At 32.4% G+C, this 143,304-nt stretch overlaps 22 protein-coding genes and 1 long non-coding RNA gene across 25 annotated transcripts; 8 read left to right on the top strand and 15 right to left on the bottom strand.

The window, feature by feature from the left end:
* Positions 1-306: 306 nt before the first annotated feature.
* On the top strand, positions 307-10,618 carry LOC106716541 (ATP-dependent RNA helicase vasa). Its single transcript, XM_014510067.2, has 14 exons — positions 307-479; positions 825-860; positions 945-1,047; positions 1,538-1,657; positions 2,839-3,098; positions 3,278-3,463; positions 3,692-3,772; positions 3,937-4,074; positions 4,411-4,587; positions 5,952-6,147; positions 6,414-6,611; positions 7,093-7,223; positions 7,417-7,542; positions 10,209-10,618. Exons 2-14 carry the CDS (start codon positions 828-830, stop codon positions 10,266-10,268), a joined length of 1,809 nt encoding a protein of 602 aa, XP_014365553.2. The 5' UTR covers positions 307-479; positions 825-827; the 3' UTR covers positions 10,269-10,618.
* Positions 10,619-12,834: 2,216 nt separating this feature from the next.
* Positions 12,835-17,033, bottom strand: LOC106716576 (proton-coupled folate transporter). The gene is made up of 6 exons (XM_045681429.1): positions 16,778-17,033; positions 15,404-15,575; positions 14,941-15,118; positions 14,269-14,647; positions 13,251-13,491; positions 12,835-12,916 (listed from the first exon to the last, which is right to left on the bottom strand). Exons 1-6 carry the CDS (start codon positions 16,869-16,871, stop codon positions 12,847-12,849), a joined length of 1,134 nt encoding a protein of 377 aa, XP_045537385.1. The 5' UTR covers positions 16,872-17,033; the 3' UTR covers positions 12,835-12,846.
* A 4,943-nt stretch (positions 17,034-21,976) lies between these two features.
* On the bottom strand, positions 21,977-28,808 carry LOC106716787 (proton-coupled folate transporter). The gene is made up of 7 exons (XM_014510391.2): positions 28,423-28,808; positions 28,087-28,347; positions 27,482-27,656; positions 27,217-27,394; positions 26,352-26,730; positions 24,693-24,933; positions 21,977-22,337 (listed from the first exon to the last, which is right to left on the bottom strand). Exons 1-7 carry the CDS (start codon positions 28,553-28,555, stop codon positions 22,268-22,270), a joined length of 1,437 nt encoding a protein of 478 aa, XP_014365877.2. The 5' UTR covers positions 28,556-28,808; the 3' UTR covers positions 21,977-22,267.
* Positions 28,809-29,410: 602 nt separating this feature from the next.
* LOC106716788 (microtubule-associated protein RP/EB family member 1) lies at positions 29,411-34,386 on the top strand. Of its 3 annotated transcripts, none has more exons than XM_045681496.1 (6): positions 29,411-29,544; positions 29,892-30,184; positions 31,808-32,036; positions 32,632-32,732; positions 33,189-33,344; positions 34,043-34,386. In XM_045681496.1, the coding sequence occupies exons 2-6, from the start codon at positions 29,918-29,920 to the stop codon at positions 34,109-34,111; spliced, it is 822 nt and encodes a 273-aa protein (XP_045537452.1). In that variant the 5' UTR covers positions 29,411-29,544; positions 29,892-29,917; the 3' UTR covers positions 34,112-34,386. The 3 variants fall into 3 exon arrangements, with proteins under 3 accessions (XP_045537452.1, XP_014365880.1, XP_014365879.1); XM_014510394.2 differs by having other exon boundaries at positions 31,808-32,033; XM_014510393.2 differs by lacking the exon at positions 29,411-29,544 and adding an exon at positions 29,608-29,787.
* A 2,062-nt stretch (positions 34,387-36,448) lies between these two features.
* Positions 36,449-41,191, top strand: LOC123720925 (GATA zinc finger domain-containing protein 14-like). Its single transcript, XM_045681631.1, has 7 exons — positions 36,449-36,721; positions 36,795-37,077; positions 37,562-39,085; positions 39,165-39,299; positions 39,603-39,818; positions 40,340-40,567; positions 40,932-41,191. Exons 1-7 carry the CDS (start codon positions 36,650-36,652, stop codon positions 41,189-41,191), a joined length of 2,718 nt encoding a protein of 905 aa, XP_045537587.1. The 5' UTR covers positions 36,449-36,649.
* LOC106716495 lies at positions 39,013-39,827 on the top strand. Its single transcript, XR_006756305.1, has 3 exons — positions 39,013-39,085; positions 39,165-39,299; positions 39,603-39,827. It is a non-coding gene; the product is annotated as an uncharacterized LOC106716495 (long non-coding RNA).
* A 33-nt stretch (positions 41,192-41,224) lies between the features above and the next one.
* Positions 41,225-42,606, top strand: LOC106716684. Its single transcript, XM_014510251.2, has 2 exons — positions 41,225-41,401; positions 42,197-42,606. The coding sequence occupies exons 1-2, from the start codon at positions 41,287-41,289 to the stop codon at positions 42,586-42,588; spliced, it is 507 nt and encodes a 168-aa protein (XP_014365737.2). The 5' UTR covers positions 41,225-41,286; the 3' UTR covers positions 42,589-42,606.
* A 2,607-nt stretch (positions 42,607-45,213) lies between these two features.
* Positions 45,214-47,825, top strand: LOC106716799 (probable RNA-binding protein CG14230). The gene is made up of 8 exons (XM_014510412.2): positions 45,214-45,481; positions 45,564-45,688; positions 45,818-46,111; positions 46,201-46,398; positions 46,505-46,731; positions 46,967-47,244; positions 47,320-47,544; positions 47,631-47,825. Exons 1-8 carry the CDS (start codon positions 45,292-45,294, stop codon positions 47,804-47,806), a joined length of 1,713 nt encoding a protein of 570 aa, XP_014365898.2. The 5' UTR covers positions 45,214-45,291; the 3' UTR covers positions 47,807-47,825.
* Positions 47,826-47,844: 19 nt separating this feature from the next.
* Positions 47,845-49,196, bottom strand: LOC106716798 (28S ribosomal protein S9, mitochondrial). The gene has a single exon (XM_014510411.2). The coding sequence runs from the start codon at positions 49,135-49,137 to the stop codon at positions 47,932-47,934; it is 1,206 nt and encodes a 401-aa protein (XP_014365897.2). The 5' UTR covers positions 49,138-49,196; the 3' UTR covers positions 47,845-47,931.
* Positions 49,197-51,480: 2,284 nt separating this feature from the next.
* On the bottom strand, positions 51,481-56,701 carry LOC106716607 (solute carrier family 35 member F5). Its single transcript, XM_045681559.1, has 10 exons — positions 56,269-56,701; positions 56,062-56,196; positions 55,718-55,783; positions 55,452-55,544; positions 54,755-54,907; positions 54,110-54,292; positions 53,537-53,684; positions 52,984-53,143; positions 52,366-52,614; positions 51,481-51,714 (listed from the first exon to the last, which is right to left on the bottom strand). The coding sequence occupies exons 1-10, from the start codon at positions 56,422-56,424 to the stop codon at positions 51,645-51,647; spliced, it is 1,413 nt and encodes a 470-aa protein (XP_045537515.1). The 5' UTR covers positions 56,425-56,701; the 3' UTR covers positions 51,481-51,644.
* A 404-nt stretch (positions 56,702-57,105) lies between these two features.
* LOC106716496 lies at positions 57,106-58,397 on the top strand. Its single transcript, XM_045681586.1, has 4 exons — positions 57,106-57,256; positions 57,547-57,735; positions 57,934-58,029; positions 58,245-58,397. Exons 1-4 carry the CDS (start codon positions 57,185-57,187, stop codon positions 58,392-58,394), a joined length of 507 nt encoding a protein of 168 aa, XP_045537542.1. The 5' UTR covers positions 57,106-57,184; the 3' UTR covers positions 58,395-58,397.
* A 1,103-nt stretch (positions 58,398-59,500) lies between these two features.
* On the bottom strand, positions 59,501-62,080 carry LOC106716705 (putative uncharacterized protein DDB_G0286901). The gene is made up of 4 exons (XM_014510268.2): positions 61,578-62,080; positions 60,930-60,965; positions 60,366-60,492; positions 59,501-59,644 (listed from the first exon to the last, which is right to left on the bottom strand). The coding sequence occupies exons 1-4, from the start codon at positions 62,025-62,027 to the stop codon at positions 59,544-59,546; spliced, it is 714 nt and encodes a 237-aa protein (XP_014365754.2). The 5' UTR covers positions 62,028-62,080; the 3' UTR covers positions 59,501-59,543.
* A 1,595-nt stretch (positions 62,081-63,675) lies between these two features.
* On the bottom strand, positions 63,676-64,392 carry LOC106716710. Its single transcript, XM_014510276.2, has 2 exons — positions 64,272-64,392; positions 63,676-64,013 (listed from the first exon to the last, which is right to left on the bottom strand). Exons 1-2 carry the CDS (start codon positions 64,309-64,311, stop codon positions 63,676-63,678), a joined length of 378 nt encoding a protein of 125 aa, XP_014365762.2. The 5' UTR covers positions 64,312-64,392.
* A 4,272-nt stretch (positions 64,393-68,664) lies between these two features.
* On the bottom strand, positions 68,665-69,445 carry LOC106716497 (neuropeptide-like protein 32). Its single transcript, XM_045681560.1, has 2 exons — positions 69,349-69,445; positions 68,665-68,994 (listed from the first exon to the last, which is right to left on the bottom strand). Exons 1-2 carry the CDS (start codon positions 69,355-69,357, stop codon positions 68,692-68,694), a joined length of 312 nt encoding a protein of 103 aa, XP_045537516.1. The 5' UTR covers positions 69,358-69,445; the 3' UTR covers positions 68,665-68,691.
* A 3,538-nt stretch (positions 69,446-72,983) lies between these two features.
* Positions 72,984-73,675, bottom strand: LOC106716685 (keratin-associated protein 19-2). The gene is made up of 2 exons (XM_014510253.2): positions 73,582-73,675; positions 72,984-73,314 (listed from the first exon to the last, which is right to left on the bottom strand). Exons 1-2 carry the CDS (start codon positions 73,588-73,590, stop codon positions 72,994-72,996), a joined length of 330 nt encoding a protein of 109 aa, XP_014365739.2. The 5' UTR covers positions 73,591-73,675; the 3' UTR covers positions 72,984-72,993.
* A 5,528-nt stretch (positions 73,676-79,203) lies between these two features.
* On the bottom strand, positions 79,204-80,395 carry LOC106716671 (glycine-rich RNA-binding protein 10). The gene is made up of 2 exons (XM_014510238.2): positions 80,187-80,395; positions 79,204-79,674 (listed from the first exon to the last, which is right to left on the bottom strand). Exons 1-2 carry the CDS (start codon positions 80,193-80,195, stop codon positions 79,285-79,287), a joined length of 399 nt encoding a protein of 132 aa, XP_014365724.2. The 5' UTR covers positions 80,196-80,395; the 3' UTR covers positions 79,204-79,284.
* Positions 80,396-82,777: 2,382 nt separating this feature from the next.
* On the bottom strand, positions 82,778-83,487 carry LOC106716686 (neuropeptide-like protein 32). Its single transcript, XM_014510254.2, has 2 exons — positions 83,385-83,487; positions 82,778-83,052 (listed from the first exon to the last, which is right to left on the bottom strand). The coding sequence occupies exons 1-2, from the start codon at positions 83,391-83,393 to the stop codon at positions 82,801-82,803; spliced, it is 261 nt and encodes an 86-aa protein (XP_014365740.2). The 5' UTR covers positions 83,394-83,487; the 3' UTR covers positions 82,778-82,800.
* Positions 83,488-84,477: 990 nt separating this feature from the next.
* Positions 84,478-85,254, bottom strand: LOC106716703. Its single transcript, XM_014510267.2, has 2 exons — positions 84,596-85,254; positions 84,478-84,485 (listed from the first exon to the last, which is right to left on the bottom strand). The coding sequence occupies exons 1-2, from the start codon at positions 85,242-85,244 to the stop codon at positions 84,478-84,480; spliced, it is 657 nt and encodes a 218-aa protein (XP_014365753.2). The 5' UTR covers positions 85,245-85,254.
* Positions 85,255-86,999: 1,745 nt separating this feature from the next.
* On the top strand, positions 87,000-87,659 carry LOC106716498. The gene is made up of 2 exons (XM_014510017.2): positions 87,000-87,069; positions 87,140-87,659. Exons 1-2 carry the CDS (start codon positions 87,040-87,042, stop codon positions 87,635-87,637), a joined length of 528 nt encoding a protein of 175 aa, XP_014365503.2. The 5' UTR covers positions 87,000-87,039; the 3' UTR covers positions 87,638-87,659.
* A 6,025-nt stretch (positions 87,660-93,684) lies between these two features.
* LOC106716643 (neuropeptide-like protein 31) lies at positions 93,685-94,348 on the bottom strand. The gene is made up of 2 exons (XM_014510197.2): positions 94,261-94,348; positions 93,685-94,020 (listed from the first exon to the last, which is right to left on the bottom strand). Exons 1-2 carry the CDS (start codon positions 94,273-94,275, stop codon positions 93,700-93,702), a joined length of 336 nt encoding a protein of 111 aa, XP_014365683.2. The 5' UTR covers positions 94,276-94,348; the 3' UTR covers positions 93,685-93,699.
* A 735-nt stretch (positions 94,349-95,083) lies between these two features.
* On the bottom strand, positions 95,084-95,627 carry LOC123721795 (WW domain-containing protein C660.06-like). The gene is made up of 2 exons (XM_045681632.1): positions 95,613-95,627; positions 95,084-95,335 (listed from the first exon to the last, which is right to left on the bottom strand). The coding sequence occupies exons 1-2, from the start codon at positions 95,625-95,627 to the stop codon at positions 95,084-95,086; spliced, it is 267 nt and encodes an 88-aa protein (XP_045537588.1).
* A 29,557-nt stretch (positions 95,628-125,184) lies between these two features.
* Positions 125,185-125,804, bottom strand: LOC106716707. Its single transcript, XM_014510271.2, has 2 exons — positions 125,746-125,804; positions 125,185-125,476 (listed from the first exon to the last, which is right to left on the bottom strand). Exons 1-2 carry the CDS (start codon positions 125,758-125,760, stop codon positions 125,219-125,221), a joined length of 273 nt encoding a protein of 90 aa, XP_014365757.2. The 5' UTR covers positions 125,761-125,804; the 3' UTR covers positions 125,185-125,218.
* An 8,504-nt stretch (positions 125,805-134,308) lies between these two features.
* LOC106716699 lies at positions 134,309-134,925 on the bottom strand. Its single transcript, XM_014510265.2, has 2 exons — positions 134,911-134,925; positions 134,309-134,527 (listed from the first exon to the last, which is right to left on the bottom strand). The coding sequence occupies exons 1-2, from the start codon at positions 134,923-134,925 to the stop codon at positions 134,309-134,311; spliced, it is 234 nt and encodes a 77-aa protein (XP_014365751.2).
* Between the last annotated feature and the right edge of the window lie 8,379 nt (positions 134,926-143,304).

Raw genomic sequence — 143,304 nt, forward strand, 5'->3', positions numbered from 1 at the left:
AGATCAAACATTATTATTATTATAAAAAAAATAGTATCACTTCAACAAATACTAAAACTTAGGTTTACAGCACAAATAATTTAATGTAAAAATGTAAAATTATAAATATTTCATAATATACACCTTGTTACACATTGTCATGTTGATTTGCCGGTGCAGCAATAATATGTAATTTGAAGACTATTTGATTTGACAAAGAAATAATAAGCATTAAAATATAAATTAAATCAAACTAAATCTTCAGTTGCCATTCTCTTCTTTTAACTCAATGATTAGCAGAATTTTAGTACTATTAACAAAAACCAATAGCAGAATTTAGACGAGTAAGTGGCAGAATGTTCGATTTAAATCTGGTCACACTGCCGCCATCAGATCAGCCGCCATTTAAGTTCTGTCGTCGGTTATTAAATGTCTTTGTTCGCATTTTTTTCGGAAGTCTATATTTAGTGCATTTAGCCGAATAAAGATAATAACTTGCAGTGAGTATTGTTATCATATAAAATACAAACTAATGTAATTCATTATGAATAATATCATTTGTTAGCATTTACACGTGTGAACAATTCAAATGCCGGTTCTCGACATTAATTTTAACTCTTTTTGTACAAAGTTTAACTTTTACTCTCAAGCTGAGAGAATTTGTCTTTTATGATAAATATTTTGAATAATTCGTCACCACGAAACTTTTGTAGTTACTTCAAACTGCGATTCGTTGAAATTTTCATTGTACCTTTAGGGTAGATTTATCTTTTAGTTCAACTTATTCCTACTTAAATGTTCTCAAACATGTTTTTTTTAAATACCAATTTTTTTATTTTTTTAAGATAATGGATGACGAATGGGATGATTCTCCTGCAGTTGTAAGTAATGTTATCAAGTTACCGTTATTTTTTGCCACTAAAGTAAAATACATATTTTTTTAATTGTATAATTTGTCATTGTAGGTATTACCCCCGCCAGTAGCAAATAATGGTTACTATGAAGATAATGTAGATGAAGGTCACAGTTTATCCAGGGGCAGAGGCTTTCAGTCCTTTAATGACAATGGTAAGCTATTGTTTCATATTAGTTTGTCGAAACAGTTGACAAATGTACTAGAACATAAAATGTGAATTCACCACTTTGGGAAAGATAATAAATAAGACACCACATTATTTAATTATGGTTAAGTTGTATAAGTTACAGAAGGTCACAATAGTTCTACACACATTATTGTCAAGAAATACTCCAATCCACTGCACATAAATACTTTTTTGCAATTTTAACACTTATCGGTCAACTAACACAGTTTCCACCAGACAACTTATCACTTTGACGGTTTTCCAACGATTGGCCGAGCTCCTGACTCGTAATCAAAACACTGTTTCAACCCCACCACTCTCAATCTTTTCGCTGGAAGTTTTCACAAAAGAGTGACGGTGTCGAGCAGTGATGCCATTTAAGAAAAATAAAACTACCTTTTCATAAAATTATTACATTATTGTAAAGTAAAATCTGTTTGGGCTAGTTTATATTTCATGCTTTTTTTTGTTTATAGATTATTCAAAAGACATGGACAATGGGTTTGGAGAGAGGAGGGGCCGCGGTGGAGGTAGGGGGCGTGGTGGCCGTGGCGGAAGAGGAGGTTCCCGAGAACCCAGAAATTTTGACTCAAATGGTAATATCCTAAATCATACTTTGAAATCATTATCATTTTCTTTGATAGAGATAAGATTACTTTAGTTCTGTAACATGTACAATTCAATTTTACTTGTTGTAAAATTAAAGTATATTTTTGATACCCAAATGAAAAAAAGTCAGGTATGGAATAACATGTCATATCAAAAAGATTAAGTAGGATTGTTATGTCAGTGTTGTCATTCTCTGGAAGTATATCTAAGAAACATTGCTATTATTTGTGATTGTATTTTGATAATATGATACATAATAGAACATTTTAGAATTAGTATAAATACTATAATTTAAATTGGATACAATAAATTGGAAAAATTATTAAAATAATGTTGATGGAAAATATACAGGTGTCCTATAGGTCGATATTAAGCTGGAATCGGGTGATAAAGCAAACTAAAATGGTTACCAAAAAAATATAATTCATGTTTTTTAAAATTATAGAATTTTTTTCTTTTTTTTGAAAAAATTTGCAAATCATCACTGTTGGCGAGGTAGTTACCAACGCGTTACACGTGCTGCCCTTGAACTCGCCTCACAACACATTAAACAGTTCATGGACCGCGCCTCAGTTCAGCAATGTTTATCTTGTGCCGCCGCCCGATAAAGGGCGGGATTCTTCGTAAATCCTTTGTCGGCCTACGCCAAAAGACGCGGCGTTATTTTAACTTTTACCCGCTAAAGAACGGTGTGACATAGGGTTACGTTTACTGGAGCAGTAGTATAAATATCTATTGTTACTTATTAAAATTGTCCAATCGTTTGGGAGCAATAAAGGCGTTAGTATCTACGATCAAGAACTTTAATTAAATACAGTCCACTACAATCACTTTTTTATTTTATTTTTCTTATCTAATCCTGAGCAGTGTCCTTGTGACCTGTTGTTTTAAATTCTAAGCTAACTTCCAGCTTAAAGGAAATTCCACATTTATCCGAAACAAGAATGAAAAATACTCTATTCTTGTTTCTATCATAACTACCTATTATTATTAGTTTTGAAGTATAATAAGCAAAGCAACATGTTCATTTTTTTAAGTGGTAAAGGAATCATTCGTTGAAAAATATGATTCATTCAATAATCAGATGTTGTGTAATTAAATATATCATGTATTTTTATTTATGTCACCTCATCAACATATCTCACTTATTGGATCTCTTGTTTTATAGGAGATTTCAATGATGATGAAAGGGACAGGGGCGAGAGAGGTGATCGTGGCAGGGGAAGGGGTAGGGGCAGAGGAGGGGGAGGGAGAGGTGGTCGACACAATGATGGAGGGGAGGACAATGATGGGGGTGGTGATGATGAAATGAAAAAGGCACCAGTCACCTATGTGCCTCCTGAGCCCACAGACAATGAACAAGAAATGTTTAGCAGTACCATCAGCTCAGGAATTAACTTTGATAAATTTGATCGAATTGCTGTTAAAGTGAGTTTCTACTATTTTAATTGCTGTTATTATTATTGACAATTTAAATTAGAATTTTTATATTTTAAATGAAAGTGAGAATTATTATTTAATTAGTTTGAGTTTTTATTTAAATTTGATATTTTATGTTGCTGTATATTAACCATATAAGAGTATCAAAATTCATTGTTTTTTTGTAGGTGAGTGGAGAAAATCCACCTCGGCCGATAGAAAGTTTTGAATCTGCAAATTTACGGAAGTCTGTGTTGGAAAATATAGCAAGGTCTGGTTATAAGAAGCCTACTCCTATACAAAAGCATGCCATCCCAATTATAACAGAGGGCAGGGATCTTATGGGCTGCGCACAAACGGGTTCTGGAAAAACTGTAAGTTATATCCCACAAACATGTACTTCAAACATTAATTTGCTACTGAATTTGTAACTTAATGCGAATCTATAGTTTTATAGATAATTATTGATTATCTGAAGATATCATTGCCTTTTTTACTAATAAACTTTGTGAATACAGCAACTGTAGTTTTTAAAAGAAATACAATCAAAAGTCTTTTAATGTGTAATAATTATAATTAATTTAAATTTTTTATTTCTTCAGGCAGCCTTCCTTGTTCCTATAATAAATAAGATCCTTGAAGAGGGAGCACCACTTACTGTGAGTCCTAATGCTCAACCCCAGGTAGGTCTCAAAAAAATATTTTCTTAACTTAATATAAATGTTTTCAGATATCTTGGCGGCTCTTAACTTAGTGTGAGTCGTTGGATACTGTGCATCAGGCCTATGAACTCTGTCCGCCAAGATATTTTCCATGGTTTAGTTATGAAACAAATTATTTTTCACAGGTTATAATAGTATCACCTACAAGAGAATTAACACTTCAAATATTTAATGAAGCGAGGAAGTTCTCATATGGTTCTGTAGTGAAGGTTGCTGTGGCATACGGAGGAACTGCCGTCCGACATCAAAGTGATAATATTTCAGTAAGATGAATTATAATTAAACTATAATTCTATTATTATTTTTACAATTCAATTCACTATGCAGAAAAAAAAACAATTCCAAGATGATCTTTCTGCGTAATTTACTTAACCTAGGTTTATTGTAATGTGCTATATATATTTATTAAAAAAAATGCAAGACAACAAAATATTACCTAATTACCTGTAATTGAATCAAAATATATATAAAAATAGTTGTATATATTTGTGTAATATTGATACATTCTTAGACCAAATGTACTTAAAAGTAAATGCAGTGCTTACTGTGTTAATTAGTTTTAAAATTAGTTGTTAATAAAAACATTGTGACATATATAGCGCGGCTGCCACATCCTGGTGGCGACTCCGGGCCGGCTTCACGACTTCGTGGACCGGCGACGTGTGTCGTTCGAGCAGGTGCGCTGCGTGGTGCTGGACGAAGCTGACCGTATGCTCGACATGGGCTTCATGCCCACCGTTGAGAAGATGATGGAACATCCCACAATGGTCCCTAGTGTAAGTAACTAATTTATATCTTTCAGAGTTCATCTTTGTTTCAGTACAGTGCCAGTTTTTTTTTTTTTTTTTTTTTATAAGAGAAGGGGGCAAACGAGCAGCGGGAACACCAAGGTGTTCATCGACGCCCATGGACATCTGCGATACCAGAGGAATCGCAAATGCGTTGCCGGCCTTTGAGATGGTGATACGCTCGCTTCTTGAAGGACCCTAAGTCGTAGTGGTTTGGAAATACCGCCGAGGACAGACCATTCCACAACGCGGCCGTGCGCGGCAAGAAATTTCGCGAGAACCGCACTGTTGTGGAATGCCAGCCGTCCAGATGGTATGGATGGTACCTGGCGGTCTGTCGGGTCGTCCGATGACGAAACTCGGCGGCAGGAATCGTTCCAAACAGTTCTTCGGAACACTCCCCGTGGTACAAACGATAAAAGATGCAGAGGGAACTGACGTCCCTCCGCAAGGCCAGAGTATCAAGCCGATCGGTAAGAGCTCGGTCGTTGACGATTCGAGTCGCTCTCCGTTGTATGCGGTCAAATGGAAGAAGCTGGTATTGGGGTGCTCCCGCCCAGAGGTGCGAGCAGTATTCCATGTGGGGCCGAACTTGCGCCTTGTACAGTTGTAGGCGGTGGCCCGGTTGGAAATACTGCTTCGCCCTACTGAGCACACCCAGCTTTTTGGAGGCCAGCTTGGCCTTGTCTTCCAAGTGACCGCGAAACTGAACGTCACTCGATATGTCAACGCCGAGAATACCGATACTGGCTGAGGCTACCAGGGGAGTGCCCTCAAAACGAAGATCTACGACAAAGGGTTGTTTTTTAGCGGTAATGGCGCACACTTGTGTCTTTTTGGGATTGAATTCAACGAGATTTCGTCGACCCCAATCCGAAACTTCACCCAGTAGGGTCTCCAGTTCAGACACAAGTTTGGTCCGGTTCTCATCGGCAGTAGCCCGAGAAACATTGGCACGAGCCGTATACAGTGCGTCACACGTGCTATCGTCTGCATAACAATGAATGTTGCTAAATTGCAGCATGTCATTGATATGCAGAAGAAACAATGTGGGCGACAGTACACAGCCCTGTGGGACACCAGCGTTGATTGGTTTCGGGTCAGAGCACGCACCGTCAACAACGACCTTGATGCTCCGACCCTCCAAGAAGCTAGAAATCCAGGCGCATAGTTTCTCGAAACTATGCGCTCAGTGACTTATCTAAAGTTTCCAAGCAAGTCCGGTATGTCACAGACTAGAAATCATCTTTACTGTGGATTTCGACCGTTTGGTCACACATGTTCAATTGACCTAAATGTTAATTGCCTAGTTTTATGCATTAAAATTAATAAATTTCGTTTTTTTTTTGTAGACTGAGCGCCAAACTCTGATGTTCTCTGCAACATTCCCCGAGGACATCCAGCATCTGGCAGGCCGCTTCCTCAACAACTATCTGTTCATCGCTGTGGGCATCGTGGGCGGCGCAAGTACCGACGTCGAACAGATATTCCACCAAGTCACCAGATACGAGAAGCAGAACACGCTCAAGAAACTTATCGAGGAGAATGGTGAGTTTTACACACATATAGACAGTTTTATACCCACAAGTTGGATAACGAATAGCTTTAGTGGGTATAATCCTGACTTGCTTACAAGAATTTTTTTTTTTCAATGTTTACAGGAGTTGATGTTAATTTCGATATTTATTTTAGGAGTAATATTGGCATATAGTCAAGATAATACAGTTTGTTCTTCATGTTCATTTACTCGCAGTGTACATAAATGTATGCTTCAAATTTTATACAACTACCTACATAACAATTGTTATATTCAGACGGTAAACGCGTGCTGGTGTTTGTGGAGACGAAGCGCAACGCGGATTTCATAGCGGCGATGCTCTCGGAGCAGCAGATGTTGACGTCGTCCATTCACGGCGACCGCATGCAGCAGGAGCGCGAGGAGGCGCTGCATAACTTCAAGAGTGGTCGGCATTGCATACTGGTCGCCACTGCGGTCGCCGCAAGAGGACTAGGTAATACTTTATGTTGATTCCTTAATTATATTATAATGTACTCGCTACGATCAACAAATAGTAGTTATCTAATATTATTATATCTATGCGCTATCCCGTTCCCTTCCCCCAGCATCCCAATGCGTCTAACATTGTGTTTGCGACTCTCGCGAATTCGAAGTTCCGGGCCGTGCAAATATTACAGTAATAGTCTTCGGCATAATATATGCGCTTAGCGAATATAGCACGATCGCTGCTTAGCGATAAGACCGCCTTTTGTGAAAATCCTGATGTATTTTCTTTTTTGTAACTCCATGATAGTGTACAATAAAGTATATATTTGTATTTGTATGAACTTGTAGAAATATCAACCATAAAAAAACGTAATTATTTACCAAATGTTCTGCATTCACTTACACTTATAGTCATTTAATTGTTTCTATCGTGTGTATAAACTTTTAAAACTTAATTATGTTAACTTAATATTTTAATTTTATTTTAGATATCAAAAACGTTGACATTGTGGTCAATTACGATCTGCCAAAGAGCATAGATGAGTATGTGCACAGAATCGGACGTACCGGACGCGTTGGCAACAGGGGCATGGCTGTTTCCTTCTTTGATGCAGACCATGTAAGTATTTTATGATTATTAATTAAGTCTGCGTCCATTGGTAGACAATAAACCTTCCCCAATGCCTTCCACAGGTATTGCTTAAAAATATATCATCGTCATTTCATTTGGTTACAAATGTGTCTGTGAATATATACGGTATATAATTAGGGTTTTGTCTAATACATATCTTGTCTCTATTTGGTTTGATCAGGATGTGGCGCTGATGGCAGACCTGGCGAAGATACTGCGGCAAGCTGACCAGCCCGTGCCAGACTTCCTGGAGGGCGGCGGCACTGCCACATACACGGGCAACAAGTACGGTGGCAGCGATGTCCGGGTAAGTCAACTTTATACTTACTACACAAACGCACATAAACCCTTGTACACAATTATACAGGGTGTCCCAAAAGGTTACGTACATAGGAAGGGGGGTGATAGGGGAGGTCACAAGGGTCACCAGAAAAATAAAATAAAAATTCCCCTCTGGGTATTAAAAAAAAATAAATGGCATTTTTTAAAAACTAAAAATTTTACACCTTGTGGGGCGATTTTGCTACCGATGGCCTACAAATATTGCTATATTTAAAAAAAAAAGCTGTTATGTTATCGTCAATAACCCTTTATCAATATGAAATAAAAAAAACAATACATATCTAACAAAGATTTTAAAGAAAATTAAGATCTTGTCCAGTCAAGGACTTAGTAATTACGATTTCACTCAACTTCCTCCAAGTGTACTGAAAAAAAAAATGTACTATGCAACTCCGGCGAGTAACTTAAAAAGTTAGGTAATTTCATTGCAATTCCAAAATGGTATAACACTTACTTAAAAAATTCATACTAGGACATTTAAAAATATTTTTTGGGAACAATACCCCTTCAAAACAAAACATACCAATAAAGCAATAGTCTCAAATTCGTACGCAAATACATTTTTAAATGTCTATTCTGTTCCTTAAAACTTAAAAAGATATGTAGGTAATTGCAATGGTTTTCAATTAAACAAAATTATAATTATTTATTCAAATAAAATGCTCGAAATGTCTACCACCAACATAAATACACGCCCTACATCGTTTCAAAAATGAGCGGGAGATATGACAAACAAATCTTCTATTATTAATTGATTCCGCGGCCTCTGTGATCCTCGCCCTCAAGTCAGCCAAGTCCCTGATGGGTTTTCCATAAACTTTTTCTTTTATAGCACCCCAGTAAAAGAAGTCTAACGGGTTTAAATCCGGTGAACGAGCTGGCCACGCTATAGCACCGGCCCTTCCCGTCCACCTACCAGGGTATTCTTCGTCTAGGAAATCCCTTACAGGACGTGCGTAATGTGCTGGGCACCCATCATGCTGGAGCCACATATTCCTGACTGTTTCTAGCGGCACATCTTCCAATAGATTTGATACCTGAGGACTGGCGAGGCGTACTTACACTTCTTACAAAACGAACTACCAAATCTATTGGAAGATGTGCCGCTAGAAACAGTCAGGAATATGTGGCTCCAGCATGATGGGTGCCCAGCACATTACGCACGTCCTGTAAGGGATTTCCTAGACGAAGAATACCCTGGTAGGTGGACGGGAAGGGCCGGTGCTATAGCGTGGCCAGCTCGTTCACCGGATTTAAACCCGTTAGACTTCTTTTACTGGGGTGCTATAAAAGAAAAAGTTTATGGAAAACCCATCAGGGACTTGGCTGACTTGAGGGCGAGGATCACAGAGGCCGCGGAATCAATTAATAATAGAAGATTTGTTTGTCATATCTCCCGCTCATTTTTGAAACGATGTAGGGCGTGTATTTATGTTGGTGGTAGACATTTCGAGCATTTTATTTGAATAAATAATTATAATTTTGTTTAATTGAAAACCATTGCAATTACCTACATATCTTTTTAAGTTTTAAGGAACAGAATAGACATTTAAAAATGTATTTGCGTACGAATTTGAGACTATTGCTTTATTGGTATGTTTTGTTTTGAAGGGGTATTGTTCCCAAAAAATATTTTTAAATGTCCTAGTATGAATTTTTTAAGTAAGTGTTATACCATTTTGGAATTGCAATGAAATTACCTAACTTTTTAAGTTACTCGCCGGAGTTGCATAGTACATTTTTTTTTTCAGTACACTTGGAGGAAGTTGAGTGAAATCGTAATTACTAAGTCCTTGACTGGACAAGATCTTAATTTTCTTTAAAATCTTTGTTAGATATGTATTGTTTTTTTTATTTCATATTGATAAAGGGTTATTGACGATAACATAACAGCTTTTTTTTTTTAATATAGCAATATTTGTAGGCCATCGGTAGCAAAATCGCCCCACAAGGTGTAAAATTTTTAGTTTTTAAAAAATGCCATTTATTTTTTTTAATACCCAGAGGGGAATTTTTATTTTATTTTTCTGGTGACCCTTGTGACCTCCCCTATCACCCCCCTTCCTATGTACGTAACCTTTTGGGACACCCTGTATGTCTTAAATGTGAAATAAGCAGCTTTTGAAGCTTAAATTAGTTAATAGTAGTTTTTTTTAATTAAGCTGTAGGCTACCTAAAGTCGCCATACTATTTCAGCTAATTCATTAAAAAAAATGACACGAGTTCCTTTACTGAAATACTTAAAATAAAAAAATGTGTGGTCATTTTATAGACCTTCTTATATTTCCTTTTAATATTATTTAATTAATTAATTAGCCTTTATTTTCATGACTGTTTGATACATTAATTGTTTAAATTAAAGTTAACAAATATAGTTAATTAAAATAAACTTACAAGTAAATAACATAAATTGAACTTTGTCTTATGCACTCCAGGGGTCAGAATATGTAAGTATACAGATTGAAACATAATAAATGTTGTTGTCTTTAAGAATTAACTTGAATGCTATAAATTTTAATTCAACAAAAGATTCATTTTAGATTTGTCTTTAAAAACTTAATCCTTTTCGTCTTAAAGATGTTTCTTTTCGATATGAATACGAGTAAATGATTTCTTATTTGTAATTTTCAGAAATTTGGCAACGCGCCTTCAAACATACCTCAAGGTCAAGAACCTGAAGAGGAATGGTAAATAAGTGTCCAATATTATAAAAAATCTTTGCCAAAAAAGTTTGGCTGCTAGTGCAACTAATGATGCATGTATGTCATTGGTGCTTCACTCGTAGAGTTCTGCCTATCCCAGATAGGAACTAGCGCATACATTTTGACCTGAAAAAGACTGCAATTTGACAAGTATTGTAGTTAAGTGATTTATTTTAAGACTCGTGTACAAAATACGATCCTCAGTGACTATTAAACAGTAATATAAGGCAAGGGATGCTCGATGTGAAATCGATTTGAATAAAAACGGCTTATAATCGAATTTTTTATCGATAACGTAATCGATGTTTAAACACTTTGTTGAATATTATAAGAAAAAAGTAAAATAAAATACAAACTGTGTGTTTCTGAGACCAAAATCTCAGTTTGAAATATATTGCTATCTCTGTTTTGTCAAAGACAATGACAAGGATGATAATATTTTTTAAATGGAGATTTTGGTCTCAGAAACCCATAGTAAAGCTGTAAACGATTGATCATTGATCATCCCTTCTACAAACAATAAATGTAATACATACATCATTTCGTTGTACTTTTCGTTTAAGTTGTGTATAAGTTCTTTGAGTTTTTTTTTTGCTTATTGAAGCTGTTTTTTTTTTGTATGTTTTCCTTATGTACAAACTTAAGTTTAAATTTGCTATAAACGCATCACTGATATCCTATTTTTGTAAGGATCTGTGATGTGTAGATTAAAAGTTGCTCAGTTAAAATTTTAATTATAGTTATTATTATGCAATAGTTTTATGTCATTGTTATAGAGCTAACATCGATTAGACATGGCCGCCTCGAGATTGTTGTCGATTTAGAGATTAATTGACACACTTTTTATAAAAAAAATTCGTTTCTACAAAATAAAAAAAAAATCTAAGACTACATACTATTTGTTGTATGTATGAAATTCCAGTCCATTCTGCAGCAATACATTAGCAAAGTACATACCAGTTACGGCCTAACCTAATTTTGAGAACTGAAACCGAAATAAATTAATTTCTAGATCGATAATTTCTTTATGCGGCCTTGAACAATATTGCAGGTCCAATATTTCACTTTGTACTTTTACTTAGTTATAAGTTGATTAACAAATGCTTAATTATATTCTTGTGTTATTGTTTTTTTTTTAGAATCTCTTTTTGTTTAAGACATAATATGTCTAATTAGAATTTATTAAATTTTGGTGTCTATGAAGATTGAAAGCACAAAATAGTGGTACCATAACCGAAATAAAAGACTATTGCCAGTAAGTTGGTTTAAGGATATTGTAACTTTGTCATTTCATAAATTTACTATTAATAAATAATTAAAAACAATCCCATTATGAGACATTAATGTACGATTTTGTTTTAAAATTGTGTATCAATCTTAAAATGACGCCATTAAGCCGTGATACCTTAAAATAAAAATACGTTAACGAAATCATAATTTTGAAAGTTTTCAGCATTTAAAATTTACTAATTTCGTGCATAAACCATTGTTAGTTATTCATAGTTATTAATAAACATGTATGGATATGTTTTTCTCTATACACGTTTAAGTTCATTAAAAATATTTGATTGTAAAACCTATATGAACCTGTGATGATTAGTTTAAGTATAGGTTTATTATTTTAATTAAACTTTCGCCATAACAATGTTCAAATCTGATTAAATTCTACACCTAGAAAATGGTGAATTTTGTTTTGACTTTCCGTTTTTTTTTTGTTTGTGATTTTTAAAATTTATATTAAAATTACAATGTAACTAAACAATCAGGGTAATAAATACTATATTTTTTCAAAAAGCACTGAAAAAATTTTTATTATCCATTACTTTTTGTGTAAAAGACTTTGATTTGGTGATATCTTTTAAGGTTTGATTTGAGTCGTAACTGTGTTATTCCTATAAATAAACTAAGTTAGACTTGTGGAAAATATCATTGTCTATTATTTCTCTATATTTATCCTTATTAGAAAAATAGTCGAAGCAAAAAATACTATTTTTCTTGTAGCCTTCTTAAAAACACTACGATAATTATATGACTTTCCTTGAATTATGATTATTAATCATTTTTATTGCCTTCTACGATCAGAGTTCTCTAATCAAATAATTCTTTACTACTAAAGATGTAACATAATATATGAAGGAATATTTTGAATATGAAAAAAAAATGAAGCGTTTGTTTCCTTGTTTATTTTATTAATAAAAATAGAAAATAAATATATATTCAAATATTAACATATTACATTCAAATATTAATATCACAGTCTTGTTACGCAATAACTGATTTATACTGGGTTTCTGAGACTAAAATTCCCGTTTAGAACATTTTGTTATCTCTTATTTTGTCAAATAATGATAGGGATGACAATTTGTTTGACATAGAGATTTTATTCTCAGAAAACAATGACTACTATCATAAATTATATATACATATTTGGATAATTAATACTTGCATATAAAAAAAAAACTACCTAGAAATTGACTTATAGCTACTTTAGTATTTATAAACTTTTTGAAAAAGTATTGAAAGAGGTCATTATTTTTAATTAATGCAACAAAATATTGTAAGTTTATTTAGGCTTCTTCATCTGCCAAGGATCGGTAAGGAACAGTTGGTGCGTTCCAGGAATAGTACTTTACGAACCTAGAACAAGTAAACATACGCGTCATTTTCCACTGTTAAAGCTTATACAAAAAATGTATCATTGATAGTTCTAGGTATAATCTATTTGCGATTGCACAAGGTTTTTTTTATCGCTACACAATCTAATAGCGAACGTTTGTAAAAAAACCTACAATGCAAATCTCGTTCTTTTAACTAAGTGATGTATTTTCAAACATATCTAAAAACATATGTTAAAAAAAAAAACAAATTACGTAACTATTGAACACCAAACACATTTCACTTGACTTTTTTTTTTGTTAACATTATTTGGAGACGTAATGAAAAAATAAAATAAATTGTAAGAGTTTCTTACCCTATTAATACCACGTTTACGACAACCAATCCGGCGCTCAACAAATAAAAAGTCCCAGGGAAAGTAGTCAGAGTGAGACCGTATATAGTATTGTAAACGATGGGAGCAATAATAGGACACATCCCTTCTAAAGCGCACATCAGAGAAAATATCTTTGCAATGTCTTCTACAGGAAATGACTTTGTTATAAATGACCTTGTCAAGGACCCGGAAAGGTCTTTGAAGAACGATATTGAAATACCTGGAAATAGAAAACAATATTATTTACTTTTCTATTTCAGATTTTCTTTTAATAAAGTGTTAATAATTATGGTGAGCGCATCTTACTTCTTACTAATATTAGAAATGCGAAAGTTTAGATGGATGGATGTTTGTTTAAAGGTATCTCCAGAACGGTTGAACGGATCTTGATGATATTTGGCACAGATGTAGAATATAGTCTGAAAAAACACAGATTTATTACGTTATTTTTTAATACCGCGCGGTCGGAGTCGCGGGCGACAGCTAGTACCTTATATAGTTAACCCAACGAGTGTTTGTATATATATGTATATTAAGAAGAAACAAGAGATATGCCAAGACCGTGCAAAACGGAAATCCATAATCATTGCCGACGTCAATAATAATGTGTAGGGCTGGCAATTTTTAATATACGTAAATCCAAACCACAAGAGGTTGCAGCCCTAATTATATGAAAAATTGAAATATCAAAGCACAAATTGATTGTTTTCATACTCGCGTCTGATGTAGAATTTTATCACTGGCTTATCATATAATGACTAAATAACGTTGCAATATAACATTTAATATTACAAAAGCCACTATAATAGGTACAGTCTCGTCAAAAGGACAAAAAACGCTGTCGATAAGGTGATTCATAACAAGTTACCGATCATGGTCAATTGTAATGTTACAATAAGTTTCCACTGTCAAATCACATGAACAAAAACAAACTGTTATTTTTTTCAATGAGCGGAATGATAATATGTGTTATTAGCATAAAGGAAATCAAACTTACTTAAATACATCTGCCATGACGTCACAGCGAATGCTTTTAAAACAAACTCGGTGCCGGACATAATTAATGATATGATTGCGAACATTAAATCACTTATGCGCAGCAATTTCTGAAAGACCATAATACCAAAGAAACTCCCTACAAACAGTACAGCAGTGCTTACAGCCGAGTATGTGTTGTAGTCATCCAAAGCCCAATTCAACTTTTCCCTAGAGTACAGATATTCCAAACCCATAGTTCCAACAAAAAGAAACACTGATATACATCGCACTAATATCAGTAACAGAACTTGTATCCTTCCGTGATTGGGTCGTTCTTTGAAACATTCATGCACCATTTCTCTAACATGCAGCCAATCCAATATCTTACAAAAACCACCCTGAAAATAAACAAAGATCTTAATATTGATAATTATCAATATTGAGGTCGGTTATAAACAATCTAGGTCATAGTTATTGCGCAGAAACGAAAAAAAATATTTATGGCCTAAACAAGTAGCGGGTCTATCACGAATATTTGCGTGACAATTGCTTGAACGTATTCGTAACGTCATCGACAAAATTTCTTTGTTTGTAAAGAGATCGAAAACGGAAAGTGGTTTCATCTTTACTATTTACGTATGTCAACATTCGTTAAGTCAGATGCTGAGCAATTTTTTTAACTGATTCTTACCTCTAAAGCTCCAACCAATGACTCTCTTACATAAACATTTGTGAAAGCATATGCTAAAACATGCAAAGTAGCGCTCACAAGTAACAGATTAACATTACCAATTAACAGAATTAAGTATATGCTACTCAGTGATCCTAAAACATTCCCTAACGAAATTGTTGCGTCAATCAAAACCATTCTGAAAACAATAATGTAATATTTTAAAAAACAATGTACAAAATAAGAAACCTGATTTTACAACCTACTAACTGTAATTTCTCACAAAGCAAATTATTGCTCAAATATAAAGAAACATATATGGCATATATTATTTTGACAGATCATACAAGAAAAAAATCACATTTCAAACTTAAAACTTGCATATCATGCAAAAAAAATAGTGTATAATTTAATTTATAGCCAATACTGGTTAAATTGTTAGTTTTATATATCAGAAATACAAATATATTTAATATATTATTACCTAAGTGTTGTACTTTCTGTGGTTGCAATATCACTCACATAACAATATGCACCTGTAAACATGACTACATAACCGCCAGTAAATGAGAAAGGAATGACTGTTAGGATATACCACCAGGGATTCAAATCTATTAAGCCATACACGACGATCAGCATAGAAGACAGGGCCAAACCTAAAATTGTAATACTAGAATACAACTAATTGTAGTGTTTTTCAAATGTCTTGGTAACTCAGAACATAATATGAGTTGCAGTACAAAACATATTTATAGACATAATGAACTGTAAAGCAAATGTGGGGAGGACAATTTGCAGTGTGCTCAATGTCAGTCGCCAAGATATTTGAAACCTACTATTTATAGATACCAATACAAAAAGAAAAATTCCACTAAAATTATAGCACAAGCACCATAAGAAATATAATATACCGTTACCAACAATACAATGGGTTTTACATAAATATTGTTGAAAGGAAAAATAGCAGAATAGTGTACAATTTTCATTGCCAAAGTATCTGAACATAAATCCTTCATTCTTAAAAAATAAAAAACTTGAGAGGTGTCAAGGGACACCCGGATGGAACAAAGTTCCTTTCGATTAATTAGTGAAGGAACCAATGTTTATTCTATGAATAAAAAACTTATGTCTTCACAAGAAGTACATTTTATTTCTATGAATTTTAGTTATATATTGTCACGTCGTTGCCATGGTTACTATAGCAAAAAGTGTCGTGACAACTTTTCGTAAGATTTTTTTCCGTCTAGCCCCCTTTCACAACGTGCGTTAAGGAACTTCGTTCCAAAAAGGAAAGTTAAAGACAATTTTTTGTGCAGGGGTTTCGGAGCTGAAAACCCATGTTAACTATTATGTATAAAACACAAATAATCATAAGCTACTGAGTCATGAAATTAGATAGATAATAGCACTTGAATGTTTTATCATGCACCAATACACACACAAAATGGCAAAACATCACAAACAAATCAACTGTGAATTTCCAATACCTAAACACAACTTCAAAAGTATTGTTATCTCAGGATTTTGAATCAGTATGAAATGGTTGACTATATGTTTTGGTACTAGACTTCACAGTACAAAGCAGTTAAATACATGCTAATTTGAAGATATATTTGCATGCAAATAAAAGTCTAATTTCTATTATTTAAATAAGAAATTTTTGCTGATAAATTAAAAGTAAGAATCAAAGCATAATACAGGATTATTAATAAAATCCATTTAACTATTTTTTTTTTAAACATACAGATATTAATTAAAAAGCAAAAAAGTTATTAAAAGATTAGTTCAAATTAGTGAATAATTATAGCAATCAAACTAAGGCAATATTTTCTTAAATACATGAATTATATTTACATACCTAACATTGGCCACACAATCAAGGGCTTCCTTCCATAAGTGTCAGACCATACTCCGAGAAACATTAACATTATGGCGGGCCCAATTGACTCCATTACAGTTTTAACTGTTAAGACAAATGTGGCATATCCCTGGACATCATTCTCTAATGCTTTAGTTGAATTCGACCTGATCGGTGATAAGAAACCTTTGCACTCTTCTTCTGTATGGTTTAATAAGTGAGAGCATGTGCGAAAAAATATAATATTGCTTAAGGCCGAACCTAAAATATATTTAAATAAATCAACAAACAATTTTTTAAGTAAAGACAAACAAAAAAATATAAACTAATAATTACTATGTAAAAAAACTCACCAGACAGAGATATACCCAACATACAGAGAAATAGGGGAAGTTCAATAGTTATTTTATAAGGTCTTCCAGGTGGTCCTCTTATACTAATACTTGAAGTGTTTTCTGTATGTTGATCCGCGTCATTTGCCATTGTTATTCGGATTCAAAGAACTTTTTTACACAAAGAATTCAATATTTACACTTAGAGCTTTTTTCATACTTATTGGTTTTTATAAACCATCTAACACTGCTACTGAAAACAAATTCATGGGTAATGATAGTATTATTCTTTATTTTCTATTGCAAATTATTATGATAAATGGAAGACACCCAACACAACCATCGCCAAAAATAATCATTTGAAACTGAAATTCAAATGAAAATGATATCCATTGTTGACTATCTGATGTTATGTTGACGTTTGATTACTGTTTGTATGTCAATTTGACATATGTCAGTATACTTTAAAACACAGATTACAATTAAAGGAAAAATTCTACGAAAGACTAGGCAGTATGGTCGAACACTATAGCCTGCGCACCTCCGTGAAGTTGGCCCCCTCACTTTAATTTTTTTAACTTTTTTTTACGCAAATCGTTTGAGAATCGTTTGAGAGGGTTTGAGAGAAAAGAAATATCGTTTGAGAGTTCCTACTTTCTCCGTAAAAACAATTTCAAATTCTAGTGTGAAGTTGGCCCCCTCACTTTACTTTTTTTTATTTTTTTCAATGCGAATCGTTAGAGAGTCGTTTGAGAGACATTAAGAGAAAAGAAATATCGTTTGAGAGTTTTTACTTTTTCTGTAATAAATATTTTAATTCTGGGCATCGAAAGTTACAAATCGATTTTCCTTTTTTTCCGAATTAAATATGGCAATCATGCACTTGGACGTTTCAAATTTATTGTGTAGGTAGAGAATGGTAAGAGAGTGATTGAGAGAAAAGAGAAATCGTTTGAGAGTTTATACTTTTTTTGAAATAAATATTTCAATGTCGGAATCGAAAGTTACAAATCGATTTTCCTTTTATTACGAATTAAATATGGCAATCATGCACTAAGACGTTTCAAATTTATTGTGTAGGTAGAGAATGCTTAGAGAGTGATTGAGAGAAAAGATAAATCGTTTGAGAGTTAATACTTTTTCTGAAATAAATATTTCAATGTCGGAATCGAAAGTTACAAATCGATTTTCCTTTTATTTCGAATTAAATATGGCAATCATGCACTAAGACGTTTCAAATTTATTGTGTAGGTAGAGAATGCTTAGAGAGTGATTGAGAGAAAAGATAAATCGTTTGAGAGTTAATACTTTTTCTGAAATAAATATTTCAATGTCGGAATCGAAAGTTACAAATCGATTTTCCTTTTATTTCGAATTAAATATGGCAATCATGCACTAAGACGTTTCAAATTTATTGTGTAGGTAGAGAATGCTTAGAGAGTGATTGAGAGAAAAGAGAAATCATTTGAGAGTTAATACTTTTTCTGAAATAAATATTTCAATGTCGGAATCGAAAGTTACAAATCGATTTTCCTTTTATTTCGAATTAAATATGGCAATCATGCACTAAGACGTTTCAAATTTATTGTGTAGGTAGAGAATGTTTAGAGAGTGATTGAGAGAAAAGAGAAATCATTTGAGAGTTAATACTTTTTCTGAAAAATATATTTCAATGTCGGAATCGAAAGTTACTAATCGATTTTCCTTTTTTTCCGAAATAATTATGGCAATCATGCACTTAGACGTTTCAAATTTATTGTGTAGGTAGAGAATGATTAGAGAGTGATTGAGAGAAAAGATAAATCGTTTGAGAGTTAATTCTTTTCCTGAAATAAATATTTCAATTTCTGAATCGAAAGTAACAAATCGATTTTCCTTTTTTCCGAATTAAATATGGCAATCATGCACTAAGACGTTTCAAATTTATTGTGTAGGTAGAGAATGCTTAGAGAGTGATTGAGAGAAAAGAGAAATCATTTGAGAGTTAATACTTTTTCTGAAATAAATGTTTCAATTTCGGAATCGAAATTAACAAATCGATTTTCCTTTTATTTCGCATTAAATATGGCAATCATGCACTAAGACGTTTCAAATTTATTGTGTAGGTAGAGAATGCTTAGAGAGTGATTGAGAGAAAAGAGAAATCGTTTGAGAGTTAATACTTTTTCTTAAATAAATATTTCAATTTCGGAATCGAAAGTTACAGATCGGTTTTCCTTTTTTTCGAATTAAATATGGGAATCATGAGGATAAACGATTCAAATTTATTTTGTAGATAGAGAATGGTTATAGATTGATTTAAAGAAAAGAGAAATAGTTTGAGAGTTAATACTTTTTCTAAAATAAATATTTCAATTTTTGAGATTTGTAAGTTTTTGAAAATCGATTTGTTACTTACGATTCCGAAATTGAAATATTTATTTCAGAAAAAGTATTAACTCTCAAACGATTTATCTTTTCTCTCAATCACTCTCTAAGCATTCTCTACCTACACAATAAATTTGAAACGTCTTAGTGCATGATTGCCATATTTAATTCGTAATAAAAGGAAAATCGATTTGTAACTTTCGATTCCGACATTGAAATATTTATTTCAAAAAAAGTATTAACTCTCAAACGATTTCTGTTTTCTCTCAATCACTCTATTACCATTCTCTGTCTACACCATAAATTTAAATCGTCTAAGTGCATGATTGCCATATTTAATTCGGAAAAAAGGAAAATCGATTTGTTACTTTCGATTCAGAAATTGAAATATTTATTTCAGGAAAAGAATTAACTCTCAAACGATTTATCTTTTCTCTCAATCACTCTCTAATCATTCTCTACCTACAAAATAAATTTGAAACGTCTAAGTGCATGATTGCCATAATTATTTCGGAAAAAAAGGAAAATCGATTAGTAACTTTCGATTCCGACATTGAAACATATTTTTCAGAAAAAGTATTAACTCTCAAATGATTTCTCTTTTCTCTCAATCACTCTCTAAGCATTCTCTACCTACACAATAAATTTGAAACGTCTTAGTGCATGATTGCCATATTTAATTCGAAATAAAAGGAAAATCGATTTGTAACTTTCGATTCCGACATTGAAATATTTATTTCAGAAAAAGTATTAACTCTCAAACGATTTATCTTTTCTCTCAATCACTCTCTAAGCATTCTCTACCTACACAATAAATTTGAAACGTCTTAGTGCATGATTGCCATATTTAATTCGAAATAAAAGGAAAATCGATTTGTAACTTTCGATTCCGACATTGAAATATTTATTTCAGAAAAAGTATTAACTCTCAAACGATTTATCTTTTCTCTCAATCACTCTCTAAGCATTCTCTACCTACACAATAAATTTGAAACGTCTTAGTGCATGATTGCCATATTTAATTCGTAATAAAAGGAAAATCGATTTGTAACTTTCGATTCCGACATTGAAATATTTATTTCAAAAAAAGTATAAACTCTCAAACGATTTCTCTTTTCTCTCAATCACTCTATTACCATTCCCTACCTACACCATAAATTTGAATCGTCTAAGTGCATGATTGCTATATTTAATTCGGAAAAAAGGAAAATCGATTTGTTACTTACGATTCCGACATTGAAATATATATTTCAGAAAAAGTATTAACTCTCAAACGATTTCTCTTTTCTCTCAATCACTCTCTTACCATTCTCTACCTACACAATAAATTTGAAACGTCCAAGTGCATGATTGCCATATTTAATTCGGAAAAAAAGGAAAATCGATTTGTAACTTTCGATGCCCAGAATTAAAATATTTATTACAGAAAAAGTAAAAACTCTCAAACGATATTTCTTTTCTCTTAATGTCTCTCAAACGACTCTCTAACGATTCGCATTGAAAAAAATAAAAAAAAGTAAAGTGAGGGGGCCAACTTCACACTAGAATTTGAAATTGTTTTTACGGAGAAAGTAGGAACTCTCAAACGATATTTCTTTTCTCTCAAACCCTCTCAAACGATTCTCAAACGATTTGCGTAAAAAAAAGTTAAAAAAATTAAAGTGAGGGGGCCAACTTCACGGAGGTAGCCTGCGCCATGGGCGGAAAAAAATTAAAGCAAACAGAAGTTATAATTATATTCTTAGTCTTAGTTTAAAAGCTCAAGAATTCAAAGAGCATAAATTGAAAACAAAAATAATTAACCCACTTTCTAAATCAGATTTCAAATCCAAGCTGGCATTCAATAATAATTAAAAATCTTTTGTTTTAGGGTTAAAACTGTATGTATGTTCATCATTAATATTAAATTCCCGTACACTATCTTAAAATTCCATTAAAAAAAACATATTGTGATGTTATAAATCCATATAAACATGTGTTATGTAAAAATCAAACAAAAATTTTAAAATGACTTGAATTCATTGTGGAATCACAATAAAACAAATAAATTATTCATATATTGTATTAATATACATAATACACATTAAATATTAAATATTCATACAAAACGTTTCACAAGTTGTATTGCATCACATAGTACAATTACATTGTAACTTAAATACAATCGAAAAATTGTAAAAAACTACGTTTTTATACGTTAATGCATTGCATTTTTTATAAATTAAAAAAAAAATATATGACGAAACATAGTACTTAGATTTTATACATTGCATTTCGCAATTCGTTCACTTGTTTAAATCACACATAAAAATAATAAATTACACAATATTAAGATTTTTTTAATATAATATTTTATACAAACATAAAACTTTATTTCACGTGGGTTTGATATATATGGTAACATTAAAAATATTAGCTTTGTGCCAAAAGAATCATATAGTATTTGTAAAAAAATGTACAAATGTAAATATGTTTAGTTTGCAAATATGACTAGGTTTGATATCAATAATAAAAATGTATAAAGTTTTGTATCAATATTATGTTAATTACTTTTATATTATTACACTGTCGTTTTCACAATTATATAGACAAACTGGGTATATACACGTCCATACATAAATAAATATATGTACTGACAACCCTTACGATAAAAAAGACTTACAAAGGTCCAACCTTTGAAATCACGAATTACTTCAAATCTTAAACTAAGGAAATACCATAAAAAAATAATTATTTGTGACAACTAGATGGTATTAAATTTAAAAGCACCAATTTTTTTTTAACGAGTGGCTTATTCTTCTTCTTCCAATTGTTGGAAGCTGCCTTGAGATCCACCTTTCCATATAAAATATTGCACGATTCTGAAACAAATATGTTTTTAATTTAGAAGAATTTAAGTACATAAATTATAAGCCTTGATTGAATTAGATCAAGAATACAGCGCGAGGAAAGAGATAGAATTATAGTTAAATGAATGCGTTGGAACAGGCAGTTTCCCTAATGTTCCGTTTCTCATACATCGATGGGCCAAAGTAACAAATTGACGATTTTTTATTTTTTTATATTAAAAGCTACGTCTTAGTCTAGTTAACAACATTCACTAAACACAAATTACAGGTTTAAAGTATTTGTGTGTAAAAGTGCCTACGCGGCATCTTTTTCTATATGGTTGAAACTTTGAGAGCCTCTCCTGTAAAGTTGTTAATTTGCACATTGGCCCTTATTCGTAGGAGCCTTCAACATATTGACGAAGAATAGTGAAATTACCGGGGGTCCGCTGTTACGGTTCCCCGCAGCAGAGGTATGCTACTGGGGTGTAAAAAAGAGTATTTTTTCAGCAACTAGAGACGAATTTTTAAAGTATATATTTAATCAGGCTGACCACATTATTATGATAAAGTCTTAATAACTAAAAAATAAAGTATAAAAATACGCACGTTTCTACTTGTACTCGAAAGGTCATCAAGGTATCCGATAAGGCATACAGTGAATATGTCTTACGTTTTTTGTCACTATAATCAGTGAGTGTCTGTTTTTTTTCCATTTTAATGTATAAAAAAAACATTATTTTGTTGCGAACAAGTCATTATAGTGGAAACCTTTTACATTATCGAATAAAACGATAAAAATTAAGCATAAATTCTCTCATCTGTATCTGTCGTGTGGTTTTCGTGGCGTATTTTAATTTTATAATATTAATATAAATAAAATAATAATAATAATGCAGTATCTTATCAACAGATTGTATTGAAGTTTGTTGTTGAATTTATACTTATCTGTTTCTATAAAATGTGTAAATATGAACATTTATCACATTGCATATAACTGAGCTTTGTCAACATTAACAATATTGATAAAGTGGATGTATATGTACCTTTATGTAATCTGTCTCAATTGTAATGATTTAATTTTTATTTCAAATTACATTGATACATAAAATATATAACTCCTTGAACTGAAGAACCAAAGGTCAGTTCATTTAATAAATATATCCGTGGGAACAATTTTTGAAACTAAGTTCGGCATCCTAAATTACGCTTGAAAGAAAAGTAACTTTAAGGTTAAGGGTACGTATTTCGAAACACCTAATCGTCAGTTTGAATCCGAGATTATTTTCGTTTTATAATATGTAACGGTAAAAATATTATTAAATTAGTTTCCAAGTTATTTCTTGTTTCAAACGAACATTTCATCTTTAAAGCGCCAAAACAAGTTTTCCAAATTGAATTTATAATCAACGTCTAGTCTATATTTAATTCGTCTAGTTTGCATGTTACGTAGAAATAACTTTATAATTATTAACAGTATAAAATAGTGTTCAATAAAGTTATACTATTTCTGCTATAAAGCAACACTTTTACTTTGTTTCCTTGTAATGTAATAAGCTTCCTTCCTACTTACTATATTTAAACTTGTCGCACTTGGCTATTTCTGGTAACATTCTCTTTTCGCGGATATAAATATATATGATATGGCTGATATGATATTATTATTATTTTTCAAATTTCGAAATTTAGTGATTTTTAAATAGCTGTAATTAGTCTTTATGTAAAGATAATTGTACTTTGTAATAGAGTTTTGGAAAGCTCGAAGACTCTACTTTAAGAATATAAAATCGTTTTTTATAAAAAATTGCGTTAATTATGTGCAAATTCAATTTAAAACAAAAAACGATTTTTCCCATGTTAATTAAATGGGAAAATAAAAAATCAGTAGCGACCCCTTAGAGTTGAGCTATAGGGCTCGGGTTTGGTGAGAATTTTTTTTATATCAAATAGAAACATTTGAGAGGGTATCGGTTAAAAAAAAAATTAAAAATTTTTTTTTGAATCACCCTAATAAATATATTTATCATAAAAAACAATGTCAAGGTTATTGGACGTATACTAACAATAAGGTAACTTAACTATTTAAAATGTGTACAATAAAAAAAACATGTATTATTTTAGTGTATTAAGAAAATATCCCCAACTTGTTTCCGCCGCCGCACCGTGCAAAAATTTAGCAACACATAGCTTCTGTATATCAAGATGTTCCCACATATGCCCTTACTCAGAGTCACTAAGGCCACCTCTTAGTGTATACTGTTTGGAAAAACTCTACTAAAGAATTGCTTAAGTAACCAATTACTCCAAATGATCCCGATATATGGAATTAAAAAAAAAACTATCGCGTTTAAGTTCCTACAATGCAAATCTATGGTACTCCATACTTACCCTAATAAAACAACGCATAGTGAAGTAATTATGCTGCTCAGCATATAGATGGCTCCGGGGAAAGAATTGATAGTATATGCGTATAGAGAACTGAATATCGCTGGAGACACCAATGGCGCCACGCCTTCGATAGCACACATCAGAGCGAACACTTTGGCGATGTCATCTGGTGGTAACATCTTTGTCAACATCGACCTTATTAATGGAGACGAAAGGCCTTTGAACATCGAAACTCCCGCACCTATAAAAATATTAAACAGGATGATATAACTTGAAAAGTCATTACAGATATTTCAACTGATTAGAAAACTAGCTTTAAAATACAATTCAATTTTATAATTATACTAGCTGTCGGCCGCGAATCCGTCCGCGCCGAAATAAAAAAAAAACTTAGTAGGTTCTACATTTTAACAAACATTCATTCATCCATCTAAACATTCGAATTTATAATATCATGTAATGTAAAGGAGCCTATGTCATCCCCACATTTTAAAATGATCTTTATTACTACTCCATTACTCCACTACTATTAAATGTATACACAAAATTGGAATCAACCGTCGTAATAAGTTAATGTATTGAATAAAAATTAATATCGCAAAAATACATTGACCTTTAGAGTTGGATTCGTCGTTTGACCGTTGTTTTATTATCTTATTTATATCATGTACGGCCAATATTCAAATATGTAATGTTGAATTTTAAGAAAAAATTGTTAATGAGGTCATCGAGTGTAATTAACTGGGAGTTTTCACAGCTGAACAAGATTTATAGTCTGTACGAATTAACTTAAGAATTTTGTTTGTATCACTAATTATTCGATATCCCTTAAAGAATTTTTATTTTGCACACCATACTTTGAAAATGACGTCATCGACCCAGGTCTCAAGTTAATTCTTACGGATTGTACACACATAGTCATCCCTCTTATTCTTTTTGAAAAGATCAGATAACAAAATGTAGTTATACATGTGTTAAGGCAGTGAAAACTGATGAATATGAGATATTTATCTAGTATACATGTTGGCCAGGTGATTGTGGTGCAGCAGCTGTTTAACTTTATTAAAATGTATTTTTGGTTTTATTTATTAGGGCGACTTTACATTTTACATTTGCATTAAAGTTATTAAGAATTGCTTCACATTAAGGTCATAATTTTTTGCCATTCGATATTTCCGTCGAATATAAAATGACACATTTGTGAGTTCATGGCCGCACAACGATAAAATTATACTACAGTCGAGACAAAGTACGTAGACAACGTGGCATTCAGATTTATACTTTTTGCAAACAGAAATAAAGACACTTTTTATATCAAACAAATATTCCTTAGTTTTTATTTTGCACATTTCGTACAAACTGTCTGCATTATTATTTATAATGTTACTAGCTTTTACCCGCGATTCCGTCCGCGGGGAATAAAAAAAAATGCACACAAGATAAAAAAGTTCCTATGTCCGTCTCCTAGTTCTAAGCTACCTCCCCATCAATTTTCAGCTAAATCAGTTCGACCGATCTTGAGTTAAAAATAGTGTAACTAACACGACTTTCTTTTATATATAAGATTAAATCTGCCCGTATCGATAAAGATGGAATAACAGGATACAAATTTAATGTGCGTAATATAAAAAAAGCATAAGTAATTAATAAATCACTTACCTAAGTACATAAACCATGTTGTTATCGCGAGCATTTTTATCATATATTCAACAGTTGCAGATAAGAATGCAAACATTGAGAATAACAAATCACTGATTCTTAACAGCTTTTGGATCAAAATTACACCAATCAGAGATCCCATGAATGTAATAGTTGTGTTCACAGCCGAAAATGTTGTATACTCCTTTATAGCCCAATGAAGTTTGGTCCTTGTATAATTGTATTCCAAATTCATTAACCCCATCATAATAAAGATGGAGAAACTGTTTGCAAATGTCAGCAGAAGTATTTGAGCGCGCCCATGATTTGGTCGTTTCTTGAAACATTTTTTAACCATTTCTTTGATTAATGAAAAATCTAATACAGATAATAATTTGCCCTGAAACAAAAATTAAGATACATTCAACTATTGATAATTTAAAATTTTACACTGTAATTCTGAATGACTGATTTTAATGTATGGATGGATGGATGTCTGTTTGAAGGTATCTATGGAATGTCTCAACGAATCTAAATGAAATTTGACACAGATTCAGAACATATTCTGGAAGAACACATAGGTTACTTAGTATGTTTTTTTTTAATTCCACACGGACGAAGTCGCGGGCAAACGCTTGAATCTCTATAATTATTATTGAATATATTTTTTTATTTATCCAGATTACTATGTAAGTCAATAATATAATTAAAATAATTTACATAATTTAATATCAATATATTCTTATGTACAATATTTAATTAATTGTAATTATCATTTGACTGTGGGAATTTATTGAAAGGTGAACAACATTCTAGTTTATTTTAAGATATAAATGTACTATACATTAAATGTAAAACTGTAAACTTTGAAAAGAAAATAAATCACCTCAACAGCACCCTGTAATGATTCTTTCAGGAACAAAATAGTAAATACATAGGCAAAGACATAAAGTGTTGTTGCTATAAGCAAAAGGTAAACAATACCAACAGCACTCAAGACATATGAACTAGAAATAGCTCCAATAACACTGCCAATTGATACGGCAGTTTCCACCAGAGTCATCCTACAATAAAAAAAAAATTAAGAATGTAGCAAGTTGAATTTATTGATAAAAGCACATCCTATAAAGCAGAAATAATATAATGTTTACCTAAAAGACCGTTTCTCTATAGAAGTGATGTCACTCACATAACAAAATGAGCCTGTGAATAGTGATGTGTAGCCCCCCAGAAATGATGTAGGAATGACTGTCAGAATATACCACCAGGGTCCCATAAAATCCATCATACTGTAGGAAACTGTTAAAGCTCCACTTATACACATTCCTAAAAAAATAATGCTATTCATGTACCTAACAGCTTTTGCTATAATAATTGCTCTCTGAATTTTTATATCAATTAATATGTACAAAGAATTACCATTGCTTATTGGATGTATATTAACTTATTTCAGGCAATTATTTATCATAGGTTTATAACCTATAGATATCTTATCGAAAAAGAGGCCTTTTTTATGGGTAATTTACTCAGTGCTGTTATTTGCATTACAAAATGAAATTTTGAAAATCAACTCTCCTCTAGATGCCAAACTTATATGAAACACTCCTTCTATTGGTTGTATATCTATAAATTTTATGTCTTTTTTTGGTTTCATTCGCTTCAGTAAATTATAATAATTAGTAAACCAATTATCGCTATCGGTATTATTACATAAAGATTCAAATTTTAACAATATAAATATAAAAAAGTAACTCACCAAAAAGAGGCCACACAACTAAAGGTTTCCGTCCATGTGTGTCAGACCATACACCAAGAAATAGAGAAAGTATAGCAGGTGCAAGTGATTCAAAAGTTACCCGGACCATAGACACAAATGTTTCATACTTCTGCACTTCTTCCTCTAAATGCTGTGTGATATTTGCTTTTGTTGGTGAAAGAAAACCTTCACATTCATTCTTGCTGTGATTTAAGGAATGAACACAAGTGCGATATAATATAATGTTTCTTGTTACTGCACCTAAAAATTTAAATTGTTGAAATATTATACAAATTAATCAAATTATAAATTAATAATAAAAATAGGTAAAATTACCTGAAAGTGAAAGTGCCATCATAGTAAAAAACAAAGGCAATTCCATTGTTATCCTATATTTATTATTAGAATTCACAAATTCTGTGTTGATATTTGAATTTGTTTCGGTAGGTCCATTGTCATTTTGCGTCATTTTAGCAATTATATTTGTGTCTAAATTTAACGGAACGTACTTCAATTTCTAATTCGACAATAACACTCTTTCACAAAAGTATTGCAAAAATTAAGCCATATAGCGTTAGCTATTTTGTTTTTTTTTATATTTAAAACGTCGGATCTAAAACTGTAGTCGTTTGTAAATGCATAATAGCACTGCGCGCTGTGGTGAACAAAATTTAAATAGGATAAAGTCATTGTTTATATGTTTAAAACTGGATTCTCGGTTTTTTAGATTTAGAGGTGAAAATTGACAGTTCGCATTTAGCACTGTCACTGACAGTGACGTTGACAGAAACTCTGCTTCTGGGCCATTGGGCAATCTTTCTTTTCAAAGAGTAAAAACACATTACATTAATTTAACTGACTGGCGCTAATTTTCAAATTAAATTGTGTTGTTTATTTTTTTATTTTTTGTAATAAAAGTAAATTTTGTTATAAGTGTACCATATCCATTCCTGTTCGTGTGGCCTAACTATCATACAAATATAAATCATGCACGCCCCGAGTCATACTTTACCCGGGTCCATAAGAAGGGTTTTAATTATCCCTTCATGTTGTTAATAAAGTAGCATATAGGAAGTAATTAAAGTAAGTACAATAGTCTAGATAAATCTAAAATAATTGTAAATTCTAACTCAATTAATCATTTACAAAAATTTATTCATCTCTTGACTCAAGAAATTTTTTTTACCCACTTAAATCAATAGCTTCTATTAAACATATATAATTACCTTTGAATCTCCAAAATTATTTTCTAAGTACTTTTAAGTCTTTCATTAATTTATCGTAAAACCGATAACATGTTACAGTAATCACTATTGAGATGATGCTTTGGAAAAATATTCTTTGTCTATGAGTAATAGTTCGACGGCGAGTAATTTCGGAAAAAAAACACCGCTTTGGCCGCATTGTTCACTAAAAAGAGATAAGAGGGCTTTAACATAATTCGCCTACACATTTAAGGTTGGTAAATTGTTCATAAATACAATCGAAGGAATTTACATGCATATTATACCTTCAAAAGTGTAAAGATATTTTTGATGAGTCGACTTCTGTCATTCCCACATCCGCCGCGTTGAATAAAACGAATAAAGTAGACCTTTTGGCAACATTTTGTGTAACTTATTAAAACACTGGGATTATTGTTTAGTTCCTATGGTATACCTAAATTATGTTATTTAGTTAACTAATCATTCAATGTTGAAGGTACGACCTATTTTTAGAACGGCTTTCTTTTTTTTATTGCGATGGTGTCGGTGTCTTATAATTCCTTTAAATGGCAGAGTTATTGAAATACCTTGTGTTTTTAGAAACTGCGGGCAAAGCAATATAAAAAATGGCAGTGAACGTATATTCAACTAATGTTACCTCTGAAAATCTATCACGGCATGATATGTTGGCGTGGGTCAACGACTGCTTACAATCAAATTTTGCTAAAATTGAAGAACTATGCACGGGCGCTGCCTATTGTCAGTTCATGGACATGCTGTTCCCTGGTAGTGTACCCATCAAAAGGATCAAATTTAAAACTAACTTGGAACATGAATATATACAGAACTTTAAAATATTACAGGCTGCATTCAAAAAAATGGGTGTTGACAAGGTAAGAAGATAAAGTACATTTTTAGTTCATAATGAATTTGTATAGCATAGATAGAATAATATACAAAGATTAGAAATTATAATAAACATTAATGTTACATATGCAGCTATAAATGTGTTAGGTCAATATCTAAATCTATTGATTAAAATATAAGGTTGATCTTATCAATTAATGAATATTTATATGTATTTAATGTCTATTTTATGTCTAAAAATTTAAGTATAATTTGAAGTTTTTAAATCAATTATCTTATGTAAACCATTTAGATTTGTATGAGATTATTCATATTTATTCTTTTTAAATGAGTTTGATCTTCAGAAATATTCACATCAAATTGTGTTGTTTTGTCACCTTTAAAATGATAAATTCAAACAATGTAAGAAGAAGAAACATGTAATGTAATTATTATGGTAGTCTGAACTCACATATAGTTCTAATAAGTATTAGAGTAGTGAATATATAAATATTCCCACAATTAGGTTAAAAAAAAAATATTTTAAATTTATTATGAATTGTTCAAAATATAAGTGATGTGAGACATCCATAGATTCAATAGAAAAAATATTATAATATTGTAGAATTAGAAAATTTGTGTTCATAAAAAAAAACATATTTTAAATTACCCTCCAATATAAATATCTTATGTTTGAATGGATGTATAATTTTCCTGTTAATCTACCTTAAGGACATCCTGTTGTTGCTGTTCTATTTTCCTGAATTATTAATATCTTATTGCTATTATAATAATAGTACAATTTAAATGTATGAGTTAATGCGAAACTACATATTATGTTAATTTGAAATTTCAAAAGAGGTTGTACGGAAGAATTTGTAGTGTCATGCCACAAGTTTCACTTGTTACATTATTAACATGTGTTAATCCTTTAAATGTATGGTTAATCTGCCCAAAATAAGAAAGATGTAAACCTGCTAGTATTCACTTTTAACACTTAGAGATTTTAGTAAAAAATAGCCAATCCGATATCATATTATTAAAGTTGATTTTAGAAACAGTTATTATTTGAATACATTATCATATGATCTTTGATGAATAATGAAATTTTACACATCAAAACAATAATGAAATGATGATTTGCCATCTGCCAGTCTGTAACTCAATGAGATTTTGGCAAATAAATATCAAACCTATTAGTGCATGATTACTACTATTACTCAACATTTCCCTGTGTAATTTTGTAGGTAATTCCTGTGGACAAGTTAATAAAGGGAAGGTTTCAAGACAATTTTGAGTTCTTACAGTGGTTTAAAAAGTTTTTTGATGCAAATTATGATGGTCGCGAGTACGACGCCTTCGAGGCTCGAGGGGGTCTCACAATTGGGTCTGGAGCATGTGACAGCGGTGTGCCGCTGTGCGCAGCTGCTGCGCCCCCTCGCGCTCGCAGGGCTGCGCCCCTACACCACTCGGGCAGTATGCATCAGCCGAAATATTACCTGACATATTTAGAAATATTTGTAATACAATGACTCGTAGACAAATTATAATATATTTCTGAATATAAAACACTTCTAGGTATCCCATCCCCTGCACAACAGCACTCATCATAGAAAACATCTCGACTTTCCTTTTGTTTTTATCTTTCCATTATGTTTTTTCTTTTGTAGATAGTACCCATTGACAAACTGGTAAAGGGTAGATTTCAAGACAACTTTGAATTCTTGCAATGGTTCAAGAAATTTTTCGATGCTAATTACGGCGGCATGGAGTATGACGCTGTGGCGCAGCGCGAGGGCCTTCCCATGGGGCACGGGGGCGCCGCGGCGCCTCGCGCCTCCGCCGTCAAGAAACCGGCGGCGCCCGTCGCGAAAGTCGCCGCTAGACCCCAAACCAGTAGTACTATTTGTTTCTTTGATTCTAGCAACATAACCACATACAGCTTTTTTATGATAACTTATTTAATTAAATTTATAAATTATATTCTTAGATTGGAATCCCTGGAACCATTGCTTGATAAAATGTATAATTAGAGATATACTTTTATAAACTATAACCATTGCAGTACTAACCATTCCTACACTTATCATAGTTGGCACATAGTATTTTTTATTATTTATAACATCAATTTTTTTTTCTATTTGTTTATTATTATTTTTTCTTTCCCTACATCTGCTATGTTGGCTTATTTTTCATTTGCTACCAATCCATAAACACACTTTGAGTGAATTCTTACACAATTTTTTCAAATGTCTTAAATCTCACACGAGAAAGTAGTTGAATTTATTAACATTTCTTTAATTTTTGTGAATATACTTTAAATATTTAAAATCTTTTAAGTGTTAATAGTTATGACTACATAATTACCTACAGAAAATAAATTTGTGAAGCAAATTTGAGATGCATCATAATCAAACCAATAAATACTTATACATAAAAAACTAGATTGATTAGTTACACTGGCAGTTTTCTTGATGGTATTCTTTCTAAACAGTTGGCAAGACCAACAGTACAGTGCGGTCGCCGCCTGTCAATCTGGCAAGAATGAATAATTCAAAAGGAGATTCCAGAGCCATTGATGATTTGAACATCCAGGTGAGTTTAAAATAATGTATTTATATTTACTTATCTGTGTATTGGCTAATACATTATATAAATGTTATTTAATGTAACACATGTATATTGTATTTTATCCATTATTATGCACTTTATAATAACAAATAGAGAGAACGTCGGTGGCTCAGGGGTTAAGCATTTGACTTGCAATCTGCAGGTCGTGGGTTTGAATCCCACCAATGTGTTTTTCGATTTTCGATTTACATATGTACACTTATCCAACATTCTTACGGTGAAGGAAAACATCATGATGCAACCTGCACATATCTGAGAAGAAATTCAATGATATGTGAGAAGTCAACTCGCACTGTGCCAGCGTGGTTGACTATGGCCTAATCACCCCTAACTTAGGGTAGGCCTCGAGCCCCTCGGTGGGGTTGTATTGTGAGCTGATGATGAATAACAAATATTATAAGAATTGAAACATATTCCCAGCTCAATGAATTAAAAGCAACCGTTGAGGGACTGGAGAAGGAACGAGATTTCTATTTTGGTAAGCTTCGAGACATAGAAGTTATCTGTCAAGAGATGGAAGAACAACAAACTGCTCCCATTATAACGAAAATTTTGGATATCCTATATGCAACTGAGGTGAGTGAAATTATAGCTTAATTTTGGCACTTTTTTTAATCCTCCACAGGTATACGATTAATGTTTCCTTATAAAAATGACGCCATACATGGACCAATGTTTGCAGATGCTGTAAACCTGTAACTGTTGGTATTGACATCTTGAAGCATTAAATTGATTTCAACTGTCTTTATTTTAAAATGATATGAAAAATAAAATTAAGATATAAAAAAATGCAAACCATACCATAAATGGACATATAAATATTTTTTAGCCTACATAAAAAGTTGTAAACCTTACTTACTTTATATGGTATTGTGGTCAAGGTAGATTTCTCTTGCCGCCGAACGCCTTAAATGTACATAACGTATATGTTACATACATGTTTAATAATGTCTCCACAATCTACTAATTTTAGTGGTTTGCAATACAAATGACTTATTATTTATTACATATTATTTTTTCGAAAACTATCCAAACTATATATTTTTTTGACCTATTCTATAAGCTATTAAGCTATTGAAATCGGTAGAAATATCTAAGAAATAAACGTTTTAAAAGTTTAAAAAAAATGCAGGAACATTTTTATTCATAATTAGTGGACAAACTTGTTTGGCGACCCCTGGATCGATAGTGAAATAAATAATGTCTGTTTATTTTATGTCTTTGATATTCAATTTTTTTATTATTTGTTCAGATTAATAAAACTTTATTTCTAGGACGGTTTTGCACCTCCCGAGGAACTTGACGGTGACAACCCTCATCCACCAGAAGAGGACGAATACTGAACACTTCATAAACATAGTGCTCTTTGTATATTACACTCGAAATTATATCGCTTTATAATAAACAGTATCAAGTGCTTAGTATTTCACAGCCAATGAGTCGTAAGATACATATTGTATAGGCTAAATAAATATGGAGACAGTGGCCCGAAAATTTAAACACTCATACTGAAGTTCCTATAAATGGTATCTCTTTACCGAACCTTATTTATATCGTAAATTCTTATATATTAAAATAATTGATTTCATAATACTTTTTTCTTAGCTTTTCAACAAATACTCGAAACTTATTTTATAAGTATCACTGTCATTTGAGAGACTTTTTTTTGTAAATATTGAAACAAATTTAATGTTTTAATTTAAATAATTCTTTTTATATTCTCGCAGTAAAACAGTTTTACATAAAATCTTGCATCTTAAGAAAAGGCTGTGTCATATCTAAGTACATTCCTTATATATTTGGGAGCATTATCTTTCGACTGATTACTTTCTATATTCTTATGTTTATTTGAATAGAATCTTGGTTCTGACGCCATTAATATTTTTAATGTGGAGGTAATTATTAAATTTGGTGTATGAAAAATGCGACATGGTAGAGTTTTCATAATGTCCTTTAATATATGATTTTTGGGCCACTGGTCCTGATATAAACTTGCATTTAATAGGTTGTTAAATATGGAAGAGATTTAATGTTAATTGTTTCTGTTATGACGTCAAAATTGACTGAAAACATATTTGGTACTAAATTTAATGTTCATACAAGTGATTGTAAATTAGATCTGAACGGAATGTATTCCAGTGATGTTATCACCCTCTTGGTATGCTATCGTTATGAATTGGCTGACATTAGAGAGTAATAGTGGCATTATTCACGTTACCTATCTTTTGGTAACTGAATATAGAACTAGTACTAATCTATTTAACATTATAAATATTTTAATATGCAGATAATTGTTTGTTAATTTAGCGGAGCAATCATGTTGTGGACTTTCAGACGACTTGTTGGCAATAAGAGATGTTATTCGCTGGTTGACTTAATAGATAAATAATTTATTTACTTGTGGCATAGACAAATTGCCTTAACTGCAGATATTAAAAAATGCCTCCAGTTTTAAGATTGTCGGTCTTATCAATAAAGTAACTTCATTAAAAACTATATTGGATTTTTATTTTAAACATTTATGAGCCGAAGTTTTACTTTGTTTATGGATTAATGAGTTAATTTAAGCAGTGACAATGGCAGAGTTGTGACGCCACTTTGACAACGACATAGGGCGCGCCAGTGAGCTATTATAATTTAGTTTGTCTTTTGCCCACCGGGTCAGATAACTGTCGGTGTAAATGTCGCAGTCATAATGTATAATTCGCCGTATTACATTACAGCTAGCTGTTATCAAAAACAGGGCCGTTTTGAAATGCGGCGGTTCAACGAGTAAGATGATTGACATTACGATACTTTCTTCAATAAGGCGGCGCCCACGTTTAGCCGCATCGTACTAATACTTAATCTGTAGGGCTACCATACTTACAACATGAAACATTAAAATGAAAATCTATTTTATTAATCAGAAAAAGCTAACAGATTTCTTCTTATGAAATTCATTACTAATCGAGAATTATTGTCATTGTTACTTTATATTGAATAAAATATTTGGCTTCAAACATTTTCATCTTTAATATTATAAATCACAAGGGACAGTCATCTTACTTATTACAAACAAATTTTTCAAAAAATTTGGTATACGAAACAAAAAAGGTTACACTATATGAAATAAAAAGGTAAGTCGAAAAATTAATGTCAACGTCAACGTTAAGCGTCAATAGCCGCGTACCCACCTAGCGCACAGGCTCGCGCGGCAGCCTCGCGAGCCAAATGCCTCGGCTGGTGTGGACGTGCCTCGGGCGCGCGTTTGCTCGACCGAGCACGGCTCGGCCCCGAGCCATCTGTTGTCGGTAAACTTGACGCGCTCAAAGGTGCCTCAGTGAGCGCTGTGTGTTAGGTGGGGACGCAGCTAATAAGCAAGCAACATTCTAATGTATATGAAGAAATTTCTACAGTCTCCACAATATGGCGAGGTTTTTTATATTCCTAGTTAGGCCACATCTACATTTGTGTCAAGCACACTAATGACATTATAAAATTCGACAACATTTATAGGTGTCAAACTTGTATGAAACCAAACATCTATTCTATAGGTATATATCTATGCTTTATACGTAAAAGATTTTATTGTGTCTGAAAAATTAAATTATTTCACGAAATGGGGCGGCCGTTACGATTTATTTATTTTATCGGAAAAGTATAGATTGTTGTCCTTTACGGGCAGCCCTACTTTGATGTACTCTAATTGTCTGTGTTAATATGCTCTGTACTCTATGGCGTCAACCGTTACGTTGATTAGCAAAATTGAAACAAACCGAACCAAACAAAAGTAAAAAATCCGACGCTTGACGCCACTTGCCGATATTAGTCAAATATGTGCCTTATCAAATAAATAGAAAAGTAAACAAAAGTATTAATTTTGCTTTGTGTTTGAATAAATGATTAAAATGACTGACAGTGAAGACGATTTGTTAGAAAATTATCAATATAGTTTTCAAAACGTGGGAATGGTAAATAAACAGATAGTTTGTGTTGATATGCCAATTTATGACGAATTATTTACCAAGAGTGTTATCATTGCAGGCGATCCGTGCGAAAGGCCCGAACATAGATTTTGAAAGTTTTAGCCTTCCATCTTCAACTATGCAAATGCTGCCTGGGAATGTAAACCGACCAAAATACGGTCACATGAATAATGGCCAACGAAGCTTATATTACAGAAGAGAGACTTCTCCAATGTCCGCATACAACGTTTCCCATTTCAGTCGTCCCTATAATCGTAGTTTCTCCGCACGAAGTCATACAGGTTCTCTCCAGTCTGTTTACAATCGTGGAAACCGTTCACCCGCTTCCGTAAGGAGTATAGGTAAATTTTTTACATGTAAAAAAAATAATTTTGTTATTAACCTTGAGTGATTGTGATGTGTGGATTATATTCATATGAACACCTATACTTTGATTGCTATAGCTAGATATTAATTTAAATTAATTTTCAATTGAAAAGCTTGGATTCAATAAAATTCAATTCAATAAGCAAATTACTAAATCGGTTAGTTTTATAATAATAATCCTTAGCCAAAGAAACCCTTGTGGGCCAGCGTTGTAATTTTTACAGTGTTTCTACCAATAGGGGTCATTACCGGGAAAGGTATTACTGATTAGATGCATAAAAGAGATATCCTTTGTTACCTTAGTGTAGCCAAGGTGGGTCTCTTGTTGATAATATTCAATATGTCTATAGGCAGTGGTCGCTTCGTCATTTCGGCGAATTCATTTGGCCGCTTGCTTGTTTGCTACCTTGTTATATAAAAGATAAAATGTATATAGTAAATATGTTGTCTTTATTTCAGATTCAAATGCAACTGTTACAGCTTCAGATATAGTGGTTGCATTAAAAAATGAACACTTCAACAAGTATGACCAAAAACTGTTAAAAGCTGCATGTTATAAGTTCTTAAAGAATAAATCAAGAAAGAGACTTGAGTACATGCGGAATCGTAGGATTCTAATGAACAAAATTAGAAGGCGACATTCCACAGAAGACTTAGGGGAATTAGCAAGTGAATCATCTTCCAGTAGTGAAAATAGTGTATCACCTAAAATCTTTAAACCTAAGGATTCTAATGGTAAAATAATCAAAAATAATGTAAATCAAGATTGTATGGAGAATAATTATACAAATATACTTGATGTTAATCAGAAACAAAATGTAAATGGAGAAGAAACAAGTGTTATAGCTACAGTAAGCAAACAATGTACATACACTAGTAAAGAAAATTGTTTCTTACTAAAAGACCAATTCAAAAAAAGATTTCTTTTACCACAACAAAGATTTTCTAATTCTAATAATGGACCTTCATCAGAAACAAACATATCATGTAATTCTAACAAAAATCAAGTGCCTAAACTAATTAGACAATGTCCAAGAGAATTAAATGAAAATAACAGTGATGAAGAAATATTTTCAGTACCAATCAATGATAGACTTTCAGGAAAGTCACAGACAACAACTCGTAAAAGAACTATTGATTCTAATTATAAAGAGGATAATCCGAAGGCACCCAAACAGATGAAAATTGATACACCTAAAAAAACAGATAGTTTAAACTGTGTAAATAATATTAAAAATGATTTTAACTTTGCAAAGCCACAGATGCCTGTAACAAAATTTGTCAAGCTTAAAAAGAAGAAAGCGCAACCTGAAATATTAATATCTAAATCATCTCAACCACTTTCTGTAATTAATGAAACTGTCTTAAATACATTATCTCCAATACAAATACAACCTATTCAAGAATCTACTAGACAAGATATTAATAACACAGATAAAAGAAGCAGCATAAATAATGAGTCTGTGAATACAACCAATGATGTATCCAAAAGGCCAAGTTTTGTGAAAAGAAAGTTATTTACTCAAAAACTCGATGTTATCGAAGCTAAGATTGATACACCTCAAAGTAGTCCTTCGGTAGATAAATATGTTGGTAACAAAGAAAAAACTAAACCACGAAAATTGGCATCTTCACAGTCTTGTCTGAGCCGTGATGTAGCGGAAGATAATAATAATCTGTTGAATCTCCTTCACAAAATAGTGCCAGTTGAGCAAATGAGTTTAATCAACTCGACAACAAATAAACCTGATACTGGGAATAGAAAGAGTGAAGGTGATTGTGCTAAATGGGATATTGATTCAGTTTTATCTACTTGCAATGCAGATGATGGCAGTGACACTTATACTGATGAGGAAATACTTGCAAATGGAAAGAACGAGAACGGAAAATCTAATGAAATAGCCCAAACAAATGTAGTATCCAAAGAAGTTGAGGAAATCCCACCCAAAAATAAAATACTTCGAAAAACTGTTGGAATCAAAGGTTTGTATTTTAAAATTACTCTTACACTCATTCCACTACATTATATGTCAATGTTTTATTACAATATTTTTTATTGTAGATGGAAATGAGAATACTACAAAAACAAATCAAAAATCATTTTGTGATACTGACATTGAGAGTGACTGGGAAAGTAATGTATTTTTGCCTTCTAAACTTAACAATTGCCAAAGGAGTAAGGCTGCAGGTAATCAACGTAAGTACTTTGTCTAACATTAAACCCTCATTCGCACATATGACTTTTGTTCACCACGCGTTAAAACTCGGCGTTTGCTACTCTCGAGCGATGAACGCTCGAAAATCACTCTTGTTCCATTCAACTAGTGCTCAAAATATTTAAAAGTGCTGCCTTATGAACAAATATATAGAAAGGGATATGAATTTGAACATGTGATAAAAAGCGCTCGTGGGAATGAGGTCTAAAAGTCATGTTCTTACCTAATGTGTTTGTGTTAAGTGTTTTGGTAGTGAAAATTCACTTTTTAAAACTTTATTACAGGGGTTGATAAAGTAATTAAAAATAAGAGTGCTGCAGTCAATTCTTTGGCTAAAAATATTAATGCAAACTGTCTAAATGTTGATGCAATTAAAAAAACAGCAAACAATTGTCAACCATCAATTTGGGATACAGACTTTGAGAGTGATCTAGAAAGTTTTGTAATTTTGCCCAAAAAAACAGGAAACTGTAAAACAAATAATGCTACAATTAACAAAAGTAAGTAAAGTTCTACGAGACATTACACTCTTAATTTATATAACTTCAAACTTTCGTGGTTTTTACTAATATACGGGACCAACCCGTGAACATGGCGCATGCAACTGAGCCGAAATATCGGGAGCTCAAAACAGTCTAATCGTGGTAAGAATCCCGTTTCTTACGAACAGTACACTCTTAATTTATTTTCCATTTTGTCTTACAAATTATAAATACGAATGTTTGGATGTATGTTTGAAGGTATCTCCAGTGGCTCAATGGATCATGCTGAAATTTGGCATGGTTGTAGAACATAGTCTGGTAGAACACATAGGCTACTTTAAAGTTTTTTTAATACCGCGCGGACAGATTCGCGGGAGACAGCTAGTATTATATATTTTTCTCAATTTCCAATAGTTTATTCTTGTAATTTTCTTTCCATTGATGGCTATTGCTGTCCAGCCACTTCCTTTTCTCTCTTAATTTTATCTGTAAATGTTATTGTAGGATAAATAGTATTGTGTTATTTATAATTTTTACAGATCATAATGATAAAGAAAATTGTGGAAGTAACAAAAATGTTCAAGTTAATTCTAAAACGAAAAAGAATAACTCAAAGTCTGTAAACATTGATGTAAATAAGACAGTTGCTAACAATTATCAAAAGTCAATTTGGGACACTGACTTTGAAAGTGATCTTGAAAGTTGTGGCATTTTACCTCAAGCTAAAAAAGCAAATAAAATAAATGCAACAAATACAGCTAACAGAAGTAAGTTATTTATATTCTAACTTAGTTAGTCATATGTGTGTCTTAACAGTGAATCTTTATAGTTTTAGAGCTCGCACCAATAGTATTAGTTGGGTGCACAAATGGCCCAGCTCGGCCTTTGAAATAACTGCACATAAGAGTGTCGTGAAGTGGAAGTTATTCCTTGTTTCGTGTGATGAGTGTGCGTACCGGAGGCGTACTTTTAGCTGCAATTTGTAAAAATAATGTTCTGAGTTTGCATTTTCAAAAAAATTCACATCAAGAAATGTTATATCTCTCATTCTTTGGAAATACTTTTATCACAACATATTTATGTAACTTTTTCGGCAAACTTTTTTTTTATAAATAAATTACAATGTTACAGAAGTTAATACAGAAGAAAATTGTGATAATAAAAATGGCGCAGTTAATTCTAAAACTAAAAATGTTATTAAACCAATGAGTCAAAAGGTTAATGCAAATAAAAAAACTGCCAGGAATCAACCAAAGTCTATCTGGGATACGGACTTTGAGAGTGATATGGATCTATCAAATAAATCTGGAATTTGTAAAACCGATGCAACAGCAATTAATCAAAGTAAGTTCATATTTTGCGGTACATTGTTGGTAATATATGCCTTATAAGATTTGAGATATTTTTTTATTTTATAGATGTCAGTAATAAAGAAAATATTCAAAACAATGGAAGTGTTTCCAAGCAGTCTGATGGCAAGCGGATTATGATAGTAAAATGTCAAAAGATAAACACAAACACGATAACAAACACTGGTCAAATGTTAATCAGTCAATACTTAGAAGCAGACAGTAAAAATAATAAGGCAACATCTAACAAAAGTAAGTAATATAATTTTTTTCATAATTTAATTCAAACTAGATATTAGAATACAATAGGTATTAAGATTATCTGCAAAAACCAGCATTAAGATAATTAAGTTTCATTTACACAATTAAGGAATTTGATGGTCCTTTGTTTACATCTTACATCTAATCTTAAATCTTACATCTAATATTATAAATGCGAATGTTTAGATGGATGGATGGATATAATTTCAAATAGCCTTATCGTGGTAAGGATCCCGTTTCTTACAAACAGTATATTGGATGGATGGATGTTTTTTGAAGGTATCTCTAAAACAACAGATCTTGATGAAAAATTGGCACAGTTGTAGAGCATAGTCTGGAAGAACACATAAGCTACTTTTAAAGTTTTTTTAATGCCGTGCGGACAGAGTCGCGGGCAACACTTAATAATTTATATTTCATAGAGTTTTTGACACAAAATTTAATATGTATTAAATTAATGTTAGGAGAAGGGATTGACTTCTGAAACACAGAGCAACCTAGTTCAGGAGCCAAGGCTCATACAAAATACATGTATAATATAGCTTCATATATATAGTGTCATAATATAGCTTTTCTTTATTTATAACTAGCTTTTACCCGCGACTCCGTCCGCGCGGATTGAAAAATAAAAAACGGGGTAAAAATTATCCTATGTCCTTTTCCTGGTTCTAAGCTACCTGCCTACTAATTTTCAGTCAAATCAATTCAGCCGTTCTTGAGTTATAAATAGTGTAACTAACACGACTTTCCTTTATATATATAGATTATTTTTAACTATATTTGCAGGGCTCAAAAAAGATGACAATGTAAAAGTAAATTCTCCTGTAACTAAAACTAAACAAACAGGTATAAAAAGAACACCAACTAAATATGTTCAAGATAAAAATATCAGTAAGAAAAAAGCAGTGGATATTCAAAAGAAGAATACTTCACCGGAAGCTGACAACAATGTTTCTAATGTGTCAGGAAGATGGCTAAGAGCTAACAGAAGAGCTTGCAATTCAATGAAGGATTCCCTTAAAACAACTCTCATCAGTCACAGGATGACACGACAGATGACGGAAATGTTAAATGATCCTGATTGGAATTCTAAAACAATACAACCTAATGTATCTACTGAGTTCAATATATCTGTTCGATCTTTAAGACCAAGAAAAAAAAGAGTACCAAAATGGTAACCCCAATAGGATAGTGGTCTTATTTAATCTCTGATCATGTTGATTTACAAAGTTGTAGATATTAAGCTTTAATATAGAATAAGCTTTTTATATGTTGTTTTTAATTGCGATTAGTTTATTAAGACCAATAATGAAATTTGTTATGTGTTTTGCTTGTCTGTCTGTCGTAATAAAGTTGACTTTATTCTCCGAAGATGTCCAACTAAGCAATGGATATTTTATTGTAAATATGAGTAGTATATATTGAAAATTATATAAGTTTGACATGCTTTTTGTAAAATGAAATAAATTATAACATTTTATTTTTTATTTTGATATTTTCTAAAACTTAACAAACCTTTTTAATTAATTGACTAGGTGGAGTAGGCATCATACTTGTTGCGAATATGTTATTTCAAACTGCAAAAAATATTCTACCACACATCGTTTTTTCATTTCTTCAGATTAAAAAATTATAAAGTCATAAAAAATTTGGTCTCACCAGGCCGTAGCGAAGCTGAAGAGACGGAATCGGTGCCTAGTACACCTATTACACCTTATGTCGGCGCAGCTTAGATAATATTTGAAGGAAACGATGTAATTTGTATATACCCGTATCATCACCATCTATTCACTACACGTCCCCACTGAGGTGCTCGGAACCTATCCTAGTTAGGGGGTGACTAGGCCATAGTCAACCACGCTGGCACAGTGCGGGTATATGTGAAATCCCGTATATAGTTGCTAAAATGAAAGATCCTTATAAAGAAGAGTACCCGTAGTTTTTGTTTCATTGGTTGGAATAACCGTATATTCAATTTCACAATCATGGGAGGGCCATTTGTGACGCGATTAAGGCTTACAGGTACCATTCCACAAAATGATATTTACAGCAGGCAGCACTTCATTTTCGACAATGACAATTCCATTGCCTTATCACAAGTCTATGACACGGTAATAATAATACCGTGAGTGAGAGAGATACAGTTATACCCAATTCCTGTGACGTGACAAAGACAGGGATAACTATCTTCTGTCCCTTTCTGCGTACCAGGCTTTGGAGTTTGTTTGGAACAAAGGTTGTCCCCTACAAACAACCTAGGTTGTCCCTAACAAAGTTTGACATTCGTGCTATTTTTCGAAAATTGTGAGTACTTAGTGGCTGTAATTGTGCAAAAATATTTTGATATTACAGTTTTAGTGAGATCAAGTGTATAAAACATGGTATACTGCTTTATTGTTGGTTGTAAAAGCCGTAGTCAGCGAAAAGAGAAAAACATAACCTTTCAATCGTAAGTACTGAAACTACGCACTTATTCACATGTATTCATACAAAATAAGGAAGAAAATACAAACTAGTTGTTTTTTACAGTCTTTGTAATAACTAATATGTTAAAATACGGGTAAAATCAGCTAAAATAAAATAGTATTTTTCGAACATTATGCGCCCAAACGCAGATGTCATTTGTGTCAAATAATATACTGTAGATCTGGGAAACAAGCGGCCATATTAAACTTCTTTTCAAATTGGTTGGTTATTACCCGTAAAAATAATACCACCATCTTGTTGTAAAAATTACCCTGAATTTAGGGGAAATAAATTACAGTATGTATAATGTATATAAATGAAACAATTCACATTTTTTATACTATTTTCAACAGATTTCAAAAGGAGTTTTTAATTCTGGTATATGCTGTGTTTTTAAATATTTGATACTTTCTTATCCCGTTGATTTTAAAGAGTATGCTTTTTAATTTGTCCCATGTAAATTTTTTTTCTTAGAAATTACAATCAAAATAGTTTAATATTAAGTAGTTTTACATGTAGTGTTCACTGTAATGATATACAGAGTAATTTAAAATTATATGACTATAATATTGGTATGTTTTTTGTAGCTTTTTATGAAGACTTAGGGCTTCGTGCATATCGAAGAAAAATAGGACATCGTTTGAATGCTCGTCTAATGGACCTAAGACTGAAGAGATGCCGCGCTTTGTTGAAGCAGTACGCGGGAAAAAAATATCGGGAAATTCTTTTTTTGGAGTCACTCAAGACATCCTTGATTAAGGCAGCCGCCGATATTGACATGGACCTCGTTCGTGCTGTGATAGACGACTGGCCGAGCAGATTGAAGGCCTGTATTCAAAATCACGGATGTCATTTTGAATAAACTTTAGTGTCATAAGAATCTATGTTTTGTTAAGTTCATTTTGGTATATAAATGGTCACATAATGAATAAACTTGTTTCAATTATTTTATATTAAACATGTAACAGAATTTATGACCTGACTAAGTATTACTAAAAAAATCTGTTTATGTAATCTTAGTCACATAAACAAAAATTACGCCTTGTTTTTTATATTTATTACGTTTATTAATTACAATTTAATTGGGAATATATAAATTGGTCTATATTAAATTATATCGTAATTATTCATTTTCGGGACAAAACAAATAACTGGTAACCCCAATCCTTTTACATATATATAGGTATAGTCTATAGTACTCTCTATCTGTCCCTCACGGGTGAACGCGCATGCCATATCTATATAATTCTTCATCTGAGCCTTATCAATAAATTAAAAAAAAAAAGACAATGACATTGACACTGACAATTAAGCATGTGGGAATCGCATGTTCCCATGTTTTATTTATGCCTATTTACCGACTATAATAATAAGAGCATAAGAATATAAGTTATAATTCCGAAAAATTACACGGTATGTCTTTCCATACTCGTTTGTTTGTGGGAAATATCCCTAAAAGTTTAAGCGAAAGTGATTTACGTGAAGCGTTCACAAGCTATGGCGAGATTATTAATTTAGATTTAAAACAAAAACCTGGAGCTGAGAATGACGAAAAGCGTTTTGCATTTATAACCTTATCTGCTTCAAATTATGAGGTCGAGTCCTGTAGGTATAACATTATTGTATTTTGTGTTTTTTATAGAAAAGTTAAAGAATGTAGTCAATGTAAAAACTTACTTTTATTAAGGTATAAAGAAAATAGGTGATGTAGATTTTGATGGACAAAGGTTGTATGTAACTCGGGCAAGGGAGAGTTTCTTAGAAAGACTTCAGCGAGAGAGAGAACAAGCCAGTAAAAAAGATGAGGAAAAGGTAAGTTTTATTTATGAGAATCTAGTAATAAGAAACATTTTAATATTTGTTTTTGAAAAACAATTCTACTTACTGAATTGGGTACTTGGGTAATATTGTTTCAAATATATTAATGCACAATGTTTTTAGAAAGAGAATGCAAGCCATGCAATCAAAGATAATCCTACAATTAACTTAAGTACTAAACTGAATCCTCCGAAAAGAAAAATTGATGATACCTGGACAAATGACAAACAATTGCATAAAAACCCAAAAACATTCAAGAAAAACATACACACTGATTTTCAGTCAAACAATATAAATGAAAATTCTGGAAATGATAAGAAGCTAAGTTCAGATCAGAAAAGGTTAGAATCATTAAAAAGAAAAAGGCAAGAGTTTAAAGAGAAAAAAAATATTATTAAAACAGGATTGGTAGGAATTGTAAGTAATATTGCATTTCTACCTAAATTTTCATAATTTTATCATCAAACTATAATATTTTCATTGTATAATTATTAATTTATTAACAGGATAAAGTACAAAATAAAAAAGTAATATTTTCTGATGATGAGGGAGAAACCAACTTAAATAATAAAGGTTCAACAAATCAAGAGAACGAAAATGACAAACCCAAGAATGGGAAGAACATGTTATTTGATGATGAAGATAGTGATACAGAAGTTACATTTGAAATCAAAAAACAATTTGAAGGGAAAAAAGGACAAAAGGTAAAAGTTAACAATTGCAGTGCCACTAACTCACTTATTAAGTGTTCCATATTTACCTACAATAGGAAGTAATTGTAGACGTTTATAAGTGTTTGTTGCTTCACAGGTTTTAGATTTACAATCTAGGTTTAAATCTGACAAACGTTTTACATTAGATGAAAGGTTTATTGATGATCAATCTGATGATGAAAAGAATGAAGAAAATGATACAGTGAATGATGATAGAGTTGATGTTGGACAAGTTGATGAGAAATCAAAGCAACTGAACATTTTACAAGATGTACTTGGTGTTACTATTAAAGCTCACAATTCTGAGCATGCCCAGAAAACAAAGTAAGTAGCAACAGTCAAAATAGCTTATAACAACTTCAAAGGAAATATTTAATGATTAGAACAGATAATCTTTATTAACAATATTGTTTTGTTTATAGTGTTCAGTCGGAATCTACTTTTCTAGTCACTCTTACTGATGTTTTTTAACCTTTATCATAATAAGACATTTTTACTATAATAATATAGTTTTATGGATTGAGTTATATGTAGCTTTAATCAAATATTAACATTTCAGACCTAAGCTTGGTATGTTGAGGTATGATCCTATGCATCCAGAACATGCCAAGTTCTTAGCGCCAGCATTTGCTGCTCAAGAAATACCAAAAAAGGCAAAGAAAGCAAAGAAATCCAAAGAGACTCCAGTGGAACCTCTGCCACCAACAATTGTAGAAAATGTTGAAGTTTCTAAAGAACAATTTTATTCAGTGAGTGATACATTGAAAGAAGCACTTGTTCAACCCACTACATTCAGTTTGCGTGATTTATTTGGTAAAAAAGATAATGATGATAAAGGTAAGAAAGTCATAGGATTTTTCCCCTTTTTGTAAGGGTTTAAAGATACCATATTTTTTCATCTTGTTTTTGTAGAAGTTGTAGAAGAAAGTGCAGACTACATACCTTTGCCAAAAGAAAAAGAGAAGAAATCAAAAAACCCTCTAGATATTGGTGAAAGAAATCCATTTGTGTATGACTCTTCTGATTCTGAAGATGAGGGTAAAGAAAAAGAGGTTCAAGTTCCAGAGGAGAAGCAGGAGGTCAAAGCAGTTTGGAGAGAAAATTTATTTTTCTCTAAGGATGATTGTAGACTCAGAGGTAGTGATTTGTATTTTTTGTACAAATTTAATAAATTTCTAGTGATATTATACTTGTTTATTAAAAAAGTAATTGTATATTTTCAGAAGGATTACTGTTCTTCAGCAAGTTTGAAGAAAGTGAAGGGAAAAAGGAGAGAAGGGGTCTTAAAACTGTTATGAAGAAAAGAATATACAACAAAGAAAGAAAGAACCAAATGTTCAAAAAGAAAATTGGCGGCAGACAGAAATCTATGAAAAAGAATATAAGGAAAAGAAATTAATCAAAATAAATCTTTCCATCACTACTAATGTTTGTTTATTGTTTACTTGTAAGCTTTATCTAAACACATCAATATTTAGAGAAATAGCCTTTTCAGGTGTTATGATGCGATTTTTTTTACAAAACCTATCTTCTCTTCCAAGTTGGCTTCTTTCTGGCACCAGGTTGACCTGGCTTCTTACGTTCTCGCCTGCGATGATCCCTGGTCAGCAAGCCTGCCACCTGCATTGCCTCCAACATACTTTTGTCTACAAAGCTGCGGAGTCCCCAAGCAATCCCCCATCTGATTGCACCAGCTTGTCCTGAAGGTCCCCCACCCTCTATATTGCACTCAACATCAACCTTATGCTCTAATCCAGTAAATATCAAAGGAAATATAACTTGCTCCCTCGATTGAGTGTCTTCAAAGTATGTTAAATCTTTTCCATTTATGGTTATTAAGCCAGTCCCTGGTGAACGAATGGTAACATCACCTCTAGCTTTTTTTCTTAAACATTCATAAGTTGTAACAAATGCCCGGCCTTGATCATCATAACTTGGTTTAGGAATCTCCAAAGCAAATTTTTGTGAGGATAATGATTTTCTGTATTTTTCAATGAAATCTTTAATTCTGTATGAATATGGAAGAGACACTAGTCTCTCCATTACTAATTTGAAATTATCATATTCTAGATCGTTAAGTTTTTCGACCAAAAGCTGCTCTAGTTGATCTTTGGTTAACCAAAGGGTAGCATTTAAATCTAAATTTCCATTTGGATCTGGAGTTGCTTTTTTTCTTATAACTTTATCTTCAAACTGTTGTAAAAGCTGAATATTTTCCGCAGCATCATAGAGGAGTTTAAAGAAATTAGGTTTGCCAGTATAAAATAAGAAGTGATGTGGTCTACCTGCTTCATCAAATTCGGCGGCTTTTCGAGCCGGAAATACTTCTTCTGGCGGTTTCATCAAAGGGCGAGCAGCTGGATCATATATGCCACTAGGGAACAAGTACTCGATAGCTCGATCGACATCTTTTTGTGTAAAAGTTTCAGGGTCTTCGCCCATCATGTTTGCTAGATGTCTTTTCCCAATGTTGTATTCGAACTGCTGTTTTTTCATGAATTCGTCATGTTCCTTAGCTCTCTCTAGGTATGCTCTCATGGGCTTACTGATTTTCTTCTTTTTATTTAGTGTCTCCCAATCAGTAAAATTCTTATAAATATCATCGTGAGTAGTAGTAACTTTATTGCTGTAAAATCGAATATTTTGTAAATTGGGATTTTTTCCACAACTATAAAAATACCTCGTTATAGGTGTAATCTGTTTAAAACTGGTCTTGATTACATGAGACATTTTCGCATATTGAAAATATAATTTTCAACAAAATTGTTGTTATTTCACATAAAAAAATGTTTAGGTTATACCAAAGAGTAAATAAATGAGATAAAAGCAAAGAGTATCAAATGTAGACTATAGCAAAAGCTAAGCACAGATTACACAATCGTAAATATTTTGTAGTTTTATTGGCTGAGACCTTTTTCTTTAAAAAATTGAAAGAAATCAGACTGTCGAATCTACTTGTTACTCTGAATTAGGAAAAAAGTTACAACTAATTTACCTCAAATAAATTGCTTTTTCGGAAGACTTACAAAGCTACCATTCAAGACTCTATGCTTGAACCGTAACGATACCTTAATAGTGAACAGAGAGAAGGAAAATAAATAACGACATTCTTAATACAATGCTTTTTATTTGTTTAAATTATTAATAAGAATGAATAAGAATACAAAATCTATTGCGAAATGTTTGATGTCAATTATATTAAAATATATCATTTTTATACAATACTGATATTAACAGTGAAGCTAAGAACTAAAGAGACAGTATACTTTAAATTATCGAATGAGATCTTACGTAATTTTTTTAATAATAAAAATGTATTGATAGTAAAGCAAGTAACACACTTATTCAAGACAATTTTAGCAACATTTCTCTTTCAAAGGGAACATAGTAATGCTTAAGAAATCCTGGGAATACATAAAATCTCATATACAAAATCAATGAGTTGTAATCATGTTTTTATTCAATTGGCGAAAAGAAAAGTTCTATTTGATTATACTAAAGAGTACTTTCATACTTTATATACAATTTTCTACAGTCATAAAAAATTAATTTAAAAAGCAGTTTTTAACAACATGCCTTTTTTTGTTCATTACATATATTTGTAATTGTATTCCTAAGATAAAATGGTTATGAATATGTCAAGACTTGTTCTCGGTTATTTTTTGGTCGCAATTATGTTAATTATATGAAGTTTTTTGTACAAGTCAGATAAGTTTTTCCTAGATCATGTATACTGAAGTGAAGATCTTTGTACTGTTAACTCTAATTAATTCCTAATTGATTTATAAATGGGAAAGGCACAAAGAACAATGATTGTACTAAAAATAAATTGTCAAGAAATAAAAAAATATTTTATTTTTTATTTTAATGAATAGTATTGACAGTTTCAACATATGTAATGTAAAAATTATGGTCACTGTGTCCAACATTTTTGTTTTGATTGATATTTTGATTACTTAATTAGCTATTGTTAGTTAAAGAAACTATTTGTCAGTTATAAATATATATTTTTTCGTCTAAACATCATTAAAAATTTCGAAAACATAAGATGACAAATTGATGGTAATTTTAACGTAATAAAATAAAGTTTTTTTTAAATGAAATACAACAAAACATGAAACAATTTGCAACAATTTACACAAAATAAAGATATTAAAAAAATAATGTATTGGAATGATTATTTTTACGTTAATGGTTAACGATTGGTTACCTATCTGGATGAATTCACTAAACTAATATTGTGTCAAGCAAAATAAATCTCGGTGCTTTATGTAGAATATTCACAGATAGGGCGCCATTTTCTCTTACTTCATTGTTCGTAAATACTAGATTTTATATAAGACTAGATTCGTCACGAAATAACAGGCCAGTTTTGATATTGTTCCAAATAAATTTTATTCAACAAACTGGAAACAATACTATCTAGATTTTAGAATCTAAACAATTGCATACCAATTTCCCGTGATTTCAATTTATTATATTGTTACGAACGTACAAAGTCACGTGAAACCCTTTACTCAACACTATATGGCGTTAGAGGTACTGTTGTGGAATAATAAAATTGTATCTCGAAAACCGCGCCGCGCGAGCGTGAGAAATGAGTCATCTTTTCGGAATCGTCTAAACCGGTCGATGACGTTCGCGCCTTTTGGAAACGTTCCAGAAAGGAACTTTCTGGAATGGTCTGGGACTCGACTCGGCCTATATAAATAGCCGCAGTGAGGCGAGCGAGTCAGTTCAGTTTGAGCTACCTTCGAGGCGACTTCGAAGCGACAACCAGCGATACAAGGGAAACCTACTACTTGGCTACGACCTAGGACATCGTCAGTGCTTAGTGTTTGGATCTAGTGCTTTGTGTTGGACCTAGTGCTAGTTGAATAAAGTCTTTGAAAGAGTCAGCAGGTTTTTCTCTCCAAATCCTTCGAACCCTAGCACGTAACAATATATAACAGTCAAGGAAGATGCTTCTTTAACTTTTGCTACGATTATAAAATAAAAAAAAATGAAGCAATTTTTTTTCGCTTTTAATTCTGGTTATGTTGAATAATAAAATGTTTATTTTAATATCCAGCTCGAAGGACCACCTACATCGATTGCGTCTTAGTAGGAAGTACCTAGTTTCTACTCTGGGTTATAAAATAATGAAAACGGGCTTGTTATATCATAACATGTATAGGAATTATGAAATAGGTGTGTTGCGTTATTCGTGCTTGTGACAAGCACTCAGTTCCGCAGAGTTACGTCGGCTCCTCCGACGACATCAGCGCTTCTGATTGTTCGTCAAGTTCTGCTATATTTCTTATACTCCTACACACGGAATGGTGAAAATATTTAACTAATTAATTTAAAGTCACAACATGTACTTTCATGGTTTTAATTATTTTTCTTTGAAACTTAAATATTATTAACAATAAAATCTTATTGTTTTGTTATAACACACAGATAACCCTAATAAAAATCGTATTGTTTTAGAGAAAAATATATTCTATATAAAATATATTCTTATTATTATTATAGAGCATCGGTGGCTCAGGGGTTAAGCTCTTGACTTGCAATCTGCAGGTCCTGGGTTTGAATCCCACCATGTACCAATGTGTTTTTCGATTTAACATTTATTCTGCAACCTGCACATATCTGAGAAGAAATTCAATGATAAGTGTGAAGTCAACTCGCACTGTGCCAGCGTGGTTGACTATGGCCTAGTCACCCCTAACTTAGGATAGGCTCCGAGCCCCTCTGTGGGATGTATGAAGATGATGATTATTATATATTTTTCTGTTACTATCTATAAAAATTTATTACAGTCTGATTTCGACTCAACCATTTTGTTAAAGAATTATCAGATTTGACACAGTTGAAGTTTTCGTAAAATAAAACATCGAAAGGAACGGAAATATCGATACATAATAACGGATAACTTAACCAATATTGTATTATTTAAATAGAGGATATACGTACGAGAATCCGTCTGTGGGTCGGAGTCGCGTAGTGAGGCAGGGGAAATGGGGCAAATGGGGCAGACGGGGCAAGTCGAGCGCTGCCCAGCCCGCAGCTGCCAGCAGTGCGGCCGCCAACCTGCACACCGCGCCCCCTGCCCCAGCCCCGGCCCCCGCCCCCGCCCCACGCCACGCCTCCACACACGCCCCCAGCGGCACGCTCAGCGCCAGCATTCCGCTCGCCGTCTTATTTGACGTCAGAGATCTGCCCCTAGTTCATTAAATGTGTTTCAATACACAAAATATACTAATATTATATATATGCGAATAATGCGAGTGTTTTGATGGACGTTTGTTACAAGGTATCTACAGAACGGCGAAGTGAACATAGTCTGAAATAACACATAGTACTAGTATTAATTTGTTTTTAATTCCGTGTGCACGAAGATCCAGGCAAAGGCTAGTAAAAAATACATTTTATATAGTCGTGTAAATGTTGAGATTTTTTCTTTCGTATTTTTAACCAAAATTATAATAATATGCTAAGAAGGAAGTAATAAACGATAGACCGAATCGGAGGTCGAAATCTCATTGCGTCGACCTCACGCAGAGTAGGATAAGTGCGTTATAAGTAGCTTACCAAATCCACAGCGAGTCCAGCAGCAGAGGGCCCAGAACCGCGTCCAGTAACAGCCAAGTCCAGAGGTTTGGTGGGGGCAGGTCTGCTGTCTCAAGGCCGGTGGCCACCAGCACGCCCCCCATAGCCCACGCCAGACAGCCACACGCGCTCCCCACCACACCTGATATTATAGTACCGTAGCTTATAAGAGAGTGAATTCAAATACATCGTCTGATGGAGGTGGACACAGAGTACTTTAAATACTCCTCCGTAAGGAAAAAGTTAGGAATTAGGATGATGTCAGATTTACATCGTAAATTGCTAAAAAAGTTTTGTGTAAGAGTTTTTCTAACTTAAAAATCAATTTATCCCATCAGAACAAAAATAAGACAGAAAGTCACTCATTTATCTTATGTCATATTAGTTTATCTGTAAAAAGACTGTAATTTGCTAGAAAATAGATATTTTTAAAGTTTTTTTTCTAAAACTTAGCGACACCAATTCTATGTCAAAATTAACCCTTTAGTGCTAAAACCGACATCAAGAGTTATGAAGGTAAAAATGGCGCTGTTACCAATGAGTAGTACAGAATTGATGCCGTCTCCTTTCCTCAGCTCGTGTCGGAAGAGGAGGAGATGCACGGCGTAGCAGAGCGAGGCGCCCAGCGCGGCCAGCACGCCAGTCCAGTTCCCTGTCCTGCTCTCCGACAACCCTAACACCACCTGAATAGATATTTAGCATTGTCCACCTGACAGAAATGTTTTTCGCGACTTATATATGTCTTGTACATGTCAACTATTAAGATCTTTAATATCCTTAAACCTGAGTCGTTTGATTTTGGATCTGTCATCACTAATTGATCATCTCCGGAAAGTCTTTATACAGTGAAATATTTCTTTACATAAAAAAATTGGTTATATACCCTTTTTCTTTCTCTTTTCATTGTCGAATTACTTTGAATAAATTGGTAATAATAAAAATCGGTGCCTTTTCGAATCGTTGCAACAATCCTGTGCGTTCCATTTTCCCTTTCTTTCCTTATAAGAAAATAGTGGGAAGGTACAAAGTACTAAAATTAGGCATTAATCACAAATTACCTCTAGTCTAGGATTAAAAGAATTTGATACTTGAATGTAAAAACACTTACAAGTCCCGCCGCAGTGCACAGTACTGCAATAGACTTGGACACGTTGAACCTGTCTGTGGGCACTTGTGAGAACATCGCACCCAATGATAGAGCGATGGCACTCGCCGTCGACGTGTATGTGATGGCGGAGCTCGTGGACGTGTGCAGTAAACTCACTCGGTACAGATAGTTCGATATGAACCACTGGAATACAAACATCTATACATATTACAAAGAAAAAGATATTTTTCAATGATACTTTTCCGTTCTCCGGACTCAAGCTGAAAATTCCCGTTCGCTTTCAAATCTCCTAAGACGAGTACGAGGAAGCGGCCGCCTAAAATATCCGCATGAACGGATTCGTTGCCTATCTTTAATCAACAAATGAGGCAATACATAGAAAGAGGATATTTCCCCTTCCTATGACGTTACCTTCTCCGTCAAATCCATCTCCACTTCCTATACCTTTCTTACAAGAAAAGCACGCACATTCATAAGAGGAAAAGCTAAACTGCTTTCACTTTACGTCTATCTTCTGTATGTTTTTACCACAACGATATTATAAAAAAAAACCCAACAGGTTTAATGTTATTGAATAAAATTCATATTTATGTCACACAAATGTAATATTGTAAAATAGGTTAGATAGCGTAGTAAGGTACTAACAGGCACAGAGAAGACGAGTGCTAGTCGTAGATGCCGCTTGGTGGCGGCGGCGGCTGCGCGACGCTGCGCGTGCTCGGAGGCGCGCAGTGAGGCCGACCACGACAGCCGCGCCAGCAGCGCCTCGCCCGCCATCGCAGCTGACATCACGCGCACCTGAACATGACACCGCGTTACTACCGTTACCTAAACGGTTCTAAGAAACGTTGAGCTGCGGTTCAACAACTAAAATGGTAGCTCACGGCTGAATTCTGCAATTCATCAATTTTAGTTGAGCTACCCATGACTTTCTCGTACCATGCGTCTGTAAACGAGACTGTGATATTATTCTCACTTATAGAGGTTTCTCTTTAACCCGAGTTTCTCGCTTTACGCTTTTCTCGTATACCTAGTTCTTATTTATCTAGGTTCGAAGGTATATAATTACATAACATTTTAAAAAGTTTGTGTTGTAATAACAAAAAAGATAGATGGCTAAAAATAACCAAAAAATAACTGTTTTAATCACCATTTTAGTGCCCATTTTAAAGTTTTTTATGCATCTCCATTACAATATTAAAATTTGGAAAGGATATTCAGATCTTGAGTTATTTTTTGTCACAATTTTTTTAGAAGTAAGAAAAATGTAAACAATCGCTCAAGGAGAAACTCAATCAATAATATGAGTACTTTTAATATCAAATGTTAGGAATTATTTTACCTCTGCAACTTTATTGAATCGTACTGCTCTGGGGGCCGCATCATCGCTATCCGTAGTTTCACCAGCTCTGACTGGCACAAAGGTGGAGTCTCCCTGAATAATCATATCAGTATAATAGAACAAAACTTGTCATTGGAGAAGTATATTCAGTACATAATTTCCTGGGCACAATTTAATTTCTTGATGTCTTTTCTTATTTATACCCATGTTATTAGCATTACAATAGTTAAAATTTTGTTATTTATTATTTTTAATCTTATACTCACCAAACTACTTGTGGCTTCATGGTAATAATTTTCATCATCTGTTTCAGCTGTAGGCTCCAATAATTGCTGAAAATAAATTCTAGGTTATCATATTTATTAATAAACAACTTGGATTTCATGTGACAATAAAAATATATCAATTCTAAAAATCAATAACAAAATGACTATAGCCAAATCTCAAAAATAATAATTCAATGACACTTCATTCATAAATGCATACATACAAACCCACATACATTAAGTCATACATACTAATTTCATACACAATACTTTCACACCATTAAATAACATTACCTTATTGTTACTAGATATTAAAATATGTTAAGATAAAATGGTACAACTACCGTATAGTCAGCTGGTCGACATGGATCTCTTGTAGGTGGTGAAAAGCACAGCACAATTAGATAGATAAACAATAGTGAACTGCGTACATATGTAACAAGAAAGGGCCTTTCGAGTTTCTTCTCAATGTACAGATACTGCAAAAAAGTCAATGATTGATAATCATAAATATAAGAACTATTACAAATGTTAGAATGTATCAAGAATACCTTTGTGAATTCTGATGACACCACCCACAAAACAGAAACTAAGAATAAAATAAAAACACCAAACACAAACTTCTTTTTACTGTGATGCTGGGCAACATCTTTATTGTTCTTAGAATTAGGAGTTACTTGAAAATAGTTGTGACATAAAGTTAACATTTAAGAAGAGTTTTAAGGTTTTTTAGTGAAAAAAACAACAGAATTTCGACGTCACGTGCTGGATGGTTTCATTATTTTAAGAAACAGTGCGAAGAATGCTTAATTTTGAATAAAAAACAATATTGTGAAATTACATTTGTAGATGGAAAAACAACACCACTTGAATAGTTTAATTAGTAATGTCGTAAAAACAATACTATTACTTATTCATTTAACTCCGATTGCTCACTCTGTATCACTTAATTACTTTGTTTATGCAAATTAAATATCTTATTTTCCATGTAAATACACAATTGACAGCTAATATTTCAATGACAAAGAATTGAAGTTAATTTTTGTGCTGTCCAACCCGTCCAACCACTGTTGACTGTAGTCAGTTGTCATGGTCAAAATTAGTTTTTGTGAAATTGTTTATTTTTTTGGAATATAAAAAACATAAAATATAAGTTTCGTCATGTTACGTTTCGAATTTTAGCTAGATTCTTTTTTCGCAAATTGACTTAATTAAACTTAAGAAAAAATTAGTTCGTTGTATCTTTATTCTATGATGTCCAACGCCCAGTGTCTGACATTCCTTATCCAATACCTTAAAAAATTAAAAAAAAAGTAACTGACATGATGACAATGACATTGACAATGACTAATAGACTGCAAGAGTTTAATAGGTTATGTTTCAGTTCGGATTGGTCTTGATCTTTAAACGTTTAATAGTTCAAGCGAAAAACTTAAGTAATAACTAGCTAAGACAAAAACAAAAACAATGGATGTAATAAAATCGGTTGGAAAGTATCTGAACACTCCCGTTGGATCTGTATGTTATAATACAGACAAAGTGTGTAGCAAAACATTCTTTAATTTTGTTGCGATGGGTAGCTTTAAGGAATACATATGAATAAAATTGTTAAAGATATTTCTAAATTACTATTTTTGCTTGTGTACTCACAAGCAAATGTCTGGTCATATTTAAGTCTTATCAGTTGTGAAAGGTGTGCTTAGAGAAAGGAACAAAAAGTATAACGAGACTAATATTTTCCTATCTACACTTTCTTACTTAAAACTACAATACGATACTTCATTTTTAGTTTATTTATATAAAGTACTAGCAAACACTTCATTCAACAGGTGTTGACGACAGTTCTTGATAAAGAAAATGTAGAAGGTTTTGCAAGTATTGTTTTAAGACTGGCTGCAAAAAGTGGTACTGCTATGAGTCAAGAGCAAGTACTTCTTAGTTATCAATGGCTGGAATACGTAGCAATGTATGGCAACCAAGCTCTTTCTAATCCTACATTTGCTAAAAACTTTTTACAGGTATAACAAATATAGCATTAAAAATTTTGTCTTACAAAAACAGGTGACTTTTATCCATGCTCAAACATCTATAATGTACAAAAGAATGTTTTTTATTTTAGCTGCAATATCTTAATGCACCAAACAAATGCTATTGACATGTTTGTTTTTATGACTTGTTAAAGTGTTTGTTTCACCAACTTTCTGTGTAATTTCCAGGGCATTAATAGAGCTCTAGCAAAAAATACGTATTTAACTGGACAATTTCTGACAGTGGCGGACATTGCTGCTTACCATGCCCTGTATCCTTTGATTGTAAGTTAAATAGATGTTATTAATTAAATTTTAAGTAGATAAATACCTGGATATTATGATTATTTCAACCAATGATGCTGTGGATTCATTGGATAAAGATACCAAGAGTGATCATGCTACTTGTTGCCTGATTATATTAAAATAATTACATTAACATCAAATTATGATCATCCAAAACGTAATTAAATTTACAAGGAATTCCCTTTTAATTTCAGGAGCGTCTAAGTTTAGTAGAACAAGAATTGTTTATGAATGTCTGCAGGTGGTCGAAGCACATCCAAGCGCAACCCAGAGTGTGTACAAATCGGCCACCATTACCATTGAATACATTAACACTTTCAATTCTTGCACCTACTGTACATTGAGTTGTAACTGGGTTTCGAACGCCGTTATATTTGTTATACATATTGTCATTCCTTTCATACCCTTGGAATAAAAAGAGACCACAATTTGTGCCAATACAATTGTAACGGCAGTGGAATTCTACGATTATATTAATTTTATTTATTATGCTTGAGTCATAAAATGCTGGGCAATAAATGTGTTTTGTGTGAAATTTGTTTCATTGAATATTTCTGTGACAAAATGCATTTTTACAAAGTATTGAACTATATTGCATGCAATTGTAATTTTAAACTTTCGTTTTATTTTATAAATATTTTTTTAAATGTAAGTATAACATATATGGTATTTTTTGATGCCAAAAATTCTAAGCAGCAGTTTTCATCAGTGAAAAAAAAAGAGTCCATATGGTATCTGACTCACTTTGTACTTATGCCTTTGTCAGCATACATCTAGAGTTCTAGAGTGATAAAGCCTTGTTGCTGTGAATGGTGGCCGCGGAGGGCCGGTAATCGCAAGCAGCGATGTGCGAAGGACCACAAACTGGAAGACATTGGGGGAGGCCTCATACAGCAGACTGACACAGACTGATGATCATGTCAAAAGTTTTTTTCTCTGAAAACTTAGCGCATTACAGCAGCCATTACGATGTCGTACTTAGGTCTCTATTTGTTAAAGTAGTAATTTAAGGCATTAGTACTATTCATATTGGGATTGTGATGTTATTCAGAAATCCACGAACAATTTTTCCGTTATGGTCAGAGAGTCTACATTTATTTAACATATTTCAGAGCTCACTTACAATACACTTACCGAGACAAATTTTACCACATGAACTGGCAAATAGAAGTCTAGACGAGCCTATTGTGTTTTATCCTCAACCGTTCTCATATCCCGGATATCCAGTCGTCCTCTACTTATAAAGTTATCAGCTAGATAGGGTCATGAATCATACAAATATCTTTCTGTGTCTTTAATAATTTGGGACATTAATATTATTGCAAGGTAAAGAAATATAAATCAATAATTCAAAGAAATCTTTATTTACGTACATTAAAAAGGAATGTCAAAGATTAGCATTTATAATACATCCACATGTAATTATTAAAAAAAGAAAATTTTGCCACTGTTGTTATCAGAGTTTTTTTTCGTAAGATTCAAATAGCAATATGTCAAGATTGTTTCTTGCTATTACTTCTTATCCGATCAGAGATGTGTAGCATCAAGCAACGCTCTAATTTATTGGAATAAGAACAGCCATTGCCTTCAGATTCTGGAATTAAAAAAAACTAAGTGTAATTCGACTTGAGTAAACCTGGTTATAGTGAATTATTAGAGCCGGGATATCAATAATAACTATTATACTATTTCATATTTCTGCTACAATAATATGCAACAAAGAAAACAAAACAGGCTTCGTCTGGGATAAAGACTAGGTAAATATTAAACACAAGTCATTTAATTGACACCAAAGTGGTCCTTTAAATCGACAGCAAAGAATTTTTACTAACAGTTACATATTATTATTTTTGGAGTGTCTGTAATATCGATAAAAAATGTCATATTTCGTAATGGTGTATTTGTGTTGCTATTAAAGAAAAATCAATTCTCACAGTTTTTTCTTTATGACTCTGAAAACTATCTTTGTTTTGGGTAATCTCCGGAACGGCTGGACCAATTTTGAAGGGACTTTTGCGGGAAGGTAGCTAAGGCCAACGGACATATTTATATAGACTACTAGCTATCCCCGCGAATCTGTCCACGCGCAGTTAAAAAAAAAATGAAAAATAGATGTTGGCCGATTCTCAGACCTACTGAATATGCTCACAAAATTTCATGAGAATCGGTCAAGCCGTTTCGGAGGAGTACGGGAACGTAAACTGTGACACGAGAATTTTATATATTACATTTTTCTTTAAATTTTGTATTAAGATAAATGAAATGAATATGTTTATAAAATAACTGCTATTTAAAAATAAGGAATCTGTATTTACCAGACTGTAGTTCTTGAAAGCATGATCTAATTTGGTTCTGCATAAGGATGCGTGATTGCTGTGACGTCACGTCGGCTTGAATCTTGTTCCAAAGTTCTGTCTCACGAGGAATACCTCGAGAGTCAACCTGAGTTGAAATATTAATTATATTATATACCACACAAATGACAGTTAAGTGAACGTAATTACGCGTTTCGTCTGGACTGTGCGTGTCGGAGACCTAATTTTATCCTCTTTCATTCCTTTCTTTATAAGGAAATGATGGTAAAAAACATATTGTGTATTTCAAAGTATTTGACGAAGGCACGCATAGTAAGGGAATATATTCTCTTTCTGGATATCCTCCGTGGATTAAAGATAGGCAACGCATCTGTAATTGTGGATGTATTTGAGCAGCGGTTCGGTTTGGCGGCTTTATGTGACCGCTTGCTCGTTTGCCAACTAATTATATAAGAAAAGTAGTATAAGATTTATTATGATAATAGTAGGTTTATTACAATATTTATATATTTTCCGGAGGGCTTGTGCACTCTATTATTTATTTGACAGTATACTCGTACTTACCACACGTAAATTAGCAAACACACAATGACTGAGACACTGGAAAAAACAATGTTGAGAAAATTATTGTGCGGTTAATGTATTAGCAGATTGTATTATTTTTGCGTGCATGTTACATAATGTTGCAAAAATAAAATTACGTCTTTAAAAACGATAGAATACAAGTTTAAACTTGAATTTATTCACGAACCCGGAATAAAAAATTAAGCATTTCATTTTAGAACTAAGCTAATAAAACTGGAATCGTATTCATATATACTACTACTTGAAATACATATCATGTATTTCAAGTAGTGAACTGTTGCCTACACATTTTAAATAGGCGTTTAAATTACATGGTAATATGATACTTTTCGTCGTCGAAAATTACAGAGCGTCGGTGGCTTAGGGGTTAAGCACTTGACTTGCAATCTGCACGTCCTGGGTTCGAATCCCGCCATATGTACCAATATATTTTTCAAGGAAAACATCGTGATGAAACCTGCACAGATCTGAGAAGATATTCAAAGATACGTGTGAAGTCAACCAACCCGCACTTGGCCAGCGTGGTGCCCTAAGTAAGAGTAGGCTACGAGCCCTTCGGGACATATAATGAGTTAATGATGATAATTTTTTTTCAATTTATACATTATTAGATATAACACGGTTTACCTGATCGTCTTCATTCTTGTTTAGATAGTGGTCATTTCTTTTATTTCTTCTTTGAAAAGTATTATTAACATTGCCGTAAAAATTACCAAAGTTATTTCTCCCAGTATTATTGAAATTTTCATTTTCATATTTATCGTCATATGCCATCAAATCGTTGTCCGATATAGTACTGACATTGTTTGGTGTCATCATATCTTGTATTGTATTTGTATTACGTCTCTCATGGTGGTATGGATTAGAATTCATATTATTTTCGATACGGTTATATTGGTATTGATTTGATGTGTTCCTATTGGAACGGGTGTAGCGTTTAACATAACTTTGTTCGTTTTCATTGTTTGTGCAAGCCTTTATCGCTTCTGAAATTTCTTCTTCGAGTAGATGTATGTTCCCTTCACTGGAACATATAACTAAAGTTGGTAGTATTAGGAAAACTGCTATACAAAGCATGGCCACGTACTATGTAAGATAAATACATATTGTAGTGAATATAAATGATTGTGCACAGGAAATGAGATCGTTGTGTACGACATTTGAGTGGCATCAGTGGCTGTATATCCTGTTCAGCTCTGATTCTTTTTTCAAAACCCTGTCATGCTGACAGTAATTGCCGTCATTTTTTTGCTGAATAGAAATCATTACACTATTCTAAGGGAGATGCCACACGAAAAGTGCGGCAGATATTTTCATGTTCTGCTTAATTTGGTAGGTAAACGTATACAAAGTTTAGGCTGTCTTTCAATTTGAATTATATTCCTACGATTATTATGACCTGCGTTAGATATAACTAACTAACCCTAACAGGTAGAGGAGATGATTTCCCAGTATATTAGAATGTTTAATTTAATTATTAATTAATTAATCTTACTAATATTATAAATGCGAATGTTTGGATGGATAGATGCTGGATGGATGTTTGTTTTAAGCTTTTAAGGTATCTCCAGACTGAACGGATCTTGATGATATTTGTCATAGATGTAGAACATAGTCAGGAAGAACACATAGTCTACTGATAAAGTTTTTTTTTTAATCCCACGCGGTTGCAGTTGCGGAAAAAGGTAATATTTAATAAAACACGCGGAACGCGAAACGATTTATTATTAGTAGGCGGCATTTTGAAAAACAATTTACATAATAATGAGGTGTAGTAGAGACCATATATAATTGCTTAGTTGTAAGGGTGTTGACTATCTTGATGTGTTGTTGGTTCCATGATTATTTATCAATCTTGATTCATATTGTAATTGTTGTGTTCATAAGGATAATGTAATATAAATTGTTGTTCGTGTTATTAGTAACATTACAACTAGTTGCTCATCAGTCAAATTATGATGTCACGCAATTATTATTCGCATTTGATCGACTTTATTCAATGGCTTTATTGCAATGACCTTGAAATTATGTAGGTATACAATACAATATTTAATTACAAATATGTAATTATTAATATATAGAAGTAAAACTTGTCTGTAAAAGTTACTCGATAATTAAGGCAAAGTTCAGCATTGAGAACAATTGCGCATATAAAAAAAATCATAAATTACTATAACAATTCCTGGATTGGTTACGAGAGCTATGAATTGAATTTAAAAATGAATGAATTACCTTTAAACAATTACAGCTTTTTTATACTCACCACAAATTCGCAATAAAACTGCATTTCTAATCACAGACTTTCTTATCATATGAATTTGATTTGATATTTTCTTATATCGGGAATAGAAAAACTTCTAAATGCGTCTAAAATGTTTTATAGACCATTAAAATAATCAATAACGAAAAAGTTATACTTTAAATTATATATTTATTAATGTTTGTATTTTGTTACAATCCGAGATCAAAATATTTTTACCATAGACAAACTGCTCATTTGTAAAATGTATATCGTATAAATAATAACATAAGCCTTATTTTACAACATTACATAGTTTTTTTTTACAATTTTGTTTAAAATAACTGAAAAAAATTAAATAGGTCTATGAACACCCATATTATGTAAAATTTGACGTTATGTTCCTCTATTTTTAGGCGTTAGATTGTAATGATTGCTGCAAATACGTTTTGATATTTTCATATACATTTCTCGGTTTATTATTTTTTATCCTTTGCCGTAATGTCCCCATTTTCCATTACCCCAACCGCTCCAGGCTGGTTTATTACTACTTCCGTATATCCGTACTACAGTTGGACTGGAATTGAAATTGTCGTATCCTGAACCGGCTAGAGTTGGTTTATTTGCTATCACTTTAGCGCTTCCCAGTTCAGATACACTCGCATAGCTTGTACCAACTGCACTACTGCTGTCACCATAATTCCCGTAGGTACCACTTACACTGAAAGAAAGGGGAATATGAATGCTACCCAATCTATAGTCAGTGCGTAACTTCGGCCAAAATGTCCTCGCTTTTGGTATACTTGCTTCTCCATCTATAGTTGCTGCAAATATAAATTGTTATTAAAATCAGTTGAATAAACATTAAGAAAGATAACTTTTTCTATCTTGCAAAAATGCCTCTTGATTGCTTAGGTAATAAAAGCGTTACTCGAGAAAAGCCTTAATGGTTTTTTTAATTGTTTTATTACCATATCAAATATTGTTATGATTAAGAGGAATTGATAGCTTATCTCTTAGCGGTTTTGAATGAATAAAATTCAAATTGGCATTTTACTGTTTTAAATGCATTAATTATTTACCTAATACGTTGATTGGGACAGCCTCAACATTTGATTGCATTGATTTGGACCACAAATAATCCTCTGGTTGTCTTATTGGTGAACTGGGTTGAAGGTACAAAGCCGGGTCTAGCACAACACATTCAGTCGTACAAAATACGCACAATGCGTACCACGATAGTAGAAACTGAAACAAAGTGATCTTACTAATATTATAAACTAGCTTTTACCCGCGACTCCGTCCGCGCGGGATAATAAATAGAAAACGGGGTAAAAACTATCCTATGTCCGTTTCCTGGTTCTAAGCTACCTGCCCGCCAATTTTCAGTCAAATCGATTCAGCCGTTCTTGAGTTATAAGTAGTGTAACTAACACGACTTTCTTTTATATATATATAGATGAGAATGTTTAGATCGATGGATGGATGTTTGTTAAGGTATCTTCGGAACGGATCTTGATATAATTTGGCACAGATATAGAACATAGTCTGGAAGAACATATAGGCTTATTACGTTTTTTTTTAAATTCCGCGCGGACGGAGTCGCGGAAGACAGCTAGTAATAAATAAACATAAAAAACAAAGGAATTGAGAACATCTTTTTATTTCGAAATTATTTACAATTCATGAAAGTAAATTTTGGTAACCAATTAATTATATGCTTGTGCTTGAAAATATTTCATGAGAATTGTTCACTGTAGATTCGATCCTACGACATTCATTTTTTATTCGAATAAGGTGTAAGTTCAGTTGTGGATTAATGTTCCGCCAAACTAATATTGTACCTATACAAGATAATAGATAGATAACACCCGTGTCAATTAATTTTGCTGTTTTTAAATATAAATAATCAGCTTTGCCGTTAATGTACCGTAATGAATTTAGTAATATGTGAGTTTATTTTAAACTACTCTTGGTTAAACATCTGTATGTTACAAAAAAATACCGTACAATTCGTAACGAAAAGACATCAACGACCATATAGGAATGTCACTACTTAATTACTTTTTTAAATTCTAAGAATAACATTACTGTTACCATAAGTCACGCAAGAGTTTTACAAAAAGAATTCGACTAATTTCTTATTCTGCTAGTTTATTCAATTTTTACTTGATTTTAATAGAATACTAAGACTTGTAGTGTTAGAGGAATAAATAAAAATATTATTACTGTTTTTCACGTTTGAATTTTAAGAATTATAAAGAAATAGTAATTTTGCTTGTTTTATTTACGATAAAATAAACTATTATAAAGTAAGTTATACTTACAAACATAATTTATATTTTCCACACTACTACACTTCACTAGAACCTTTAAAATTACAAAAGTAACCTGTTGATAAGACGATAGTCAGAACAACATTAGAAGGAGTTAGGGAAAGGCTTTCTCGTAAACATCGCTTTATGATGTAATTTCAAGGTCGGACACCAGTTTAAAGGTTGTAAAAGTGAAGGGCAGTCTTGTCAAGGTCGAAGAAAGCTTTCTTCGTTTAAATGCTTCATTAAGGTCAAGGTCTTGGTAGAATTTACTTATTTTTATTTTTTTCGAGTAAAAAGTTAATTTGCTTGTATTATAACTGAAGAAAATGGCTTGTTATTTTTAGTTACAATGAATAGTGTTTTTTTTTTTTTTAATTTCATATGAGGATAAAATTTCTATAGCGTCGGTGGCTCAGGGTCCTAAGCACTTAACTTGCGATCTGCAGGTTCTGGATGCGAATCCCTCCATGTACCAATGTGTTTTTCGATTTTCGATTTACATATATACATTTATCCGACATTCTTACGTTGAAGGAAAACATCGTGATTCAACCTGCATGAGAAGAAATTCAATGATATGGGTAAAGTCAACCAACCCGCACTGGGCCAGCGTCGTTTACTATGGCCTAGTCACCCCTAACTTGAGATAGGCTCCGAGCCCCACAGTGGGGACGTTAGCTGATGATGATGGTAAAATTTCTAATTCAATAACATTGTTCTATTGAGTTTGGTATTTGTCTTCATGAGATTTACTAGTACGTTATTAATGGCAGTGTTGATAGCTCGTATTTTTCTTGAAGTGTCATGTCGTTGATAATATGTACTAATGACCATACATCTATGTTACGTCATTACACAAACACTGATTCATCGCCAATGAAGATGTCTCGAAGGTTGTTGTTAGATTAGATAGACCGGGGACTTCCCAAAGTCATAGGATTTTCCATATGTGCTTATGTGGATAATTTATGTTTTCATTTACTAGAATGACTTGGGTAAAATATGAGTATATGTAGTGTACTTTGCAATAGAGAAAAAGTAAATACGAAATGGGCAGAACTTTTAATTGAATGGTCTTGAAATTAGAGGACTTGTAACATTGTATGAACAGATAAAAAAAAGTAATGTAGTGCGTAATATGACTAGTCTTATCTTACTAGTATAAATATACAATATTATAGTGTTATATAAATGCGAATGTTTAGATGGATGGATGGATGTTTGTTTGAAGGTATGTCCAGAACGGTTCAACGGATCTTGATGAAATTTGGCACGGTTTTAGAACACAGTTTGGAAAAACACAAAGGCTACTTATAAAGTTTTTTTTTTAATGCGGCGCGGACAGTGTCTTGGGCGACAGCTAGTCTTTAATACATTTTGTATGTACTAAATGAAAGTATATTTATGTATTGCGAAGTATTTTATTGAATATAATGAGACACAAATTTATGCTAGTTAAAATTAAACAAGAAAATGTTTACTTGAACAAATATAGCAAATTTTAAATTTTTCCGTTGGTTGACACAATTTTCCATCACAAATCTATTGAAAGAATAGTTTAGTTTTTTTGTACTTTAAAGTTTTTTTATATGATGAGCTCGAACAAGTCGAAAATGACACGCGTGGAAAATACATTGTTTAGTTAAACTATTGTAAAGAACCTTTAAGAGGTTCGTAAAGCGTACATCGAAATTACATGAGTATATTTCACTAGATTTAACTGACATGAATGATAAATTATTGAAATTACATTGTAGTTGAAAGGGTTATTATTTTACTTTTATTTGAGTATTCAGAGTAATTTTTGTGGTAAATAATAGCACGTTATTTTATTCCTCATATAAAATATAAATTGCTTGCTAACTGCTTTCTGAGGTCTAGAATTGAGAAATATTATATGCATATTTATTATGTATGTTCGTAATTCACTGTAGACGAAAAAATATACACGTATGAGAATTGTACAATTAAATAGTTTGCGTAGTAAAATAGTTTTCATACTGAGTAATTCTAAGCAAACATTTAATTATTGACTACGGTTGACATTGGATTTTCCACAAGGTATAAATATTTGAACATGAACTGTCAGTCGGTTAAATTGATAATTATTTATTTGTTAAAGGAATATCTCATTGTATTATTGTATATACCTCCCAAGTAGGGTTGGTAACAGGTGGCCCGCCGTAAAAAAATAAGCCAAAAGTTTAAGGTTTAGAAAACTTTGTGTGCCGACCCCACGTAAGTAGTGAGTGGGATAAGGCCAGCATATGATGATGATCTCATTGTATTATGAGTACTTAGTTCGGTACCCCTGAGTGAGATATAAATCAGACTTGCAATGGAATTTTAGCGGGCCTTTAACGAATAACTTTTTAATTTCTATTCACACTTAAAAACTCATTAATGTCATGTTTTTTTTTAATAAGTTAATATTAGCTTCTATTTTTGTTCAAATATTATTTATGTAGTAATATATTTAATTCTAATAATGTGGGTAGTCACGAATATACAATCAATCAAAATAAAATTAGTCACAACTTGAACGTTGATTTAATAACATCCAGAAACTTTAACTAGAAATATGATTGTAAATTGTGTAAAGTATACACTGTGTAATGATCGCGAATTGTGTACAGTGTACAGAGAACATTTTAAAATTATGTGAAATATTACATGAAGCTTGATGGCGTCGGAACGGGTTTTTTTTTCGTAAAAAAGTACCGTATTTTAAACTGAGCTGCATCTAAATCGGAAATTCTAAGGTAAGTGAACTTAGTTATCAATATTTTATGCAAATATTTATTAAAATGACGTCTCTACATATATGACACGTAATTTTAATAAATAAAAATTTCTTTTCTCTGCGGTCAATAACCCCTGCAAATGTGGTTTAGGATTGCTAGATTTTACAAAGAAAATGGCGTGACTGCGATTTACAAGAGATACTTTCCAGTCGTACTTTTAGCAAAGAAAGTTTAAGAAAACAAATGAATTATTTACATACATATATTTTAAATTAAATAATAAAATTCATGTTATTGTAAAAAAATGCTATGCTATTTATTATGAATTAATTTGAACATGATAAATCTTGACATTGTGTATTTATGGTCAGTTTATCGAACCGAATTTACATCACAGATCAATTAACATAAAAATAAATTGAATTCATTATTGGTAACTATTAGCGTCCCCATCCCCCGCCATAACCGTAGGCGCCGCCGAAACCGAAACCGCCGCCTCCGAACCCGTAGTGAGGGCGGCCCCATCCATAGTTTGGACGGCCCCATCCTCCGCCGTAGCCACCGTAGCCGCCGAAGCCCCGACCTCCCCAGCCCCATCTCGATTCCTGTGGTTCCAATACATCGTCACTGGCTGCTAGAGGCTTGACTTCCTCCACTACTTGTGTGGTAGATTCTTCTACGTCAGGCGCCGGCAGCGCGCTTGCAATAGCCACGCAGCATACCAACAAACTGACATACACGATCTGTAGAAGAAAATAATAATAATGAGCTTTTAACAATTCAATGAGAAAATTCCTACCGCGGCATCACATCATCGAAGTTGGAAATAACTACAGGCATTTGAATTTTTTTTCATCCAAACTTATCCCGATAAATGCGTGTTCAGTATTCGGGTTCTAGAATTACCGATGAGCATTATTATCTTAAGAACATTACTTTAAAAAAATCAATAAAATAACATAATATTAATCAATATCTTTGTAGGATAAGGCGTTGTCTAAAGAAATGAAACAAAGAATTAAATTGACAATTTAAATTAAAATAATGTATTATTTTAAATTTAATACTAAGGAGGATATATGTATGGTATTACTTACAGTCTTCATTTTACTGGATCTCGTCGAGTAATGATGGTGCTGGTTAAGGAGCCTGCCTATTTATTCATAGACCGTTCTGAAAAACTAAAGCGTAGCCTGACTCATAACTATTGACATACGATCATTAGCACATGGAGTAGAGATAGTGGAACTTTTTATATCGATTGCGTGAAAACTAATTTATAAATTATATGTTCCATAAATTGTGTAATATTGTGTAATATAAAATCGCAAATTTTTTTCGACAGAGATTCCTATTTTTCTATATTGGACTCTCGGGTTTGGACTGTCCAGTATTAGCCATGTGGACACAATTTACTTAATTTGCACTTGATTTTTTATGGACTATGTGTCTGAAATAAAAGTTTTATTATTATAAGCAATATTATCACTACAGTGCAACTCAAAAATGTTCTGAAAATTATTTACTTTATTTGTTCTTTGTTTTTTTTGGTTCGAAACTTATCGAAGCTAGTAAATGCGATGCCAAACTTTAGGGGTAGTGTAACTCTTTAGTTAGGCTACGGGATAATTGTTTTTATTTGAAAAGTGTATTGACCAGTAAGTGGGTTTTTTCTCTTTTTCACCAACTATAGAATACATAATGTCATGTCGAATTTTTGTTTAGTCATTCTTACAGGTTTTATTTTGAAAAAAAAGTTACCAATCATGATGAGAATATTTTTGCGAAGATGGTTAAAAGTTAATGGTATTTTAAATGTACTTAGATTCACCAACAATTACATCTCTGGGTTAATATACACATATAGAAGACCTTATAATATAAGACCTCCGACTAGTCTTAGTTATTTCCATATAAATGTGGAAAAAGGAGGTTTTATTTCAATTATTTTACATGTTTAGTTTATTAGCAAGTACGATTTTATATTACGACTGACAGATGACATTTGTCAGATTTGATGAAGAAAAGATGTTCTGTGAAGCTACGATATGTTGAAAAAGATCAAAGTGTTTTCTTGGCAGTTTACTGAAGTATTTTTTCAATAAAGATCCCACATAAATATATCTTTGATGTTGATTTTTCTAATTACTAACCTAACACATTGTCATTGCTAATTTCGCATGGCCGGCTATTTTAAAGAGGCATGGATGTAATGATATGAATTTTCTTTAATACAAATAAACATCTTACATTAACAAATTAAATTTATATGGACATAAAACATGTCCTTTAATGCCTGCCCACAATATGCCAGTAGCGCTAAAAATCAGCGCTGGCATACAACTGGCATAATGAAAACATTAACTGGCGTCAGTAAACCAAAACAGTCTATGTCAGGCCAGCGCTACTGACCCACTGTCCTGGCATAATGTAAACTAGGCATTATTTTGAAGATTATGTTAAAAAAATATTCAACACGAGCGTAATAACCTAGCGAGAACAACGTTTCTTATGTTTTCGTTAACAGTATTAAAGCGTTGTATAAAAAGTGAAGTATTAATAAAGCAGTTTGAAAGCGTTTGCCTTTACTTTGTGTCACTTAAAGTTCTGTATTTTTGTACATAATAATAATTAGTATGTGTTCATTTGTTTCTTGAGTTTCATTTACTTATCTATTTCATGAAGTTTATTAATCATGTCAAAAGGTATCAGTCGTCATTTAACAAAAACAGTTCAGTGAACTTAAATAGTCGATGTTATTTTGATATTACAAAAAATTCAATTTTTGTTGTGTTTTTCCCGTGCATTCAAATAAGCACCGCGTGTGTCAATGACTTCTCTGTATTAAAAGAACATATACTATTTATTATTTAACTATATGTACAGAAATATAGTTTTTTCATATGATAATTAAGTTAATCGTCAATATAATTTTAGTACTAGGGCATTAATTAAGGATTACTTTAGTAGTTTAGTTTAGTAGTTAGTTAGTTAGTTTTTTTACGTGTCCATAATTACTCAAACATCTATTTTTTTTGGCAGTTTGTATTAGGGTTAACGTTTGACTTTTAGGTGGTGCAATTACCCTTGATGAAAAACCTTTTTGTCAGTCGACTTTTGGTGTTAAAAAATTAATTTACCAATATGAAAATTCCCAACTATTAAAATTAACGTTGCCGTGAACTCCACGATACTCCAAGGTTTTTAGATGAATGTAAGAGTTTTTTTTGTAATTCTATAGTTTATTCACCTGGGTATAATTTTCTAGAAAACGTGTTTCTTGTAAAATAATAAAACATGTAGGATTTGTATTTAATAAATGGATTCTAAATTATTTTATATTTATTTAATTTAATATCCTGTATAAGTTTGACAAAGATTTAATTAGGCTGTCTTACGCCTCGCACTATGATATACAAATTGCTGTTAACAACCATCAATTCAATCATCAGTTTTCTTAACTTACATCTTGTTTTTTATATTATAAAGTTGCAAGCGGCCACCTGAGTTTGCCGAAATAGCGAAGCGACCCCTGACCATGGACATCCGCAATTCATTACCTACCTTAAATTTACTTTAATGCTTTATTAGCAAAGTTACCTATAATGAAAGAAAAATAGAAGAGTTTTAGAGGCGAGACGTAAGTATGTAACATGTGAAGTAATGAATCAATCACCATTTCAAACAAAAAGCTGATTATACATTAATATTCTCTTGAGAAATTTGATTTCATATCCAACCTCATAATCATATCTTGTTTACACATTATCATGTTTTATTTCTCCAAACTTCGAATTTTTCCGGCCTATAATGTTTCCTTGTACTTCGATGTTACAAATTGATTACTCTAACTTCGTGTAACTAGCTTTTGCATCGATTTTAATGAGAATGATGGAATATAAGAATGTGAACATTCACTTAAGATAGACTGTAAAAAAGTAAACAAATAATCCTTAGAGCTCTATACCATTATTACAGTTATCAAACAAGTTCCAATGACATTTACAAAAAAAAAAAAAAAACCGGCATGAGTGTATATTAATGCGCAAAATTTTCACGTTTTAAATAAGAAGAGGAACCGATCGACCTCCATATTACAACGTTGTTATTAAGCGATTATTTTTAATATAATCTAAAAATGATCAAAATACACTACGAATATAAATGTTTCACAGCTCATAGGAATTTCACGCGATTTTGATAATTTGAAAACTGTGGAGTTTTAGCGGAGACATAGAATTTGCATTTCCATTAGAGTTGCAATTTGTTATATGTTGATTTGTTTAGTATAGAATCGTGCGTCTTACTTAATGATTTAGTTACCTTGATACAATTGAATTGAGTGAAATTGAATAGGCAAAAAATAACGCAATAGTGATTTAGACTAAATAACAAATCGAAAACAGACACTTATCAAGTCAATATTTGTTTGTTCTTTATGCATTCGTGTTTTGAGTCTGTGATTTTTGACCCAAAAATTAAATTTGCACTATGATTGATTATTATTTGGATTATATAGATTTTTTTTACATTGCGTGACTTCAGTTCTTCTTGTTTCAAATAAAACTCCAAATGTCTAGGTATGATATTTTTTATTTTGTTTATAGTAGCGATATTTTTTGAATTATTTAATTATAGTTCACTTTGTTTACATGTAGTAAATATGGTTTTTATTTACAAATGTATTGAATATTTCTTCCTATCATATTACATAGTAATCAAATTTATCATCCTATTTACAGTTACCATCCACCGTATCCGTATCCAACTCCGTATCCACCTCCGAAACCATAGCCGATGCCAGCACCGTAACCGCCGCCGTATCCGAAACCACCTCCGTAACCGCTACCGTAACCACCATATCCACGACCGTATCCGTTACCCCAGCCATAATTTCCATAACCGTGGTGTCCGTAACCGCGACCGCCGTAACCATGGCCACCGTAGCCCCATCTAGACTCCTCTGGCTGTAAAACTTCCGTTGGTTGCAATACTTTACCACCAGGTGTGGGTAATGCCATAGCCATTGCTAGAAGGCATAGCGCCAAAATTGTGTAAGTAATCTGTAAAAAATAATAAAGTTATTAATATTTAAAGCAACACAACAAGCTTATATGTACTTACTATTTGTAGACATTAAATTGGTCCAGCAGTTTAGGCTACAGGCGGTCACAATAGAATGGACATACAAATCTACAAACATATCCGTAAAAACCGTTCCTCTCCTTTGAAAAATTCAAATTATTTATCTATACAGAAAAGTTTCTACCATAATTTGTGATATAATTATAGAATTTAATTAAGTAAATATTGTTGTAGGCCTTACTTACAGTGTTCATTTTACAATGTCCCGTTGAATAGTGATAGTGTTGCTATAAACAGCCCCCGTATTTATTTGGAATTCGTTACTCACACATGAAAACATTGAAACGTGATTTGCTCGAATAACGTTCCATTTTTTAAAGTTAAAATAGGGAAAGCCCAAATTTAGCTTGAATTATTCATATTAAAATTAATAATGCGCTTATGAATATAATTTTTGCTTAAGTAATCCTTAATGGACAGTTTTTAATATTTAGATATTATGTGCATATATTTTTAACTATTTGTCGCCCGTAACAGCATGGAGAATGATTCAAAATTCCGAAATAAGAGAGTCATTTATTTGTACTAGATGTCTTTGGGCCTCAACATAAAAAAAACTATGCCATGCCATGCTTTGCCAATATATACTGTATGTCTATAGATATATTTTCTTGTAACAGTGGGATTCGACTGTCGTGACACTGTTGTATATATTAGTTTCAAAGAGAATGTTAAGGAAGCGAAACAAACGGATTATGAATTCACATCTTTGCGAACGTTTTCGTATGGCGTCACAGCTACACCTACGCCCCTCTAACGAGAGACTGCTATACGAAATAATTACAACATAGGAATAGAAAATCTAATAACCATATTTTTTTTTACATTATCAAGTGGTACCCCGATTTCACTATACAGCTATATATATAAGGCGTATCCGTGATGTCGATGCTTTGCTTACCTTTAAGAAGCACATGAGGAACGTACAGAAATGGAGAATTTCTCCCTAAAATACGGTTCGTCCCGATGTTACCTTCCTTTTCTTATTAGAAAAGGGCGAGGAAGGGAAGAAGACTAAAATTTGGCCTACAGGACGAAACTAATCAGACAAAACGCTTCCACTACACGCCTGGCTTCTGTGTTGTCGTGGTATTGTAATGGGCGAGTGGACCATTAGAGCTCCAGCATATGCCGGATGTGGGCTCTACCACTATTAGTTAATGTCCGTCAGGTGAATAAACCGCACAGCACTTATCCGCGAGCGGGGGCATCACAACAATAAACCTAAACAGGTTTCATCTACAAAATGCGAGCAATTTATCTTTTAATGGACGTTATAATCTATTCTTATTTTACGTTCGCATCCAACGTATAAGGAGTTTGTTTTTGAATTTTTATATTTCCATCTTGAACATATAGGCTGAAGTTATTCGTTTTATAAAACGTGTTAAATACTCAGATGAAGAATTATATAGATATGGCATGCGCGTTCACCCGTAAGGGACAGATAGAGAGTACTATAGACTATACCTATATATATGTAAAAGGATTGGGGTTACCAGTTATTTGTTTTGTCCCGAAAATGAATAATTACGATATAATTTAATATATACCAATTTATATATTCCCAATTATATTGTAATTAATAAATGTAATAAATATAAAAAAACAATGCGTAATTTTTGTTTATGTGACTAAGACTAAGATTAGGTAAACAGATTTTTAGTAATACTTAGTCAGGTCATAAATTCTGTCACATGTTTAATATAAAATAATTGAAACAAGTTAATTCATTATGTGACCATTTATATACCAAAATGAACTTAACAAAACATAGATTCTTATGACACTAAAGTTTATTCAAAATGACCTCCGTGATTTTGAATACAGGCCTTCAATCTGCGCGGCCAGTTGTCTATCGCAGCACGAACGAGGTCCATGTCAATATCGGCGGCTGCCTTAATCAAGGATGTCTTGAGTGACTCCAAAAAAAAGAATTTCCCGATATTTTTTTCCCGCGTACCGCTTCATCAAAGCGCGGCATCTCTTCAGTCTTAGGTCCATTAGACCAGCATTCAAACGATGTCCTGTTTTTCTTCGATATGCACGAAGCCCTAAGTCTTCTTAAAAAGCTACAAAAAACATACCAATATTAAAGTCATATAATTTTAAATTATTCTGTATATCATTACAGTGAACACTATATGTAAAACTACTTAATATTTAACTATTTTGATTGTACTTTCTAAGAAATTAAGTAACCGATTTCGATAAAATTTACATGGGACAAATTAAAAAATATACTCTTTAAAATCAACGGGATAAGAAAGTATCAATAAAAAACACAGCATATACCAGAATTAAAAACTACTCATTTTGAAATCTGTTGAAAATAGTATAAAAAATGTGAATTGTTTCATTTATATACATTACAAATACTATACTTTATTTCCCCTAAATTCAGGGTAATTTTTACAACAAGATGGTGGTATTATTTTTACGGGTAATAACCAACCAATTTGAAAAGAAGTTTAATATGGCCGCTTGTTTCCCAGATCCACAGTATATTATTTGACACAAATGACATCTGCGTTTGGGCGCATAATGTTCGAAAAATACGATTTTATTTTAGCTGATTTTACACGTATTTGAACATATTAGTTATTACAAAGACTGTAAAGAACAACTATTTTGTATTTTCTTCCTTATTTTGTATGAATACATTTGAATAGGTGCGTAGTTACAGTACTTACGAGTGAAAGGTTATGTTTTCCTCTTTTCGCTCACTACGGCTTTTACATCCAACAATACAGCAGTATACCATGTTTTATAAACTTTACCTAACTAAAACTGTAGTATCAAAATATTTTTGCACAATTACAGCAACTAAGTACTCACAATTTTCGAAAAATAGCACGAATGTCAAACTTTGCTAGGGACAACCTAGGTTGTTTGTAGGGGACAACCTTTGTTCCAAACAAACCCCAAAGCCTGGTACGCAGAAAGGGACACAAGATAGTTATCCCTGTCTTTGTCACGTCACAGGAATTGGGTATAACTGTATCTCTCTCACTCACGGTATTATTATTACCGTGTCATAGACTTGGTTAAATATACGTTGCTAGAACAGGATCTATAAAATATTTTATGTTTTAATTTTTTGCGTCTCAAAATGCTCAAGGATCCAAACTATCTATGCAATAAAAGTCAAAACGTAAAAAATAATACAAAGTTTGATGATATGTACTTACTCGTATAAATTTACGTTTTCTGTTGAAGTTGTTTGAGAGAAAAAAATTAATCACAGTCGGAAAAATATAAAATAGCAGTACACCGATTTGTTTATTTTTCTTGTTACTTAAATATATGATTAGAGTAATAAAATAAATATCCTCCACATTTCAACAGCTAATTAAACGGTTAAGCAAAAATATTTTTTTTTTTATTTAAGATAATATTAGGTCCTTACATATGAAATTGGCGTTTTTCGTACTGGCCACTTTAATCACGAATTTCTCCTCTTTGGTAAGGAATTCCAAATTCAAATTTGTACAGCTATAGACTCATGTATTTGTGGTTCGATGAGCGTCATTCATTTGTTTTTTTTCTTCTGTTTTTTTCTGTTTGCGTCACTCATTTTACAAAATGGAAAACTTAAAATATCGCATTATTTACGAGTACGAGTTCCGCCGTGGTACTAGTGCTGCGGAAACGACTCGAAGGGTGAATGATGTGTATGGCGGTCGTGTTGCAAAAGAAAACACAGTTCGTTTTTGGTTCCAACGTTTTCGTTCTGGAAATTTCGATCTGCAGAACAAGCCCCGTGGACGGCCTAAGACTCAAGTTGATAATGAAGAGTTGAAGGCTATTGTGGAAGCGGATCCATCGCAAACCACGTCCGAGTTAGCTGCAGGCTGCGATGTTAGTGATAAAACTGTTTTAATTCACTTGAAGCAAATTGGGAAGATTAAAAAGCTTGAAAGGTGGGTACCTCACGAATTGACTGAAGCAAACCGGCAAACGCGCGTCGACTGTTGCGTTACATTACTGAACCGGCACAATAATGAAGGTATTTTAAACCGAATCATTACCTGTGGTGAAAAATGGGTTCTTTACGATAATCGGAAGCGCTCAGCGCAATGGTTGGATCCTGGCCAGCCAGCCAAATCCTGCCCCAAGCGAAAATTAACCCCAAAAAAGTTACTTGTAAGCGTTTGGTGGATTAGTGCCGGTATTGTTCATTACAGTTTTCTCAAATCTGGCCAGACTATTACGGCTGATGTCTATTGTCAGCAATTGCAAACCATGATGGAAAAGCTAGCGGCTAAACAACCTAGGCTGGTCAATCGCTCCACGCCACTGCTGCTTCACGACAACGCTAGACCACACACTGCGCAACAGACGGCTACTAAATTAGAAGAGCTTCAATTGGAAAGTCTAAGACATCCTCCGTACTCCCCGGACCTTGCTCCAACAGATTACCATTTTTTTCGAAATTTGGATAACTTCTTGCAAGGGAAAAAATTCAACTCCGATGGGGCAGTCCAAATCGCCTTCAAAGATTTTATTGATTCCCGTCCGACTGGTTTTTTTAGTAAAGGGATCAATGAACTACCTATGAGATGGCAAAAGTGCATAGAAAATAATGGTTCATACTTTGATTAATTAAATATATTATATTAAAAAATATTTGACTTTTTGTTCCTCCCATACAAAACGCCAATTTCATATGTAAGGACCTAATATAAGTGCATCTTAATAATATTAGTAGTTCAGACATGCGCTGTATGTATTATACTATTGTAATACTCTTACTCAACTAATCGGTATGTTGCTTACTGCTTTTTTTTAAATATTTTATACTTATTAATATCGTTTGATTATTTTAATCAACCAAGTCATTGCTTATAACAAGTTAATAAGATTAGACAAATAAAAATTTTAGCAACTCCCTAACAAGAGAAGATGAATATGTCGAGGGCAGAGCGAAGTGGAAGAGACGGTTTAGGAGAGAGAAGAATTTTTTAAATGGCTTCAAAAAAACAAATCTTTTTATTGTAATATTATGGATGACGAGACACTGATGCTCATATGTTAAAATTAAGTAGGTTTATACGTTTTTTTAGCAAGTTTTTGATAATGCTTAAGGATGTGATTGAAATTTGGTCATTGACTGTTTGTCCTTTTGAAGTAAATGTATACAAAAAAATGATAAAACATTTGAACTTGTCTTCGTACTTTAGCTACAGCTACTGATATTTGATTGTAATTTTGATACTACATAATATCGACAGACAGATTAATTAATTCAATCATTGTTTAATATTGTGCAATAAAACTGGTTCTGGAATTGTATCTAAAAAGTTTTTGACCTTGAAAGGGTTATTTCTCTAAGCGTTTAGAAATCCTCGTCAGTTTCTGCAACTGTCAGGGTAATCAGAATTAGATTTTAACTTTATCTAGCTTACTTCGTGTTCATTACTAAACTTACGGCGGCGCTAGTTCACCGCGTATCATCTTTCGACATCATCACCACTGCACATCAGGTGAGGTCGTAGTTTTGCGCTAGTTTTTCTGTACTAGTGCCGATAAAAATAGAAAAGTACTCAGGGTTTCATTCGATTAGTATTTTTATTATTGTCAATGTTCGAAGGACTTATAAGAAAAAAAAAAAAAACACGTTTGAATCATTTACTTGCCAAATAGATTTTATTTAAATAAATTTGTAATGGAAACGTATCACTAGTATTGAAAATTATTTCCTAGCTTAAGTAATTTTTCTCGTAGAAATTCAGAAATTGCAAAACCATTTTTTCATGATTTCTTTTCAATGTTATTTGTCTATATAACATGTTAAATTTCACCTATTTTGCCAGTACCATTAAAATGTTTACAACTATAATGTTATTATAAATCAAAACTTTGAAGTCTATCACAGAGATAATACATTATCTTCCCCATCCTCCTCCGGAACCTCCTCCGTAACCGTAACCACCTCCGCCGCCGTAACCTCCACCGCCGCCATAACCTCCTCCGCCGCCGAAACCACGTCCTCCGCCGTAGCCTGCACCTCCACCATAACCACCTCCTCCGCCGAAACCTCCACCGCCGCCTCCGCCATAGCCACCTCCCCAGCCTGCGCCCGACCCGTAACCTCCTCCACGACTCCAACCTTGGTTACCCCAACCCTTGCTACGATGGTGATTGTGTCGCCATTTCGTTTCTTCAGGTTGTAAATCTTCTGAAGCTGCAACTGGCAGTGCTTGTGCAACGTCTCCAGGTGCTGGCATAGCACAGATGTAAGTAAGGCAAACACATATTAGCCCTATGAATATTATCTGAAAAATAGAGAATACGATAAATTATAGGGTGTAAACAACTTCATTCACATTATTATTAAATTTTAATTAGCTGTGCTTAGGCATTTCACCATCGATCACGCGACTAGCGTTTGTCTCTCCCTTGATTTTTAATTGTAAAAAATGATTTTGGAACACAACTGATTTGATAATAATATTATAAGAAATGAAACGTACAAAATTACATCCTTTATTTCTTAACTAGCTTTTGCCTGCGACTTCATTCGCGCGGAAATAAAAAAAGTAATAATAATAATAAAAAAGTAGCCTAGGTGTACTTCCACAGTATATTCTATATCTATGCCAAATTTTATCGAGATCCGTTTAGCCGTTTTGGAGATACCTTTTAATAAACCTCGATCCATCCATCTAAACATTCGCATTTATATTACTAAGATTAACAAAGATAAACGAAACTTAAAAAAACACGATTAGAATATTAAAGCAACAAAATATGTACAAAAAAGGAACAATTGAAAAGATTTACTCACAGTGTTCATTTTGGAGAAGTCCGAGGAGCAATGATAGAGTTTCTGAGGTCTCGTCCTTTTTATTCATCAACGTCGAATTCTCGTCTTGATTGTTCAAAAAAATGTAATAATCGTTATTGTACATCAGATATGACTGACGTAATGCAAATGGCGCGCGGTTAACAAAAATTAACTACGATTTGTCTTAGATATTCATATACATATCTTGAATACAGTTTTGCGCTTGTATTAAGAATACTCCTAAAGGATTTCTTGGTTACTTTCGGGTCTGTCTGCAAGATCAAGGAATATCGATTACTAAATTATCAAACATTCGTGAGACAATATCATAAACAAATATATAAACAGCTTAAATACTCACGTAAATTTGTCCGGTGTCGGCACCGACTAGTTTCAAGCCCATCGGGGGCCCTTCAGTAACTTTCTTATTTAAATTAATTTCAAATTAAACAATAGCGGTTGTTTAATAATTTCTTTTTCAGAAATAATTAAAGAAATAAGACTTCGTATTTTTATATGATTTATATAAAATACATATAATGTTAAAAATATTTAATACATTTAAAGACGGCCAATAAATACGGTTTTTCCTTATCTCGAGGCCAAGGGCGCAGAATTACATTTACTTCTAATGAATGATGAGTAGATGACATGAGGTGGTCTCTAAACTTGTAATTATCGATTTAACGCATCAAAGGACCAATTTTCAATGTTATAGCAGTTGGAGCCACGTTTGTTCTTATAGGTTATACGTGAACTTATCAAAGAAAATGACAAAGTAATTATTGTTTGAAAGAAAAAAAATTATTGAATATTATAAATGTTAATATACATGCTACGAAAAGTGGCTTTGTATTAATGTAAAATATGTTTGTGTAATTTTTATAAAGAACTAGCTGTCGCCCGCAACTCGGTCCGTGCGGCATTGGAAAAAACGTAATAAGTAGCCCATGTGTTTTTCCAGACTATGTTCTACATCTGTGCAAATTTTATAAAGATCCGTTCAGCTGTTCCGGAGTTACCTTCAAACAAACATCCATCCATCCATCCATCTAAACATTCGAATGTATAATATTAGTATGATACACGATATAAAACAATTTCTTGTTAATTCGGATTTTATACGTTTTTTTTTAAGTAATGTGGAAACCGGTCTCTCCAAAAAGGCAGACTGTACCAGATCTGTTTTCCTTTTGTTCCTACAATAAAACTATAGCGTAATGTAATAAAAATATATTTCGTATTTTTAAAGCAAAAAAAAAAAAATTGCAAATGTATGCTTATTTTAAGATAAAAACGAGTTAGTAAACTGGAAATAACAACGTAATTATGGTTTTGTAAACAAATTAAATCTAGAATGTGCGTTATTGTACAAGGGATAACATGATTGGCTGTACCCCTGTTCTGTAATATGTACCTACGCAATTACACTCTTAAAGATCATGAATCTCTTAACCTTAAGGACTTGAAACGGCATAAATATTTTTTCCCGGATGTTATAGAAGTACAGTCGAACCTGGACAATTGCGAAACCTTTAAAAGCGAGAGTCATTGTCCGTTCCCGATGGACGACCGCAGTAAGCAAGAACCTCGGGTTAGAAAAAAACTTCAATTAGCGAGAAAAATATCGCGATCCTTTGGATTCTCGCTTATCCAGATTCGGCTGTATACATTCTGTGAGATTTCCAGTTTTTTAAATTGTCTTTTGTTTATTTTCACCTCACGACAACAAAAGAATTGTCATTAGGTTACGCAATGGTTACAAACACGACGATCATAACATCTGACAGAAAAACAACTCTTCGGCTTGGCTGAATATTGGCTTATTCATTAAAATTTTTCTTATCTGACGAAACGGATACCTGTTTCAACTGAGATATTTGCTTACGATAATGTGCACAGAAAACAGCAACATTAATGACTAATAAAGTAACCGTTGAATGTATGAATGTTGTTACGGCGAAGAAAATTATTCGTCACCTACTTAAATGTCACTTCCTGACTTGAATACAAGGATGACAGAAAACATCAACACAACGTTTTACATATTTATACAATACTTGTGTGTCATCAATTTTTAGTAATAGAATCTAAAATATATTATTAGTTGACCTTGACTTTTTACGCTGTTATTTTCTTCCCTTATTATAAAAGCTTATGTGAGGTGTGACTTACTAAAAACCCTTCGGTCGCCATCCTCGAGTGCGACTAGAAGTGGGTACTGGTACCTTTAAAAGAGCGAAATGTCATAATTATAACATTAAAAGTAAGGATTTCTGTTACAACTAAAGTAGTTTTTAAATATCGGATTGCTAGACGATGTTGAGTCTATATTTCTAGTCACTTAAAATAGTTCTTTTTTCAAACAGGTAAACCGGTTAGCTGGCCTGCCTGAAAATATTCCTCGTTTAAAGTCGGTCGTTTTTATTAAGGAATCACTACTTACTTTATTAATATCACACGTAGGGTAATTAGTTTTATAACAGAAAAAAAACATGCTTTAAAATTAAACCAATTTTTAATTTAGAATTAAAACAAATCATGGGATACACAAACACAGCATAATATTATTACTGAACTATTTTATTCAATCCGTTATATGTTGACGTTTGTTTTATCTTCCCCATCCGTGACCGCCGTAACCGCGTCCTCCACCGTAGCCCCAACCACCTCCGTGACCCCAACCTCCACCCTGATTCCATCCGCTTCCCCAGCCACCTCCGTAGCCACCTCCGTAGCCACCTCCTCGGCCCCAACCACCTCCCCAATTCGACTCAGATGCTTGCAGGTCCTCAGCATTACCAGGGTATGGTATCGCCAAGGTGAAGGACAAGTAAATGCACATTAACAGCGTAAAGAATAGAATCTGTAAATAAAACATCACATGGTATTAAATTATATTATATCAAAATAAAGTCAAAATATACAACCAACGATGTTGTAAACAAATATCTTTTAGATGTAGATTAAAAAAGGATTAATTTACTTGGTCTAATTTAATTCGTTGCTGTGGATTACTAAAATTCGTTTGTGTCCGGTTGGCCGAAAATCGACCTAACGGGAAACACTCTAAAATTTTAGCACAAAACTATTTAAAGCCAAACCAAATATGGAGACAAGGAACAAATTATATTTAAAAAAATGTATAAATAATTTAAATTTTATTTAATAATTTTTGATAATTAATTGTTAACTTACAGTCTTCATCTTGGCAAGATTCCTTACACAATGGTAGTGGTGGCTGTCGATGGACACCTATTTATATAGTTTTTAGATAAGATGTGCTCTGACTTTTGCGTTGCAGCAAAATGACCCGTAATGCATTTTTTCATCTTATTATAAATTCATGAAGAATTATTATAAAAAATAAAAACACACAGCCATAATGAACGTTTGATACTCCTTTAATAAGATCCTATTAGATGGGATTCTAATGAGCATATGTATTTTTTTTTACTATATAAAATAGATTAGCAGTCGCCCGTGACTCCGTCCGCGCAGAATTAAAAAAACTTAATTGGTAACCTATGTATTCTTCCAGACTATGTTCTATATCCATGCCTAATTTCATCCAGATCCGTTAAGGCGTTTTGGATACATTCAAACAAACATCTATCTATCCATCCATCTAAACATTCGCATTTATAATATTAGTAAGATTTTTAACCAAGTTAATGTCTATTGTATGTATTTGTGAATTTTATTATTTTCAAAAGAATAATGTTAATGAAACTGCATTTTAAAGAAAATAATATGAAGATAGTTCAAGGAAGTTGTAAATATATGAGAAGTAACACAACAACAACACATTAATAAAACAACGTTTCCATGTTTTTGATATCAAGTTTTAAATAAGCTTATCTTATTACGGAAATAATAAGAACGAAAACTCTTTAGCTTAAAGAATTACCTACTTACAACTACAACAGTTAAAAAAAATTCAACTCGTCCTACCTTTTTCGTCTATCTCAAATAAAAATCTTCATTATATAAGAAAACTAGCAGTCGCCCGCGACTTTGTCCGCGCGGTTTAAAAAAAATACTTTATAAGTAGCCTATGTGTTCTTCCAGACTATGTTCTAAAACGGTGCTAAATTTCTTCAAGATCCATTGAGGCGCTCTGGAGATACATTCAAACAAACATCCATTCATCCATTCATCTAAACATTCGCATTTATAATATTAATAAGATTAAGAATTAAGAATGTACAACATTTATTCACTGTTAATTTGGTCATGATAGCAGTTTTAAACTTTAATTATTTCTATCAATATATATACATTAAGCACGTTATTTTGCTATAAAATATAAATAAAAAAATGAAACATGTTATCGTTTTGGTTTCAAGAATTTTCTTTTATATTTATAGGAATACAAAAAAGATGATCATTATTATCAACACATTTACTTTTAGTAGTTTTTAAGGTTTTGTTTTTAGAGTTTTGCATTACTATTAATTTCTTAAGGAATTCTGGTCTTGTATTTGTCGTTATCTTGGTAGGAGTTATGGTCGTTGAAATGTTTAGTTTGCTTGTGGACAGATTTTTACTATGTTGAAATATTGGTGATTGAACTGTTGTTTGAGTTTTGGTTGAAGTTATTTCCGATGTCGCTACAGTGGCTTGTGTTGTATTATGATATAGTTCAGATTGTGTATTGTTCGTATCTTCATTTTCTTCGTAGTTTGCTGGTGGACGTCTGGGGTTTGTGAATGGACCAACTAAATATCCACACTCTAATCTGTCACCACGTATTCGACATCCATTTTCTGTTTCTTCCGACATTTCCTCAATTCCAAGGTTATCTTTATTCTTATTGTATCCACATAAAATTCTATCGTTCTTTTCCTTGCATATAGTCTCATCGAAACCATAGCCATTTGAATTGTTTGACGCTTTTGTAGTTAAATTTTGAATTGTTAGGTTCGATCGTAAATATTGACTGCCGGTAGTACTTTCTGTCTCACTTGTAATCTCTCTTGGAAGATTAGCTTCATAATCAAGTGGATCAAATAAAATGTGACCAAGTTTAGGAGCGCTCTTCACGAAAATAATCATTTTTAATATTGAGTATGTCTACAAAAGTAAAAAACATGCAATGTAAAGTGTTATAACAGTTAAACGTTGTTAAATTTTTATAATATTTGTGTTGTAACAATTTTTTATTTATGACTTCACACACACACACAATTTGTTGATAGATAGGTTCCTGGTATTTTATATAAAAAAATATCCATGTATTTTTATAAGTACACATATATAAGGGTTGGGATAAAGAATTACATCTTTAATTCTTGATAGCATGTTGTGCTTAGAAAAGAAGTTCATAAAACTTACCAAGAAACAATATAACATTTTAATTCCAAAAACTAATGAAAAGACATTGATTTTGTGTTACATTATAATTACGTTTTACAATCGTGAAAGTTTTATTACTTGGTACTGACTGCAAATTCGTTTGATATGGAGATACATATATATTTTCGAACTTTGATTAGATTATATAATATGTAGTTGATATACAATGTACGTTCAATTATATGTTCAATGTCATAGATTCCCTTAAGCCTATAAGCAGGTCAATCATTTGATTTCATACCTTCTAAAGTATAATTCAATGTCGTTTAAATTTGAGAATGTTATATAAAATTGTTGATCAAAAAAACTAAAAGTACGACGTAGAGACGTGTTAAAAATAGTATAAGGTAAACCAGATCATTGTACACTTATGGTTTGCTAGAAAAACTAAATCCCCTTTTCAACGAAAACTACATAAGCTACTATACGGAAGAGACAGGGCTCGCCGTGCTACACACGATATTATAATTAAACTTAAAATTATAAGTGAGTGAATTTGCTTGTTTTCCATCACATTTAAAGGTTCCTAGTCCTTGATATTAACTTTAATTTGTTAATGGAAACATTACATATGTGAAGTTTAAATTGAATCGTGAATCATTCGGGTTTATCCCAGCACTTTAATTTACTATAACAATAGGTTCGGTATGTAAAATATCAAGTTTCGTAACTTTTTTCTCACAATTAACAATTAATAAACGTTGCTAAAACACATTTAACGGAGATAATACATAAGTATTTTAAGATAAGTATTAAATTAATCTTCTACAAACCTCATATTTAAAATAAGATATTATTTTTAATGTACTTTAAAAAATAAAACTTCGTTTAGTTTGGATCTAGCATGATCGAATTCCGCCACTATGTAGTATGAGTATCAATGGTTATGTTTAAATATACGATGACTCTTCATCAAAAAAACTTAATAAAATGTTCCGTCGTTATATAAAAATATTCCGACTCCTAAATCGCTTGATCATAATTGCGTCGAACCCGCAACATTGCTGCTATCATTTTACATATATCTGCAAGTTTTTTGACATTATGTTCATAAAAAGGAAAAGCTAAGAATGGTCGACAAATATTAATTATGTTATTATAAAAAATGATATTTTGTTGTGCTGTAAAATATGAATTGTCTCAAGTTACTTTAACTATAGTAATACATAGCGCCTGATTATTTTATTTAAAAAAATAATTGCAACGTTAGGAATATTGCAGGCGCTTTTTTTTTAACATTATTAACCATTAATCTTTCGCTCAAGTTGACTTTGTATTTTTTTTATGATGTAGGGACAAACGATATTGGCTTTTCAGTTCATTTATTGTAAATGATTTACTTATTCCATTACAAAAGAATTTCTTAAGTAATAAATTTTCCCTTAATTTTATAAAGCTAAGTAATAATTTACGATTTTAATATAACAGTAGTATACCAACGTTACATTGTTCTTTAATTGGAATTGCATTATATCAGAGTTTTGCGATAACAGCAATGATCAGTTTCTACGTTAACTTTATAATGGTTAGTCGATTGTGGCTCAAATTTTACTTTGTACTAAAAAAATCTTTATATTTAATAATATGATTTGCAGGTTTTAATAATAACTCCACGCGAAGCGATTGCAAGTTGTGTAAATGCAAATAAGAAAAGAATAAATGAAGTAGAACATTTAAAAGACGAGTTTACTAAAGGTGACACCACGAAGCCGAGATCTCGCTGTTGTCCTTACGATTTCGATCCTTCTCTTTGTAAAATAGTTGGTGATCGATTACTATGTGGTTACAATAGAAACATAGGAGGCTTCCAAAGCGACAATGATGTTGAATTACGGAATGGATGTCGCATACGAGGCGGTAGGGTTGAATGTGGCTACGTTAACGGACCTTTTATAAATCCCAGAAGACCGCCTATTGACAATATACTACCTATGTATGATGATGACAGTACTCCCGTAAATGATGTAAACGGCAGTGGACCTGAGAACGATAGTCATAAAGAAGCTCTAAAACATGTCACATCTAAAAATTTTCGTGAAGCTACGACAAGATGTCTAGAAATGCGCGAACGTGTCGTTTGTCGACAATTATAAAGCTTGTATATTTAAATAAAGAAACTAGATCAGTGAAGATATTTTATAGCTGATGTTTTATCAATGGAGTTGCTGGTGAATCAGAATCAAGAGAAAGATTAAGTAACATGTATTGAAGTGTTCCTAATATTAACTCCTTAAATAAACCTAATTAAAAATATACATTTAAAGTTTATGAAACTATCGAAAGGTAAAATAATTTTAATTGTTTTTTTTTCAGTACATGTATACAATAAAACATTGACCAATGGAAAGCCCTCCGAATTGTTTTGCTAAATCTTTGTTTCATTAGGGTTTTAAAAATCTTGAAGTTATTGTTTACAATAATTAACAAATAGGTTAAATAAAATATTTCAAATAATTTGCATACATTTTAATACATTTAATTAATGCTAACGAAACTAAAAATGATTAACGTTTATTACATTAATGAGGCAAACATGGCTAAATATTTTTGGCGAATTAAAATAAAATAAATAAGATTATAAATATAACTGAACCGTGTTTTAAGTCGAACAAAGTCGACGTAAACGTTATTAATGTAAGTCATTCGAGCATAGACTGTTGTAATTGCCAATTAATTGGTATATACAGTTTCTTTTAGAAACTCGGCGGTAATTTTTTAATTGCTGTAGAGGTTAAATCACTCCATTAAATATTCCAACGCCGACAATCCACTGTGTAATCCCGGTGGTCCGTCTTCGGCGAACATAGTGAATATTTCTTTCATTATTGAAGTTTCCGAATCATCTTTAGGGAATACGTGATCCAAAAAGTCAAGGACCGCATCTGACATACTTCTTTTTTCACCGGTTCCGACCTCGAAGATGTTTTCCAGCCAGTTTTCATTACAGCAGCATAATTTCAAGCATAGAAAGAAAAATATGAGTCTTAAGATTTTTCTTATGCCGCCCATGGTTCTGAAAAGTAAAATAAAAATATTTTTGAAAAAACAAATGGCTTGGTTAATCGTTAGTTTCTAAGCAAAAAAAAATCCCCCCATAAAACACATAATACCTCTTTTTTCTCAAAGATAATGAGAGAAATTATGGTATCTTTTTTAAGTTTAGGCTAAATATTGTACAAAATATACATTAAATGTAAATTATATTTAACTTTCTCTAGGAAACGATGTAAACATATCTAATTGTTATGCCGTTCATATCTGACGGGCGTGTTATTCGTTATTCGCATGTAGAATGAGGAAGTCGAAGAATTGCTCGGGTTAAAGTATGTTGTTTGTCGGTTGACCTTTTTATAATCTAGCAATCTTACTAATATTATGAATGCGAAAGTTTAAGTGGATGGATGATTGTTTGTTTATTTGAAGGTATCCGTATCTCTGCAACGGCTCAACGAGCTGTTGCAGAGGTACGGATCTTAATGAAATTTGGCACAAATTTTGAACGTAGTCTGGAAGAGCACATAGGCTACTTATAACGTTTTTGTTTAGTTCCGCGCGGCCGGTGTCATTGTGTCAACAGGTGATTTACGGCGCACTACAGTGCGTAATATATCACAAACTATAATAACACTAACTGTCGTCCGCGACTCCGTCAGCGGAGAATTAAAAAGAAACCTAATTAGTCGCCTATGTGTTTTTCCAGGGTTTGTCATCTTTGCCAAATTTCATTAAGATCCATCCAGCCTTTCTGGAGATACCTTTAAACAAACATTCATCCATCCATCCGCGCATCCAAACATTCGCATTAATAATATTAGTAAGATAAGTAAAAATTTTTGTCATAATTTATATTTATAGTATTACTTTTTCATTGTATTACAAATATTTCACAATCTTGTCTATACATGGCGTTATATTAAGTTTTTATTATTAAAAAATATACTCGCGTGATTCAGCGACGGTGACCTCACATGTTAATTATTATTAAGTGCAAAAACCTGTTAACGATCTACATCGGTCAGTTTTTACCTGCGATTTTAGGACGTATTAAAAAGACTACGATCAATATTTTAATCCTCATGTATCATCTTGGTTATTTAAATTACACTTTTTAACTTTTATAAAAAAAAAAACACTTTAATAAAAAAAAAACTTAATTAGCAGCCTAATTGTTCTTTCAAATTTTGCTCTACGTCTATGCCCAATTTAATTAAGAACCGTTGAGCCGTTTTGCAGATACCTTTTAACAATCCATCTAAAGTAGTAAAGTTATAGGTCTAAGTAAGTTAGTTAAGATTTCTGATATGTAGTTTTCTATCCATTTATTGATAAATAACTTAATTACAAATATAACTTACGACTTTTATTAACTTCGAATTTAATCTGTCGTAAATAAAATAGTAAAAAAATTTACAATTTATAATATTTAAAAGTATTTTATCTATGCGTTAGGAAAGATGCGATAACGTATAAGTAGAAAACCAGTCTTAGTATCAGAGTGAGTAATATGTTACGTAACCATTTTCACTTCCACTGTTTACAGAAATTTATATCACGGAATTGTTTAGCGTAAGTTACGCGATTGACCTTAATACAGTTTTTGGTATGTTTTGTTAAATCTCAGTATACTGTGGACTACTGTTGAAAATACTGAACCGATATTATATACCATTTTAAAACTACATCCTTCAGTAGAATTTAAGCAATATATTATCAGATGTAGATATTCGACAGTAAAATTTATAAAAGTTTATATTGCGTGTAAAGCTACACTAATATACCGTGGGCGTCCATTGCTACAACACATGTCAATTTTGTCATACCTCTTATTATATTAAAAAACAGAGATAGCAATATTTATTAGTTACTAGCTGTCGCCCGCGACTCCGTCCGCGCGCAGTTAAAAAATGGGGGGGGCGTTATGAAAAATAGATGTTGGCCGATTCTCAGACCTACTCAATATGCTCACAAATTTTCATGAGAAGCGGTCAAGCCGTTTCGGAGGAGTACGGAAAACTGTGACACGAGAATTTTATATATTAGATTGTACAAGTGATACTGCAGTGGAACCTCACTGTGTAATTTTAACCACCTTTTTATATAATTCACCAGTTTTGGTTGTGGCATAAACCAGTAGAACTTGTTTTCAATTAAATGTATAACTGCTACACGTATTTTAAAAGAATTTGTATGAAAATATACACGTTGAATTTTTTTTTCCTCTAGATAAGATATTCGAAATTTGGAAATTTCATCATTTCCTAAACTGAAACTCGCCATTATTTTTAAAATGCATACAAAAATTCGTAAAACTTTATTGACTTGACCTAAGACGTTAACTAGATGTTATTTAATATCCCTTACGTTAATAACTTAACATAAAACATAAACAATGTCTTCAAGAAACCAACAGGATTTGAACTTAAAACCCCTTGGTATTACAGCTACTGGCGGCCTGTCAACCACTAGTCCAAAGGATACAAGAGTAATATAATTTAAAACTTACCAAAACATAACACGACTAGATATTAACCTTTTTACAATCTAAAATGAAGTTTATAATCGAATTTCAATAAAATTTCATGATTCACTATCATAATTTCACTGATCACAGAACTACGTTGATGTTAGTGTCGGCATTGGCATGCAAGTCTGACAACCTTGCTTGGCGTCCTTTGCGAACTGTCGCACGCGATGCCAACTGATGCCAAACAAGTGCCCACTTTCCACTTCTTCCAAGTGGTGGAAAGAAATGGTTACGAAATATGTAATTACATATCATTATTTGTAAAGATGGTGTCTATGTGTAAATTAAAATAATCACAATTTAATTTTAAGTTTCTCTTCATTGTTTGTTATTGTGGACTAAACTTATATAGCATTTATATAGAAGCAGTTGCTCGCGACTTCTTTTTCTCTTTATAATATTACTTTGTATACATAAATACATTACATTTAAATTTTGAAATAATTTGCATGTAAAATTCCAATGTACTTTTGTCATATTTACTTTCTTATAGAAATTCACACGTATGGTAAAATATTAGTCTGTGGGTAAAATATTATGTTATCACAGACGTCGACATAGAAAAAAAATTATACATTTTACAAATTGCAGGCTTAGAGCTAACATGGCGAACCTTTACACTTCGACTTGGCATTTTTCTAAAGAGATGTTTAATGTCTTAATTTTGATTTGTTATTCTTGGGAACAATCCGTAGCGTAGTGATTACTCGTGTTTGGTTCTACTATAATACTTATATCACACTTTCTATCGTAATTCATTTTGAGATCAGTGACGTGCCCATATATTATGTCGCATGATTTGCCATCCCTGGCCTAGGGCTTAGTTCGATCATTATCGTTAACAACACTCGTTCAGTTGTGTAGTGTATATAATATACAAATTAGTTTTAATGATATTTCTCATAATTACAGTGGTATTTACCGTTGTATACATACAATACTTTGTATATGTGCAGTATTGTAAGGTATGATATGTACATTGATGAACAAAAGTGTGGGTTATAGAAAGGGTATTCTTATCGACATTTGTGTTGGAACATACGATAGTAAGTAATTAATATTCTGAATGAGTTTCCACAACCAGTTGTTTGACTTTCGAAAGCCTCACATTGTCTCTTTCTTATTATTTATGCAGCAATTACTGTTTACATTGTCTATAGTTAACTAATTATTTATAAGGTTTCTTTTTCGTAGAAAATACATAAATAACAACTTTTTCTACATTTTCATCGATAAATTTCATTTCTTATAAATCAAATAGTTAATCAAAATAACGTGGGATTTTTTTACAAATCGATGATTTACCGTTTTCCTGTTTTAGAGGCTTGAAATATTGAATATGGATCTTTTTCACAAAACCTTAACCTAGTTTTTGAAGATCAAATCACCCTAGCGTGTGCATCATGAGGCCATAGAATATTAAAGAATCATTACTTACTGCCTTGATACTTTCCTTTAAACGAGAAATAATCTATTATTGATATCCATTTTCATTCTGAATTTTGTGCAGGGTTGTTCTTTACAAGATGAATTATTTGATTCAGGTATTTATTCATTTGTAAATAAGTATTGCATTTGTTATATCACGAGTTCTAAGCGGTGTTATTGAAGAAAAAGTTTAATGTAATAAAATATAGCGCTCTCGATTTCAGTTGCTTGGCTCTCGATTTTAGTTGGTTAATGGTGAAAGTGGATAATTATGGTTTTGTGTGGTTACTTAAGTCTATTATAGTTTACAAATCTTTTATTGTATTGGGTTCGTAACTTCACATTTTTATAAATTTGATCTTTTTTAGATTGCGGTTTTAATTCTCAACGTTTTTTTTGGATACGCAAAACCGGGAATAAACATTAAGAAACAATTCGAAGTGCAGTTTAACCCTACACCGTTTAAGTCATTGGAATTTATTTTTGAAAAATGGTCGAGATTCGGAAAATTCGGATTAATACGAAAAATTGCAAAGAGAGATACAAATGATGTTATCGACATATTTAAGTTGCCATCAAATGAAAAAGATAATTTACAAGTGTTACCTGTTGTCAAGGAATCGGAAAAAATTACAGTACCAGCTCAGAATTTGGTTATTTTATCAACAGTTGAACCAATGCAGAATACAGAGAAACCGGTTCAAGATTCGACGAATAAAGTTGAAATTATACCTGTCGTTGAACCTAGTAATGAAATCGTGGAACCAATAGAACCTTTCCTTCCGATGCCAGGTGAGCAAATCACAATTAGTATTCCGGTTGAAGCAACAACACTACAACCTGTAAGTTCCCCAGTTTCACCTGCTGCTAATCCGGAAGTTAATTCAGAATCAACACCTCTACTTTATACAAATATTCTTCAAACATTAAATATTCCTCAAATGAAAGCAATGAATAATCAAATACCACAAACTCTTTCACCGCCAAAGTTAGAAAATCAGAATCTTATTGTAAGGGGTTCAAGATTCGCCATGTACTTCGGTTCTATGTTACTACGAATGCTGTCACAATACCTATCCGGGGGCCGTATCCCTTTAGGAAATATGCCCGTACAAGAGGTGCCACTTTTATAATAAACAACAACGAATTAGTTGTGAGATTTAATAATCATAAGGTCACATTAACAAAATAAATTAGGACTTCTTAACGTCTAAAATATCCGCCAAATGAACCGTAACTGCTTTGTCCATGTCCTCCATGTCCAAAGCCGTGTTGACCGTATCCACTGTGTCCGTAACTGCCGTATCCGCCATAACCGTTTTGTCCATAGCCACTGTGTCCATGTCCGTGACCATAACCACCATGTCCGCCATAGCCGCTCAGTCCGTAGCCCCCGTAACCTTGATCGTAACCGTATCCTCCGTTATACCCTCCAAGGTTACTATAGCCTCCGCCATAATTAAAGCTGTTATGACCAGTGACAATTGTCACGAGAGTTACGATGAGGATTAGGACAAGACTCGTCTGAAATAAATAAAATATATTTGTAAATTAATTTATAACTATAAGTAACGTAGGGTGTTTTATTTTTTAGTTTGATCATAACATTTTGGATGTGATTAAAGTTAATTCAGGTAATTATGACTCTACGCGTTTATCTGTGAATTTATGCACGCAGTCTTTAAAATGGTTCGTAACTTTTACGCTTTTTACGGACAACGTTAGTTCTTACAATATTATTTTTATATAAAATGACCAACTTACATTTGAAATTGCCATTTTGATAATATCCTTTTAACACCGTTCTGTGGATACTGATCAAATTAAATTTAAACTTCGTTTAAGTATTTATAGGGTCAACAGTCTCGGGATTTTTCACTAGTTATTCACGTTAAACCAGTTTTTTGAAGAAGCTATGCTATAACATGTTAGTCAACTTCTTAAGACTATCATTAAAAAGCTTGTTATAAACTCAGACTATGATGGTCCTAAGTTCAGGTACAATATTCATGTAATTTTATTCCTAATATTTTAAAACGATTTTATTGACCTTATTGCAAAGTAAGGTGTGATGTGAAAATCTATCTGTTCGTATTTAAAAACGTATGTTTATTTAATATTTTCTGTTTTAATGTTTAGTACTAGATTTGTAATAAAGTTATTATTTTTAAATTTATATTGTTCTTCTCTTTTCTCAATCACCCTTTAGAGTGTTAATAATTCTTGTTGATGGTAGAGAATGCTACAGATTTTGGATTCGCCATTTTTATTATTAGAGGTCAAAAGGTAAAATAAACATAGATAATGTATGTAGTGTATGTATTTTAATTTAGATATATGTATAATTTTTTTATTTAACAATTAAAAGGTAATATTTTAAAAAAAAGGAACGAACTGATTATACATATTTTACTTATTTCTGATTTTATAACAATTAGGTGACACTGTTTCAGATTCGGTCTTGTGTGTGAAATAATGTTCTTCAAAATCAGTTAATTATGCTTTATAATTACAATCAACATGATATCTGGTACTCCGATGCAGTCCATACTTTGTTGTTTGGATTATTTTAAAAACGTCCGGGTCTTTAGCCCCCAAAACCACCGAACCCGCCTAGACCGCCACCAAACCCGCTTTGGCCACCACCGAATCCTCGTAGGCCTCTTCCAAATTCACCAAATCCTCCTGGGCTACCGCCGAAACCTCCTGAACTACCGCCGAAACCACCAGGGCCACCGCCGAAACCACCTAGGCCACCGCCGACACCGCCTAGACCACTAAAGATCTGCGCCAAGCCTCCTACTAGTAGCGCCAATAACACTACCAAAACATGAAAACTCTGAAAATTTATTAAAAATATCCTTTAAATGTTGCACTACACTGCATTACAATAAATTAATTCTAAAAAAAAATTATTGCAAAAGTACCTATTGTGTACATACCTACTGTAATATAGTGTTACAAAACTCAATTGATTAAGCAGTAGATATGGCATCAATACCACACTTTATTTGTTTGTTAAACGCTACACATAAATAAAGATCATTTTAAAGGGAATAAGAGTATTCATGAATTTATTTGTGCTAACAGTGACTAAAAATACTGGTTAATATTACCTTAGCTACCGCCATCGCTGATTCCGGGCGAATAAAGAGTTCTGAGTAAACGTTCAACCTATAAATATATTGTCTTTTTATACACGTATCATATATATTTTATGTTTTTAAGCTTTCCACAAATTCCCAAAGAGTTTTTACGATGGTTCTCAAACATTTCGATACATCACTGTATTTACAGTGTTCTAGATCTATACAAAATTTTATCCAAATCTATGCAGCCGTTCTAGAAATATCTTCTAACAAACATTTATCTATATTTTATAATATTTATAATATAAAATAAAAAAGTAAGAAATAAGATAAATACTAGCAAAAAGCGCTGACTTCGCGAAGCTTTCGTCCATGTCTCAATTTGTAAAATATAATTAAAATGTACATATCTTATTGGACTTACAATTTAAAATCTGTAATGAAAATAAAAGAATTCTATTAATATAAAATACAATTGGCAGAACAGATAACAAGTCTAGAAATAAATTACAAATACTGTGCCAATGACCAAATCTGACAGAATAACCTTAAATTCTTATTTATCACAAAAGTGTATTTTGTTGAATAATACTCGTATGAACATATTATGGATTTCTTAGCTTGCCCTGATAAAAGCATTTTTTGTGCATATGTTTTGGCTGTGCTTTGTACATGTGTGACGATGGCCTAAGTCTAGAATATCATATTTTGACCTGTAAACACCGATTTCCGGTTTATTCCTTTGATTTTGATTTGGTAAAGATTTGATTTTAAACTTAACGTTTGAGAGCCTTTTTCTTCATCGAGGAATTACTTAACACAAAATTACTGTTTGAGGTTACCATAATACTAAGGATGACATAGTCGATAAAAAATTTCAGAAGTGTGACATTCAATATTTATTGAAGTGACATAACATAAATTTAATCTTTAATTATAATTTAAGGTTTAAAAAATTATTTGATAATAGTGTTTTTTACAAATGTAAAATGTTAACTATAAAACCTAAATATCAAAAGTATAATATATTTAATGTAATCAACTAGTGACATAACTGTGTTTTCACAGCTGGAACAATCTTACAAAAATATATTTTCGTCTCGCTCATTCGCATTGAATAAACAAAGACAACGAAATATTTCGAACAAGTGGTTCAGTAGTGATAACCCATGGAACTTCATTACCAACAAAAGGATAGCTGGTGATACAATCTTCTATATCTATATATATATAAGAAAGTTGTGTTAGTTACACTATTTATAACTCAAGAACGGCTGAATCGATTTGACTGAAAATTGGTGGGCAGGTAGCTTAGAACCAGGAAACGGACATAGGATAATTTTTACCCCGTTTTCTATTTTTTATTTCGCGCGGACGGAGTCGCGGGTAAAAGCTAGTACTATATAACTTAAACAGTTTTTGCTACATGTCTACGTTTTGAAATGCCATTTGGTTAGCATATGATTATTATTCAAGAGATTACATTAATTTCATGACTAGCAGCTGCCCGCAACATCAACGCGGAATTAAAAAATTAACGTAATTTACTTTCGCATAGCAACTTACAGAAAAAGTCCTGTTAAAACCGGTCTAGTCGATTCAGATATTACCTGGCACAAATGCGGACTTTTGTTTTTTGATTTTGAAAAATTGGGTTTTTGTTTTAAGTAACCCAAATATAATATCATGTGTAGGAAATATGTTTTTTTTTACATACACTTCTATTTTATTATTGGTAAAGAATTATAAAATTTTAAAATATAAATTATTTTCTTCATGCATATAGGGTTAATTATGAATGTCAATAAATATGCGCCTGTCATCTTTTGGATAGCAATTGTATTTCTGTGTAATCGTGCATGATGTTTCCTTGAAAGACAATTTAAGATACATAAAATTATAAAATAAAACCTGTATTTACCAAAACAAGCGTAACGACTAAAGCTTATTTCTACATTTATATCATATTCTGTAGAGTAATTTTAAATTTCAATTTTCATTGAACGGCTAGCTGCTGCGTATCCTATTTACCAACTATTTACCTTTTTTTTCAACAGTGGTAGACGCCATCAACAACATCTGTTGCACGAATGGGCCGGCTCACCCGGTGCAATACCATGTCCACACAGAAGACAGGCGTGGAGTGGAAGAAATTTTGCGTTTCCTCTGATGAATGTGATGACGGGGGCAAAATTTTAGTCCTCTTTGCCCTCTCACCCTGTGTAGGAAGAATGCATAGGAAGGGGAAATTTTCTCTATCTGTGCGTCCCCTCCATAGTCGATTAGAAGTAGGTATCTAAAATTGCGGATGTCTATTGGCAACGGTCGCTTCTCTATTTTAGCGAGTTCAGGTGGCCTCTCTGTTTGCCTCCATATGATATAAAAAACACTGGCGTTTCATTAAATGAAATGCCATTCCAGTATTAGTTTGCACTTTAAAAAAAGCAAAATGTTTCATAAAAATAATTGAATTTATTTAATAAAACATTTGATTTGATTACATTTATATATTACACTAAGAATGGATGAAACATCGAAAATAAATGAAAAATTATGATTAACTATTTTTATATGTGACTTATGGCTTATCATTGTAGACTTTTTTTACAAAGTAACTAATATCAGGATACGACCACATCGGCATGTGGAAATGTGCAGGGAGTCCGCCGTGAGCATAATGTGGATAAGTATTCAATCCATATATAAAAGACGGCGGCTGGTAGGGTCTTAGAAGCTCAAATTTATCGTCAGATTTTACGTCCTTTTCTTTAACTGGTTTTATTTTGTCATCGAAAAAAACCATAGGTTTCCAATTGTAATTTTCCGGGTATTCATTTTCTTCATCATGCTGATTTTCTAAGTAATTATCACTTTGTACTGCACAAAGACCAAAATTATAAATCACACACGTTAAAACAATATAGGACATATTCATGCTGAAGATCGATGTAAAACAGATGTCTTACTGGAAACAGTTAACTCACAGGTCTTTTTTAAATATTACATATCATGGAACTTACAGCTAATTATAGTCATATCGCTGGTAATGGGAAAAACCATAAATTTTCTATTATTATCTTTATTGTTTTGTCCTCGTGGAAGTAACAGTAAAGATAATTGTCAGTGGTTTTGAGTCGTCTGTTGGAAATTACCCTTAAATATTGTAAGTAGCACTTGAGTTTGAAACATTTGGCGGTAAAGACTTAGTGGGTTCTGTATCATATTATTATCAGCATGAAATTATTATTGGATAGGAATAAAAATATATGATTTTTGTATTACAAAAATGTTGAATTTTTTTTAGCTTTATACAATACTACAGATTTCGAGAAAAATGATACTTTTATTCGGGTTATTAGTCAAAGTCACATTCTTTGCAATCATTATCATCGTCATCATCATCGTCAACGTCGTCATCATCGTCATCGTCGTCATCGTCATATTTCGGCTTATACTCGTCTTCATCATCATAATCATCGTTATTTGGTTCATACTCGTATTTACTTTTCGGTTTATAGATAACACATTTTTCAGATTCATTATCATCTTCACATTTTGGTTCGTACGTGCCTTCATCATCTGGTTCGTTGTCATCTGCTGGTTCGCATTCCTCGTCTTCTTTCGTATATTCTGTATAACAATCTTGAGCTTCATATTCTGATTCGTTACTCTCACATGGATTGTATTTGTTTCCGCAAAGTTTTTTCGGGTACGGTTTTCCAATGCATACGTTGCAGTTACTATAAATTATGTCATCGTAGACTTGTACAAAAGGTTCGTTATTATTAAACAGTTCATTTAAACAGGGGTTTGACTCGCAAGTGCTGATATAAAGACACAGTGCGAAACACGAGGCTGCAATCTGTGAAGAAAACTGACTGTATTATTGTATGCTAGATGTTACCCGCAACTTTGATTGAATTATTAAAATTAAATAAATGTTAGGCCTTCATACAACAACATACACATCGGTCTAGTCTTTTGGAGACCCGGACCATCACGGATATGGAGACAAACAGGTATTTTAAACAAATCCACAAAACAAACCCAACCCGTACATACAAATAAACTTTCATACGCGCGAACAACATTCCCTTTTTCTTATTCGGGTAAACATTGGTATTTTGTTATAAGTAACATCGTTATAAATAACATCATGTGTACTTTTTACTTCCACACACCACAATTTAATTTTTTGTATAGATCTTTAAATTATTATTTTTCTGATAGTATTTTGTTTGCATATTAAATCCTAGCTGTCGCCCGCGACTCCGTCCGCTCGGAATTTAAAAAAAACACGTAATAAGTAGCGTATGTGTTCTTCCAGACTATGTTCTATATTTGTACCAAATTTCATTAAGATCCGTTTAGGTGTTCCGTAGATACCTTCAAAACAACATCCATCCATCCATCCATTCATCCATCTAAACAGTCGCATTTATAATATAAGTATGATAATATTTTTGATTATTCATTCTAGGTTATAAATAAAGTGATCACTAAATATCATAGCGACTACGTTCAATAAAAAATTAAATTATATAAATAATGAAAAAACACGTACTTTGATTGACATAATGTTTGTTTGCTTGTGAGAACTTTAAACGCGTTACTTCACTTCAATGTATTATTATATACTTTTTTATATCATTTTACTTAATTGGATTGTTTAAACACTTGTTGATAACAATTCAATATAAATTATGGGCTTTAATTAAAAACAAAAACAAAAGAAAATGATATGAAAAGTAGCACCATATTTCAACATTGGATAACGATATCAATTTTCAAGTTAATTACTGTTTCAAGTAGATATTTTATGAATATTTAGTCAATATTTCGATAAGCTTTCACGTTTTTAAAGTGTATATATTGATTCGAGATTTTTGATCCTTATTAGAAGATCCTTCCCTTGACATCGCAGTGATACCTACAAAGCTTTGCATTTATCGAAAATTGTAACAAATATTGTAGTAAAGTCTAAATTGGCTGTATCAAAATGTTCTTTTTAGTCGTCTTCAAAACGAAGAAGGTTATGAATTCGACTGTTTTTTTTATATAGATACACTTAATATTGTGTTTTATCTTAAAAAAAAAAAATTAAAATCCAGGAAGATTGTCCAGACGAGATATGAATAAATATTTTTTTTGTATTAGATATTAAAAATGTTTTATTAAAACTAATTAGTTAAAAAGTTAAAATAATCTGATCAACAGTAACCGTGTAACCGTGGTTTGTAACTGTGGAATAACCTGTACAAAATCATCTCTGTAATTTCGAAAAGACTATGTTGGATGACAATGTTCAGATGTTTCTGTCATGGAATCCCACAGTAAGATTATTATGATAACGTTATATAATGCAGTAAAATAAAACATATATTTACAATTATCATTTTTTATTTATTTATGTTTAAACCCATGGAAGTCGACAAGATATTTCTTTAAGATTATAAGGCTCTTCGTACGTAAGATAACATAAATCTTCAAACCCGGCGAGTTAAGTCGCTAAGCGACTAACGTAATACAATGTCATAGAGGTTGTACACAACAAGCGTTGCCGACATTTCTGTCATCGCTAAAGCCAGTCGCTCGCAATCTGTTTGTCAAGATCATCGTAAGAAAAGTTACTGCGATTTTCAAGATGGTGGATCAAATATATACAGACGACATGTAGTCGTTAAACCTGTATTGACCGATTAGAGTATTCGCGTCTACGATTCAATGTTGTGTGTACGGAGTGCACGCATCGCGATTCTTGCGATGCAAAGATACAACGTTAATTTCGACGATTTATGTTACCTTGTGTACGAAGGGCTGAAGTGTTACAAATTGGGATTGATCACAGGAAACATGGTGCTCTAATACATATGATGGAACTTAATACTGAAGCAGGGAATTCGGTCACATTGAACGCTGCAGTTATAAAAAGGAAGATGATGCATGTCGCCAGCTTCTGTAAATAAATACACACTTCATTATATCTAAGTGTACAGTAAAGCAGAAGAAAAGTTTTTAAATTACATGTATATATAAAATAGATATTTGGAAAGAAGTTGGTAACAAATGTCTTGAAAACTTGTTAGTTTTTAACAATGTACAACAAGTACGTACTACAAGTAAAGTCGTACTACAAGTTTAAAAATAATTACGTAGATCCTAGTTACCAGACATCATTCAATACTCAAATGATATCACTGGTCTCACCAATCTATGGCAAATATAATTTTATTGGTAACTAGCTGTCGCCCGCAAGTCTATCCGCGCTTACTTAAAAAAAAAACTGAATTAAAAAAATATACGTATATTAATTGTGCTCATTTTTTATTAAATCATTAAGTGTAAACAATTTCTTGGTTTACATTAAGATTTCGTTATTATAAGATAGATTTTATAACTTTTACTTTTATGACCTATAATTTTTTTGTGATAAATAAAATAAATAAATAAATGAATGATAAATAAAGACGTAAATAAAGAAATGCCTCTAAAACTTACTTTAGCTTCCATTATGAAAGTCTTTCATTGAAGTTGAGGATTTCTAACTGTTGTTATTATTTATAAAGAGCAGTGTAATGATGTCGGATAATTATCATCATTATCACGCAATTGGGGCAAATAATTAAAACCATTGTTATCTTATGATAATTATGGTTTTTATGATAATTATTAGCAATAAAACAATAAAAATAATAATTGAAATGCTAGAAGCCTTGTGGTTATTGTAACGACCACGAGATTAACAAGAAAGAGACATAAATATATCGTTCTACTCTCTACACTACAGTGATAACATTATTTAATATGTTTTACGGTTTAACGGTGAATATACTGCGAATTTGAGGTTATCAGCTATATCTAAATGTATTGTAATGAACTGCAATGTTAATCAAATCTCATGATTGCATTTAAATTTTATGGAAGAAAATGACTGTACTGCAGTGTGTTTTTTTCTTCAATTTTATATTTGACTAGCAGTCGCCCGCGACTCCGTCCGCGCGGAATTAAAAAAACTTAATAGGTAGCCTATGTGTTATTCCAGACTATGTTCTACGTCTATGCCAAATTTCATCAAGATCCGTTGAGCCGTTCCGGAGATATCTTCAAACAAACATCCCTCCATCCATCCATCAAAGCATTTGCATTTATAACATTAGTAAGATTTTTAAATCGCCACCATAATGTGAGGGCTAAAAAATGATTGACTGCTTTATTGTTATATAAAATTATAGATACTTACGTATTGTTTGAAAAAGGGGAAGGTTAACTTTGTTGATTGCATTTTTATTTCTAACCTCAAAGTGTACTGGGGCCGTCGTGCGCACGAGAAACGTTAACTAAATAAAATAGCTCGGTTCGAGTCTGCGGTATATCAACTGTGTATACAGAAATTTAAATAACTAAATAAAATATAAATAAATTATTCGCTATCTGCATATGATTGTTTGCAAAGTAATTTTATATAAGAATTCTAGAAAAATAAATTTTCTTCGAAATTATATGAATTAAAAAAAAATTGTACCACAATTATGTAAAACACAAGCTTATGTCCGCGACTCCGTTCGAGCGGAGTTAAAAAAATCATTGATAGCCTATGTGTGCTTCCACACTATGTTCTACATTGTTCATGAGACACCTTCTAACAAACAACCATCCATCCATTCATTTAAACTTTCCCAATTGGGTTATTGAAGTTTTCTTTTTCTTTGAACAATGGAAAGATCAAATATAAGTTTTATAACAAAACTATTTTTATTTTTAAATTTTTCGCAATCATTAAAAAGTTAATATCAAAATAAAAATTGATTTTTGATTCCACTACCGAAGAAGCGCCGACAACTCCCGAACAAATCCGAGCGTGTGTGACGTCATAATGTTAGTTTTTACTCATAGTAGTATACAGAGATAAGTACTTTGCTTTGAGCTTCAATTTATTTCATTCTATCATTGTTAATGAATTTCATTCTGTAATACTCAAAAATATATAAAAAATGCCAAATCTCAAAAACTACCGCTCTTTTGTTTTGTACCATTATGTACAAATACTACAAAGACAACTCCTGAAAAAATGTTTTTAAATGTTCCTCAAGACGAGAAACGTCGAAAAAATGGTTTCAAGCATTGCTTCGAGATAATCCTAAAACAAAATAGAACTTTTTTTGTTGTGAAGATCACTTTGATATAAGTATTTCATAATCATATTGTAATTAGTTATTTTTTTATGTAAATGTTTAAAGTAAATAACTAAAGTTCAGTAAATTAAGTTTTTGACTGGGCTAATTATAATCTTTAAAAAAAATTCTACTGGTTGTCTAAACTGCTTAAATAACAAATTCATAAATCATTATCTGATAACTAGATTTCAGTTCTATATTTTTATAATTTCATAACGTTTTAGGTTATGCGTTGAACCATATTAATATTTGTTAAGTAAATTTTAAAGATTTATTTCCCTATTATAAAAACATTTAAAAATTGGTGATCATAAATATATCATCATCAGGAATATTATCAGAATTAGCTTTTATAAATCCTGTATCACGCATAGCTAAACGAAGTTAACTTTAACAAATCGTGTTTTAATAGTAAATTTACAATGTTATGTCAAGTTACATATAGTAGCTGTAAACGCTGCACTGTTATGAAATTGCTTTAACATTATGACGTCACAAGTATGGTGGCCAATCGTGGTGCGTCCACAGCATGTGATTTTTCTTTCAATTTTATTAATTTTTAATTGCTTATAATTAATCGAATTTTTTTTATTTCGTTTTTCACTTTACATATCAATAAAACTAATAATTAAGTTTTAAAATATATAAAAAAAATAAATGTATATTTTTTTTCAATATCCCATGAGATTTATAATTCTTTTACATAAAACAAAATATTGTATTATGAAGACGAAGAAGAATAAGCTGGAAAATGATATCCTTATCCAATGTCGAAAAATGTTGATATTTTTTGATGTAATTAGTATGTTCTCTTCATTCTTTTTCTTATTTTGTGTGTTACAATTTTGTTGTCTCTTATAATTTAAGGGAGAGGTAAGGTTAGAATTGAGTGGTATTATAAGTGTTATTTTCTGTGCCTAATTCACTAACGTCTATAGATATTTTTTGGATAGGTCGGTGCTTGAAAATAACAGTTTTTGCCCACTGTCGTTTTCTGAAAGGAAGTTAGACCACAATCCGAAAGTAAGTGAATTTACGGTTTATCTATACATTTATACATATTATTAAAACTAGAGTATCTGTGTGTAATATAGAGAAAAAAATACATACTTCTTACTAAATTTTTATCTGTCTGCAAGGTCGCGATTTTTCCGAGTAATCTCCGGAATGGTAAATCCGATGTCGACGGGACTGTGTCGGGAAGGTAGCTGATGCACGGGGTCATATACTTTTTTTACTCTGCCCGAGCTGAGAATACACTCCTAATATCTACTGCGGCGGTGCTTGAAAATTAAAGCTACCACAAGCTACCCCGACAGATTGGATCGACCTGTTGTTTAAATTATATTTTTTACGATGCAACTACTTTAAGAAACCCTGAATTTGCTGATATTTAAAATAAAATAAAAAATTACATGCAGTGCTATTTAAATGTATTAAAAGTCCATAATATACAAAAACAATTTTCCATGAATGATCGATATTATTCGTTGTTCAGAAGCCAGGTAGATCACATGTTAAGACTTAGCGTTTCCGGAACAAGTAGGGCATGACTGTGTGTTACTATTTACACTTTCCAAGATTTGTCCAATATTTTCCACAAAAGAATCATCAATTGCGGTCGCGTTGTTTGTAACTGTGCTTTGAAGATTAGACGTGAGTTGTCTCGGGACCCTCATTGTTTTTAATTCAACCTCTTGGAATATGCAAATGATCAGAACCAGATATATGGCTGCAACCTGAAAAATACCAAAAAAAACCTTACTAATGCGAATGTTTGGATATATGGATGGATGCTAGAAGGTATCTCCAGAATGGCTCAACGGATCTGGATGAAATTCGGCATGGATAAGAACATAGTCTAGAAGAACACATAGGATACAATTTTTTTTTAAAGTTCCGTGCGGACGTTATCGCGTGCGATAGCTAGTAAATAATAAAATTATTTTCGAAACAAACATAAGTTACATTTGTTAAAGATGCTGTAATTAAGTTGCCGACTTAAAGTAATTTATAAAAGGAACCTATATTTTCAAAATGGTCATATTGACATTAATGTCTTTAGATTAAAAAGAAAAAACAATTACAAGCCACTAGTCTGCCCTTCCACCTTGATCATTGACTGGCAACGCCCTTGTTGCGACAGGTAGTTACTGATAAATTGCTCATATTTATAAAACATTCGTTTTCTATATTAAATGTTAGAAATTACATTTCATAGGTTAATCTTATCACTTTTTTGTTATTTTACAAAATTAACAGCGTAATTCACAATTTTGTGCCTTAACCTTGACGTACAAATTAAAGATATTTTTTTTCTTGTTAAAATAATGTTCTTTATTATTATTATGGTTTCATTAAAATATCATACAAACACAAATAACGGTTGTATTAGGATCGTGGAAATGTTTAATAAACTTACTTTTAATCCCATGTTGATGGTTGAAGCGTTGATGATTTCTTAAAACAGAAGTTGCTTGATTCTGTCTGCTGTCATTATTTATACCAATTATTGGCGCGCTAATTAAGAACATGGAATACAAAATCGCTCATTAATTATTTATTTTAATGTATTATCTACAAAACATTAATTAGTACGTTATAATGAACGTTTTGTTGTTTTATAATAATTAATTACCAAAAGTTGAGATTATCGATTGCCTTTTGGTATGTTCTCTCTCTTCACTGTTCTCTACGCTGGATCGCTACGGTATGAAACCCTAGTCTATGTTTCTCTTCCAGCGACTATATCGCGATTCACTCCTTGCTTATCCTAGACCCTATGGGGTTAGGACTTTTTATTTGCGACAATATGCTTAATTAGTGCAGCTTAATTGCCTAATTAAAATGCTTATTTACTAAGCTAATTATAATTTGCATAAAAACATCAACATTTTAATTTATACAATTAAATCAAAAAGTATTTTTGTTTCCTATCAATCGGTCTTATTGCCGCGATATCGCGTTTTATAAATACCTAAGTTTTGACAAGAGAGCATATCGACAATTTTAGTTTGGATTTTACCTGAACAAAATGTTCACAATGGAATCAAAAGTAAGTTGATGTCTTTTATAAAATTGCTGTCAAATGTATCAGTTTGAGAAAGTAATCAGTTAGACGATTTTATAAACTACTAGATTAGATGAGTAGTTGGTTCATCTAAAAATATGCTTTAAAAACATGCACAAAAATCTACAACGCAAAAATGTTGTACCAACTCTAAAATCAATTAGAATGACTGATAAAATCTTCCGAATACGTCTTTAGAAGTACAAATTGCATTACGACAATGAGTATATTATAAAGTGCTTTAAATGTTACGAATAAGAACTTCGTATACTTGGACTTGATTAAATCTCTGAACTTACTTTAATTTCTATTTTTTTTTTATGAAAATTGCCACGTGTTTAATACTTGTCGTTTTGATGTTCGAACTCGCTGACTTGAGCATTTTACAAAATGTAAGACAGGTAAACAGATCATTAAACACTAGTGTCACCAACGATGTGCAAGCCATTGACGGTTCAGAGGCTTCCAATTTGGGACAGGAACTTACTGGTAGTGTTGTTAACCTTCAAAGTTGTGATAATTGTTCTGACTGACTACAATCAATACCAGAAAAAGCCTAGATGTAGCAATTCTGCACTTTACTTCTGCTTATGTTAACATGTACAGAACTAAAACTGTACTTAACTACATAATGTATGTATGTATTAATATAATGTAAAATGGTATGTACCTATAACAAATAGAAGAAATTTCTTTTTGCCTTTTGTGTTCTTTTCGCATTCAAGAACCAAATCTAAATATTGTTGTTTCGGTTTTTCAATTCCTACTATTAGTTTTTATTAAGTAAGTGTATCTACACATAATAATAAAATGCAAGCGTCTGTAAGTAATTGTGAAAAAAATCTGATATTTCGTACACGCGATATATTTTCCTTGTCTGTCTGTACGACTTTCCGACTTTGACATGCAGGTAGCTGATCGGAACAAATGATGCCTTGTCGACAATGTCAAATTTCATCGTGATCCATTACACCGTTCTGGATATACCCAGTAAGAAATATCCACCTGTCCATACAAACTTTTGCATTTACAGAGTTTTCGGGAAAGTTGTACAACCATAGATTTTTGGTCGAAAATAGGCCGTTTTTTTTTTACCCAACTTAACTCTACCTAAAGTTTTAGGCTTTAAAGCTTGTAAAAATTATTTTTCATTTTTTCAAATATCTCAAAAAGTCATGTATATATTTTATTTATATTAAAAACACGGTTTTTATTTAATACACTACACATTTTTGTAAAACAAACCTTTATCATAAATCCTATAGTAGGCTCCAAAACTCGAATATCGCAACAATAATAATCAATCATATTTTTCAACCGTCTGTATAATCCCTGTCAATTTTTTTTGTTAGAGAATGTTGAATTTACAAGATTTTTGTTCTCTGGTAAAATTTTATCTGCAAAGCATCCAGAACAAGTCGGCCAACTTAAAGGGCTCTGACTCGGACGACACTCACCTCCTAAAACAAAAGCACAAGTCAATCTGATACTGACTCGGACAACATTTCTTTTTGTCTGAATATTTAGCAGGAAAGAGATTCTTACAGATCGTTTTCACTTACGACTACTAATCATCCTGTTCTATATGAATTTCAGTTTCGTGTAATATTTCCCAAGTCTCAGGATCAGAGCATGCACTGAGAGTGTCTGAGCCTGCTGTGAGCGTCCCCGAATCGACGGAAACAGTGTTTGAGCATATGGTCAAGGTGTTAGAGTTATCATTGTCATGATTTGAATTAGTTATACTTTCTTCATCTTCCGACGCCGTTTCGGCCTCTTCACGATTTAAAAGACTAGTAGCTATTTCGATCAAATCGATATGTTCTTAGGGTAGTAAGAGCCATGAGCAGGTCTATTCCGTCTAAGCGCTTATTACGAACGATTGCTTCGGCAATCTTACACCAACCAGATATGTCACAGTCTGGTTCGTCTGGATCAAACGGTTAGTACTCACAGCTGGCGTTGACTGTTACGAGATAAAAGCATTTGCATGTTATTTAGCAATTTTTCTGCATCCGATTTTGGTGTTTCTTGCTCGATTCTAGCCCCATTCCATCCCACTTCTGATGAAGGGGCAGGAGGGCCTTCATCAGAACTCATCTTGTGCGGGTAGAAAAGCGGGTATGTGGGCAAGTGGGCGTGAGCAGAAAAATCACAAGTCTTGTTGCAATTGCAGTTGTTTAATAAGGGTTAAGTAATCAAAAATACACAGTTAAAAGAACACTGTAGTGTCTAATCAATGCGATACCAACTTAATTAAGCATTAGATTTAATTATTAAATAGATGCTAAGCGATTCGTCGTAAGCGTGGTGCGCGGGCGCCGTCTCGAACAACACTGTGTCAAGATGGCCGCCCTCACAACCATCGATAATGACGCTTCGCTAGGCTGACTTTTGACAGCTAAAAGTCAACCTGACGTTTGACTTTGACAGATGCGCCGTCATATTAAATGCCAACATTATAAAACAAACTATTTTCCAGGACTGATCGATATTGTTCGTTATTTACAAGTAAAACGGGTTTGAAAAAAACCAATGAAAGTCAACGAGATATTTCTTTAAGATTATAAGGCTCTTCGTACGTAAGATAACATAAATCTTCGAACCCGGCGAGTTTAGTCGCTAAGCGACTTGCGTAATACAATGTCATAGAGGTTCGTACACAACAAGCGTTGCCGACATTTCTATCTGTCATCACTAAAGCCAGTCGCTCGCAATCTGTTTGTCAAGATCATCGTAAGAAAAGATACTGCGATTTTCAAGATGGTGGATCAAATATATGCCGATGACATGTAGTCGTTATACCTGTATTGACCGATTAGACTATTCGCGTCTACGATTCAATGTTGTGTGTACGGAGTGCACGCATCGCGATTCTTGCGATGCAAAGATACAACGTTAATTTCAACGATTTATGTTACCTTGTGTACGAAGGGTTGAAGTGTTACAAATCGGGATTGATCACAGGAAACATGGTGCTCTAACACATATGATGGAACTTAATACTGAAGCGGGGAATTCGGTCACATTGAACGCTGCGGTTATAAAAAGGAAGATGATGCATGTCGCCAGCTTCTGTAAATAAATACACACTTCATTATATCTAAGGGTACAGTAAAGCAGAAGAAAAGTTTTTAAATTACATGTAAATATAAAATAGATAAATTAATCGATTTGGAAAGAAGTTGGTAACAAATGTCTTGAAAACTTGTTAGTTTTTAACAATGTACAACAAGTACGTACTACAAGTAAAGTCGTACTACAAGTTTAAAAATAATTACGTAGATCCTAGTTACCAGACATCATTCAATACTCAAATGATATCACTGGTCTCACCAATCTATGGCAAATATAATTTTATTGGTAACTAGCTGTCGCCCGCAAGTCTATCCGCGCTTACTAAAAAAAAAACTGAATTAAAAAAATATACGTATATTATTGTGCTCATTTTTTATTAAATCATTTAGTGTAAACAATTTCTTGGTTTACATTAAGATTTCGTTATTATAAGATAGATTTTATAACTTTTACTTTTATGACCTATAATTTTTTTGTGATAAATAAAATAAATAAATAAATGAATGATAAATAAAGACGTTAATAAAGAAATGCCTCTAAAACTTACTTTAGCTTCCATTATGAAAGTCTTTCGTTGAAGTTGAGGATTTCTATCTGTTGTTATTATTTATAAAGAGCAGTGTAATGATGTCGGATAATTATCATCATTATCACGCAATTGGGGCAAATAATTAAAACCATTGCTATCTTATGATAATTATGGTTTTTATGATAATTATTAGCAATAAAACAATAAAAATAATAATTGAAATGCTAGAAGCCTTGTGGTTATTGTAACGACCACGAGATCAACAAGAAAGGGACATAAATATATCGTTCTACTCTTAACATAATATACCATAACATATATAATATTAATAGAGACAGATAACATAATTTAATATGTTTTACGGTTTTTACGGTGAATATACTGAGAATTTGAGGTTATCAGCTATATCTAAATGTATTGTAGTGAACTGCAATGTTAATCAAATCTCATGATTGCATTTAAATTTTATGGAATAAAAATGACTGTACTGCAGTGTGTTTTTTTTCTTCAATTTTATATTTGACTAGCAGTCGCCCGCGACTCCGTCCGCGCGGAATTAAAAAATAATGTAATAAGTAGCCTATGTGTTCTTCCAGACTATGTTCTACGTCTATGCCAAATTTCATCAAGATCCGTTGAGCCGTTCCGGAGATATCTTCAAACAAACATCCCTCCATCCATCCATCAAAGCATTTGCATTTATAACATTAGTAAGATTTTAAATCGCCACCATAATGTGAGGGCTAAAAAATGATTTACTGCTTTATTGTTATATAAAATTATAGATACTTACGTATTGTTTGAAAAAGGGGAAGGTTAACTTTGTTGATTGCATTTTTATTTCTAACCTCAAAGTGTACTGGGGCCGTCGTGCGCACGAGAAACGTTAACTAAAATAGTATGGTTCGAGTCTGCGGTATATCAACTGTGTATACAGAAATTTAAATAACTTTAAATAAAATATAAATAAATTATTCGCTATCTGTGTATGATTGTTTGCTAAGTAATTTTTATATAAGAATTCTAGAAAAATAAATTTTCTTCGAAATTATATGAATTTAGAAAAATTGTACCACACTTATGTAAAAACACAAGCTTATGTCCGCGACTCCGTCCCAGCGGGACGTTAAAAAAATCATTGATAGCCTATGTGTGCTTCCACACTATGTTCTACATCGTTCATGAGACACCTTTTTTTATAAGAGAAGGGGGCAAACGAGCAGCGGGAACACCAAGGTGTTCATCGCCGCCCATGGACATCTGCAATACTAGAGGAATCGCAGATGCGTTGTCGGCCTTTGAGAAGGTGATACGCTCGCTTCTTGAAGGACCCTAAGTCGTGGCGGTTTGGAAATACCGCCGAGGACAGACGCGCGGCGGTACGCGTTAGAAAGCTACGCGAAAACCGCACGGTTGTGAATTGCCAGCCATCGAGATGGTGTGGATGGAACTTGGCGGTCTGTCGATTTGAATCGCTCTCCGTTGTATGCGGTCAAATGGAAGAAACAGGTACTGGGGTTCTTCAGCCCTGAGATGCGAGCAGTATTCCATGTGGGGCTGAACTTGCACCTTATACAGCTGAAGGCGACCTTCTAACAAACAACCATCCATTCATCTAAACTTTCGCAATTGATATAAGTAAGATTTATAATTCTTTTACATAAAGCAAAATATTATATTATGAAGACGAAGCTATAGTATATAGAATAATCTGAAAAATGATATCCTTATCCAATGTCGAAAAATGCTGATATTTTTGATGTAATTAATACATACTAATTCTCAAGTAAGAGAACATTCTTTTCATTCTTTCTCTTATTTTGTGTGTTACAATTTTTGGGGAGAGGTAAGGGTACAATTGAGTGGTATTATGAGTGTTATTTTTTGTGCCTAATTCACTAACGTCTATAGATATATATTTTTTGAATAGGTCGCTGCTTGAAAATAACAGTTTTTGCCCAGTGTCTTTATTTTGCAAAACTCGCCTTTTGAAAGGAAGTTAGACCACAATCCAAAAGTAAGTGAATTTATGATTTATCTATACATATTATTAAATTAGAGTATCTGTATGTAATAAAGAGAAAAAATACATACTTCGTACAAAATTTTTCTTTCTGCAAAATTTATCTGTCTGCAAGGTATAGACCTAAGTATAAAAAAGTATATATGCACGCGGTCATATACTTTTCTTACCCTACGCAGGCGAAGTCACGTGCGACCGGTAGTGTTCAATAAATTCAGATAAGCTCTAGAATACACTCCTAATATCTACTGCGGCGCTTGAAAATTAAAGCTACCACAAGCCACCCCGACAGATTGGATCGACCTGTTGTTTAAATTATATTTTTTACGATACAACTACTTTAAGAAACCCTGAATTTGCTGATATTTAAAATAAAATAAAAAATTACATGCAGTGCTATTTAAATGTATTAAAAGTCCATAAATATACAAAAACAATTTTCCATGAATGATCGATATTATTCGTTGTTCAGAAGCCAGGTAGATCACATGTTAAGACTTAGCGTTTCCGGAACAAGTAGGGCATGACTGTGTGTTAGTATTTACACTTTCCAAGATTTGTCCAAGATTTTCCACAACAGAATCATCAATTGCGGTCGCGTTGTTTGTAACTGTGCTTTGAAGATCAGACGTGAGTTGTCTCGGGACCCTCATAGTTTTTAATTCAACCTCTTGGAATATGCAAACGATCAGAACCAGATATATGGCTGCAAGCTGAAAAACACCAAAAAAAATACCTTAATAATATTACTAATGCGAATGTTTGAATAGATGGATGGATTTCTGTTAGAAGGTATCTCCAGAACGGCTCAACGGATCTGGATGAAATTCGGCATGGATATAGAACATAGTCTAGAACAGTGATTCTCAACCACTGTGCCGCCAAATTTCAAAAGTGTGCCGCCAAATTTTAACTTTCGCTGTCTTGCTGCACACGCACACTGTGTCTGTATTTCTTCACATAAAAGAACAATGACAGAAAAATAAATTAGCGTCTAGAAATGTCATACAGATACAATTAATTTTGTACAGTTGATAAATAATTTATGCAGTGTGTTGTAGTAAGTAAATAATTTTTATATTTTTCTTTGCGTGCCGCCAAATTTTTAAATCGTTAAATATATGCCGCAACAAAAAAAAAGGTCGAGAATTACTGGTCTAGAAGAACACATAGGATACTATTTTTTTTAATTCCGAGCGGACGTTATCGCGAGCGATAGCTAGTAAACAATAAAATTATTTTCGAAACAAACATAAATTACATTTGTTAAAGATGCTATAATTATGTTGCCGACTTAGAGTAATTTATAAAAGGAAATTATATTTTCACAATGGTCATATTGACATCCATGGGCGTTGCCAAAGGCTTCCAGCTGTTGCTGAGTCTACCATTTTCCCTTGATCATTGACTGGCAACGCCCTTGTCGCGGCCGGTAGTTACTGATAAATTGTTCATATAAAACATTCGTTTTCTATATTAAATGTTAAAATTACATTTCAAAGATTAATCTTATAATTTTTTGTTATTTTACAAAATTAACAGCATAGTTCACAATTTTGTGCTTTAACCTTGACGTACAAATTAAAGATGTTTCTTTCTGTTTTCTTGCTAAAATAATGTTCATTATTATTGTTTGATTATAATATAATACAAACACAAATAACGGTTGTTTAAGGATCGTGGAAATGTTTAATAAACTTACTTTTAATCCCATGTTGATGGTTGAAGCGTTGATGATTTCTTAAAACAGAAGTTGCTTGATTCTGTCTGCTGTCATTATTTATACCAATCATTGGCGCGCTAATTAAGAACATGGAATACAAAATCGCTCATTAATTGTTGATTTTAATGTATTATCTACAAAACATTAATTAGTACGTTAAAATGAACGTTTTGCCGTTTTATAATAATTAATTGCCAAAAGTTGAGATTATCGATTGTTTACCCTTTTGCCTTTTGATATTTTCTCTCTCTTCAATGTTCTCTAACAGTGCCCTGAAGTCGTTGATATATTGTACGCATAGGGCGTTGTACGCGCGTTGGGTAAAATTGAACCACAAGCTGCAGGTATAAAACGACTGGCAATATGTTCTGAATAAAATTAATTTTACATCCCTAGAGCACGCAGCAAACCTCCTAATCCGCATGTTGCTCGTAACGGCCAGCGGCCTACGTTCCCTCTCAATGTCATTTTCATCTGTTAGCCAGTGACCTAAACACTTACATTTTGCGATAATTTTAATGGAAACTCCGTTTAGGGTAACCGGCGGAACCTTTGAGTAATATTTGGTACCAGCCTGAAAAACCAACAATTCAGTTTTGATCGCGTTATATTTAAGACCATGATCTATTGCAAAGTCCTCGCATATATGTAGAAGATTTCTGAGCGCGCCGATCAATGGCGCCAGCAGCACCATGTCGTCAGCATAATTTATATTATTCATAAAGATCCCATTGCCCGAGCACCCGACCTTGGCACCGCTGAACGCACCGAGTAGCCGATCATCATACAGACTGAAGAACTTCGTTGACGCCAGCCCACCCTGTCTCACCCCGCACTCCAACCCGTATGATTCGGATAGAGCGCCCCATCGCACCACGTTGCTCTGATGATTATACCAATATTTGAACAGCTCGATTAGCTCCCCTGACATCGTGGTTGCCTCGCATAGCTTCTTCCACAAAACCCTACAGGACACCAAGTCGAAAGCTTTCGACAGGTCGAGGAAACACGCGTACACTCTAATGCAAAATTTGATCGATAACGTTACAAAGAACATTCTCACAAATATTCGTGATAGAGTTTTTATACGAAATTCATCCAAGATAGGATACCAAAGTAAATTTATTTTTTTATAAGAACTTGATTTGGAAATTTTCTACTGTCTTAATAAAAGACAAAACATCACAGCGACGTATGTATTCTCTCAATGCATTTGGGGTTATGAATTTCCTTATTTTACAAAAAGTAAACTTTACTTTACTAAATGGTACTTTACGAGGGACTCACGCTGATTTCTATAATGACATAATGTGTAAATTATTATGTGCGGTGTTATACAAATCTTATTGATTTTGTATTTTTCTTAAAATATGGCGTTTGAAAAACAATGAAATACAACCTTAATTTTCTTACATATTTTTTTATGATGACTACAAAACAAACACATCTAGAAATAAACTGATATTACTATACCATAGCCAAACAGGTAATATTTTCTTTGTTAAGTATACCACAAAAATTTAGAAATTAAAAGTTTCATAAACTAACTTCATACTTTAACTCCCATGATGAAAGCGTTGATGACTTCATAAAAGATTATTATTTGATTCTGTCTGCTGTCATCTATATATATAAAAGAGTAAACTGTATGACTCAACTATCAACACAGCCAAAACGTCCGAGTCTAGAGACTTGAAATTTTGCATAGAGGTTCCTGCTGCTTCGAAGGCGTCCACTAAAATGGGATTTTACGAAATTCGTCCCCTAAGGGCCCAAAATGGGGGTCCAAAGTTTGTATGGAGCAACATTATTCCTTGGGCAGAATTTCATGAAAATTGAGATTAGTGTTTTTCAGCACAATTAATTAACTAGGTCTTTTAGGGTTTTTAAAAATTTTACCTTTTAAGGCCTAAAAATAGGGGTCAAAGTTCATATTTATATATATATATTTCATTTTGAAGCGATTTCTTTACACTTGATCTTTTGCATATGGGTTTCAATCACCACGTAGATAATTGCTATAAAAGATTTTTTGCGAAAATATCTTCTAAAGGTCTAAAGTAGGGGTCCAAAGTTTGTATGGAGAGATGTTATTTCTTCAGCAGAATTATTTTAAGATTCAGATGTTTAATTTTGAGAACAAATATTTAATTACGTTTTTAAGTTTTTTTTAAATTTGATATCTAAAGGGCTAAAAATATGGTTCCAAATTCGTATTTACAAATATTTTTATATTGTAGATAAGGGAACTAGAGATTTGATATTTTTATGGGTTTCTATTACTACGTAGAGGAGAACTGTAAAAGGCTTATCCTCTAAAGGTCCCAATTGGCAGTCTAAAGTTTTTATGGAGCAACGTAATCCTTCAGCTGAATTTCATGAAATCGACGTAAATGACTATTAGCACAAGTAATTAAGTACGTGTTTTTCAATCAAATTTCACTTCTAAAGGTCTTAAAATGTAGGTATAAGTTCGTATTTATAAATATTTTTAATAGCGTACAAACGGGTTCTAGAGACTTGAAATTTTGCACATGTGTTTTTATTACTTCGCTGTTTAACACTATAAGACATTTTTGTCAATTCATATTCGTAAGGTCTAAATAGGGGGTCCCAAATTTGTATTGAGAGACATTATTTCTTCAGGAGAATTACTTGTAACTTGACATAAACACTTTTGAGAACAGATAATTTAGAATGTTATTCAAGCTGTTTTAAATATGTATCCTGTAGAGGTCTAAAAGGAACGTTCAAGTTCGTATCTAACTATTTTTTGCTGTAAAATTAGTATGCGAGATTTTTGAATAAGCCAACGCCATTATTTTGCACATTCCTAAGCAGCCAACAAGCCGTAAATATAATTCATAGGCCTACCACTGAACGGGTTCGATTGATAATCACTTCGAGAGGAAGAAAGGATATGTGTTAAGAGAAAATATTTGATAGTTTGCATTGAGTAGGCCCCGAAACTACTGAATCGATTTGAAAAATTTACACTGCTGGGAAGCAACACTATCCCCATGTGAAATAGGCTATATTTATTACTAGATTTTTTTATTTCCGTTTTGTTTTTTATGATACTGTGGCGACCCAGCGTAAAGAATAGTGATAAGAGGGAAAACACCAAAAGTGTAAACAACCCATTATCTCAACTTTTGGTAATTAATTATTGTAAAACAATTAAACGTTTATTACATCGTACTAATTAATGTTTTTAAATAATACATTAAAATCAATAATTAATGTGCGATTTTATATTCCATGTTCTTAATTAGCGCGCCAATTATTGGTATCAATAACTAACAGTTGCCCGCGACTTCCTCCGAGCGAAATATACCCATAAAAATATCAAATCTCTAGGTCCCTTATCTACTCTAAGAAATATTTGTAAATACGAGTTTATAATCCTATTTTTAGACCTTTAGATATCAAATTTAATAATAATAGTAACAATTCATTTATTGCAAACTGAACATTGCTAAAAAAAACTTAAAAACGTAGTTAATTATTTATTCTCAAAATTATACATCTGAATTTTAAAATAATTCTGCTGAAGAAATAACATCTCTCCATACAAACTTTGGACCCCTACTTTAGACCCTTAGAAGATGATTTTCGCAAAATATCTTATATAGCAATCATCACGTGGCGATTGAAACCCATATGCAAAATATCAAGTCACAAGAAATCGCACCTACAAATTGAAAAATAAATATAAATATGAACTTTGATCCCCATTTTAGGCCTTAAAATGTAAAATTTTTAAAAACCCTAAAAGACCCAGTTAATTAATTGTGCTGAAAAACACTAATCTCAATTTTAATGAAATTCTGCCTAAGGAATAATGCTGAATATTGCTCCATACAAACTTTGGATCCCCATTTTGGGCCCTTAAGGGACGAATTTCGTAAAATTCCTTTCTAGTGGACGCCTTCGAAGCAGCAGGAACCTCTATGCAAAATTTCAAATCTCAAGACACAGCGCTTTCGGCTCTGTTGTAACAGAGTTGATAGTCGCGTCAGTTAGTTTAATCTTTTATATATATAGATAATATTCTTAATAAGTTCGGGTATTATTGAGATAATTAACTTGAAAACAATATTAAGATTATAATTTATACAATTAAATTATATCACTAAGTATTTATCATTGTTTACTATCAATCGGTCTCATTACCGCGACATGGCGATGTATAAATACCTATTTTCCGTTGACGAGACAGCATACCGAAATACAATCTTAGTTTGGAAATTACTTGTGCAAAACATTCACAATGGAATCAAAAGTAAGTTGATGTCTTTTTATGAAATTGCTGTCAAATGTATCAGTTTGAAAAAGTAATCAATAAGACGATTTTATAATCTACTAGCTTTTACCCGCGACTCCGTCCGCGCGGAATAAAAAAAAAATAGAAAACGGGGTAAAAATTATCCTATGTCCTTTTCCTGGTTCTAAGCTACCTGCCCATCAATTTTCAGTCAAATCGATTCAGCCGTTCTTGAGTTATAAATGGTGTAACTAACACAACTTTCTTTTATATATATAGACTAGATTAGATCAGTAGTTGGTTCATTTAAAAAATGTTCAATGCATCTAAATACATTTCAATGCACGCTTTAAAAAATAGACACAGAACTATAACGGATATTTTAAGATGATTGATTATTATAAAGTGCTTGAAATTTTAAAAATAAGAACATCAAATCATCACCAGCCCACTATACGTCCCAACGAAGGGACTCGCAGCCTACCCTAAGTGCGGTCGACATGTCCCAGTACCTAGGGGTATTAGGACAAAGTCGCTCCTGACCCTGTGCGGGTTGGGTGACTTCACACATATCATTGAATTTCTTCTCAGATACTGTAGGTTGCATCACAATGTTTTCCTTAACCGTTAGAACATCGGATAAATGTACATATGTCAATCGAAAATCGAAAAACACATTGGTACATGGCGGGTTTCGAACCCAGGATTTGCAGATTGCAACAACCTCTGAGCTAAAGATGAAGAATAAGTTGGTTAAATCTCTAAACTTACTGTAATTTCTGTTTTTATTTTTTACAGAAAATGACCTCGTGTTTAATACTTGTCATTTTGATGTTTCAATTCACTGAAATGAGCATCATACGTAGTGTAAGACAGGTGAGCAGTACATTAAACAGCAGTGTCACCAACGATGTGCTAGCCTCTGACGATTCAGAGGCTTACAATTTGGGACAGATACTTACTAGTAACATTTCTAACGTTCAAGGTTGTGATACATGCTCTGACTGACTATGATCAATAACAGAAAAAGCGTATACATCCTTTCTTGCTTGTATTTACTCACTCATACGGAAATGAACCAATAACTATAATATGTATGTGTTTGTATAATGTTTAGATATTTAGCACTGTGGTACAAAAATGGAATAAATTTATTTTGGCAATTGCACCTTTTTTTTTCTTTTCGCATCCAACAACCTATGATAATCCTAAGTAATGTTACAAATACGAATGTTATTTTGGTTATTTTACGCAACATAGGCTAGGGTCAGATGACATAATAGTGGTGTGTGATCTAAGACATCAACGGTGTTTGATCAACACTAAAAATAAAAATAAAAAATTAGGATGCGTTGAATTAACGCAAAACAACTTGAAAATGTTAAAAGCCAATTTTGCGTTATTTTTTTTTTGCTTTTACTTCACACACAGGCGTGGCGTGTACGTGCCGTAGGCCTAATTTTAGTCCTCTTTCATATATAGATTTATAATATTCCATGTAATGTTTCGGGAACACCGGTACTTCCACCTGGTACGGTACACCTTTACAGTTACGGTTAACCTAAAAATATCTTAATATTATAAAAATATTGTGTAGTAATACAATTTAACAAATTTTAATTATGATTATGTCTCACGAAAATTTGATTAGTTAAAAAAGTAAAGTGTGCTCCATCGAAAAACACTCCCGTGCTACCGCCGAGGTTACCACGGCAGTGTTCTCAAATTACTTAATTACATTTAAGCGCTAGAGTGCTAGAAGCTAGGTTGAAATCGTAACGGTTAAGATTTAATTATTTTAACGTAACATTTCAATAAAGCGATAGAGTGTAAAGAGTGTAAAAAAAAATTTGTCTTTTACCAATAAAAATTAATTAACTTTGAGATATCCTTTTTTTAGTGTTTATCGATTGTGTCCTAATAAAATGTACATTTTCTTGCTGATTTTCTTTAGATCTTGAGTTTTTAAATTCTCATTGGTATAATAAATGGTATATTTATGACGTGAAAATTAAACAAATGGAAAGTTATTAAAAATTATTTATTAAATCTAGTCATTTGCATAAATATAATATTTGTCAAGATTCAAAGAAAAAAAGACAGGGCCTATTAGTGTTTGCAATGATGTTTGTGACCTGTAAATAAATTTATATTATTTAATGAACAATTTCATTAATAATAAATTGTTAAAATACTTATATTTAGCTCACGAGACTATCGCCATATGGGGTGTGAGATCGACTACCGTTATTCCGAAAGTCGTATTGGTGAACGAGTAATAGCGAAGAGCTACGTCGAACATCTTAAGAAGCTGTCGCTAAACGGTTGGATTAAGGGCCCGATACAAAAGGCTGTTATTTTGGAAACCGCACGCCTAGTGAGGTTGCTGAGGCCATAAGATTCTGCAGGCGGTGCACTATTTTTTATATGTTTTATTTATTTAGATGGATGGATGGATGTTTGTGTGATGGTATCTCTGGAATGACTCAACGGATCTTGATGAAATTTGGCACAGATGTAAAATATAGCCTGTAAGAACAAATAGGTTACGGAGTCGCGGGCGACAGCTAGTAAGACAATAAATGTATGAAAAGTATCAGTTACAATTACCACTAGTTTTTGAGTCCTTTGTTTCTGCTATATGACGTATCTTAGACAATATATCTGATTTTTCGGTTGTACCATATGTTATATCCTTCGAATTAGTATCGTGAGTTGCTTTTATAATAAGCAACCAGTTTAATATGAATAAAATTATAGTGTATAATATCTGAAAATAGAAAATCTATTCGTAGCAAAAATCTTTGGTGGTTGAAAGAAAAAAAAAACATTTATTACCACACAAATAATATAAAACAAAAAAATAAATAACACACACACACACATAAGGCTTAAACTTGGTTGCATATTGATGTTTTGTAAACATCGTCATTCAACTACATATCGTTGAAAAAATTCAAAGATATTGTGATTTCAAACAACCCATACTGGTTAACTAACATAGTCCCCTAACTTGGTAGGCTTCGTGCCCCTCGATGGGGACATAAGAAGCTGAAGACAGACATGGAATTTCGTTTAATCTTATTTCTTACTTATCTTACCTATATTATAAGCGCGAATGTTTAGATTGATGGATGGATGGATGTTTGTTTGATGGTATCTCCAGAACCGCTCAACGGATCTTGATGAATTTGGCACGGTTGTAGAACATAGTCTGGAAGAACACATTGGCTACTTAGAAAGTTTTTTAATGCCGCACGGACAGAGTCGCGGGCGACCTAGTAGTTTATAAACATCATATTGTCATAGAAAAATTACACTAGGGACCTCATCTAAGGACCAAATTACCGTTTCTGAGTGTGGCAGTAAAACCGTAAATTTCAAAATGATGCGGTGGAAAATTTAAATTTCGAATTCAAAGCCTACCTTAAACTTCATGGTAACAGATAAGGAATACAAGTTGCGCTGTAAGAACTGATTAGGCTCTTTTTATACCTCTTACATGTTAATATGCTTAACAACTTAATTTGTCAGTAAATTACCATATATTGTATTTTTTTTTATTTGATAATATCCTCAACCTTTTCAACTAATTAAATCTTATTAGAGGTCACGCATCGGTCGAAATGCAACCGTAATTCATAATCAAATTATATTTTTTAATGAATAATAACTTCTTCTAGACTTTTTGACACTTTAATTGTTACAAATTTAACGTTTGTCATTTCCGACAATTATCTTAAAAATGGGTACAAAGTTTTTGCTTCAACTTCTTGAAGTGTCTTTCTTTAAATTAGTTAGAAGCATATTAAATAGGAATAATTTTGAGTAATTCAGAAGATAAATACATGTAAAATTGGGGTGATCAACCATCGTAACACAAAACATCCTAAACACATCAAATGATAGTGGGTAATAAAAAGAGATAAAGTCTCGACATTTGTGTAGCAATAAAAGTTACATTTGGTTCATATCCGGAGTATTACGATCCTATATGAGGATACTGGGATACACACACCAATATAAAGATAAGTCAGAATGTCTTAACGTCAATCGAAAAGCTAATCACAACAATGGCGAAGGTAAATACTATTCAATTTTATTTTAAATATTTATAATAGATCCGTTACGTTTTTGTATAGAATTTTAAAACACATGTTTCATAATGTTTCTATATTATTAATAACCTCTGTGATTGAATAGTTCTATTCTATTTTATGGTACCACAAATATTTCGCTCTGGACACAAAAATTCTAAATATTATTCATCTCGTTTTAAAATCGTTTAATATAGGAAACAAAGAGTAAAATAGAATGGAATAGAAGACGTATAATTTAAATGAATGAATATCTCACGTGTTATTTGGGTTTATCTAATTTTTTTTTTTTTTTTATAAGAGAAGGGGGCAAACGAGCAGCGAGAACACCAAGGTGTTCATCGACGCTAAATCCCCGAACACAATTTTGGATAATTAATTTTAGATTATTATTTGTTTTCAGGAATTATTAATCAGCATATTCCTCATAGTTTACTTTATCAATTCTATAAACTGTGCACACAATAGAACAAAACGTGAAGGTGAAGAGGCAATATTAGAAAAAGGCGACTCTAACACAGCAGAGAATGAAATTGCAACAAACAATGAGGAATCTGAAAAGTTCGAAGGCTTCAAAGATTATGATCCATTCCAAGTGTTTTACAATGTTCTGAAGGACATTTTTGACCCTTAATATTATGTATTGATAAAGTAAAATAATGGCTGTCATTAGAATATGGAAAAATGTATAAAGTATCTTCAAATATTTTCGTTGTAATTTACAAGATCTTACTTTTTTCTGTTAATGTGTATTCAAAAAAAATCCTTGTAAACAGTTAGATCAATAAAGAAAATATACATTCAAAGTATTTTTTAAAAGTTACGTTTTTTTCGGTTTTAACTATAGATATATGACGCATCTGCTGCAAAAGTAAAGGAGATCATGATCCTCAAATATAACGAACCAGTACTATGTATAATGAAATTTTTCCTCAAATATAATAATAATGCTTTTTTCCGTACCAGTCCTTCAAAACAGTTCAGACATAAACACCCCGATGTAAATATTTTCTTGCGGATTGACCCGTACGATTATTCAACATGACAATAACGACAAAACTGTTCAGTTAGTTATATTTAGATTTTCAAAGCAACTAATTCATATCACTTTCCTAACTACTATGCCTATATCTCGAACTTTTTATGAGACAAATACAACTTGCTGTACCAACTATTATGAATTCAGATATGACGGCTGATAGAAATGCATGGAAGAGTAGTATACACTGCGTGTGCCCTCCGTAAGGAAAAGGACAGGCTGATGATGAAAATATAAAATAAAATTACCATTTTTCGATATACAAATTTAATATGAAGATTTATCCTTCTATTTATTGGAAAGGAAATATGTATTTGCGAAGAAAATTCAATGGTCAGTGTAGTCAAACAATCGACAGTGGGCCAGTGTGGTTTAACTAAGGCCTGATTCTTCTCTAATTTAGTATAGGCTCGAGACCATTGAGGAGGGCGCATATAACGACTAAGCTTACCATTTGGTATCAATTTCACAATTTCAATGCTAAAATCTTCTTTATTCCAGTTTCAAAAATTAAAATTAAAATGTTGCATTGTTTTATTAAAAAAAAAAAAAAACTTGTGAGCCGTCATGGGACGCCTGCCAGATGTGAAACATCGTGTGTGTACAAGTAATATGCATAAAATATTAAATATTATAATTAAATAAATAATAATGATAATTATGATAATTATGATGATAATGATAAAATAATGATAAAAAAATTATAATAAAATGATAAAATGATGATAAAATATTGATAATAATAATGTATACCTCAGTATAGCGTGGCGACCCGTCGCCACGCCAACGATTCGGTTTACAAGTGATCCTATAGTGTTTCACATCAAAAATTAAGAAAACAATTATCGGCCCGTTAGTAGATTCGATAGATTTTTTTTAATTAAAAATAGCGTTATGCACTTCTACATTATTTATGATCATCTTTTTGCGCGTTTTCCTTAAAAAGAGGTACATTTTTTTAACAAAAACTTAAAAGATCTTATAATTATCATTTACTAGCTTTTACCCGCGACTCCGTCCGCGCGGAATAAAAAAAAATAGAAAACGGGGTAAAAATTATCCTATGTCCTATTCCTGGTTCTAAGCTACCTGCCCACCAATTTTCAGTCAAATCGATTCAGCCGTTCTTGAGTTATAAATGGTGTAACTAACACGACTTTCTTTTATATATATAGATATAGATATAGATTTGTTCATTGAGTGTCATTCGATAGATGATGACTAGGTTATTAAATGATGTAAGTACATATGCTTATTTGTACGTTATAGTTTTGTATTGAGTGGACGTGTATTTATTTATTTAACAGATAATGACTTTGTATTATTAGTGTCTTATCTTCTTTATACATAAAAATCAATATTTATATGTTTATCCACAATGTGTTCCTGATCTCTCTCAAATAAGTAAAATTATGAGATATTTACTGTTAATTTTTAACTATAGATAGATAACTTCATAATTTGATTGACATTTCTGTCTGGACCAGAAGAATATAAAACATATTTATGATATACTGTTCCAGTTCGATAAAAAGAAAGGAAGTAAAAGGTAAGAAGATAAAAGAATTATTTAATGCTATGAATTATCTTTATTATTTCTTTACGTTAAAGTTATTTTATCATGTCCTTGGTATTACAGTTTCAATGGACTGTCGACACCTTTTGATTTCAATATAAGTCCGCCGAATATTTTCGCGATGTCTGCTTTAGATTTGAAGTCTTTGAAGAACTCTGCGATATCGAATGAGCCGGCGCCTGCACCCCTTGGTTTTATCGCGTTAGCCTCTGAGACCTCAGCGCTTTCAACGTCTCGAACATTCCTTGTAACTGTCGTTGCGGCGTTCAGCGATTCAAATAAACAAACAGCAAATAGGAATACTGCAAATTTAACCTGTAAAAGAGAGTGAGTATTATAATGAGCTTGTTTAATTTGTTTCTTGTGCAAGAATAAAAATTCTTGTTAATAGTAACCTTTGCATTAGATTAAAACGTACTTATAGTGTCAAAGTTAATTAGTAAAGTTCGTTATGAATTATAAAAGCTTAAATGTTACTACAATGCTGTAGAAATACAAGAAGTGGAAACTATGTACAGGGATAAAGAAAAATTAAAATTATCAGTTTTGTGGTTGCACAATGGTAACTGTTAATGACATCTTACCGTTGTAGACGACATTTTGTTGTATTTCTTGATGTGTTTTCTAGTTAAGATATTACTGTAATGTTGTAATGTCTCATATATTACAAGTATTTATACAAAATTTGTATCTTCTGCAACTCGATAAAGTTTTACAGTTGCAATTAAACAATTTCCCCAATTACTATATTTATGGTTTATATCTATGTTAACAACGTAGTAAAAGCCTTTTAATGGCGTAAGTAAAGTGAAGAATTTTCGTTTAAGGATATTGTACCAGTTAAATTGAGGTTCATCGACTTACGTCAATTTTATAGTTTTGGTGTTAGGTAATAAAACCTATCCTTTACTTAAGTCAATTACTTTGGTTATATTATTATATTTAACCTAACTATTAAAAATTATTAATGTGAGAAGATCATTTCAACTTATTTTTGTAATTGTATTTTTTGTATCATTGACCAATAACAATTGCCAGCTTGTTAGTCGTAGGGATTGTGGTTTGCGGTTTCGCCAACTCCGCCACTGGTGCGTATTTTTTAGACAGACATTGTATTTCTGTTACTATAATTAGCATAGTCAAATTAAGCGAAGCCATATTAATTTCCATTTTCAGTTTGCAATTCAAAATTGTCACCCCTAACTTGGGGTAGGCTCCGAGCTCCTCGGTGGGGACGATAGTGAGCTGATGCTGAATTAAAAATTGTTAGGAATGTTGAAAACACTATTATATGTGAACCCCGAAAGGTCCCCATTGATACTGTACTTGGAAAAAAATATTCAAGGTCAAAAGTACCAATAGTAAGTTTTTCTTGATATTTGGCAAAATGGTAAGTTTTATCAAATATGAGTTGTAGATTATAAATTGCCTAGAAAAAAAACCCTACGTACTTCTTTAACGAGCTGAGATAACATCAAAACTCAAACTGTTGATACATATCAGTTCGGCCAATTTACGTATAAACGTATACGTAAAAAGGTATCTAGAAAGGTACCTTGCGTTAATTTATTAGATATGTAAGTAAGTTTAATTTAGACATGCAAAGGTATAATACCTTTCATTCCAAGTAGGGGATCGATGGAGACTTCGGGGTTCACATATAATGGTGTTCCAAATATTATTAACAGTTTTTAGCTCTATGCAAAGTTTTGTAGCTTCAATATTATTTAATTTGATTCGATTTAATTGTCAGTACCAATTGTAATGGCCGTGACTTGTAGAATTTGATGTGCCTCTGTTTACTTAATTAGGCGATCAATCAAAACGAAGGATAATAGAAAAGAAAATTAATAGTAGCTTGTTTGATTTTAAAATCGGTGGCTAATCTTGACATTTAGTCAATATTGATATTATAAAAAGGAAAGATTTTATTGTTAGTTTGCATTTGATACTTTGATTTGCTCCAAGGCTATTGAAACTGTTAGAAAAATTCTTTCACTGTTAGGAAGCGACACTATTCCCAGTAAGGTGACATAGGCTATTTTTAATTCCGCGAGGACGAAGTTGTAGGTAACTGCTACTTTGAAATAAAAACAAGGTATCTATAAAAACAATGTTTATTTAAAATACAAAGTCATAATAATTCATTTACCCATCAATCCCCGGAACATTGAGGACATATCTAGTTGTGATAATATACTTGGTTCGGTTACTCCTGTGGATTGTTTATCAAAATCAAACATGCTGTATCCTTCGCCGTTTTCAAAGATACTAGGACTGGATAGGCTTAAATCTTCTGATTCAGAGTTGGTACCAAAATTGAATAGGCCACTATCTTCCGATGTATTGCCACTAATTAGGCTACGTCCCGCTAACGAACGAATAGTCCTGCCATTTGCTGTGGCACATAATAGTTCAATAAAACAAACAACCAATATTATTCCGATAGTTTTCGTCTGTGGAAGAAATTTTTACATTTAATTTTTAACATATTAATTACTTATCAGTCATTAAGTGGTCACTAAGGGAGTGGCTTATTGAGGATTCAGTGTATTAAATCTATAACGACTGTTGATGATATCAGTGAACCACTCAGAGGGTGGCATTTAATTTTGATAGGACTGTAACCTCTGACCTCTATACACGGCTATATATTGTGGAATTTTGTGCCTATTTGATTTTCGCCAGTTTAAGCCAGAGGTCGCTATTGGTATTTGTGGTGAGGATTCGAACTAATAATGGCGATAGTATTAACTGTCAGGTATTTATAGAGGCCTATAAGTAGAAGTTAAAGTAAAGCTGTAGTTTCCAAGCAATGACCTATCCATCTATAGAGGTCACTGGATATAACGGTCTGAACGATATTATGTCAAAGTTGCGTGAATCCACTGGTAAAGTGGAACAAAGCTTAAGTTTTTGATTAAAACAAGTCCTGTTTATGTGCAATTTTTCTGCTGATGTTAATAATGGGAGTTGAGACGATAAGATATTGATGTTGTAAACACTTTTTAATGCTTTTGTATCGTAGCAAGAGTCAAATCTTTTATGAGAGAAATGTGACATACATATATGGTATGGACGGGTATTGGTATATAAAAATGTTTTAAAGTAGATGTCTCTACCGAGGGGCTTTAGCAATCGAATGACTCATTGGTACATTGCGGGGATCGAACCATGATGTTTCGATCTTGTCAAGCGCTTTACTGCGCCACCGACACTCTGAGTAAATAGTAGAGATATTGCAGATGAATTTTTCGTGATTAAAATATTTTTTTTTATTAAAAATGAGGAAATCGAAGTAAAAATATTTAAATAGACTTACCATTATTCTAGTTTTAATTTTAACAATTCTGTTTGTTATTTAACTTGGTTCTGAAATGACCAAAAAGCTTGACTTGCCTTTTATATTTACACTTGAATGCTTTTGAATGATAGATAACTATGTAAAATCCAAATAATTTGCATGCAAATAATGTAGATAACTTTGGAATTATTTTATGTTATCGTAATATTTTTTCATGTAGTCAAACTAATAGCAATTTTAATTGATAAAATTTAAAATACGTAGAAAAATAAATGGCAAAGTGTCTTTTTGTTTTTACTTAATAATAAACTGGTTTTAATTTTTAAAAGATAGTTTGCGTGTTACGTATATTAATATATTTAAGTTCCCAAAGATAGGTATCAATAGTTACAGATGTTTTAAAAATATTGTTTATTTCTAATCTGAATCTCCGAAGACAAAAAATGATATGAACTAAACTGTTGTAACTTATCGACATCATTGGCGGGATTGAGGAATAAAACATAGTTGTATTTCATTTTAATTAATTTATTACAGTTATTTACAATACATCCAAAGTGTCAAGACAGTAAATCACGATACAGTTTTATTCTTTTGTCTTAATAAAAATCGTGCCAAATATTTTAGCTATATCCGTTTTAGTTTTGATTTGTTCGAAGAATTCAAGTATGTTGAAGGAGCCAGCACCTTCTTTACCACCATCGTCTCCAAGTGTGGTTGAGTCCACATCCTGGGATACGTCATCAGGTGTGGAGGCATTTGAACTGATGATGCACATAGTCAGCATAAAAACTGCCAACATAACCTGAAAATCATAGATTTGCGTCATAAAATTGATGATAATATGATTTTTTAAGTGACAATTTCTTGTAACATGCTTATTATTTGTATTCAAATTGTAATTGTGCTAAAGTTTATAGAAACCAGTAAAAGATGCATATTTATATTATTACAATGAAAAAATACCAGTCTTCATTTATTCATTTCATAAAATAAAATGTATGTTTGTGTATTATATGTATTTAAACCACTAGAAATATTGTGATGAAACTTTGAAAGTTGTTCTGAGGATACCAGAAAAATTATGTGATCTAAAACAATTTTATTTGAATTGTTTATTTTGCAACACAATGCAAGATGAGTTCAGCTAGTAGTAGATAAATAAGGATAATTTTCTTGCTTATCTTACAAGTGGGGACTGCATTTTTCGTTGAATATTCTTAAAGTGGAAAGTTGGGTTTCAGAGTAGTGACTAACATGGTACAAACTACAGCTATTTATACTAAGCCACATACAGTTTATACCTAAGTAATAAAACTGTTTCCGTAGCTTCACGCGGAAATATTTAGTACAATAGTTATAAATGTTGTAAAATGGCAGTGGTGTAATTTGGTTGTGGTCGCGGATGAAAGCGCAAACGTGCCCGTGGCCTCGCCACCATGCGTAGGAGGAACAAAGGGGTTTAGTAGGTATGCTTCCCATCCGGAATAGAATCCCACATCACTACCGTGTCCACGCCGGGGCGTGGAGTATGCATATAGCATTCCCCTCTGAAAAAAAGTGGCGTAATTGGGATAAAACTTATTTAGAAAATTAATTCTTTATACCTTTACCTATATAATACTCGTAGGTTTTTACATTAAATAATAATTTTAGAAAATTTGTATGAATAGTAGGACCAAGATAAGTGAGAGTTCAAGTTTTACTTGTTGAGGTTCCTCATTAATACGAGTTTCTATCTTATACACCGAGGTATAGAAATGGCTATTGTCATACATAGAGAATAAATAAATTATACCAAAACAATGCAGTTAAATTGTATGTTTTCATACAAGTTTGATGTTATATTATATCGAGAGTCGATTTTCGAAATGTATTTTTGTTTTGTAAATTACAACAGCGGAGCGTCGGTTGCTCAGGGGTTAAGCACTTGACTTGTTATCTGCAGGTCCTGGGTTCAAATCCCGCCATGCACCAATGTGTTTTTCGATTTACATATGTACATTTATGCGACGTTCGTACGGTGAAGGAAAACATCCTTATTCAATACGCAAATATGTGTCTATTCCCGGGAGGAAAAGTTGGTAACGCGGCTCGCCACCTGTCACGTTCCGTCTTCCGTTAGCCTCTGAGACCTCATGGTCCGGGAGCCAGCAACAGATTTTCATGACCAATTCCCTCCCAATCGAAAATTCGTAAAAAGCATAAAGGACTTATACTATGAATACTCGCGACCATCAGCTGCGACGCCGTGGGTGGGGTGGGCAGTGGCAGCCTCCCAAACGTGGAGAGAAAAAAATTTTTTTCAGTCATTTCCTCTCATTTGAAAATTTATCAGAGTATAGTTTATGTAGTATTTTGAAAGAAATGACTGAAAAAAAAATTTTTTCTCCATGTTTGGGAGGCTGCCACTGCCCACCCCACCCACGTAGTCGCAGCTGACGGTCGCGAGTATTCATAGTATAAGTCCCTTATGCATTTTACGAAGTTTCGCTCGAGAGGAAATAATTGACCGAAAATGCACCTGGCTCCCGGGGAAAGAAAGAAAAGGAAAGAAAAGAAACAAAATAATGTCATGAAAACTCTCTAAAGTCTCTCTTTGAAGTAAGTAGGCTCAGTTTACCGCAACTCCACGACAAGCGCGTATTTTGCGTGTCTCTAAACTCTAAAGAAAGCTATCTTCTTTCTTGTAACATGTCTATATTGTATAATTATTGTTATTTCGCAGTCGGTGTCGGCCGAAGTAAATAGGTGACATTTTATATTTGAGATGTATTAGACATACTTACGTTTATGTCCCTACTTAGGCCGAAACCGACTCCAAAATAACAATAATTATACAATATAGACATGTTACAAGAAAGAAGAGAACTTTCTTTAGAGTTTAGAGAGTTTTCATGACATTACTTTGTTTCTTTTTAGTGCATTTTGTTTGAAATTGTTTTTTTATGTTACTTTTGAGTGCATTTGTTTGAAATTGTTTTTTTACGTTACTTTTGAGTGCATATTGTTTGAGTTTTTTTTTTTGAAGTTGGCTATTTTTTTCTTAAAATTTTTAATTTATTTCTCAATTTTTAGTGTATTTGAAGTTCAATCACATATTTCCTTAATACGTATCAGGACATAAATAAGACAAATAAAGAAAAGGACTTTCCTATTTAATATGTGTGTACTTCAATTCAAAAACTAATTTAGAATGCAGCAGATAACCACTTATCCTTTAAACAATGAAATAATTATCAAAATCGGTATACAAATTGAAAATTAACGAATTAATACATCGTAGCGTGCCTTTAATTTTGTCCAGCCGCGCGCTGCACTAGCATTTTTCGAATGCGCGTAGTTTTTAATCATTTAATATCTTCCATACTATTGATCAGAATTACATAGTTTAATAATGTAATCTGCATCTAATACTCTAGACTTCAAACATATTTATTTGGATAGGGATTCATATCGAATATAATGTAATAGCGCCGTAAGCTTACGACGCTGTTTTTCGTGTGCATTTTAATCGAAGTTTGTTCATAATAACATGGTTTTTGTGAGACATCCATAGATGATAGATATATGCCACCAAAGACTTTTATTTAGCAAATTTAAGGATCTATAATTACTCCATGCATCATTTTTTTGTAGGTCATATAGTTTGACCTACGTAAGCCCAGAAAGCAAAATTGTGCTTTTCATGTAGCATTTTTCGTTTCCGCGTAATTTTATTCTTACGATATCTCCTAAACTATTAGACAGTATGATATAGTTTCGAGGGCAAATATAATCTATATTAAATTCTCTTGATAATGAACATATTTACTTACATAAGGGTTAATACTCAGTGCCGTAAGCTTACGACTAATGGATCATCCTGGATCATAATGGATCGATTAATGGAACAAATAAAACTACAATTTACGCTAAAATTCGTAAATTGCAAAATAATTCTGGACAAACACTTCCATTTAAATAAATTTATAAAAATTAACGACATTTATTTCAAATTATTACTTCTCTTTATTTCACAATTTTTACAAAAATAATTAAAAAATCAAATATCGTAATGACCGCCATGTATGGAATTAGATGTGCCTCTGTTTAATTAATATAGGCTTTCAATCGACACAAACTATATTAGAAAGTGAAAATAATAATAATAAATAATAACAATATTCAGTAGAAGTTATTTTAACGTTAAGATCGGTAGCTAAACAGTTACATTAATTTTGAAATAAAAACGAAACATTAAAAAAAATAGTTTATTTCAAATACAGTCATTAAATCATTTACGAGGTCTACGAAACAATCGATCAAGTATTGAGGTAATATTTGTTAGATTAGATAGTATGTTTGGTTCAGTAACTGCTGTGGATTGATTTTCAAAATCAAACATGCTGTATCCTTCGCCGCCTTCAAACATACTGGGACTGGATAGACTAAAAGCTTCCGATATAGGGTTGCCACTAACACCGAGTGGGCTTCTATCTTCCGATGTATTGCCACTTCTAAGACCAGAAGAAAGGCTACGTCCCACTAACGAACGAATTGTCCTGTCATTTGCTGTGGCACATAATAGTTCAATAAAACAAACCACCAGTATTATTCCGATAGTTTTCGTCTGTGGAAGAAATTTTAACATTTAATTTTAACATACTATTTACTTATCAGTCTTAAATGGTCACTAAGGGAGTCAAAAAAAATTGTATAAAGAATAAGTTAACTGTAAGTCAATGTATGGAATTATATAAAGCTAAATAAATAAATAAAGGGAGTCGCTTATTGAGGATTCAGTGTATTAAATCTATAAGGACTGTTTAAGATATCAGTGAACCACTCAGAGGGTAGCATTTAATTTTGATAGAAATGTAACCACTGACCTCTACACATGGACATGATATATATTGTGGAATTTTGGGCCTATTTGATTTTCGCCATTTTGGCGCTGGAGGTCGCTATTGTTATTTTTGGTGAGGATTCGAATTAATAATGGTGCTAGTATTAACTGTCAGGTATTTATAGACGCCTATAAGTAGAAGTTAAAGTAAAGCTGTAGTTTCCAAACAATGACCATTCATCTATAGAGGTCACTGGATATAACGGTCTGAACGATATTATGTCAAAGTTGCGTGAATCCACTGGATGAGTGGAACAAAGCAAAGGAATAAATAGACTTACCATTATTCTAGTTTTAATTTTAACAATTCTGTTTGTTATTTAACTTGGTTCTGGAATGACCAAAAAGCTTGACTTGCCTTTTATATTTACACTTGAATGTTTTTGAATGATAGATAACTATGTAAAATCCAAATAATTTGCATGCAAATAATGTAGATAACTTTGGAATTATTTTACGTTATCATAATATTTTTTCATGTAGTCAAACTAATAGCAATTTTAATTGATAAAATTTAAAATACGTAGAAAAATAAATGGCAAAGTGTCTTCTTGTTTTTACTTAACAATAAACTGGTTTTAATTTTAAAAGATAGTTTTGCTACAACGTATAGCGTGTAACGTATATTAATATATTTAAGTTCCCAAAGATAGGTATCATTAGTTACAGATGTTTTAAAAATATTGTTTATTTCTAATCTGAATCTCCGAGGTCAAAAAATGATATTAACTAAACTAATTCTGTGTTGAAATCTCTACTAATCTATACTTTCTAATGATTTTTGGTTGATCCAATTTGTTGCACATTAATATTTGAAACGTTTAGTCCTTTGTAACTTATCGACATCATTGGCGGGATTGAAGAAAAAAAACATAGTTGAATTTTATTTTCATTATTTTATTAGAGTTATTTACAATAAATCGAAAGTGTCAAGATAATAAATAACGATACAGTTTCATTCTTTGGTCTTCACAAAAATCGAGCCAAATATTTTCGCGATATCCGTTTTAGTTTTGATTTGTTCGAAGAATTCGAGTATGTTGAAGGAGCCAGCACCTTGTTTACCACCATCGTCTCCAAGTGTTGTTGCATCCACATCCTGGGATACGTCATCAGGTGTGGAGGCATTTGAGCTGATGACGCACAAAGTCAGCATAAAAACTGCCAACATAACCTGAAAATCAAAGATTTGTATTGTAAAGGTGATGATATAATTTCTTGAGCAACGATTTCTTGTAACATGCTTATTATTTTGTATTCAAATTGTTATTGTATTAAAGTTTATAGAAACTAGTAAACGATACACATATATCACTAAAATGTAAAAGTACATTAAAATACAAAAAAGTACATTTATTTATGTTATAAAAAAATAACGTATTTTTGTGTACTATATGTTCTTAAACCACTGGAAATATTGTGATGAAACTTTGAGAGATGTTCTAAGGATGCCAGAAAAATTACGTGATCTAAAAACAATTTTATTTGAATTGTTTATTTTGTAATACAATGCAAGGTGAGTTCAGATAGTAATAGATATTTTCTTGCTTAATTTACCAGTGGGGACTGCATTTTTCGTTGAATTTTCTTAAATTGGAAAGTTAAAAAGTTGGATTTCAGAGTAGTAACTAATATGGCACAAATTACAGCTATTTATACGAAGCCACGTACAGTTTATACCCAAGTAATAAAATTGTTTCCGTCACTTGATGTGGAAATTGTTTAGTGCAATAGTTAGAAATGTCTTAAAATGGCAATAGTGTAATTGGTATAAAACTAACATAGAAAATTCATCCTGTATATACAACAGGACCTATATAATAGGTCTTTTATATTAAGTAATAATTTTAGAAAATAAGTATGTATAGGTATAGTCGGACCAGGATAAGTGCGACATAGAGAATAAATAAATAATACCAAAACAATGCAGTTAAATGTATGTTTGTATGTAAATGCTAGGTTATAAAGGTCATAATCAACAAATCTATTTTTTTAAGACAAATGTGTACAACCATAAGACTTATGAACAATGCATATACAAAATCTACAGATGGAGGTTTTCATACAAGTTTGATGTTATATCAAGAGTCGATTTTCGAAATGTATTTTTGTATTGTAAATGACAACAGCGAAGCGTCGGTGGCTCAGGGGTTAAACACTTGACTTGAAATCTGCAGGTCCTGGGTTCAAATCCCGCCATGTACTAATGTGTTTTTCGATTTTAGATTTACATATGTACATTTATCCGACGTTAGTACGGTGAAGTAAAATGTTATGATTATTCAAGAAACAAATATGTGTCAATTCCCGGGAGAAAAAGACGGCAACGCGGCTCGCTACCCGTCACGTTCCGTCTTCCGAAATGGTGAAAAGTGGATTGCGGAGGTTGATTTTGCTACACCAAATGGAGGTCTATGATGTCTGCCTACCTCTCTGGGTTACAGGCTTGAGTTGTGTAAAATGATAAGACTGGGGGAATTTAAGTTTTTTGTTTTCAAGGTTAGGTAGGTATGAATAAATTTAATATCTCTATCATCATCATCATCAGCTCACTATACGTCCCCACCGAGGGGCTCGGAGCCTACCCCAATTTTAGGGGTGACTAGGCCATAGTCAACCACGCTGGCCAAGTGCGGGTTGGTTGACTTCACACATATCATTGAATTTCTTCTCAGATATGTGCAGGTTGCATCACGATGTTTTCCTTCACCGTAAGAACGTCGGATAAATGTACATATGTAAATCGAAAATCGAAAATCGAAAAACACATTGGTACATGGCGGGATTCGAACCCAGGACCTGCAGATTGCAAGTCAAGTGCTTAACCCCTGAGCCACCGACGCTATAATATCTCTATAATATCTCTATGTATCAAATAAAAAACGGTATAATGCATTATGATTCTTGTTAATATAAAGAAAAAATATCGAAAATCAAACGTGTTTTTTACAGCTTTTTAGGATCTTTTTATCAATTTTATCAATCAATTTTTGGCCCAAGGGAATTTGCTTTGTACTTTTGAGAAGTCCACTTTAGCGATATTCACTTTGCTTATTGATTCACTGATCTTAGTGAAGCTCTCTTTGCCGAGCGCCTGTCGAGGGACGCGATGAGACGAAATAAACGAAGCTCCGATCAAACAAGCGAGAAGAACAATCACTGCGATCTTCATCTGTAAAACACAAATAAATCTATTTACATTTTTAGTTTCTTGTAGCTCATATACGTCCCTACCAAAAAGCTCGATCCTATTTTTTGTCAAGGTTTAGGGTAGTGCTGGTTTCAATGCTACCAGCGCCCTGGATGAGATTTCTATGGCGTCTGCTAGTTTTTCCATTGTTTGGAGAAGTGGGATTGAGGTTAACAGGGTTATGTAAGAGTATTTAATTCGCAGACTGGTGGCACCCTTTTCTGTCCAGTGCTCTGGGCGATCGCTTAACTGCGCCCAATCCTAACGCTGGTAGAGGGTGAGGGTTTTTTTTCTATTTTATAGATATGTATGGGCAGCGGTCACTTTGCTATTTCAGCGGAATCAGGTGGCCGCTTTGTTTGTTACCTACATAAAAATTCTTATTATTTTATATGAGGCTTAATTTTATGTTGTAGATGAGCCCGTATGCTCACTTGATAAACGTGAATTTCCACTGCAGAAATACATAAAAAAATATAGGGTATAAGTATTTTGGCACTGGAAATCTGTGGTTATCAAAAAAAAGATTGGAGAGTTGTAGGCCTAGGGAAGTTTCGGGCATAAGTATACCTATGGGGATAGTAAATAGCGTTCGTTAATATGGGATTATTGGCAGTATTAAAAAATAAATATTTTTAAATTTAAATATAATGTACTCACAATTATGGCCGGTACTATAAGTAATTCAAGTCTGAAAATGTCTTCTTTTCGATAATTTGGAATGTATCTGTTCTCTATGCTGAACATTGTCAATTTATATTGTAAAATATGTAAAATAAATTTTGAAGAGTCAATTTGTATGTCAATATTTTAGATTACAATACAGTTATCTAGAAACTACGGTTCTTTAATCACCGACCGCGTTTTTTATACATTTTTAATTAAATTCTGTGATGTATGTAATATTACCCCTTTCAAATTGATGTTTTTAATTTTCATTTAAGCTCTTCTTAAAGTTCATGTAATATGATTATTAAAGAAAATTTGTTCTAGGAAGTCAAATTGTTATATGGTATTGTAGTTTTCGACTGAAGTTATATTTGTATTGACAAACATTGTCATCTCTCAGAAAAAATTGAGACAATATGTCACTACGGTGGCAACATTGGCGTTAGATCTAGGGGAACCAGTTTTTCAATTATCTAGGGGGGGGGCAGCTGCTCCTCTCTGCCCCCTCCCACCTAGCGACGTTAACGACGTCTAGTTAAACAAGGATATCTAAGCCGGTGCGAGAGGCGCTGCTGTCGCTTTTATTTCGCTCAGTAAATATGTAAAATCTATATATGGGCATAGAAAATGGCATAAATATGACATGATAGCCACACTACGAAAAGGATTTTGTGATTCTTTTTTGACGTTCGATTGTGAGCTGTCACATTTTAACCTGATTTATGTTCATCGGTTCAGATTGCCTTGTCGGTCTTATTTTTCCAGGTGGTAGAGGCGCTGCTATCTCGGTTAGTTCTATTACAAAATATACAAAACCTACTTAGGCACAGAAAATGTCATGAATGTAAAAAATTCAAGACGTCTACAATATTATAAGGATCTTGTAAAACTTTCTTGTCATTGATAGGGTGGCAGCTGTCTTAATTTAGTTGTGCTTATGCTCACTGGGATTCGTGACGTTGACGGTCTGTAGTTTACTAGCTGTTGTTTGCGACTCCATCCGCACAAAATTAGAAAAAAACATTTCAGTAAAGTTTGAAATTTAAACTTAAGTATTAATTTATCCTAAAATTCAGTTCAAATAAAGTCTAAAACTGATATATGGAGATTTTGGTCTCAGAAACCCACGAATAGTTAATTAAAAAGAAAAATTTGTCACCAATTCTTATCTACATTATTTAAATGCGCTGAAAATACGGCGTCTTATGTGTTCTAATTGCCTTGTTTAAGGTAGTTTGCATTGCATTATTTGATAATTTACTATTTTACATAATGATATCGAATACAAATGAAATTGTTTTTTGTTAGAAAAAATTATCATTGAATTTTTTGAAACGGAAACCACCGCGATTTCACAGAAAACCCCATCACTCTTTAATTATCACTAGTGGTCATAATTCGTCCATAATTCATAATCAAAATTTCAAATTTATCCGCTTACGCAGTTATTTAAAAAGGCGTGAGTATAAAGTTTTCGCTTCACGTATTACTATAATGATTAATGGCTTAGGAACACTTAAAAACAAACAAACAAAAATGGTTTATTTTTTATTTATATGATAGAAGTTATTAAGTTAACACATTTTTATTAAGGCTTGTATTCAATTTTAAAGTTTCCAAATATTTTAGCGAAGTCAATTTTCGTAAAAAACTCTTTAAAAAACAGGATTATGTCAGGTTTAGTTTCTTCAGTTCCGCCTTCTGGTGGTTTTTCATCAGTGTCCCGCCGAATTCTATCAGGTGAGATAGCATTCAGTGATTCAATCATATATAAAGTACATATGATGACCGTGAATTTAAACTGTAAAAAAAATGTATAATTAAATTAGAGACATAAATTTTTAAATAAACAGTTCAGTAAAATAGTCGCAATTTGGTAACAATCAGTCCTCAATCGTCATCATCCTGCCCATTTCCCAATGTGGGCCGCCTTTTATGGCATAATTTTTAAATTGATCCATTAAGACGCGCTACTTTACATCTGTAGTCATTGCGTTAATAGTCACATTGATGATGATGATTTGAAAAATTTACCATTGACGACATCATATTGCTTGGAATTGAAGTATACTAAGAAAATTTAGTTTTAATACTGTGACAATTTCATCTGGAACTGCTATTTATACCGTTAGTTTGATAAAGTTTAACAATTATGTAGTTAAACGACTATAGGTATATGGATATTAGAGTTGTTTCAAAAAGTCTCTTAATAAGGTGGTGATATGGACATCATCATCATCATTATCAGCTCACTATACGTCCCCACCGAGGGGCTGGGAGCCTACCCCAAGTTAGGGGTGACATGGACATGATATGTAACAAATGGTCAATAAATCCCTCAAGGGATTATATTTACACATGTGAAGATTTCGAAAGTGATAACATGAGCACCATCTCTGATATCCTCAGATCATTTTACTAAAGTAACCATTCCGTCAAAACCTGTCCAATTATTTAGGAATAGGGAATAAAAAAACAGGTATGTATGTTTATTTATTGAAATAACAGATAACAAAAAAGTGTGCTTTAATTTTATTTCAAAATTATGTATTGAATAAAAATTGTATACAGTAATTCGTAAACATGTTTTTATAAAAATCCTAAATAAGAATGGTTTGAAAACGCTATTAAAAGCTGGATTTACTCATAAATTAGGGGATGCACTAGAAATTGGTCCGTCGATAACTTCATTAACAATTGTACCGTTAACTATAGTTGTTACAATGGTAGTAACCAATTGACTATTTAAAACATTAGTTTCTTGAGATTTTGAATACAAAATGTCTAACAAGTACATTAGGACTATGATGACCATCATCTGAAACAATAAGAAGAAAATTATGGAAAACAAATTATATAAATCTGATTCTTAACATTAATTGTTCTGGGCTATAAATGTACATAGAATAGAATTATGTACAACATATAATAAAATGATGTACTCTACAAATGTATGTTCACTAACAATACAAGTAGGTAGAGATTAAGAATTTCCATTAGGCGCGGTCCTGGCACACCTATACATAGTACATGCTTATACACTTTCGAGTGCTCATAATACTGCCCTTTACGAATATGTCTGTTCCATTTCCCTAAACGGCTTGTCGGAATTTACAGAGTAAAGCGTCTTTCATGGTCAAGTTATACGATATTTCAATTTAACATACATATGTAGAAACTTTATGAAGAGCATCTTCACAATGATATAATTTTTCTTACTTAAGTAAATTTGGCAAAGGAAGAGAATTCACAACTCCTGTTAGTAGTCCTTGTTTATTCGCATTTGTAATATTATTATAAACCAATTGTCCGACGTTGAAAACGCCTGATCCATCAGTAGCTACTATCTGGTTTTCAGAAGATAAATTTTGGTTTAAATTTAATTCACTTTCCGACGAAGGCTGTGTCTGCGGTGCAGACCATAAAGTGTCTAAGTAACAGGCAAGTAAAATTATGTATATCACCTAAAACAACAAAACATACATTATTGAATGTGTAGGTGGAGATTTCACTTATTTTCTTTTAGTCTAGTTTGACAATGTCACGTGAATTTAAAGTTGTTACAAATATGCCGATTCACTATCAACCGAACATTTTTTAAAGAAATAACGCCTGTCTAAAATAAATAAAAATATTTTTTACACCAACCACATCACTTCACTTATAAATATACTGAAAAATATATTCGTTCACATTTTTTAAAATTAACATTAAATATAATATGTTTATTACTTTCTTATAATTAGTTACTTGGATAAAAGAAGCTAAGTTTTTAACGTTTTTTTTTTGTTTTCTTACATTCCAATAACTTACCGTTTGTACCATTGTGTATATTTTTTCGAGAAGGCGAATAAAAAAATATACATTATCATTCATTTATATGGAAAAATCATTAATTAAAAAAAGTGATAAACCTTCATTACACGACTTTAAGGATGTCATCTTATCTCGACCTTCAGGGTAACATAAATTTTTTACTTCGTGCAAATTGTTTAAGATATTTGTCGCTCTAAAAACACAAATGCAGAAAATAAAATACGGTTTTGAAATGCAAGAATAATCTTTATTTATAAACTTATAATAAGACGATCACAACGTGACATAGTTCATTTCTATCAATTTTTGTATTGTAGCTGTCCTAACTATACTGTGGCAGAAGGTGTGCTAGGATTTTTTGAAGAAATTTGAAAAAAAATCGGTAAATTTAGAAGGGTCCAATCCACCGCTCGCCAGACCACCTACGGGTCCTAGTAAGTTGCCGGCGCCTGGGACAGCACTAGTGAGTCCGCTAATAGGCAGATCTGGAACTTGCCGGCGTTCCCGATCAATGGAATTAGCAGATAATGCTTCAATTAAGAAGAAAAGCATTATCATTGTTGATATTTTAACCTGAAAAAAAAATGTTAAAACAAAATTATACATAAATATACAAATATACATTAGTAAAATCTGAGAAATAATGAGCTATGTGATGTGAATCAACGAAAATATTTATATAGTTTCCAATCAACTATTGAACTCCAACAAAGGTGTTCGATATTGTAACTTGAGAAAAACTATCTACAGTTCAGTTCGATATTACTGGTTAAATTGCAGGATTGTACAGAAGATACTAGTTTTGATATCACAGTTATTCCAGTTTTATAATAAAATGTAAATATTTAATTCATCGATAAATTGAAATTATTCCAAAAATCAATTGAAATATACAGTTAATTATAATATAATTTACTAATATTTCAAAGACTTACTTTCAACATGACTGCAAATAATATGAAGATTGGTTGTATGTTGGTGGTGATGATATGTAAATCATTTATATACAAAATTCATATCAAGTAAATTGACTAATTGGTAGCATTACGGAAACTCAGGTGCTTTAGGAAATTACTTTTGCAGTACTCATCAGTAATTTTGATAAAGACTAACTTGATCAATACTTATTATTTAAAGACCTTTTACAAATAAGCACGTTTTCTGATGTTAATTTTATAGAAATGGCTGATTTTTTCTTTCAATACATGATCATGATTGAAGCTTTATTTTATTTCATTAACTTCATTTAACAAAATCTATCAATTAAGGTTAGAATCTTTTGTTAATTTTTAGTTTCTTTAGAAGGTAAACGTTCTTTAGAACTTTCTATTGTTTTTTCGGATTTTAAAGAGGATCGATGCTTTTTGCGAAATAGTATGTCACCATTTTTAAACACATATGGATAAAAAATAGTTATTCCTCACGTTGAGAAATTATAACAACGTGAGTGTTTCAGCAGAAATCACGGTTAGTTTAAACAATCATCAATTAAATGTTAAAATAGAATGAAAAATAAACAGTCTAAGAACTCTGCTAATAAGATATTTTCTATAGGGTCTGAAAAACAAGATCTTAATATGACAGAAACTATTTATGGGCATCTAATGTTTATTCACACGGTAAATTCCTTTCCACGTCTTTTCCAACATTGGTTCAATGCTGGAAATATTATTTTTACTTTCGCTACACTTTTTTTATGAAAAAGTTACTGCGACTGGATACATTATTTTGTAAATATAGTAGTGTAAATAATAATTTCCAGGTTTGGTAGAGTAAGGTGCTGTAGTGGTTCTCTAACATAAATAATTACAGTTCAGCAGTTTTGATACAGGCATTGAGATCGTGTTTACTTTGTTGATGTTTTTGTATTATCGCTACAAATGTAATTAACCCAATTGATTTATTCATTGTTGTTAAATTCATAAAGTTAACGAAGCGTATTTAAATTACACGAGTTCACTATCATATGAATTAAATAAAAATATAAAGTAACATAATGTTGTATTATAAAATAATAGTAAAATAATTTTATATTCTACTATATATTTAGAAAATTATTGATCGTCTACAAAAAAATTTCACACAATAAGTTTACAATTATCTGTTGCCCGCAATTTTGCCATCGTTGAATAAAAAAAACCTTATATATTGATATTATACTTTCGCACACAAAAGCTACTTTTCGTCAAGTCCTGAAAAAATAGTTCCAGCCGTTTTAGAAATTACTTTTTTATTATAAGTTACATGAAAATTACATACAGATACTTCAAGTTGGT

The sequence above is a fragment of the Papilio machaon genome, chromosome 16 (assembly GCF_912999745.1).
Source record: "Papilio machaon chromosome 16, ilPapMach1.1, whole genome shotgun sequence".
Classification (NCBI taxonomy): domain Eukaryota; kingdom Metazoa; phylum Arthropoda; class Insecta; order Lepidoptera; family Papilionidae; genus Papilio; species Papilio machaon.

Coding starts and splice junctions, on each gene's coding strand:
- LOC106716541 (XM_014510067.2), top strand. CDS start 828: ATGGATGACGAATGGGATGATTCTCCTGCAGTT. Junction 3,464..3,691: donor AAACGGGTTCTGGAAAAACT/GTAAGTTATATC, acceptor TTATTTCTTCAG/GCAGCCTTCCTTGTTCCTAT. Junction 7,224..7,416: donor CCTTCTTTGATGCAGACCAT/GTAAGTATTTTA, acceptor TGGTTTGATCAG/GATGTGGCGCTGATGGCAGA.
- LOC106716576 (XM_045681429.1), bottom strand. CDS start 16,871: ATGGAGTCAATTGGGCCCGCCATAATGTTAATGTTTCTCGGAGTATGG. Junction 13,492..14,268: donor GTCATGGCAGATGTATTTAA/GTAAGTTTGATT, acceptor TTCTATTTCCAG/GTATTTCAATATCGTTCTTC. Junction 12,917..13,250: donor GTAAACGTGGTATTAATAGG/GTAAGAAACTCT, acceptor TACTTGTTCTAG/GTTCGTAAAGTACTATTCCT.
- LOC106716787 (XM_014510391.2), bottom strand. CDS start 28,555: ATGACGCAAAATGACAATGGACCTACCGAAACAAATTCAAATATCAAC. Junction 24,934..26,351: donor AACATGGTTTATGTACTTAG/GTAAGTGATTTA, acceptor ATATTTTTATAG/GTGCGGGAGTTTCGATGTTC. Junction 22,338..24,692: donor CTATGCGTTGTTTTATTAGG/GTAAGTATGGAG, acceptor TATTTGTTTCAG/AATCGTGCAATATTTTATAT.
- LOC106716788 (XM_045681496.1), top strand. CDS start 29,918: ATGGCAGTGAACGTATATTCAACTAATGTTACCTCTGAAAATCTATCA. Junction 30,185..31,807: donor AAAAAATGGGTGTTGACAAG/GTAAGAAGATAA, acceptor TTTCTTTTGTAG/ATAGTACCCATTGACAAACT. Junction 32,037..32,631: donor CGCTAGACCCCAAACCAGTA/GTACTATTTGTT, acceptor CTTTCTAAACAG/TTGGCAAGACCAACAGTACA.
- LOC123720925 (XM_045681631.1), top strand. CDS start 36,650: ATGATTAAAATGACTGACAGTGAAGACGATTTGTTAGAAAATTATCAA. Junction 37,078..37,561: donor CGCTTCCGTAAGGAGTATAG/GTAAATTTTTTA, acceptor TCTTTATTTCAG/ATTCAAATGCAACTGTTACA. Junction 39,086..39,164: donor AAAAACTGTTGGAATCAAAG/GTTTGTATTTTA, acceptor TTTTTATTGTAG/ATGGAAATGAGAATACTACA.
- LOC106716684 (XM_014510251.2), top strand. CDS start 41,287: ATGATAGTAAAATGTCAAAAGATAAACACAAACACGATAACAAACACT. Junction 41,402..42,196: donor TAAGGCAACATCTAACAAAA/GTAAGTAATATA, acceptor CTATATTTGCAG/GGCTCAAAAAAGATGACAAT.
- LOC106716799 (XM_014510412.2), top strand. CDS start 45,292: ATGTCTTTCCATACTCGTTTGTTTGTGGGAAATATCCCTAAAAGTTTA. Junction 45,482..45,563: donor AAATTATGAGGTCGAGTCCT/GTAGGTATAACA, acceptor ACTTTTATTAAG/GTATAAAGAAAATAGGTGAT. Junction 45,689..45,817: donor GTAAAAAAGATGAGGAAAAG/GTAAGTTTTATT, acceptor CAATGTTTTTAG/AAAGAGAATGCAAGCCATGC.
- LOC106716798 (XM_014510411.2), bottom strand. CDS start 49,137: ATGTCTCATGTAATCAAGACCAGTTTTAAACAGATTACACCTATAACG.
- LOC106716607 (XM_045681559.1), bottom strand. CDS start 56,424: ATGTTAACTTTATGTCACAACTATTTTCAAGTAACTCCTAATTCTAAG. Junction 55,545..55,717: donor ATGAAGCCACAAGTAGTTTG/GTGAGTATAAGA, acceptor ATGATTATTCAG/GGAGACTCCACCTTTGTGCC. Junction 51,715..52,365: donor CGACCCACAGACGGATTCTC/GTACGTATATCC, acceptor TTCCGTGTGTAG/GAGTATAAGAAATATAGCAG.
- LOC106716496 (XM_045681586.1), top strand. CDS start 57,185: ATGGATGTAATAAAATCGGTTGGAAAGTATCTGAACACTCCCGTTGGA. Junction 57,736..57,933: donor TTGCTAAAAACTTTTTACAG/GTATAACAAATA, acceptor TGTAATTTCCAG/GGCATTAATAGAGCTCTAGC. Junction 58,030..58,244: donor ATGCCCTGTATCCTTTGATT/GTAAGTTAAATA, acceptor TTTTAATTTCAG/GAGCGTCTAAGTTTAGTAGA.
- LOC106716705 (XM_014510268.2), bottom strand. CDS start 62,027: ATGCTTTGTATAGCAGTTTTCCTAATACTACCAACTTTAGTTATATGT. Junction 60,493..60,929: donor TGTTTGCTAATTTACGTGTG/GTAAGTACGAGT, acceptor ATTTCAACTCAG/GTTGACTCTCGAGGTATTCC. Junction 59,645..60,365: donor CTTTCAAGAACTACAGTCTG/GTAAATACAGAT, acceptor TTTTAATTCCAG/AATCTGAAGGCAATGGCTGT.
- LOC106716710 (XM_014510276.2), bottom strand. CDS start 64,311: ATGCAATCAAATGTTGAGGCTGTCCCAATCAACGTATTAG. Junction 64,014..64,271: donor TGTCCCAATCAACGTATTAG/GTAAATAATTAA, acceptor TTATATTTGCAG/CAACTATAGATGGAGAAGCA.
- LOC106716703 (XM_014510267.2), bottom strand. CDS start 85,244: ATGATTATTTTCGTGAAGAGCGCTCCTAAACTTGGTCACATTTTATTT.
- LOC106716498 (XM_014510017.2), top strand. CDS start 87,040: ATGATCAGTTTCTACGTTAACTTTATAATG. Junction 87,070..87,139: donor TCTACGTTAACTTTATAATG/GTTAGTCGATTG, acceptor TATGATTTGCAG/GTTTTAATAATAACTCCACG.